Below are 131,859 nucleotides of genomic sequence, written 5' to 3' on the forward strand. Positions count from 1 at the left end.
TTATTTGACAGAGAGAGCACAAGCAGAGGGAGTGACAAGCAGAGGCAGAGGGAGAAGCAGGCTCCCCACAGAGCAGGGGGAGCCCGATGTGGGACTCGATCCCAGGACCCCGGGATCATGACCCGAGCCAAAGGCAGTCGCTTAACCAACCAAGCCACCCAGGCGCCCATGGATTTACTAAATGTTCTTGAACACAGTATGTTCTCTGTGCTTTCTAAAGCTAATTGAATAGAATTGGATCCCACCCCGGAAGACTTTACTATGTGAAACTTCAAAAAAAAGAGAGAAAGAAAAATTGGGGGTGCCTGGCTGGCTCAGTCAGAGGAGCCAGGGTCATGAGTTGGAGCCCCATGTTGGGTGTAGAGATTACTTAAACAAACAAACAAACAAACTGAGGTGCCTGAGTGACTCAGTTGGTTAAGCCTCCCGCTCCTGATTTTGTCTCAGGTCATGATCTCAGGGTCCTGGGATTGAGCCCCACATCAGGCTCCTTGCTCAGTGGGTAATCTTGAGGATTCTCTTCCTTTGTCCCTTCCTCTCCAACCGCCCCTCCCCACTCAGGCTTGCACTCTCTCTAAAAATAAATCTTCTTAAAAATAAATATACTTTAGGGGTGCCTGGGTGGTTCAGTTGTTAAGCATCTGCCTTCTGCTCAGGTCATGATCCCAGGGTCCTGGCATCGAGCCCCGCATCGGGCTCCCTGCTCTGGGGGAAGCCTACCTTTCCCTCTCCCACTCCCCCTGCTTGTGTTCCCTCTCTCACTGTGTCTCTCTCTGTCAAATAAATAAATAAAAGCTTTAAAAAAATAATAATAATAAACAAATAAACTTAGAAAAAACAAAAATTAAAAGGAAAACATCCATAAGACCAAGACACTAATTTTGGTCTCATTCAACTTTATTTCCTTGACCTGATGGGAGGCAGGAAATAATGTATTTAATATAGCCACATTATACAGAAAAATAATACAAAGAAAACTGAAGAAGATCTTGTGAAACCGCCCCTCCCAGGCTTAAAATTTGGGGATGTTTTATTTTCAACTTTAGAGCAAAGTAAATACTCTGGTCAGTAACCGGAGGATTGATCTAGAGGTGTCAATGATAGAAGCCAGCAGGCAGAGTTTTACACATTTTTATCTCCTTCGCATCACACTGGTCTAGAATTGACTTTTCAAGTTTACCCAGAGGTGAGCAGATTCAGGGTCAGACTCCTCGTGCTAATAAGACAAGAAACAAATAAAGCAACTTGCTAAGTTATTTATTTACAATAAGGATATAATTGCTCCGAAGATTACAACAGCTGGAAAATCAGGTCATAACCAGAGAGTTGTTTGGCAAACATGGATTCAGTCCAGAATACTTTGGTTATCTGGTCAGCCAAGGCTTCCTCTCCCCTCTCTCCAGCCTCTTCTCAGAAAGCTCCTAACTATATTGGGCACATACTGACAATTTTTTTTCTTTAGTTTCTTCACTCCCCTGTTTGTACACTTAAAGCTATTAACACATTCTTTAGAATCAACTGGCTATAAGTAAGTCTTAGTACCTCATTTTTGAATAGGGACTCATACAAAGAAATACTACTGTCCAATCAAAAATAATTAAGAGATAATTCTAATATACATTTTTAAAAGATTTTATTTTTCAGAGACAGTGAGCACAAACAGGGGGAAGGGCAGGCAGAGGGAGAAGCAGGCTCCCCACTGAGCAGGGAGCCCAGTGCAGGACTCCATCCCAAGACCCTGGAATCATGACCTGAGCCAAAGGCAGATGCTTAACCGACTTAGCCACCCAGGCACCCCAATTAAGAGATAATTCTTTTTTTTTTTTTTAAGATTTTATTTATTTATTTGACAGAGAGAGACACAGCAAGAGAGGGAACACAAGCAGGGGGAGTGGGAGAGGGAGAAGCAGGCTTCCTACCAAGCAGGGAGCCTGATGCGGGGCTCGATCCCAGGATGCTGGGATGACCTGAGCTGAAGGCAGACGCTTAACGACTGAGCCACCCAGGCACCCCAACTAAGAGATAATTCTAATCTTGACTGTAACTTGTAACATTTTAATTAATGCCATATATTTTTAATTTTGAGAACTCAAATTTACAGATATCTCAGACGTCAACAGAAAAATCGCAAATAAAATGCAAAAATTTTTTTCCCTCAATAAACCATTTGACAGTAAGTTGCCAGATTCCTTTAGTACGTTCTTCTATGAACCCACAATGCACCATCAAAAACAGGAATTTAGGGGCGCCTGGGTGACTCAGTCTTAAGTGTCGGGCTTTGGCTCAGGTCATGATCCCAGGGTCCTGGAATCAAGTCCTGCATCAGATTTCCTCCTCCACAGGGAGTCTGCTTTTCCCTCTGCATCCCCCCCCGCCCCCGCTTGTGCCCTTGTGCTCTCTCTCGCTCTCAAATAAATAAATAAATAAATAAATCTTTAAAAAAAAAAAAAGCCAGCTCATCTGATCATACCTATAGTAGGGACAGCACCCCACTAATGAGTTACCCATGCTGAAAACCTTCAATTAGCTTTAACAATTTTTAAAAACAGCTTTACTGAGTGTAACTTATTTGTAATAAACTGCCAAGTATACAGTTTGATGAACTTTTTCCTAAGTAGATACCTGTGGAACCATCACCAAGATAAACATTTCCCTCACTTCCCAGAGTTTCCATATAATCCATTCCTCCTTCAACCCCTGAATTCAAGTAAGGACTGATCTGCTTTCTGTCTTTAGAGATTCATTTGCATTTTCTCTAATTTTAAATAAATTTAATCATACAATGTGTACTCTTTTTTTCATCTGGCTTATTTTACTCAGTATAAGGATTTTGAGATTCATCCATGTTTCATTTCTTTTTTTATTGGTGCGTAGTATTCCATAATATGGATGTATCATAATGTGTCTATTCATTTGCCTTCTGATGGGCTGTTCCCAGTTTTTTACTATTACAAATAAAGCTGCTATGAACATTTGTGTACAGGTATACAATTCTTTATAATATAACTATACTGGGAAGGTGGAAGAGAGAAAGCGTGGAGGGTGGTGTTATAAGAGAATGAAGTCCTTAACCAACATAAAAGGACATTAACGAATACTGTTTAAAATTGTTAAATGAAGAAATAGCTGTATAAGCATATTGCTCTATTTAAAAATAAGGAGATGGGCGCCTGGGTGGCTCAGTTGATTAAGCAGCTGGCTCTTGATTTCAGCTCTGGTCATGATGTCAGGGTCCTGGGATCAAGCCCAACATCAGGCTCCACTCTCAGCGTGGAGTCTGCTCCAGTTTCTCTCTCTCTTTCATTCTGCCTCTCCCCCTGCTTATGCGTGAGCACTCTCTTTCTCTCTTTCTCAAATAAATAAATAAAAATCCTTTAGGGGCGCCTGGGTGGCTCAGTTGTTAAGCGTCTGCCTTCGGCTCAGGTCATGATCCCAGAGTCCTGGGATCGAGCCCCGCATCGGGCTCCCTGCTCAGCGGGAAGCCTGCTTCTCCCTCTCCTGCTCCCCCTGCTTGTGTTCCCTCTCTAGCTGTCTCTCTCTCTGTGTCAAATAAATAAAATCTTAAAAAAAAAAATCCTTTAAAAAAATAAGGAGATATTTATAGTGCTAGAAGAGTTTTGAAAGTGGCTGCCTCTGGGAAATTATACTAGGGTATAACATAGAAATCAGCTCTTTTTTGGGGCACCTGACTGGCTCAGTCAGTAGATCATGTGACTCTTTTTTTTCCCTTTTTTCAAAATTTATTTATTTGAGAGAGAGAGAGTACAAGCAGGGGGAGTGGCAGGCAGAGAGAGAGAGGGAGAAGCAGGCTCCCTGCTGAGGAAGGAACCCGATTTGGGGCTCGATCCCGGGACCCTGGGATCATGACCTGTGCCGAAGGCAGACGCTTAACCAACTGAGCCACCCAGGTGTCCCAAGATTGTGTAACTCTGACCTCAGGGTGGTGAGTTCAAGCCCTACACTGAGCATAGAGCCTACTTAATTTTTTTTTAATTTTTTTAAAAAATTTATTTGTCAGAGAGAGAACACAGGCAGGGGGAATGGCAGGCAGAGGGAGAAGCAGGTCCCTGCTGAGCAAGGAGCCTGATTCGGGGCTTGATCCCAGGATTCTGGGATCATAACCCTAGCTGAAGGCAGACGCTTAACCAACTGAGCCACCCAGGCATCCCAAGCCTACTTAAAAAGAAAAAAAAGAAATAAGCTCTTTTTTTTTTTTTTTAAGATTTATTGATTTATTTTAGGGAGAGAGAGAGCGAGTAAGCACGAACAGGGGGAAGGGCAGAGGTAGAAGGAGAGGGTGAGAATCGCAAGCAGACTCCCCACTGAGTGTGGAGCTTGACGTGGGGCTCAATCTCACAACCCTAAGATCATGACCTGAGCTGAGATCATGTCAGATGCTTCACTGACTGAGCCACCCAGGTGCTCCAGCTCTTTTTTGATAGTAAGTTTTGTAATGCTCTTTGACATTTATTAACCAAATATAGGCATTACTTTGATAAATATAAAAGTTAATAACTTTTGAAAAGGGGTGGGGCACCTGGGTGGCTCAGTCAGTTAAGCCTTGATTTCGTCTCAGATCATGATCTCAGAGTCCTGGGATTGAGACCCGTGGTGGGCTCCGCACCTGATCGGTATGGAGTCTGCTTATCCCTCTCCCTCTGCTCCTCCCCCCCAAACCCCTTTTCTTAAAAAGCAATCAATCAATCATTAAAAGTAGGGGTTAGCCAGATGGGGAAGATAATAAAAAACCCCATGGACACATCATAAATGCTAAATTGCTATACAAATATGAGAGCTCATTTAATTTAAAACTTATAAATGCCATGAACTTCTAAAGAAGAGTTGTGTAAAACATTAACTACATATTTAAAAATAAACTCAGTGCAAATGCTTAACAAACCAGTGCAGTTTAAATGCTTAGTAATTTTTAAAAAAGATTTTATTCATTTATTTGACAGAGAGAAACACAGCGAGAGGGAACACAAGCAGGGGGAGTGGGAGAGGGAGAAGCAGGCTTCCTGCCAAGCAAGGAGCCCAATGTGGGGCTCGATCCCAGAACCCTGGGATCACGACCCGAGCCGAATAAAAAGCACTAGAGATATAAACCCTGATAACCCAGCAATTCCAATTCTAGGTGTGTCTTCTGGAGAAACATTACACATGTTCAAGGAGATACAGAAAAGTGTGTTCGCCTATTCACTGAAACAGAAAATTGGAGACAACATGAAGGAAATGAATAAATAAAATGTGCCTAGTTGGATGGAATGCTGAGGAATGAAAGGGAGTGAATCAGATTTATGTGTATCATGGATAGCTCTTGAAAACAATAATGAATGAAAAAAGCAGGAGGCTGAGTGATATTTACAATGTTACCTTTTCTATAATTAAAAACAACACTAAAGATTTTTCTATGGATACATACATGTATCCATAGAAAAGTATAAATGTTTGCAGTGCTACCCACCAAATAGGAAATAATGGCCACTATTGGAGCCAAGAGGAAGACACTGAGTTTGGGGGTCAAAGTCAAGGGGACTTTCAGTTTTCTCTGTAATTTTCTCTTTTATTTCTCTGCCTTGTCTTCTTCCTCATCTGTCTCCTTGGGCAATGTTCTTAGTCTACCGTGAGTAATAATAATAATAATAATAATAATAATAACAACAACAACAACAATAATAATAAACCAGAACAACGGAACAATATATAGAAGACTGAAGGTAGTGCAGTCTCCCTGAAAAACCTTATCCGGGGTTAATAATTTTAAAAGAAAAAATAATTACCTCCAGTTTCATCGGAGAAATTTGTACCCTTTATGCTGTCAAAACAACAGCAATACCATCTTTATGGTATAAAGATGGACACAATTACGTCAATAGTTCAAAAGAGTATGCATAACCCGGCGTGACAAGGTGGCTTCCCTTATTATTTGATATATCCTTTTACTTGCCCTACTTGGCACTTAATACCATGCAGTCAAAACTATGCACTCAAAGTAAACATACTCTATATGTCACTGCAACTGATGTAAAAAAAAAAGTCAAAGCTAAACCAATCCACGAAAACAATGCAAATGACGTATGAGATTATCATCACTACAAACCAGCAAAATACTGGTACCCTGCGACAGCTGAGCACTCCAACCAGCTGCCCGCGAGGACGAAGTCCATGGGAAGAAACTCCTCTTTAGCTCAATTAAGGGTTAAAAGTCGCAATCTCGGATCCCGAAAGAGTGTATTTCGAGGTAGGACGCTCGCCAAAATAACATTCCGTCTGGGAGAAATGTAATCAATTACTTCCTTTCCTGTATTTTTCAAATTTCCAGTTTTGAAAAAGGGTTAGCCTGGGGCATCAAAAATCTAGGGTTTTAATTCTGCGACCAACGGGCTTTAGTCATGTTCTCATCCGTGAAACTGGGCGTGAGAAGTTCGAATCTCCAAAATTCCCGCTAGTTTGAAATCCCACGGTGAAACCAATCCCGCCTCCTGCAGTTTCGCCCGAGAAGTATTTTGACCCTCTCTGTTCACCGTCCGCGCAGCCTCCCAAAGCAATCGCAAGCTCCGCCCCCTGCGCTCCGGACGGCGCGAAAACCCAATTGACAAGAACTCTCTCCGAAGCCCGCGGGTCTGATCTGCGTTGGGCCCGCTTTCCCAGCCGGGGTCACAGTCCCCGGCGCTCAGCCTGGGGCGCCCGCGTCGGGAGCACCCCGCGCTCGCCGGCCGCATCCCAGAGTCCTCGCTGCCCGCGCTTTCTTACCGCCTCTTCCCGCGTCCGACTCGGCTGAGCTGGGCCCAGCCTCCGCGACCGTTCCGTCCCGGTGGGCGCGGGGGAGTCGGAGACGGACCCCGCGGCCCGGCTGCTCCCTCGGCGGGAGCCGGCCGCCTCCATGGCCTCCAGGCTGGCGGGGCTCGGCCGCACAACGCCCTAGGAGCCGGCATTCCGGGAAGCTGGGAGCATGGTGGGGGTCCTGGCCATGGCGGCGGCAGCTGCTCCCCCTCCGGTGAAGGACTACGAGATTGAGGTGAGCTAGTGCATCTCTGTCTGTACGAGGTGGGTAAAAGGTAATTCCGACTTTGGCTCTAGGAAGGGAAAGGAGAGACCTGCTGAGGCCCCGCAGTTGTGACATTGTGTGCAACAATTGCTGGAATGTGTCGCTTCCTAACGTCGTGATAGGTATTAACAAACATTGAGATTGTGAGATGTTTGCGGGCCAGGAAAGTCAGGATTGAAAAGATACCTCGACCAGTTCCCAGATACTGAAATGTTGGTGGAACCTGATGTTTTGGACTTGTGAAGTGTCACAGAGGATCCCAGGATCAAGTGTGGGTTCATAGTAAGGAATCAGAACTTCAGCTTGAAAAGACTCTTTAAGTTCAACTAGTCTGTCCACCTACCTGTTCTAGGACTACCGCTTAGATTGTCACTACAGGAGTCAAAGTAATTTTATTTAAAAAGCCAGTTTCTCGGGGCGCCTGGGTGGCTCAGTCGTTAAGCGTCTGCCTTGGGCTCAGGTCATGATCCCAGGGATCGAGCCCCACATCAGGCTTCCTCCTCGGCGGGAAGCCTGCTCCTCTCTCTCCCAGTCCCCCTGCTTGTGTTCCTGCTCTCGCTGTCTCTCTCTCTCTCTCTCAAATAAATAAATAAAATCTTTAAAAAAAAAAATCAGTTTCCCATGGCTCTAGAGCTTAAGATACTGCAGTTAGTAGTCCCGGCATGGAATGCTGTTATTCTTTTTTTTTTAAAGATTTTATTTTATTTATTTATTTGAGAGAGAGAGAATGAGAGACAGAGAGCATGAGAGGGAGGAGGGTCAGAGGGAGAAGCAGACTCCCTGCCGAGCAGGGAGCCCGATGCGGGACTCGATCCTGGGACTCCAGGATCATGACCTGAGCCAAGGCAGTCGCTTAACCAACTGAGCCCCCCAGGCGCCCCGAGGAATGCTGTTATTCTTATGTATTCACCAAGTTTCAGTGAAATGCACTGAGCAGTCGTTACAAAGATACTTTAATGCCATGAACTAATGGAGTAGCATCTCAAAGTGATGGTTGCTACATTTTTACACCTTTTCATCTCAAGCTAGCATTCTAACTGAAATACACATACTCGTGTCCTTGAAGTGAGCCAAAATGTACCTTCACTTATTTAACTAGGACTCTTTCTTATTTTTTAGAATTGAATAACTTTTGTCTACTTGCTAATAGTTGTTATGCTGATATTTGTTTGCTAAATCAAGGCAGTTGCTCAGCTTTCTTGGGTGTGAAGAAGGACTTGTGGTACTTGAATTAGACAGTTCTTGATTTTTGTATGGTCAGTTTATCAAGCTTTACCTTAGAGTTTCTGCTTTTGGTGCCCTGCTTACCTTATTTCATAGTAATGATACTTTCCTTTTAGTATTCCAAGGTAAGGGCCTTGTATACATTATTTTGCTTAATATCAACCCTGTGCTGAGGTATCATTATCTGTAACCATACGGATGACGGAAGAAGGTAAAAAAAAATAAAGTGGGGTGCCTGGGTGGCTCAGTCTGTTAGGTGTCTGTCCTCAGCTCAGGTCATGATCCTGGGGTCCTGGGATAGAGCCCCACATCGGGCTTCCTGCTCAGTGGGGAGCCTGCTTCTCCCTCTGCCTCTACTTCTCCCTGCACCCTCCCCCCCCACTCATGTTCTCTCTCTGTCTCTCTCAAATAAAATCTTAAAAAAAAAAAGTAATTAAAAGTAAGTTAAATTAAGTTAGAAAAAGTAAATTAGAAGGGTGCCTGGGTGGCTCAGTCGGTTAAGCATCTGCCTTCGGCTCAGGTAATGATCTCAGGGTCCTGGGATCAGGCCCCACATCGGGCTCCCTGCTCAGAGGAGAGCCTGCTTCTCCCTCTCCCTCTGCCTGCTGCTCCTCCTGCTTATACTTTCTCTTTCCGTCAAATAAATAAATAAAATCTTTAAAAATAAAAGAAAAAGTAAATTAGAAAGTTAAAAGTGGGCACCTGGGTGGCTCAGTTGGTTAAGCGTCCAACTCTTGATCTCAGCTCAGGTCTTGATCTCAGGGTTGTGAGTTTAAGCCCTGCATTGGGCTCCACACTGTGGAACCTACTTTAAAAAAATTTTTTGGGGGGGGCGCCTGGGTGGCTCAGTCGTTAAGCATCTGCCTTCAGCTCAGGTCATGATCCCGGGGTCCTGGGATCGAGCCCTGCATCGGGCTCCCTGCTCCTTGGGAAGCCTGCTTCTCCCTCTCCCACTCCCCCTGCTTGTGTTCCCTCTCTCGCTGTGTCTCTCTCTGTCAAATAAATAAAATCTTTAAAAAATAAAATAAAATAAATTTTTTTTTAAAGTTAAAAGTAATATGCTTAGGGTCCCATACTAGTAGATGTCAGAGCCAGCACTTGAACTTAGATCTGCCTGACTCCAGAGCCGGTAGTATCATGCTTTTGATACTATCTCAGGGTAATGATAATACTAACAGCTCATTAGCATTTTCTTCTAATGCTTTTACCATTTCATTTTAACATATAAAATTTTAATCTGTAATTTATTTTGCCTCATATTTATCCAACTGGTTAGAAATTTGTCCCAATACCATTTATTAATTACTTATTGGCTCACTAACTTGAATGCTACTGTTCTCATATACCAAGTTCTTAAATATTTACTTATTTCTTTTTCTGGTTTTCTAATCCATTCCATTCCATTGGCTACCTTATTCATGTATCAGTACTATGCCTTTTTTTTTTTTTTTTTTTTTTTAAGTAATCTCTGCACCCAGTGTGGGGCTCAAACTCACAACCCCAAGATCAAGAGTTATAAGCTCCACTGACTGAGCCAGCCAGGTGCCCCCAGTACTTTGTTTTTTTGTTTTTTTCTAAATATATTTTATATATATTTTAATATTTTATTGTCATGTTAATCACCATACATTACATCATTAGTTTTTGATGTAGTGTTCCATGATTCATTGTTTGTGCATAACACCCAGTGCTCCATGCAGAACGTGCCCTCCTTAATACCCATCACCAGGCTAACCCATCCCCCCACCCCCCTCCCCTCTAGAACCCTCAGTTTGTCTTTCAGAGTCCATCGTCTCTCATGGTTCATCTCCCCCTCCGATTTACCCCCTCATTCTTCCCCTCCTGCTATCTTCTTTTTTTCCCCCCAGTACTTTGTTTTTAATGATGATGGCTTTGTGATCCTTTTAATTTTCCAGAAGTATATTTCCCCCATTCATTACTTATCTTTTTTTTTTTTTTTTGAGATTTTATTTTTAAGTAATCTCTACACTCAACTTGGGGCTGGAATCCACAACCCTGAGATCAAGAGTCGCATGCTTTACTGACTGAGCCAACCAGACACCCCTCATTACTTACCTTTTTCTAAAAATTTCCTTTTCATTCTGGAAAGTTTATTTTAACAAATGAACCGAGGGAAGTTAAAATGAAAGAAAAGACTGATGGAGCTTTTTGTAGCTAATAATTTTTTTCTATTATGTAAGTTACTAATTTATGACCAACAGAAATACAACTTTACAGTATTATATATATTTATAGTCAACTTGATATGTGAGGGTAATAACATAGGAGGCAGGCAGTAACTTTTAATAACAAAACACTGGAAAGTTTTGTTTTTTTTAATTTGTGGTAAGTGTCCTTCACCATAATTTTTACTTGATTAGTAAATTTGAGGATCATAGGTTTGTTCACTGTGTGTCTGTTTCTTAGAAATAGAACGATTTTTTTTAAAGATTTATTTGTTTATTTTAGAGAGAAGGAGAGAGTTCAGGATGGGGAAGGACTGAAGGAGAAGGAGAGAGAGAATCTCTTTGCTTTTTTAAAAAGGCAAAAAAGCACAGAGCCCAACGACCAGGGGCTTGATCCCCTGACCCTGAAATCATGACCTGAGCTGAAATCAAGAGATGGATGCTTAACTGACTGAGCCACCCCCAAGAATAATTTGTTTTTAACTAAAAAAGGAAAAAGGGAATGGAATTAATATTTGTAGAGTCCCCACCATGCATTTGACTTCACATATTTTTGTGCAATGTGTTTGTTACAAATTTTGTGGGGTGGGTGGTACTATTCAATGGTTATAGAGTAAACAGAGGCCAACAGAAATGAACACGATTTGTACATAAGTATAGTGGCCTTGAAACTTTTTATTTAAGTATATATAAAGTAAAATACACAAATTATAAGTGTATGGCCTGATGTGATGTTGAGATTTGAATGTAGATTTAATTTTAAAGCTCTTTCTTCAGGGCGCCTGGGTGGCTTAGTCGGTTAAGTGTCTGCCTTTGGCTCAGGTCATGATCCCAGGGTCCTGGGATGGAGCCCCTTGTCAGGCTTCTTGCTCAGCGGGGGGCCTGTTTCTCTCTCTGCCTGCCGTTCCCCCTGCTTGTGCTCTCTCTCTCTGACAAATTTTTTTAAAAAGCTCTTTTTTCTAATATATCAGGTTCATTACCTAAGGGAGCCTTCCTTTTTTTATCCAGTTAGGTAAAATATTAGATCTGTGTTTACAATTTATGTTTTGGATTATTTTATTTGAAATAACTGCTTTTTTTTTTCTCTTAAATTGATAGGCATGCAAAAAGCGAAGGAAAGATGATGACAGATCTTCCTGCAAAACGATTACAAAATATTTATCACCAATAGGGAAGACTGGAGACAGTGTTTTCTCTTCACCAAAATCCAGTAATATTCTGGATTATTTTAGAAAGACTTCCCCCACAAATGAGAAGATACAATCAGCAAAAGAGTGCAAGATAAAGTCATCTGCACCATTGCCTGCTGACAGTGGCAAAGACTGTAAAACACCTTTGGAAGTGTTCTCAAATCTAGAGTTTAAGAAGAGAGGAAAAAGAGTTAATTTATCTCATCGACTAAATAGTGTTAAAACTGAAAATGAATCTCCAATTAAAATTAGTAGTGATAGCAAAGAAGACACTAGTCTAAATAATGATTTTGTAGAAAGTAGTACTTCTGTTTTACTCTGCAAGAATCATGTGGAGGTACTTGCAGAAAGTATTCAAGATAAAAAACACTCAAGCACTATGACCTCCATAAAAAGCTCTAAGAAAGTGAATCCTAAACAAAGGATCACAAAAAATGATTGCAAAAAAATGAGAAAAAGGAAGTACAGGGATATAATAGATCTATCTGAAAGCATACCATTGGCTGAGGAGCTAAATCTCCATCAAAAAGATGGTAAAGATAGGGAACAGATAACCCCTTCCCTAACTAATGAGATCGAGAGTACTGCAAATGACTCCAGAGGTGGTATAACTAAAACAGACCACTTAAATGATAGTACAATTACTGTCTCCTATGAGGAATTTTTAAAAAGTCACAAGGAAAATAAAGCAGAACACATACCAGACTCTACAATGTCTATTTGTATTCCCTCTGAAACTGTTGAAGATATGGTCAAAAGTGGTTGTATAAGTGACCCAGGAACCTGTGAAATTTCCCAACATGTACGCTATAAGACAGTTACTGTTCTTGCACAAGTTCACCCTATTCCCCCCAGAAAGACAAGGAAAATACCCTCCATTTTCTTGAAACAGAAGCAGTTGGAAATGGAAAATAGTTTGTCTGATCCTGAGAATGAGCAGACTGTTCAGAAAAGAAAATCTAACGTTGTCATACAGGAGGAAGAGTTAGAATTGGCAGTGCTGGAAGCTGGAAATGCTGAGGCTGTGAAACCGAAATGCACCCTAGAAGAAAGACAGCAGTTTATGAAAGCATTTAGGCAGCCGGCATCTGATGCACTTAAAAATGGAGTCAGAAAGTCTTCTGAGAAGCAGAAAGAGCTCAATGAAAAATCTTTAAACGAGGAAGGAAGACACAATAATTCTAAAAAAATCACGGAAAATCCTAACATTCAGGTGGTTTCACATGATGGCAGTTCACCGTCACACACTGAGAAAGGAAGATTTCCTAACGAGAAAAGTAAAAAGCTGAAGAAAAAGGATAAGAAAATGTTAGGTACTGGTACTACCCCAGGTGAAAATAGACAGGGAAATATTCAAAAGAAAGCAGCAACTTTTTCCTTTAGAGATAAACAGAATCCAAATAGACTTAGAATGAGTTTAAGACAAAAGAAAACAGAAGTTTTCAAAAACAGCACATTATTTAACAGTGAAAGTCTTATTTGTAAAGATTTAGTAAATGATGACCCTGTAAAGATTTCCTCTCCGTGTAACAAGAAGTCTTCAAGAAAAACCAGCATACCAGTTAAGGATAAGGTGATACATTCTAAAGCTGAAACTGAAGACAGTTTGGTAAATGTTTCCACACCCAAGCCAACCAGAAGATCTGTAAGAACCAGCAGCACACCTACTACAATAGTCCTTAGCGGTACCGATTCTGAAGATGGCAGTCCAGCAAAGGCTTCCACTCCAAAAGCAGCCAACTTACTAGAAAAGCATAGTTTATATACAGCAGAATTAATAACAGTACCTTCTGACTCAGAGAGCCCTATTAGGTAAAGTTTTGTTTTTGTTCTGAAGCTCTGAGTATTCTGCATATATTATTAGCTGGGAAGGAAAATACTTCGAGGATTGGAGAGTGTTATTTTTTCTACAACACAGCTGATTTATAAGAAAACAGTTTCAAAAATGCTGTTTATTTTCCACATTTAATTTAAAGCCAGGCATGATTTTAGAAGAATTCTAGAAGTATTTTAGATGAGTTCAAACTCTTATCACGGTTATTAATTCCCTGGAGAAATATTTTTCAAATAGAATTTTAGGGGCACTTGGGTGGCTCAGTGGGTTAGCCTCTGCCTTCGGCTCTGGTCGTGATCCCAGGGTCCTGGGATCAAGCCCCACGTTGGGCTTCCCACTTGGCGGGGAGTCTGCTTCTCCCTCTTCCTCTGCCGTTCCCCCTACTTGTGCTCTCTTTCTCTGTCAAATAAATAAAATCTTAAAAAATGTATATATAGATATGAATTCTGTGCATCTAACAAACATGAGATTAAAAATAAGTAAGAGTTTTATTTCTTGGGTAAACGGAGCCATATATTTGAGGTATATACTTGCATGCTGGTTTTGGCCAATGGAAGAGTGATCTTAGGAGGTAATTTTCTGTAAAGCTTATGATTTCTAAAAGGAAGCATTTTATGTTTTCTGAGAGTTCAGCTTTGAGTTTGGCTTACTTTGGATCAGTAGTTTGAATCTAACTGGAGTATTTTTTTTTTTTAAGAATGTCCAGAAATTGGAGCCCTGGTTGGTTCTTTTCTATATTTAATTGAAATTCTTACACATAATCATGGAAGTGCTTCTGAATGTCTTTTTTTTTTTTTCCCAGAATGAAATTCACCAGAATTAGTACTCCTAAGAAATCCAAGAAAAAATCTAAGAGAAGATGTGAGAAATCTGAAGCAACTGATGGAGATTTTACTTCTCAGACTAGAAAGGTAATTGAAATATTAGGGGATTGTGTAAGTGGTATTCTGTTTCCTAAAACAGCAACTACTTTTAGAAGTAGTATGCCAAAAGAAGATACACATATTTTATAGATTGGTTATGTTAACTACAGCCATATACGTTACTCACTATTATTCTATTCCTCTGATTAGTTTATTGATCAGTCAACATATCTTACAGTGAGATGGAAGCAATTAATAAGGACAGTATAATTTACTTAGAAAAAGTTTTCTTGGGGATGCCTGGGTGGCTCAGTCAGTTAAGTGTTCAACCCTTGGTTTCAGCTCAGGTCTTGATCTCAGTATTGTGAGATTGAGCCCTGTGTCGGGCTCCACACTCAGCCCTGAGTCCACTTGTCCCTCTCCCTTTGCACCTCCCCATGTTTGCATGTATGCATGCTCTCTCTCTCTAAAATAAATAAACAAAATCTTTAAAAGAGGAAAAAAAAGGTTTTTTGGTAAGAGTTACATTCTAATCATTTTCCTTAAGGCTGCTTATAGGTCATGATTGAATTTTTGGTTTATTTCTATAGATCAGAGGCTAAAAAGTGGAGTCTGTAACTCTGGTACAGGTCTAAAAACCCTGGTACTGTTGACATTTTGGGCTGGATAATTCTTTGTTATAGGGGACTGATTGTGCATTGTAGGATGTTCAGCAATAACCTGGGCCTCTACCCATGGAAATGCCAGTAGCTCTCCAGCTCCCCTGGTTATGATAACCAAAAATGTCTCCACACATAACAAATATCCCTGGAGGGAAAGAAAGCCACCCTCTCACCCTGCCCTATTGAAAACCACTACCCTAAAGGGAGAGGTAGGATGCTATGTAAGAATAATTTAGCTGCTTTTACAAACTAATCTGCTTTTCTCCACTGTGAGAGAATTGAATTCTCTCCAGGGTGAGTAGGTACACGTATGTGTATGTTGAAAAGCCCCCAATGTGACTGTGACATAATCCTTGGGTGAATACCACTGCGACAGAAGATTGGTGTCTCTTTTTTTGTTATTTAACAGCTATCATGTTTTTTGACTGTGTATCACATTCCAGGCACTATGCTTAATACTTACCATTAATCTCATAAATATTTAACCCTGTTTTGAAGGAACAGTGGAGCCAAAGGAGGTGAGAACATTTTTAAGAGTAGTTGAAGTGGTGTACAGTGGGATCCAAGCTGCGTGGGGTGGAGTAGAGGCTGGTAAACAGGGAGAAAGTAAAGAGTGCTATCAAGAGAGGTTTCTGATGTAGTCAGGAGTAATCAAGTAAGGCTGGGAGGATAGGTGACTAGGTCAGAAAGTAGGGTGTTGAAAATGACTAAATTTTCAAGGTGATAGGATTATGGTTGGTTTTAGTTTTCTTTATTTTTCTGTTTTGTTTTTTTATAAACATGAACTTTTTAAAATTTTTATCAGAAAAAAATAACTGGGGTGCCTGGGTGGCTCAGTCAGTTAAGCGTCCAACTCTTGGTTTTAGCTCAGGTCATGATCTTAGGGTTGAGAGATTAAGCCCTGGGTGGGGCTCTGTGCTAAACATGAAGTCTGCTCGAATTTCTCTCTCCCTCTCCCTCCCCCCCCGCCACTTACTTGCGCTCTCTCTTGAATAAATAAATAAAATCTTTTTAAAAAAACAACTATTAGAAAAAAAGTTTTCAAGTAATAGCAGAATTACTTGCCAAAATGTGTATGTGTATGGTTTTTTCCCACACCTTCACTAAAACATCTTTTTGTGTAACAGTTTCTTTCAATAATTGAGTTGTTAATTTAAATTTAGGTCAATTAATTTGTAAGAATTTATAAGATTTGATCAGTCTGCCAAAAATTTTGCTAGCAGAACAACAAATCTATTGCTGTACTGTACGGAAGCAAATCTTTATGTTTTCCCAACCCTTTTACATATATTTTGGATATCCATGCCTATGCTTTTCGGTACTTTTTAAAAAACAGCAAACATTGGTTAAAAAAACCAGAAATGCATAAAATTAAAAGTGAAAACTTTTCATCTTCTACTCTCTAGCGGTAACCCACTTTATTTTTTTTAAAGATTTTATTTATATATTTGAGAGAGAGTGAGCGAGCTTGAGCAGGAGTAAGGGCAGAGGGAGAGGGACAAGCAGACTGAGCTGAATGCAGAGCCTGACTTGGGCTCGATCTCGACCCTGAGATCATGACCTGAGCTGAAATTAAGAGTCAGACGCTTAACCTACTGAGCCACCCAGGTGCCCCTGGATTTTTTTTTTAAGGTTTTATTTATTTATTTGAGAGAAAAAGAGAGCACAGAGGGAGAGGGAGAAGCAGACCCCTGCTGAGCAGGGAGCCCGATGCAGGACTTGATCCCAGCACCCTGGGATCATGACCCGAGCCGAAGGCAGACGCTTAACTGACTAAGCCACCCAGGCGCCCCCGGTGCTCCTGGATGTTTTTAATCTAAACATATAAGCCTATAGAATTCAGAATATGGAAAGCACATTGTCTGGAAGATAATATTTAAATGTGCAAGATCACTTAGTACATCAATGGCAAAGTCAGGCCTAAAGGCCAGACTTTATTACCTAGTGCTCTTTTCCATTATTAGTACCTTTTCAACCTCTCTCCAATGGATTCATCTTAAACGTGACTAAAATCAAAGAACAGATGCCATGAAGGTGGTGGTGGGGAAATAACCAACAATTCTTTCTAATCCATGTGGACATCTAATATAGACATCTCTCTTGGTGTTTTTCACAAATGTAATTATATTTATCTGAATAAATTTCCAGTTAGAAATAAAGGCAAACCAAGTATAACTAGACACATTGTAATTTAATTTCCTTGCTAAGATTTGAGTAACTGTTTCTTTGTCTTTTATTTAGCATGATTTGTGATTATAGTCTTCTCTTATATATATTTTTTAATGGACTTTATTTTCTTTAGATTGATTTTTTTTTTTTTTAATTTGACAGAGAGAGACACAGCAACAGAGGGAACACAAGCAGGGGGAGTGGGAGAGGGAGAAACAAGCCTCCTGTGGAGTAGGGAGCCCAATGCGGGGCTCAATCCCAGGACCCTGGGATCATGACCTGAGCCGAAGGCAGACACTTAACGACTGAGCCACCCAGGCGCCCCTGAACTTTATTTTTTAGAACAGTTTTAGCTTGGGGCGCCTGGGTGGCTCAGTCCTTAAGCGTCTGCCTTCGGCTTAGGTCATGATCCCAGGGTCCTGGGATCGAGACCCGCATCAGGCTCCCTGTTTGGTAGGAAGCCTGCTTCTCCCTCTCCCACTCCCCCTGCTTGTGTTCCCTCTCTCGCTGTGTCACTCTCTCTCTCTCTCTCTCTCTCTCTCTCGGCAAATAAATAAATAAAATCTTTAAAAAAAAAAAAAAGAACAGTTTGAGCTTCACAGCAAAACTGAGTGGAAGATACCAAGATTTCCCATATACCTCCTGCCCCCACACTGCGTAGCCTCCCACATTATCAATACCAGAGTAGTACATTTGTTACAATTGATAAACCTGCATTGTCAGATCATTATCACCCAGAGTCTGTAGTTTACATTAGGGTTCACTCTTGGTCTTGTATATTCTGTGGGTTTAGAGGTATCATGGCATGTATTCACCATTAGCGTATCATCCATATAGTACGATATCACTGACTTAAACATGCTCTATGCTGTGCCTGTTTATCCCTTCTTCCCCACTTAACTCCTGGCAACCACTGACCTTTTTTATTGTCTCCAAGGTTTTGCCTTTTCTAATTTTTTTTATTATTAAATATGAAATGTTTGCCACTGACCTAAATTAATATTTCATATTTTTTTGTTTAGGCAAGCAGTGCTTCCAAAAATGTATCTAAAGCAAAACAATTGATTGAAAAAGCAAAAGCTTTACACATTAGTAGGTCAAAAGCTACTGAAGAAATAGTGACACCCTTGAGACGTTCATCTAGACATCAGACACTTCCTGAAAGGAAGCAATCGTCAGAAACAGAAGTAAGTATTAGAAATATTTATTGGTATGAGTTCTGTCCTATTCTGCTGCTTGGAGTGGGAGAAGGAAACCATTATAAAGTTATAAGGTAGAATTGTAAGATACCCTTGAGGTGGTAGAAAGAATATTTTCAGTTCTGTTTTAGAAGCTTTTGGTTCTTTTGCCTGTAGAATAATACAGTTTGAATCCTTATTAAGTCATTCGAGATCCTTTATAGGCTGAATTAGCTCTTCCCTTTCCTCAAAACAACCACCTTCCTCATACACTATTTGCTCTAGTCACACTAAATTATTTATTTCTCCCCAAATGGTGCAATTTTTACTTTTTCCACTTTGTAGTCTCAGCTTGAAATGCATATTCCAAGTATTCTCTTTTACCTGAGGAATTCCTACTCAAACATTAAGTCCTGCTAAATACTAACACTTCCTCTTTTTTAAAAACCAGCTTTATTATATATACATATTTTTTAATTTATTCATGAGAGTCACAGAGAGAGAGAGAGGCAGAGGGAGAAGCAGGCTCCCCGCTGAGCAGGGAGCCCGATGTGGGACTTGATCCCAGGACCCTGGGATCATGACCTGAGCTGAAGGCAGACGCTTAACCATCTGAGCCACCCAGGCGCCCCCTAAAAACCCCTCTTTATTATAGAGATATAAGTTACATACCATACAATTCACTATTTAAAGTGTACAGTTCATTGGCTTTTTTTTTTTTCTTTCAAAGATTTTATTTATTTATTTGAGACAGAGAGAATGAGAGACAGAGAGCATGAGAGGGAGGAGGGTCAGAGGGAGAAGCAGACCCCCCGCTGAGCAGGGAGCCCGATGCGGGACTCGATCCCGGGACTCCAGGATCATGACCTGAGCCGAAGGCAGTCGCTTAACCAACTGAGCCACCCAGGCGCCCCATTGGCTTTTAATATAGTCACAGTTGTGCATCCATCACCACAGTTTTAGAACATTTCATTACCTCAAAAAGAACCTCCATTCCCCTTAGCTGTCACTTCCTAATCTCTCCTCCCCCAGCCGCAGCCAACCACTAATCTACTTCCTGTCTCTATAGATTTGCCTATTCTGAACATTTCATATAAATGGTATCATACATACAAGATACAGTCCTTTGTGTCTGGCTTCACTCATCATAATGTTCTCAAGGTTCATCCATGTGGTAGCATCAATATTTCATTTCTTTTTATTGCCAAATACCCCATTGTATGGATATATATCACATTTTATTTACCTATTACCTATTGATGGACATTTAGGTTGTTTCTGCTTTTTGGCTATTAGGAATAATGCCTCCACTTGAAAGCTTTACTGATGCCTTCAAGGCAAGTAGACTTACATGGTTTTTTGTATTTTGGTCAATACTGCTCTCACCATACTGTTTCAGAACTACCTACTTATAGACTAGCTCTCCTTCTGTACCCTAAGCCCTGGTGTAATCTTGAAGCCAACTCTTGTTTCATCTGTCTGTGTACTGCTGTATTGCCTGACATAGAATAGATGCTCAGTAAATGTATGCTGACCACATGGAAACGGATCAGACTTCATCTAATACATTTATAGGATGTATAGCTTTCAAAGAGTATAGCTAAAATTTTTATAGTTTGGTCATATTGATTCTTTTGTCTGGAATAAAGTCTGTTGGTTGCTTCTTTAAAAAAGAAGACCCATGGGCGCCTGGGTGGCTCAGTCATTAAGCATCTGCCTTCGGCTCAGGTCATGATCCCAGGGTCCTGGGATCGAGTCCCACATCGGGCTCCCTGCTCGGCAAGAAGCCTGCTTCTCCCTCTCCCATTCCCCTTGCTTGTGTTACTGCTCTCGCTATCTCTCTCTCTGTCAAATAAATAAATAAAATCTTTAAAAAAAAAAAAAAAAGAAGACCCATGGTCATAATAAATCCACTCTTTGATATGTGAACTTGTATGATGTAGTGTAGGCTATTGTCACTATATGTTTTCTGTATTAGTCAGGTGGTGTCTGATGGAGAGAGGTATGGAGCTCCTAATGTCATTATCTTACCTATGGCTTCTAGCATCATAATCCTTTTGATTTTTTTTTTTTTTAAGATTTTATTTATTTATTTGAGAGAGAGAGAATGAGAGAGAGCACATGAGAGGGGGGAGGGTCAGAGGGAGAAGCAGACTCCCTGCCGAGCAGGGAGCCCGATGCGGGACTCGATCCCGGGACTCCAGGATCATGACATGAGCCGAAGGCAGTCGCTTAACCAACTGAGCCACTCAGGCGCCCCTCCTTTTGATATTTTAAAACATCAATTGCATGACATTTTTAAAATGTTTTTCTTATTCTGTCTTAGGACTCTGTAATAATAATCGATTCAAATCGTACTTCTTTAAAGCATCCTGAGAAAAATCAGAAGAAACTTCAGTGTCTGAATGATGTGCTAGGAAAAAAACTAAACAAGACTCCTAAAAATGTACCTGGTAATCAAATTTGATAATGTTTATGATGAACATTAGAATGTTTTAGAGGGATTATATTGCTCTGAATGCTGTCATTTTAATTTAATTCCTTGTCTTCTACAGTGTACACTTTTAATTATATTAAGTGTTCTTATTTTAATAAGTAAAGTTAGAAGATAGTGAAGAGTTTTATAAAGGTAATTGAGTACCTTCAGGTTATTTCATTTCTACCTATCTATTTAGCCTCAGTTAGGTTTAGAGGTTCCCAAACCTGATGGATCATCAAAATCACCAGAGTAAGTTAAAAAATTTCTTAAATCTTTAGGCCTTTCCCTAGGCATATTGACTTAAGAATCTCTGGAGGTGGGTTGTGGGAATCTGTAGTTTAAAAAAAAGTTGCCAGGAGATTCTGATAATGATACTGGGAGACCAGATCATTATATAGAAATTTTTTAAATTAAAAAGTTAGTTTTTTTTAATGTTAAAAAAAGTTAAATGGAATAATTTTTTTTAAGTTTAAGGAGGTAGAGGTATAATTTGAAAGCAACTGGAAGTAAGTAGAGATTATAAACATTGACACTAACCTAAGTATTTATTTTTCTAAGGGAAAATGAAAGTTGCTCCTTTATTTCTTACCAGAAAGGCTCAAAAAACAGCTGATCCTATTCTTGGTTTTGATGAAAGCAGGTCAGTCCAATACAAATTTTTAAATGCCGAAGTATCTTACAGAATGTTTTTTGTATTTTTTCCTTTACTTTGATGAGAAAGCATGTACGTTATCATTTGAGGCTTTACTAAATGCATTTTTAAAGATGACGATATTGACAGTGCTACAACTGCAATTTGAAGATCAGACACTTTGTGGCCCATTTCTAGATGAAACCGTGGAGAAAAAAACCAAAATCACTGAAGAACTGATTATGAACTTATTCAGTAAATATTTAAATACCTGCTATGGAGTGCCTGGCTGGCTCAGTCGAGGAGCGTGCAACTCTTGATCTCGAAGTCATGAGTTTGAGCCCCACACTGGGGGTTTAAAAAAAAATAAGTGAAAATAAATGAATAAAATAAAATCTTTAAATACCTACTATGTACCAGGCAATGTATTTGGCACTGGGAATATTATGGGAACAAAACAAGACACATTCTTTGTCCTCATGAGGCTTATACTCTAGAGGAAAGATAATCTATGATTAAACGTTAATTGGGCCAACAAATGAAAAATTGCAGTTGTATTAAGGAGAGGTACCAAGTTCTACTAAAGTTTGTATTAAGTGGATTTGGTCTGGTCAAGCAAGGCTTTGCTGAGGAAATGTCACCTGAACTGAAGGATGAGCAGGAGTTCATTGGGGTGGAACAGTGTTCTAACCAGAGGGAATAGTCTGCAGAGTCCCTGTAGCTGAAAGGAGCATGGCAAATAGAGAAGGTTGAAAGAATGCCTGTGTGACTTGAGCACAGAGAGCAGAGGGGAGAGAAATGTAGGATTAAACTGGAGAGGTGGATGCCAGCCCACGTAGCACCTTTGGACCATGTGCAAGAATTTTGTCATTACACCAAGGGCAATAAGAAGCAGTCAGAGGGTTTTAAACACAGGTATGGACATAAACATTTGGAATTTTGGAAAGTTTATTCTGACTGCTGGATCAGTTTGCTAGATCAAAATCCATAATGATTAATTAGATCTGGGGGCTGGGGCTGGGAGAGAGGAAGGTGTGAGGATGACACTTTAGTTCTGGTATCCCTGTGCAAGTGTATGGCATGATGGCAGAAGACCAGGTTTAGGGACATCATGGTTCAGGTTATTTTTTCCTCTTCCACTTTTATTGAGGTATAATTACATATTGTTAAATGCACAAATCTTTGTTGTATTGAAGTATAATTGACATACAATATCCTGTTAGTTTGAGATGTACATAATAGTGATTCGATACTTTTATACGTTACAAAAAGATCCCCATGATAAGTTACCATCTGTCACTGTACAGAAAGTTGCTGCAGTTGATGACTGTACTTCCTGTGCTGTACATTTCATCCCCGTGACTTAACTGGTTTATGACTCGAAGTTTGTACCTGTTAATCCCCTTCCCCTATTTTGTCTGCCCCCTCCCCTTCCCCACTCTGGTAGCCAACACTTCGTTTCCTGTGTCATCAGTCTGTTTCTGTTTTGTTGGTTCACTGGCTTTGTTAAATGCATCATTCTTCAGCATAACGGTTTTCAAAAGTACATTAAATCAAGATTTAACCTATTTCTTTTACTCCTGAAAGGTTACTCTTTTTCTGTTACTCCCATCCTACCACAACAAAAGGTTACCACTATCCTGATTTCATCACCATTGATTAGTTTCATTTCTGTCACCATGGATTAGTTTTGTCAGTTTCAGAACTTCATGTAAACTTTATATATGTATTCTTTTATATCTAATTGCTTTTGCTCAGTACACACACTTTTTTAAAAATCAACTTTATTCAGGTATAATGTACATACAATCATATGCATACAATATCAAGTAAACAGTTTGAGGTTTAACAAATGCACACATCTGTGTAATCTCCCCAACAATAAAGAGAAAGCATTTTCATCACACTCAAAAAAGTTCCTTTGTGCCTCTTTGCAGTTAATCCCTGCCCCCAACTCCCGTGCAATTTCTGATCTGTTTTCTGTTGATTTAGATTGGTTTGCCTTTTCTAGAATTTCATAGAAATGAAATCATACAGGAGGTACACTTTTGTCTCTGGCTTCTTTCAGTCAGGGTAATGTATCAGTAGTCTGTTCTTTTTTATTGCTGAATAGTATTCCTTATATGAATATACCACAGTTTGTTTATCCATTCTTTTATTGATGGTCATTTGGGTTGTTTCCAGTATTTGGCTATTATTAATTAGGCTGCTGTGAACATTCCATACACGTGTGTAAACAGTGTTCTCATTTCTCTTGAGTAAATACCTAGAAATGGAATTGCTCTGTCACTGGGTGGATGTATGTTTAACATTATAAGAATCTGCCAAGCTTTTTTCCCAAGTGGTTGTTCCATTTTACATTCCCACGGGCAGTGTATGAGAGTTCCAGTCCCTAACACTTGGCATTTCAGACTTTTTAATTTTAGCCATTCTATATAGGTTTACAGTGGTATATTATTTTTTATTCTTTTACCTTTTATTATTATTTTTAATCGATTAGTTAAATTTTTAAACCTCATTGAGGTATAATTTACATATAGTCACCTTTATTGAAAGCATGTAGCTTGATGAGCTTTGTCAGTTGGATACGTAGTGAATGCACCACCCCTGCCATACAGATACGGATTTATTTCCATTGCCCTCCGAAAGACTCCTCATGCCCTCCAGCAGTCCTCCTTCTAGTCCCAGCCCAGACAAGTGCCAATCTCTTTTTCTCTATGTTAATTTGCATTTTCTAGAATTCTTTATTAGTGAAATCATATGTACTCTTTTTTTAACCTGGCCTCTTTCATTCAGTGTGCTGATTTTGAGATTTATTCATGTCCTTAAATAGTCAGCTCTTTTTTTTTTTTTTAAGATTTTATTTATTTATTTGACAGAGAGAGACACAGAGAGAGAGGGAACACAAGCAGAGGGAGTGGGAGAGGGAGAAGCAGGCTTCCCGCGGAGCAGGGAGCCTGATGCGGGGCTCGATCCCAGGACCTGGAATCATGACCTGAGCCGAAGGCAGACGCTTAACTACTGAGCCACCCAGGCGCCCCAAATACAGTCAACTCTTGAACAACATGGCTTGAATGGCGCAGGCCCCCTTACATGGATGTTTTACATTATGGTGCTGTAAAAATGTATTTTCCTTAGGACTTTATTACTATTTTTGTCTCTAGCTTACTTTATTGTAAAGAATATAGCATATAATACACACAACTTAGACTATGTGTTAATCAACGGTTAATGTGAGTCAGGAAGGCTTCTGGTCCACAGTAAGCTATTATTAGTAGGTAAATTTGGGGGGAGTCAAACATTACACATGCGTCTTTGACTGCACAGGGGGTTGGCACCCAAACTCCCACGTTCAAGGGTCAACTATGTATCGGTAGTTCATTGTTATATTTTTGCTGAGTAGTATTCCACTGTATGGATACACCACTTTTGTCCGTCTCTTCTCCTGTTGGTGGACATTTGGGTTGTTTCCAGTTTTAAGCTATTGTGAATAAAGATGTTAAGAACTTCATGTAGAATTCTGCTGGGATTTTGCTAATGATTGTATTAAATTGTGAGAGAATTGATATCTTAATAATATTAAGTCTTCTGATCCAAGAACATGGTATATATTTCTATTTGTTTTTTTTGTTTTTTTTTCTATTTGTTTTTAATTTCTGTGGTTCTCAATGTAGAGGTTTTATACGTGTTGTGTTAAATTTATCTCTAAGTATTTCATGTATTTAATATTATTGTAAATGGTATTATTTTCTAATTGTTGATTTGTAGTATATAGAAATACAATTGATTTTTTTTTTTAACCTATAGATCCCACAGTCTACCATTTCATCTTATATGCATCTGCTTTAGCCAGTAGAATTGTTTGAAGGAAGAAATTTGCTGGTTTTGGACTAAAGTTTATTAGAATTATTCTTATGTTCCTAAATTGGTGTGCGATGAAAGAATTTAAAAAATAATTTATGTTGAAATAACTTCAAGAAAGTTGCCAGAATACTACAAAGAACTCCATATCCCCTTCACCAAGATTTCCCATTTCCTTGACCGTTTTTATTGACGTGCACAGACTGCGTGTGTTGTAGGATGACTCTCAACCTGGGTCTGTCTGATACTTCCTCACTATGAGACTACAGTTCTACATTCTTGTCAGGATTACCACAGAAATGGTACTCTGCTCTTCTCAGTACATCACATACAGTGGTGTATGTGACCTTAACCCCTTTCCTCACCAGTGATGCTGACCTTGAGCAGCTGGACTCTTGACATCTGCTGTATTTGTCCACCTTAAATTCACCCTTTCCCTTTGAAACTGATTCATATTTGGGGGAAGGCATTCTAAGATAATGCCAATATCTTGTTCTTCAGCAGACTTCCAGTTATTAGCATTAACATTGATGGTTTCCACCTGGATTAACCACACTGTGATCATTGTCAAATGGTGATTAGCTGTTGCTGATTATCTCTTGTTTTTCTATTTGTTGGCTGCTATGAGAAAGTGCTTTTACATATCTCATTTACCTATTTATTCATTTATTCATTATTTCCCATTTTTTTATGGAATTTTAATCCATTAATTTTTATTTTGATACTCAGATTGTTTCTCATTTAGCCAGTGGGAGGCTTTCAGATTGGTTTCTGTGCCCCTTTGACACATCCCCGTCATTTATTCAGCATTCCTTACTTTCTGAAACAGGAAGATGTTCCAGGTTCATCTTTGATTTGCCCTGTCCCAGCTTTGTAAAACAGCCTTTTCTCCACAGAGCCCTGGTTCCTTTTAGTGGAGGATGGTATTTAGAAACCAAGATCTAGGTGCTTATTTTACTCATTGCTCCTGAGGTATCAATGCTTCTAGGCCTTCTTAGCAGATAAAGCTAGGAAATACACACATACACACACACGCACACACACACCCCCCAAACTATTTATAATTGTATATAACACATATTGTATAACATATATATAATATGTATATTTTTTACATTACTACCTTAAAGTTTACCTTCTGTTATAGGCACATACTCTTTTTTTTCTAAGATTTTATTTTCAAGTAATCTCTACAGCCAACATGGGGCTCAAACTTACAGCTCCGAGATCGAGAGTTGCATGCTCTACCAACTGAGCCAGCCAGGCACCCCAGGCACATATTCATTTAGCTACAGCTTCAACCATCTTTTCCTCCTTCCTTCCGATTAACAGTAAAAAAGGTACACCACCTCTTTTCTAAGATTAATTCCTTCACTCTGGCTTTAGATCTCATCTTTCCCTCATTTCTCTCAAATAGAAAAGGAAACGAGAAATGGAAGTTTTTGTAGCCTCTTTTTAATTACCAACCCAAATTTCTGTTTGTAGAGAATATGACAATCCTCACTCTGTATATGACAGGCTAGGAAGGGCAAATAAGCTGTGATACCACACTCTCCCCCCTCCACTACTCCAGCATCCCATCCCCCCTACCCCCTCACCTCCCTCCCACTGAGGTCAAGACTCTTATGATTAGCAATATGAAGATAAGCCAGGTAAAACTGAGGCATCAGTAGTAAAGGCCCTAATGTTCTTGCTATTATTTGGGAAACAGTATCACATTAGAAATTTTTGCAATAACTTTTTGAAATATAACACTTATTTTGTTTTCTGATTATAATATAAATGCTTGTTTTTTAAAAAAGAAGACAAAAGACATAAGGGAAAAAACTCACCACTCAAAGATAGTCTCTGTTAACATTTTGGTGGATGTCCTTCAAATGATTTTTCTATATATACTTATTTTTACTTAATTTCTTACAACTGATAGACTTGTTTTTATGATAAGCAAAAATGAATTTGACCAGCTAACATTTCAGGAGGCTGATTTTTTCAAATTAAATTAAAAGTGTTTTATAGTTTATTTTTTTTAAGTGTGTATAACCTTAGCTTTCTTCTCTCACATCATTTTCTTGAAAGTCAAGATACATCCGAAAAGTCTCAGGATTATGATGTGCAGTTTAAAGCAAAGCGTGACTGTGCTCGCTTCGGCAGCACATATACTAAAGCAAAGCGTGACTTTCTAATGAGTGGGTTGCCGGATTTGCTGAAACGACAGATCGCAAAGAAAGCTGCTGCATTAGATGTGTACAGTGCAGCGAGTGCTGGTTTCCAGAGAGTCGTCCATGTACGACAAAGAGATGATGGTGAGTTTGTCATAATGAAATATTTTTCAATGTTGGAAGTAACGTGAAACCGTAAGTTGACTTAAAATGAGACTAAGGTTTAAAGATAATTCTTAAGGGGATTTTAGTGGGAATTCGAAGGATGTGTTTCATTCTTTCTTCCTCAGTCTTGTACCCACTTTCCGAGGTTGCTCAGTCGGGGCAAGAGAGCCAGCAGCATCCTCATCCCTTAGCCGCTGTGCACCCCCTGTGCTGGTGAAGAACAGGCACGTGGGTGGGACCCCAGCGGATGTTGTTCTCCAGAGAGGCACTGTGTTCTAAATGGAACGCAGTGCTCTTTACACACGTAGCCTGTTTGTGAACAGATGATTGCTAAGACTTTCTCAGAGGAGCTCCAGCTCTATTCTTTCCAATGGGCTGTTGAATGTTCAAGGGCAGTCTGTTTGCCTCCTTTCCAGAACAGCTTTTCCTCTCTCAAACCGTATAAATATCTGCTGGAGTAGGTAACAAGTCGCAGTGCTGCATGCTCCACTTCACCCTTTCCTCACATGCACCGTGCACAAGGGTGAGCTGCTTGCACAAGCCACTTGCACAGTGGTCTTAGCTTGATCAGAACCTGCTTCTGTTTGGATTCAAATGCTGTAGCAACCACAATCTTATTTTACTTATCTAGTTTTTAATTACCAAAAGTGTATAAAGCTTTATATCTTTCTCATCATTGTCCCTGCCTAGAGGTGTTTTTTTTGTTTTTGTTTTGTTTTGTTTCTTTGCCAGCACAAAAGCCCTTGTATTCTTCTTAACTGGCTTTGTGGTTTGGTTTAATGCACTCCCTCTACTCATGAAATATATTCTGTGTTCTCTTTTCATTTTGTGTTTCTGACCTTGGTAGTTTTTTGTTTTTTTTTTTTAAAGATTTTATTTATTTATTTGACAGAGAGAGACACAGCGAGAGGGAACACAAGCAGGGGGAGTGGGAGAGGGAGAAGCAGGCAGCCCCGCCATGGTCCTGGGACCATGACCCGAGCCGAAGGCAGACGCTTAACGACTGAGCCACCCAGGCGCCCCTGACCTTGGTAGTTTTTGAGTTTTCTTCAGCCTCCCATTTAGTTTTATTTATTTATTTATTTATTTATTTATTTATTTATTTATTTATTTATTTGAGAAAGAAAGAGCATGAGCAGGGGGAGAGGGACAAGTAGACTCCCCGCTGAATGGAGGGCCCGACACAGGGCTCGATCCCAAGACCCCGAGATCATGACCTGAGTTGAAATCAGATGCTCAACCGACTGAGCCACCCAGGCGCCTCTCATCCTCCCATTTATACAGGCAAATTCCTAGCCAGTCTTTCTAATGATGTTTTACTTTCCCTTTCTTCCCTAGTTCAGCCATTGGCCAGTCAGTTGATGAAACCTTTCTTGTTATTTTCACCAGTTCAGTTTTATACAGCATCTTTTTTTTTTTTTTAAGATTTTTATTTATTTATTTGACAGAGAGAGACACAGGAAGGGAGGGAACACAAGCAGGGGGAGTGGGAGAGGGAGAAGCAGGCCTCCCACAGAGCAGGGAGCCTGATGCGGGGCTCGATCCCGGGACTCCAGGATCATGACCTAAGCCGAAGGCAGACGCTCAACGACTGAGCCACCCAGGCGCCCCTACAGCATTTTTTTAATAGTATATTCAACTATAGAAATTAGTTCTGTTTTTCTTCCCTGATATTAATAAACACTTTTTCACCAGAGTGCTACTGTAAAACTTAGCATATATATTTGTAGATGAGGAGATGAGGCAAGCACAGAGAGAATCTCTTTTAGAACCTTAAGAGTTATTGCACATTGGTTTACTAGTATCTGGCATTCTGCTGAGCACTTTGTATGCATGACTAGTTTAATCTCCATAACAACTCTAGGAGGTAGACTATTGCCACCCCCATAGTAGAGAAGAAGAAACTAAGGTTTAGGACCTTGCCCATGCTAGCAAGTGGCACAGTCTGGATTTGAACCCAGGTCTGACTTCAAAGTTTAAATTTTAAAGCAGGATGCCAACAGCCCCTGAAATTTTTACCCTGAGTAGCAAGGTTGATTTAAAAAGAAAAGAGGGCACCTGGGTGGCTCAGTTAGTTAAGCGTTTGCCTTCGGCTCAGGTCACGATCTCAGGGTCCTGGGATCGAGCCCCATGTCAGGCTCCCTGCTCAGTGGGGAGTCTGCTGCTCCCCCTGCTTGTGCTCTCTCTCTTTCTGTCAAATAAATAAATAAAATCTTTAAAAAAATAAAGAAAAAGAAAAGAAAGGTTGCTATTGCTTGGTTATTTTAAACAGTTGGAACAGAAGGCTCAGTAATTTTTATAAATTGTATTTGTTCACAGAAAGAATGGGTTCGCTGTGCGCTCACTGAGTTCTGGGATCTTTGTGTTTATGTAGTTGTCAAGTCTTTTCATGTTTGCATATTTGGCATTTGATGTATGTGAACGCAAGTAATTAAGATATTTGTTTTCTATTTTTCTTTAGGATCCCATTTGTGGCATTTGAAACCACCTACTTGCTCTCTCTTAACCAAACTTAAAGAACTGAATACTAAAGTACTAGATCTCTCAAAATGTGTTCTTGCTCTTGGTGAATTTTCAACATTGAATTCAAGTTCTAAAAGTACTAAGTCTGCTGTTGGGGTAAGTACTGGAGAGCTCATCCTTTGCAGGGTGTTTCCTTCACCTCTTTCAAAGGGAAAAAAATTTGGAACTCTATTGTGGTCTGAAGTTCATTTTTTCCCCTAGAATCCAGTTTTAAAAAATAAATCCCGATTGGGGTAGACATTTCTTTTAAATATTCCTAGAGCTTTAGAAACACTTTAAGAATTAATGGTAGCCCCCCCCCAAAAAATAATTAATGGCAGCCAATTTCAAAAGAATACTAGATTATATAGCACATTTAGATACTGTATAAGTCAGCATTCTAATCTAATGTGTAAGTTGAAAGAGGGAACAAAAAAAATATGACCTAAGTCCTTCAAAAGTATGCAAATGCAGCTTCATTGTCAAGGTTGTATTTAGTCACTAAAGCTTCTCCTGCATTAATACTGACTTATTATAGACAGAAAGTAGTTGTGACTAGTATTAATAGACAGTGTAGGGGGTACCTAGCTGGCTCAGTCAGTGGAGCAAGAGACTCTTGATCTCAGGGTTGTGAGTGTGAGCCCCATATTGGGCGCAGAAATTACTTTATTATTTATTTACTTATTAATATTTTATTTATTTGAGACAGAGACAGAGAGCAGGTAGGGGGAGGGGCAGAGGGAGAAGCAGACTCCTCCCCTGAGCAGGGAGCCCGATGCCAGGCTCAATCCCAGGACCCTGAGATCTTTTTTTTTTTTTTAAAGATTTATTTATTTGACAGAGAGACACAAGAGAGGGAACAGAATCAGGGGGAGTGGGAGATGGAGAAGCAGGCTTCCCGCCAAGCAGGGAGCCTGATGCGGGGCTCGATCCCAGGACCCTGAGATCTTGACCTGAGCTGAAGGCAGACACTTAACCGACTGAGCCACCCAGGCGCCTGAGATTACTTTAAAAAAAATAAAAATCTTTAAAAAATAGACAGTGTCTGTTATTGAGCATTTTATTCTTTATTGTAGCTTGTGGAGAGAAGGAAAGATTTGACTGAAGAAGTAAGAAATCTTTTGCTGGAGGAAATTAGGTGGTCAAATCCTGAATTTTCTTTGAGGAAATATTTTTCTTTGCTTCTAAAAAAACGAAGTGAGCACCAGGTGCTTTCTGAGTGTCATCGTAAACAAGGTTAGTGATAAGTATTATCATTTACATTAACATTTTGCTTTTGAAAGCATTAAGTCTTGGTCATTGACTCCTGCAAGTCCACAGAGAATATTGTTTATGCTTGGCAGGGAAAATTGTTCAACTGAAGTAAAGCATCTTATTCAGTGCAGTGTTGGCCCCTGCTGTTTTCCACAGATGCGAGCCCAAAGACAGCTTTAATTATGTTAAGATATTAATAGTTCATTAAAGGAAAGCCTTAGATGAGATCATTTGAATTTACATAGCTTGTATAAAAGGCAATCTAAATAACAAGATAGCCTGCTTGCTTTCAGTATGCCACATTTGGTTCTTCTTCATTTTGTAGTAATAAGATTATTGGATATTTTGAAGTGACATTAAGATGGTCGGATATTAAAATTTGGTTTTTGTTGATTAGTAAGCACATGCATTTCTGTAATTTCTGAAATAGAAAGTCCACAACGAGAGCCCAGTGTCAACCAAAAAGAAAGCAAAAGGAAACGAGTGGAAACGGAAATTCATAAGTCAAAAAGAAAGAAACCAAATGAGTATTCACAAAGTCCAAAAAAGATAAATGGGAAACCAGAAGAGCTTGACAAAAGAAACAGCTCCACTGGGATAAAGCTAGATTCTTGTAAAGGCCTTCTTTCTAAAACATCCAGGAAGAAACAAACTGCCTTGAGTACAACATGTAAAGTAGAAACAGAAGCAGTTGAAGATCCTGATGTTCTGATAATAGATGATGGCAAAGAGTCTTCCTCAGAAAGCTCTCCTGTTCCTGGTAAATTAGATCTTCTTCTGGTCCTAGAACACTTTTGTTTATTTAACCTCTCATTTTCTCTTCTCTTTATGTTCATCGCAACATTCAAACAATGTATGTGTATAAAACAAGTGGAAGCCTTACTAATTACAGCCTTAAAGAATACCACATTTAACAGATTGGTGTTTGGTCTTTGATTTTTCTGTGCTTCTGTAGATACATGTGCTTTTGTAAAAACCTGGAATTATACTATACAATTTATTTTATATCTGTTTCACATGTCTCTGACATGTTCCTATTTGGGTTATCTAGCTTTTTCAAAGTTTTCTGTTGAATTAATTAATTCATCCCGTTACATAGCTTTAGAGTATGTTTTGACACTTGTACAGCAAGTCTTCTATCGTTTTTTTAAACTATGTTCATGTAGCTACATTGCTGAATGAACTGTAGATCCTCCTACCACAAATCCCATTGGGGTTTTGATTTTGCATTAGTGTATAGATTAATTTGGAGTGAACTGGCATCTTTACAACATTCAGCCTTCTCAAATGGGAGTGTAGTACGTGTCTGTTTACCCAGGCTGACTTAATAGGACAGTTTAATGTTTTATTTCAGGGGGTCAAAGGAAGTTGCACTAAAATTATGCTGCCTTTGCTCTTTAAATTATTTCTTAAAGTATGAATCATTTTTCATATTTCATGTTTTTTAGTGATTATTAAAATTTTAAATGTGTACTTTTATTTATTTTTTAATATACTTAAATTTTTTTTAAGTAATCTCTACCCCCAATGTTGGTTTTCGTTGGAGCTTGAACTCATGACCCCAAGATCAAGAGTCACATGCTCTCCCAATTGAGCCAGCCAAGCACCTCTAAATGTGTACTTTTTTTTTTAAGATATTTATTTATTTATTTATCTACTTATTTGTCACAGAGAGAGAGTGCGTGTGCTCGAGAGCACAAGCAGGGGGAGCAACAGGCAGAGAGAGAAGCAAGCTCCCCGCTGAGCAAGGAGCCCGATGCAGGGCTCAATCCCAGGACCCTGGGATCATGGGACCTGAGCCAAAGGGAGACACTTAACCGACTGAGCCACCCAGGCGTCCTAAATGTGTATTTTTAAACCTTACTGTCATGAGACTTTATGGTGGTTAGCCTTTTATTTATTTATTTATTTTAAGATTTATTTATTTGAGAGTGAGAGAAAGCATGCTGGGGTGCAGAGGTGGGGGGTGACAGAAGGAGAGGGAGAGGAGCAGACTCCTCTAGTGTGGAGCCAGACATGGGGCTTGATCTTGCTACCCTGAGTTCATGACCCTGATAACATGACCTGAGCCGAAATCAAGAGTTGGATGCTTAACTGACTGAGCCACCCAGGCGCCCCCCTTTTTTAATTAATTAATTAATTTATTTATTTATTTTCCCCTTAGATTTTATTTATTTATTTGACAGAGAGAGACACAGCGAGAGAGGGAACACAAGCAGGCGGAGTGGGAGAGGGAGACGCAGGCTTCCTGCAGAGCAGGGAGCCCCACGTGGGGCCCAATCGCAGGGCCCCGGGATCATGACCTGAGCCGAAGGCAGACGCTTAACGATTGAGCCACCCAGGCACCCCTCCCCACCCTTTTTAAAGTTGGCTCCATGCCCAGCGTGGAGCCCAACAAGGCTTGAACTCAAAACCCTGAGATCAAGACCTGAACTGAGATCAAGAATTGGACACTTCCCTAAGTCACCCAGGCACCGCAGTAGTGGTTAGCTTTTAAGGGGCAAGGTTTTTGATTTGAAAAATATTATATGTGGGCCGCCTGGGTGGCTCAGGCAGTTAAGCATCTGACTTCAGCTCAGGTCATGATCTCAGGGTCCTGGGATCAAGCCCAGGGTTGGGCTCCCCAGTCAGCAGGGAGTCTCCTTGTCCCTCTGCCCCTCCCCCGCACTCGTGCTGTGTCTCCCCCAGCTCCCTCTCTCAAATAAAAATACTACAAATTAAAAAAAAGAATTTTTTTTAAAGATTTTATTTATTTATTTATTTGAGAGAGAGAGAGAGAGTGAGAGAGCACAAGAGGGGGGAGAGGGAGGAGCAGACTCCCCGCTGAGCAGGGAGCCCGATGCGGGACTCGATCCCGGGACTCCAGGATCATGACCTGAGCCGAAGGCAGTCGCTTAACCAACTGAGCCACCCAGGCGCCCCTAAAAAAAAAGAATTTTAAATGTAATGTTAAATTTTGAAATTGACCCTTTTGGCATTTTGTAGATATAAATACTTGCATAAATACTCATTGTTTACATGAAACAATACTGTAGATGTCTCAGAATATATTCTTATGTCAAGGACAAATATTTTAATATAAATTTTTTGCTTTAGATTCTGGAACTGAAGACATGCTTTGGACAGAAAAGTATCAACCTCAGAACTCCAGTGAAGTCATAGGCAATGAGCTAGCTATAAAAAAGTTACATAGGTTGGTAAAACTTGTAAAAAAATTGAGAAATTGTTTATGGATCTAGTTTTACTGCTTTGTTTTAGTTATACTAAAATCTAGAAATTATAAAGTAATACATAGTAAAATCTTAAAAAAAGAAAAATGTGAAAAGTAAACATCCCTCTTTTCTTCCATTTCTACTTTCCAGAGGTAACAACTATTAAAGGTTTCCTGTAAAACCTTACAGAAAAAATTTTATGCATATATTAGCTCCTTTCTGCCTAACAAATAGGATCATATTACTACTAATTCAGGTCCATAATCCCTTGTCTATGATTCCCACATCCAAGAAGTTCTGTAAACCGAAAGTTATTAACTTTATTATATATTACGGTTTTTATGGGTCCCACTTAGTAGGAGTACATACATTTTTTAAAAATAGAAATATTAAGTGATTGTGGATGTAACACCACAGACCCCATTAGAGGTATTGTGTTATATGTGGTATATGTACCAAGTTACTTTTTTAATATCTGAAAATTTTTGAATTCCAAAACTCACCTGGTCCAAAGGATTTCATATAAGAAAGAGGAACCCATGATAATAGTTAACACTTTGAGCCTAGCACTATTCTAAGTACTTGCATTGTTCTTAGCTCATTTAATCCTTAAAACTATAATATACTGTTGTCCTTATCTTACAGATGAGGAATGGGCCTACAGAGGTTAAATTATTTGTCCAGAGTCACACAGCTCTAAAGTTGGGGAGCTAGAACTCAAGCTTGGGCAGTCTAGCTCCAAACTAGGACTTCATCTTTCCACTTACGCTTAGCACCGTGTATTAGACATCTTTCATGTCATCACGGGGTCTCCTCAGTTCTTTTTTTTTTTTTTTTTTAAGATTTTATTTATTTATTTAATTGACAGAGAGAGAGACAGCGAGAGAGGGAACACAAGCAGGGGGAGTGGGAGAGGGAGAAGCAGGCTTCCCACCGAACAGGGAGCCCGATGCAGGGTTCGATCCCCCGACCCTGGGATCATGACCTGAACTGAAGGCAGATGTTTAATGACTGAGCCACCCAGGCGCCTCTCCTCAGTTCTTTATAGTTGCTCCATACTGGTTTTTTAAGTAGCTGTACTGTGTGTATCTTTTCTTCTACTGAGGTACTTTTAGGTTTTTCTGTTTGGAAGCTAATATGAACAGTGTTGCCATGAATAACGTTGCTCCTATAGTCTTGTGTGTTTTGGTAAAAGTTACTTCATTTAAAAATATTCGTGCCCATGTAAATATATTTTACTATTTAGTTGATTCAAAGAGATATATCTCTATTCTGTGAATTATTTTTATTAACATACATTTTCTTACGGCAGTTGGTTGAAAGACTGGAAGAGAAGAGCTGAATTGGAAGAAAAACAAAATTTGAAGGGAAAAAAAGATGAGAAACAGGAAGGTATTTTGAGTTATTTTCTCCATTTCACTGGACATTTTGAGTTAGATTAGCTAAATATTTATATAAAATTTCTTAACTGGTATTTTGTATTTGATTTTCTAGTTTTTGTAAATTAAATTTCCAGCATTTACTGGCAAGAAGTTTGTAAGGTTTGATCATTGGGTTTCGTGAGGTAGAATTGCTGCCTGAGCAATTAGCAAATGGTAATGTGCATTTGAATAATTTTTCAGATCTGTCGGACAGCATAGATTTTAAAGGCAGTTCAGATGACGAAGAGACTCGCCTTTGCAATACTGTTCTTATAACAGGGCCAACAGGAGTGGGAAAAACGGCGGCAGTGTATGCTTGTGCTCAGGAGCTTGGATTCAAGGTTAGTAAGAGCTACACTGGGAGAATGTTAATGTAGTAGTTACACTTGAATTAAAGGAAAACCAACCATTCTGCCTTGCTTTCATATATTCTTCTTTTAGATATTTGAAGTCAATGCGTCTTCTCAGCGCAGTGGTAGACAAATTCTATCTCAACTGAAGGAAGCTACTCAGTCCCATCAAGTGGACAAGCAAGGTGTAAACTCTCAAAAACCTTGTTTTTTTAATAGTTACAACCTAGGCAAGTCACCAAGTAAGTAAATTATTTTCCTTAGGTCATAACATCATTGGAAAAAATAAAAATCTACAAAAAGAATTATAATAATCAGCATTTTGCCATTCATTTTTTTATCTTTTCCTATACACATACATGCCTTTTTAATTTTTTCCTGTACAGTTTTAAAACAAATCTCAAGACCATCATATAATTTTACCCATATGTACTTCATAGGTATCTCTGACTGATAAGGACTTTATTTATTTACTTATTCATGTATTTATTAAGATTTTATTTTTAAGTAATCGCTACACTGAACATGGGGCTCGAACTCAAAACCCCATGATCAGAAGTCACACACTCCTCTGACTGAGCTAGCCGGGCCCTCTTGATAAGGACTTTTTTTTAAGATTTTATTTATTTATTTGAGAGAGAGTGAATGAGAGAGAGAGCACACGAGGAGAGGGAGAGGGAGAAGCAGACTCCTTGGCTGAGCAGGGAGTCCGATGTGGGACTTGATCCCAGGACCCTGGGATCATGACCTGAGCCAAAGGCAGATGCTTAACCGACAGCCACCCAGGCGACCCCGGATAAGGACTTTTTAAAAAGCATAACCACAGTATCATAATTATACCTAATGGAATTAACTTGATACCTTAATTTCATCTCATAGATATTCCTCTTTTGGCTTTCTGTTGTTTCAAATGCTTTGTGCAAATTCAGATCCAAACAAGGTTTACATCTTACATTTGATTAATGTCTTTTGAATTTCTTTCAGTCTCCCTAATAATTCCCTCATCCTTTTCATATCATTTATTTGTTGACCCATTTGTTTGGGTCATTTTTCATAAAATTTCTCACATTTTGGATTTGGCTGATTGTATCTTTATGGTATCAGTTAATATATTCCTCTTCCCTATTTACTTGTAAACTGGCAGTTAGATCTGTGGGCTTGATTAGACTCAGGTTCTGTTTCGGGGCTGTCATACATGCATAGGCAGGGCTGTGCACTTTGTATGGCATCAGAGCCGAAGATACGTTTATGATATTAACATGGATTGGTGAGTTCAGTTGTTTCCACGCTGATCCATCCATTATAAAGTTCCCACATCACTCTTTGAACTAACAGTATTTTGTAGCCATGAATGATCTTTACCTAGTAGATTGTTTCATTAAGGGTTAAAAAAAATGGTGATTTTGTAATTCACTTAGCCTTTCTGAATTTATTAAAGTTCTGAGAAGCAGTTCTCCTCATGCAGTGTCTGTATACTTTGACATAGTTTATACAGGAAAGGCACGAGAAATGCTTCATTCTTTCCATTTATTTTTCACTTCATAGAGTAATGGTGCCCTAGTAATCTCTGAGGTTGTCCAATGAGTTTTGGGGTACTTTTTTTTTTAGTATTATGATGAACTCATGGATTTGTATATATATATGTGTTTCAGTCCCTTGTGTTCATTATTCTTTGCTGCTTTTAAGATTTTCTCTTTGTCGGGTGCCTGGGTGGCTCAGATGGTTAAGCGTCTGCCTTCGGCTCAGGTCATGATCCCAGGGTCCTGGGATCGAGTCCCACATCGGGCTCCCGGCTCAGTGGGGAGCCTGCTTCTCCCTCTGACCCTCTCCCCTCTCATGCTGTTTCTCTCTCACTCGCTCTCTAAAAAATAAATAAAATCTTAAAAAAAAAAAAAAAAAAGATTTTCTCTTTGTCACTAGTTGTGAGTGCCTGTGACTTTGATGTGCGTTGGCGTAGTTTTCTTCATGTTTCATGTGGTTGGGGTTTGTTGAGCTTCTTGTACAAATGGGTTTATATTTTCATCAAATTTGGAAAATTCCAAGCAGTTGTTTTTCCTTTTTTTTTTTTTAAGATTTTATTTATTTATTTGACACAGAGAGACAGTGAGAGAGGGAACACAAGCAGGGTGAGTGGGAGAGGGAGAAACAGGCTCCCCGCCGAGCAGAGAGCCCAGTGCAGGGCTTGATCCCAGGACCCTGGGATCATGACCTGAGCCGAAGGCAGACGCTTAATGACTGAGCCCCCCAGGCACCCCAGTTTTTTTTTCCTCTTAACTAAAATATTTTTGACCTTGGGCGCCTGGGGGGCTCAGTCGTTAAGCATCTGCCTTCAGCTCAGGTCATGATCCCAGGGTCCTGAGATCGAGTCCCACATTGGGCTCCCTGCTCAGCGGGAAGCCTGCTTCTTCCTCTCCCACTCCCCCTACTTCTCCCTCTCCCTCTCCCACTCCCCCTGCTTGTGTTCCCTCTCTCGCTATGTCTCTCTCTGTCAAATAAATAAATAAAATCTTAAAAAATAAAATAAAATATATTTGACCTTAACATTGTATATATTTATACATGTTAATTTTATAGATTTATGTATTGTAATATGTTTGCGATTGTGTTTATATTAGTACCTCTATCACATTACATAATTATTTTTAGTGGTTGGAATAATTAAGGTATAGTCTCAGGAAGTTTGGTGATTATAATAGAATATTGTCTATATTTACTATAGCATGCATTAGGTCTCTAGGATTTACTTATTACTCATTGCAAGTTTGTACCCTTAAACAACATCTGTCCTACCCCCCTACCCCATCTTCTGGTAACCACCATTCTACTCTCTGTTTTTATGAGTTTGGCTTTTTTAGATTCCACATATAAGTAATGTTATACAGTACTTGCTTTTCTGTGACTTACCTCACTTAGTCTAATGCGCTCCGGGTCCATCCATGCTGTTACAAATGGCAGGATGTCCTTTCTTAGGGCTGAGTAATATTCCATTGTGTATAGATACCACATCTGGATCCATTCATGAATGGGCACTCAGGTTGTTTCCATACTACATTCTGTTGTGGATAATGCTGCTAAGTTGTCTCAGCTTGATGATTGATTGTTCAGGTTTGCAGTCTTCTTGTTCCTATCTGTGTTTCATCTTGGATAGTTTCTAACTACTCAAATTCACAAATCTTATTTTCTGCAATATGCAGTATGCTGTCCGTGCCATCCAATGTATTTTGTATTTCACACATTGTAGTTTTCATTTCTAGAAGGTGGACTTGGGTCCTTTTTATATCTTCTGTGTTACCATGCCCAATTTTTTTTGTAAGTTTGATTGTTTTGGGTCTTTTATGCTATATTAGGTGAGGCCATAGAAGCATCTAGTTTAGGATTAATTTTGCCCTGATACTTAGGCAAAATCCTTCTGAGTACTCTATCCAGTGCCCCATGAATTCTGAAGTCTGCTGTTCTGTCTAGTGCAAGAGGAACTATTCCCAGCTGTCTGTGAGCCTCAGGGATTATTTTTCCTAATCTTTTACTGATCACTACTCAGTTGAAGACTTGAGAGGGACCCTCTGTAGATTTCTGGAGCACTCCATGGAGCTCTCTTCACTATTCTGCCCCATGAATGCTATCTGCCTTGGCATCTCCAGGCTCCTCTTCAGTCTCCTCAGCTCAGGAAACCTCTGGACTGGCTTCCCCTTCCTCACTGTGGCCTAGACATTCTCTCACAAGGCAGGAAGCTAGGCAATTCCTGGGGTTCACCTTGTTTGTTTCTTGTCTCTCAGGTATATCACTCTTCTTTTTTGCATGATGTCCGAAGTCTTGAAAGCATTGTTTCATCTATTATGTTTAGTTTTTTGGTATTATTTCAGATATATGGGTAAATCCAATGTATGTCTTGGCCAGAAGCAGAACGCTTTTTTCTTTTTGTGCTCATATCGTCTGCTCTTTGACTAGTGGGAACCCGACTGAATTGGCTTGTGTCCTTTTGATGTAGCTCCAGTGATCTTTGATACTTGTTTTTGCTTTCTGGCTTGTTAAGATGTCTCAGACCTAGAAGGTAGCTCTCTCTCCATGGAGCTGATTGCTTTTGTGGAAAATCCTTTAAAAACAATATATCAATAAAATTTAGCCAAGTACTTAACTAAGTATCAAAATTAAAAATTGGCACATATTTTCTAAAACCAGTCTTTGGACTGATGCCAATCCATGATCAAGCAATCCTTATACTATGTCAAAATTAGAAAAATAAGGACAAAATGTTGAGTTTTTTATAAATTGAAATCTATTCAATATAAAGAAATATTTTTTGAGATTTTGTGCCTCTTACCTTGTGTTAAAATCCCTATTTTTATGAGATAATAGTGATGTCTAGGATAATTTTTCCAACTCAAATTTTTTTTTTTTCATTTAAATTTTAGGTAGTTAACATAACAGTGCAATATTGGTTTCTGGAGTAGAATTCAGTGATTCATTACTTACATACAACACCCCGTGCTCATCACAAGTGTCCTCCTTACTCCCCATCACCCATCTAGCCCATTCCCCACCCACATCCCTCCATCAACCCTCAGTTTGCTATCGTTAAGAGTCTCCTATGGCTTGTTTCCTTCTCCTTTTTTTCTTTTCCCCCTTCTCATATAGTTCATCTGTTTTGTTTCTTAAATTCCATGAGTGAGATCATATGGTATCTGTGTTTCTCTGACTGACTTATTTCACTTAGCATAATACACTGTAGCTCTGTCCATGTCATTGCAAATGGCAAACTGAAAGTTCTCAGTAAGTTTTCAAACACCTATAATATGCAAAGGATATGATAAGATCTGTGGAAACGGGGTGTGAAGAAATATAATTTGGACATGTGAGGACTGAATCAGAGCACTTATAGGGGAGAAAAGGACATGCTCTTGGCACCACAGGACTTCTGGAGGGTAGAGGTCAACCATTTATTTTTAAATTTTGTATCTGTCCTCCACAGCATCTCTAGAAAAACATATTTTCTGCTTGCAGTTTCCATTTACTACAGGGCTAAACTGAAGTTGGATAACAGTGTTCCATAATGTGCTCAGTATGTACCATTATCACTTTTCCTCCAATCTCTTCTGAACTCAAGCAGATGGAGAGAAAGTGAATGGAGAGATTCTGAACATTCTTTGCCTCAAGGATGTATGTTTCATTGAAAAGAATGTCTTTTTCAGATGACTGGTTTTACCTTCTCTGATGATAGAATGAATAACTATAATAATACAGTACTATTTGTACACAGTATTTGAATGTAAGAATGAAAGAAAATTTCTATATCAATTTTTAACTGGTAGGAGTAGAAATGTAGACTGTGGAGAACTCAATCTTACCATCCATTTAACTTTTAGAATACTTATCGTTAAGTAAATTTGTTTTTGGCAGAAAAATTAAGCTCCCCTAAGAAAGTTGTTACATCACCAAGGAAACTTCCTCCACCGTCACCACAAACTAGCGTACCAAAGCGAACACTTCCACCTAAAACTTTGGCAAATTATTTTAAAGTGTCTTCCAAGCCAAAAAATAATGAAGAAGTAGTACTTCCGGAAAATAATAAAGGTAAGACATTAAACGGACAAAATATATGTGGCAGTTTTTAATACTAATGACCCTGATACATAAAAATATCATATCTCCTCAGTTTCTATTGCTTTTTATTAAACCTCAGCTACACTGAAGGTCCTACATAGAGGAGTTTTGATATTTTGTTTCAGTTTTTTTTCCTCACCTCTTGTTTAGTTTTGATAGAGAGTTTCAGTTTGAGTTTATCCTGCAGAAACATCCAGTGTTCTATTAAAAGTTGATTTTATCTAAAATACTAACATTTTATTTATGCAGGAATAAAAAATTCTTGTGAACAAAAACCAATTATTCAGACTAAATCTACAAAGACAACTAAGTCAAATGTCAAAGAATTTGGAGCTGAGGAACCCAACAGGAAAAATGCAACATCTCTCATTCTTTTTGAGGAGGTAGGCTTATGGGCATATGTTCATGTTATCTCATAATAAGAACTTATTCAAAAGGTTACTGTATGTGTTACTATAAAGTATTCTAAAATAGCCAAGGAAGTCAGGAATACTTCTATCTGAGTTTTTTAAAAAATTTTAAAAGATTTTATTTATTTAGAGAAAGAGCGTGTGTGTGTGTGTGTGTGTGCGCGCGCATGAGTGTGGGGAGGGGCAGAGGGAGAGAGAGAATCTCAAGTGGACTTTTTGGGAGAGAGTGTGCAAGAGAGAGCATGAGCTGGGGGAAAGGCAGATGGAGAGGGAGAGGCAAACTCCCCACTGAGCAGGGAGCCCGATGCGGGGCTCAATCCCAGGACCCTTGGATCATGACCTGAGCCGAAGGCAGATGCTTAACGACTGAGCCACCCAAGCGCCCCTGAATTTATGAAATTTATGAACAGTATGAATTCAACCCACATTGAAAGCCTAAAATGTTTTACACTATTAAAAGTAAAAAAAATTGGGGCGCCTGGGTGGCTCAGTCGTTTAAGCATCTGCCTTCAGCTCAGGTCATGATCCCAGGGTTCTGGGATCGAGCCCCGCATTGGGCTCCCTGCTCAGCAGGAAGCCTGTTTCTCCCTCTCCCACTCCCCCTGCTGTGTTCCCTCTCTCGCTATGTCTCTGTCTGTCAAATAAATAAAATCTTAAAAACATTTTTTTCATAAATTCATAAATTTTGTCTCTAGCAGACATACAGTGTATCTAGTATATATACAGAACCTATCCAGTAAATGTTTTGTTACTCAATACAGTATTATTCTCATAAATGGCTCTTAGGTTGATGTTATTTTTGAAGAAGATGCTGGGTTTTTGAATGCAATCAAAACGTTCATGGCAACAACTAAAAGACCTGTGATCCTTACTACTAGTGGTAAGTAACAGTGATTTTACAACTAATTACTTTTGGTTAAAATATTTTGAGAAAGCTTCTCATTTTAGTTAGAAACGTTCCTTTAAAAGTCTGCTAGTAAATTAAGTCTTTTTTTCTAAAATTTGGAGGCTCCTAGATCATTTTTAAATGAAGAATTATTTAAATTTGCTATTGATTCACAGCCTTGAGTAATTATAAAATTACTACATTACCCTGTGAATAGCTGTGGTGTGGAAATTGGATACTACTTTGAATCATTGTGTTAAGTATTAGATATTTAGGATGCTTACAACAGCCTAGAATGCAGGCAAAGAGATTTATGAACTATTCAGGAAAGGGGTTTTGGTAGGGGCGGTAACAGAGCCTTCTCTTTGCCTCTTCCTCATACTTAGATCACCAAATGTTACTTGTCAGAATTTTTTATGGAGCTCAACCTTTCTGCAGTGCCTTAATATTGAACTTAGCCATTCCTTATCCCCTGAGAACACTTCCATGTGGATTATTGCATATTTTAAAGTACATAGCCTAATGGAATTAGTCCACCTTCTTTTTTTTTTTCTTAAGATTTTATTTTTTAAGTAATCTGTACACCCAATATGGGGCTTGAACCCACAACCCTGAGATCAGGAGTAACATGCTCCACCGATGGACCCTGGAATTGGTCCACCTTCCTAATAATTTGCATTCAGTGTTCAATTTTGAGAGTCATTGTTTTCTAATATTTTTCATTGCACATATTCAGTCGCATCTCTCTGCTATGGATTTCTATAGGAAAAAGTATTTATGTTAGACTCTACTTAAAATTAACAGCTCATTTGACTGTTAATGATTATACTTAAAAATATTGAAATAAATCGTATTAGTCAAGGTTACATGATAATTTAATTAAAAGATCAAAAGTTACTTTAGGTCAAGACAGAAATTCAGTTCCTTAGTGATTTTTTTTTTTTTAATTTTTATTTATTTATTTGAAGAGAGAGATACAGTGAGAGAGGGAACACAAGCAGGGGGAGTGGCAGAGGGAGAAGCAGGCTTCCCGCCGAGCGGGGAGCCCGATGCGGGGCTCGATCCCAGGACCCTGGGATCATGACCTGAGCCGAAGGCAGACGCTTAACGACTGAGCCACCCAGGCACCCCCAGTTCCTTAGTGATTTATAATTTAAATGATATTTTCATTACCAATGAAATATAGAATATTTTCATAGAAAAAGTAACGGAAAAATTAATTTAGTAGTCTTAATGGTTTTTTTAAATGTTTTTTTCCTATAGATCCAACATTTAGTTTAATGTTTGATGGCTGCTTTGAAGAAATTAATTTCAGTACTCCTTCGCTTGTAAGTTTTCATTTTGTTCATAAATCATGTCACAATTCTATACAAGGTGGTTTCTTGTGATAGTGCCGGTGTATCTTCCGTACACGGTTGAATGGGAGTTAAGAGCGAGTATCTCTGCCTTGTTTCTGAATTTGAGGCTAAAGTAGGCATTCTTTTAGCATTAAGTGTGATATTAGCCATATATTTTCATATATGCTCTTCATCAGTTAGCTGTGTTTTTATTGTGAATGGTGTTAAGTTTTGTCAGATACTTTCAATCTTTCAAGGCAATCATACGGTTTATCTTTTTAGTTCTATTAATATGGCGACTGATGTTAGTTGTTTTTTAAAATCAGCAGTCTTGCATTCTTTTTTTTTTTTTTAAGATTTTATTTATTTATTTAACAGATAGAGACACAGTGAGAGAGGGAACACAAGCAGGTGAGTGGGAGAGGGAGAAGCAGGCTTCCTGCCGAGCAGGGAGCCCGATGCGGGGCTCGATCCCAGGACCCTGGGATCATGACCTGAGCCGAAGGCAGACGCTTAACGACTGAGCCACCCAGGCGCCCCTCAGTCTTGCATTCTTAAGATAATATGGTCATGATGTGTTATGTCTTTTTGTAGTTCTGGATTTGATTTGCTCATATATTGTTATGGACTTTCGTATCTGCGTTTATGAAGGATGTTAGTGGGTGGTTTCCAGGCCATTTGAAATGGATTAGGACATAGATTTTAGTAGTTTCTTCAGAAATAATATGCATTCTTAGTTTTTCATAGTGTATATTTTTTTAAGATTTTCTTTATTTGAGAGAGAGAGAGAGCACAAGTGGGGGGTGGGAGGCAGAGGGAGAAGCAGACTCCCTGCTGAGCAGGGAGCCCTCAATCCCAGGACCCCAAAATCATGACGCAAGCCAAAGGTAGAAGCCCAACCAACTGAGCCATTCAGGTGCCCCAGTTTTTCATAGTGTATTTAGGGTTAGTATTATACTAATTTATAGAGAATCTAAGAACCTTGCAAAGATATCAGTCCATTTACCATCCCTCTCTCATATGCTTTAGTTTTCAGATGTTTTACATTTACACATTATAAACTCCCCAATATAATGCTCTGCTTTTTTGCTTTAGCCAGCCATGTGTGTTTGAAAGAAATTAGGAGAATAAAAAGTTGACTTTTATGTTTACCTATATACTTATAATTTCTAATATACTTCATTCCTTCCTGAAGATCTGACTTTTTCTTTGATTTTGTTTCTCTTCAGCCTGAAGAATTTCATTAACAATTTTTATAGAGCTAGTCTGCTGGCAGTGGATTATATTAGGTTTTGTTTACTTGAAAATGTCTTTATTTTTACTTCATTCTCAAAGAATATTTTCCCTTGGCATAGAAATCTGGGTTCTCAGTTTTTCCATCAGTACTTCTTTTTGTAAGTAGGCTCCACACCCAGCATGGGGTTTGAACTCACCACCCAGAGATCAAGTGTCGCATGCTCTACCAACTGAGCCAGCCAGGCACCCCTGTATCACTACTTTAAAGATGTCATTCCATTTTCTTTTGGACATTGGTATTTCTGATTATAAGTCACCATTTTTTTTTTTTTTTGCCCCCTATGTAGTATGTCATTATTTTCCCGATGGCCTTCAAGATATTCTCTTTAGTTTTCTTTTCTTTCATTTTTTTTTTTTTTAAAGATTTTATTTATTTATTTGAGACAGCATGAGAGAGAGAGCACAAGCAGGGCGGGAGGGGTAGAGGAAGAAGCAGTCATCCCACTGAGCAGGGAGCCCAATGCGGGGCTCGATCCCAGGACCCTGGGATCATGACCTGAGCCGAAGGTAGGCGCTAACCGACTGAGCCACCAAGGTGTCCCTAACTTTAGTTTTCAACAATTGCCTGTGATGTGCCTAGGTGTTATTTTTCTTCATATCTGTCCTGCTTCTGGTTGTTGGATATCTACAATCCATAAATATATGTCATTCCTATAAAAAAAAAAAAATAAGAAAAAAAAAATAAATATATGTCATTCCTTCAATGAGGTTCACTTTTAAACTTATTTTTTCAAATTTATTTTATGCCCATTTTCTCTTTCCCTCTTGGGAATTTAATTATACGTATGTTAGACATTTTACATTGTCTCCCATGTCGCTGAGGCATGCTGTTCTCCTCCCCCCCTAACTTTTCTGTTTGTACTTTTGATTTGATCATTTGTATTGATTAATCGTCAAATTTACTGCCATTTTTTTCTGCCACCTCCATTCTCCTATGAGGCCCATCTAGTAAAATTTTTATTCTGATATTATGATTTTTAGTTTTACAATTTCTGTTTGCTTCTTTTTATGGCTTCTGTTTTTCTGCTGGGCTTTCTTATTTGTCCATTATGTTCTTTAAGCATAGTTTTACTAGCTGTTTTAAAATTCTGCTAATTCTAGGTCGCCTGGGTGACTCAGTTGTTAAGTGTCTGCCTTCGGCTCAGGTCATGATCCCAGGGTCCTGGGATCAAGCCCCGCATCAGGCTCGCTGCTCAGCAGGAAGCCTGCTTCTCCCTCTTCCACTCCTCCTGCTTGTGTTCCCTCTCTCTCTGTCTCTCTCTCTGTCAGATAAATGAAATCTTAAAAAAAAAAATTCTGCTAATTCCAATATCTTCGTCACCTTTTGTTTTTATTAACATATAACATTATTGTTTCGGGGTACAAGTCTATGATATATCAGTCTTACACAATACACAGTGCTCACCATAACACACACCCTCCCCAATGTCCATCACCCAGCCACCCTATCCCCCCACCCCCCTCCCCTCCAGCAACCCTCAGTTTGTTTCCTGAGATTAAGAGTCTCTTATGGTAAAAAAAAAAAAAAAAAAGAGTCTCTTATGGTTTGTCTCCCATTTTCATCATCTTGTGATTAAATCTATTGATTGTCTTGTCTCTGAGGAATTACTTTTTCTGTTTCTTTGTATGTGTAGTAGTTTTAGAGTTTTATCCTGTACTTTGCTATTATGTTGTAGCTACTCTGGATTTGGTTCTGTTCCTCTGAATAAATATTCTCCTGTAGTATGTAGCAGCTAAAGTTTCTGTTCAGTTCTTTTAGTTTTAGCTGGGCTGCTTTGAGACAGACCCACACATGTGAAGTTCAGGCATCAACCAGGGATTTGCATTCTTCTTTAGCTAGAATTTGTTTCCTGGACGCCTGGGTGGCTCAGTTGGTTGGGCAGCTGCTTTCAGCTCGGGTCATGATCTCAGGGTCCTGGGATCGAGTCCCATGTTGGGCTTTCTGCTCATCGGGGAGCCTGCTTCTCCCCTGCCTGCCATTCCCCCTGCTTTTGCTTGCTCTCTTGTCTCCTCGCTCTCTCTCTTTCAAATGAATAAATAAAATCTTAAAAAAAAAAAAATTTGTTTCCCTACTTTCATAGACATCCTCTCTCACTTTCCAGCTATTGCCAGCATCCCAAACTCTGTCCTCTGGTTCAAGCCAGTAACACTGTGAGTTTCTGCCTGAGTTTTAGCCACCACTGCTGCATCCTGTCCTAAGTCAGAAATCAATTGAGGGGGGGGGGTGAATTCACCCAGGGCCATTTTCTTTTGTCTAAGTGTTGATTTTCCCTTCAGTTATCTTCTGCTTTTGGTTACTGTCTTGTGCCTTCAAATAGTTTGTTTTTTATACTTATTTGTAGCTGATTATTGAGTTTATCATTATTACTGATGGCAAGATTTGTCTGATAGTAGGTACTTCATTATTGAAAGCAGAATTCTTAGTTTGTGGGAAGCAGAAGTCCCAGAAGTATGCAGGAGTACTGTATGTGCATAGAATGAGGTCAAAGATTTATTATTTTTTTTAAAGATTTTATTTATTGGGGCACCTGGGTGGCTCAGTCGTTAAGTGTCTGCCTTTGGCTCAGGTCATGATCCCAGGGTCCTGGGATCAAGCCCCGCATTGGGCTCCCTGCTCTGTGGGAAGCCTACTTCTCCTTTTCCCACTCCCCCTGCTTGTGTTCCCTCTCTCACTGTGTCTCTCTCTCTCAAATAAATAAAATCTTAAAAAAAAAATAATAAATAAAATAAAATAAAATTGCCTTCAGCGTTCATGGAAAATCTCCCATAAAAGTTTCATTGCTGTTTTAGATTGTATACAGTTACTAAAATAAGTATATGTAAAATATTTTTAATTTGGAAGTATATTCCTTTATTATATTTGTCTAAATCAGTTTCATTCTCAAGAGCTAAGATAGTGTGAATTTTAGTGAAATTTGTCCTACTTTTAGATGTGTATTACTGATGTATTTCTGTTAACTGTGCATTTCACCATGTTTCTTTTTTCTTTCTCTCTTTCTCTTTTTCTCAGCTAAATGTTGCCAGCTACCTACAGATGATCTGCTTGGCTGAGAACTTTAGAACTGATGTGAAAGACTTTGTAACATTGTTAACTGCAAATACTTGTGATATCAGAAAAAGTATCCTTTACTTACAATTCTGGATTAGAAGTGGAGGTGGATTTTTAGAAGAAAGGCCATTATCCCTTTGTCGTAAGTTGATCTGTTATAAAAGAAATTTCTACAGTGGGACCCTATGTTAAAGTACATGCTATACCAAAATGTCTGAAAGATTTTAAAATTTTTGAGCATAAACATATGTATAAACATACATATGTCAACTGTGTTGGTGAAAATTTTATAAACATTAAATGTGGGTAAATAGAGTTAAACTGCACACGGAACAAATTGTTATTTATAAATTTATTAGCATGCTTTCTTTTTTTATTTTTTAAGATTTTATTTATTTTAGAGAATGAGCATGTGCACAAGCGGGAGGGGCAAAAGGAGAGGGAGAGAGAATCTCAAGCAGACTCTGCTGAGCATAGAGCCCGACGTGGGGCTCAACTCTAAGCATCAAGAGTAGGATGCTTAACTGACTTAGCCACTCAGTTGCCTTGTAATCATAGTTTCTTATAAACAAATAGAATGATATTTAGCAACTAGCTTCCTTTTTTTACTTATTAAAAAACACTGGTGATTTTTCCATATATATATAAATTATTTTTATATGACTGTAAGTTCTCTTTTAGCTTCTTCAATAGTCTATAATTCTATTTTTCATAAGAACTTTATCATTTCAGAAATGTTTTATTTCTTATCGATCTTCAGTCATTGTTACCTAATTGAAGTCACAGACATTTATTGAGGACTTTCTCCATGCCAGGTCCTGTGTTTACATGAATAAGACATGGTTCCTTCCCTGAAGAAGTTCATAGTTTGTGGTTTTCATGCTCCATAGTCACAGTTCTGTAGTTACAGATCCTGCTCTGGGAAATACACAAATATTTAAATAAAACCAAGGTGAAGTTCTGTAATATTAATCCCCTGTCAAGTTTGTTTTTTCTTTGATCAGTTCAAAATTTTAATACGTTTTTCTTTTTCAGAGTAGCAATCATATATATTTAATTCATTGTGAACTTATATCTTTAACTGTTTCTTAGATGTAAATATGATAAATAAGAAATGGGAAATAACCTTTTATAAAAAACAAATTAGTAACTATTGCCATACTGTTGGATATAAAATGCTATACCAGAAACTTTAAAAGATAATAAGTATAGCATTATTTCTTTTCTTGAAGATTTTTTTTTTTTTAAGGTTTTATTTATTTATTTGACAGAGAGACACAGCGAGAGAGGGAACACAAGCAGGGTGAGTGGGAGAGGGAGAAGCAGGCTTCCTGCTGAGCAGGGAGCCCTATGCGGGGCTCAATCCCAGGACCCTGGGACCATGACCTGAGCCGAAGGCAGACGCTTAACAACTGAGCCACCCAGGCACCCCTTTTCTTGAAGATTTTATATGCATTTTCTTTCTTTCTTAAAAAACACAGATACGTACTCATTGGAAATTCAAACAGTGCAGAAGTATATAAAATAAAAAGTAAAAGATTTTCCCCACTTCTTAAAGTTAGCCACTGTGAGAGCTTTATCTATGCATGTACAAATATCGCTACCTACTTATTTAGCAAAATTAACCAATACTATGTATATTGTTAATCAATTTGCTCTTTTTTACTTGAGAATTTATTGTTAGTACGTGCAATTCTAGCCCTCTATTTTTCACAGCTGCATGCTATTCCATAATAGGGAATGGATGTAACATAATTAACCATTACTTATTAGAGGAAATTGAGGTTTTCTTCAGTTTGTCATTAAACTATGCATTGAATATCTATACACATATCCTTTAGCACATCTGTGAGTACTGCTGTTGGAGAGAATTCTAGAAGTATTGTTGCTGGCCAAAGGCTAGAATACATTTTACATTCCGATAGGTATTGTCAGGTTGCCCTCCCAAAGATGATTGTCCTGATTTATGTTCCCATGAACAGTTTATGATGGCTTTTTGATGTATGCCTCTGAGAAAACTAGGTTACCAGTTGTTTTACTTTTGCCAATTTAAAAGGTGAAAAGCGGTATCTTATTTTAATTTGCATTTCCATGATCACTAGTGAAATCGCACATCTTTTTATGAGTTTATTAGATATTTGTTTTTCTTCTGTGACTTGTCTGTTCATAGTCCTTTGCACTTTTTTCTTTTGGATTGTTTTATAAGCCCACCACCAACCTCTTACCCCCGTATGCTAAAAATAATGTTTGTATTGTAATTTTTATGAGTTAAATACATATGTGGAGAAGAACAAAATGGGAGTATAGGTCCAAAAGATGCCAGAGGATCTTAGATTTTAAATAATTGTTTGATACAATTTATTAAAAATATAGATGGTTTTCTTTTATTAATTTTGTAGGAGGAACTAGCAGAAACATTCAACTTGTTTGCTCTGAAGATGGCCCTGATTCCAAAAATAAACCTAAAAATACTAAAAGGAGTCCTATAGACCTTCCCAAATGTGACACTGGCTGTGTTGAGACCTTGTTTGGCCTTAAGAACATTTTTTCCCCATCTGAAGATTTATTTTCATTTCTAAAGGTATTTTCAGTATCTAGTGTGGGATATCAAATACGTATTCCTTTTCATATTCCTAACACTCCCATCTTTTGAATCTTAAGGTTAACTTAAATTTGCCTGTAATTTTTATAGGCTTTAGATTTCTGATTTTAGCATACTGTACAATTTGACAAATGGTGCAGCGACAAATAAATGTATATTATAGGATTTAGACTAGAATTTAGAAAGATTTCAGATTAAAAAGACAATTTCAGAAAAGTAGTTTTTAAACAAATGAGCTTCTCACTATTGAATTGGGGTATAAACTATTAGAAAATTTAATTCTTCAAATATAAATAGTCTAAGTTTATTTTTTAGACTCAGAACCATTTTGATGAATTTAGGGAGTACAGGTTAATAAAATTCTGAGAGGTTAGTGACTCATTACTTTTCAGATAGACTAAGGATGCCACTGTATTCATATAGGTAGAAAAGTGTTCAGACTGTGTTCTAACACTTCTTCACTTAAAATTGTTTTTCAGCACAAAGTCAGAACAAAGGAAGAATGGCATCAGTTCATCCAGCTTCTTACAGAATTCCGAATGCAGAATGTAGATTTCTTATATAGTAATCTTGAGTTCATTCTACCACTACCTGTTAGGATCATTCCAGAAACAGAAAACTTTGGTGGTGCATCAGTAAGTGTGGACACCAGTGCAGCAACAAAAAATATGAAATGTCTTGCTAGGAAACATTCTGAAGGAGAGAAGCCATCGAAAAAGCCACAAAAAAAGAAACAAAAGAAAAAGATGGTAACTCTAGATGATAGTGACTTATTTGACACTGAATTGGACTTCTCTAATGAATTTCTTAGTCTTTCCCCTGCACCTTCCTCCTCAAATTCAGAAGAAAGCAAAGCGAGAGACAAAGAAAGGAATCCAGAGACAAAGAAACTGAACAAATGTTTAGAGTCTAACATGGAATCTATTCCTTGTTCTCCTAAAACACCAGCAGAAGAGAAATGTTCTGCTCTTGTTTCTCACTGTTTAAATTCTCTCACTGAGTTCATGGATAACATGTCCTTCTTAGATGCTCTTTTAACTGATGTAGGAGAACAAAAGGAATTTGGTCAAAATGACTTCAGTTGGACAAATGTGAAAAGCGGACTTTGTGATGAGTTTAGTCTGGAGGCCAGTGATGGATGGACTTCTCAGAGCTCTGGAGAATTAAAGGCAGCTGTAGAAGCTCTCAGCTTTACTAAATGTTCGTCTACTATTTCAAAAGCACTGGAAACCTCCTTGAATTCGTGCAAGAAATCAGGAAGAGATCCAACGAAAGAGCTTACTCTTTATGTTTCACAGAAGCGCAGCAATGTATACTTTAGTCAGTCAGCAACTAATTTAGAGTAAGTCTTCCTTTTACTTTTAATTTTCCAATAATAAATGATAAAGAGGAAATGATTAGTTTGTTTTTACTAAATTTGAAATGCTGGGCTTTATTGATCATGGTAAACCCTCAATATTAATAATATAGCTTCTGATAAGACAGGGAGACCAGCCTGATTGCTGGGAAGAAAAACAAGAGAGATTAGGAGACTCCTGAATGACAGGGAATGGGGTTTGGGTTTGCTGGGGCAGATAGCGGGTAGCCATTAAAGATTTTTTTGGTATGGGAGTGACGTGTTGAAAGTAATACAGGAAGTTAACCTGGAATCCGGTTAACCTAGTCTAGACCAGAAGCAAGGAGAAGCAGAGACCAGAAGTTGGTTGTGTTGGGGATTGTTGCATTTTTCTTGGGCAGTAAAAATCAAAAGTAATGCACTACTTTTCATTTACAGCAGTGCCTGGAAGAGGATAGCAGTCATTAAAAGTGTATTTTCTAGCCGATCCCTTCTGAACCTGGGTAACAGACAAGCTAGTATAATTGAGTACTTGCCAACTCTTCGGAACATTTGTAGGACTGAGAAGCTAAAAGAACAAGGAAAAAGTAAAAGAAGGTAAAGGCTCTATATAAAATAACGTTGTAGATAGCTATTTCAAGATTAATAAATATCCTCATCTGATGGTTAAACTGAATTTTTCCTTGTAATTTTGACAGGTTCCTACACTATCTTGAAGGTATTCATCTTAACATTTCGAAAGAGACTGTGAACACTTTGGCAGCTGGCTTCCCTTAATATTCCACATTAACAATGCCTTGTACAGATTATTATGTGTTCCTCAAGATACATTTTTATACTGATTTTCATGGAAGAATTTCTTTCTCTTAATGTACATTTAAAAGAGATTATTTGTATTTTTTTAATTAGTGTGCAAATATTTAAAATGAAAAATTTTGAGTTATAAATTGTATTTATGATTGTGGTGGTATTTTTTTTTCTGAATTTTTTTGGTATTATTTGACTTAGCTTTGTTGTATTATTGCATGTGAGCGAGCTGTTTCTAGAAGGTAGAATTCACTATATTTCTAAAGATGTTTCACTGTTAAATTAATCCATAATTTTTCTCTTTCCTGTTACCTTTAATCCACTTCTCTCCAACCCAACTGTCAGTACTCTGTCAAGTTGTATATATGAATCATCTAGGGTGGTAATCTAGTTAACACAGTACAAAATTATGTAATACATGAGAACTTCCTAGGGAAGAAATTATATTTCATTTTTCAAAAAGTACCATCTTCCTGATAAATTTATTTTTAGTGTATTCCTCCAGCACATATTGCCATTGAATCATTGAATGTTGACAAAGGGAAAACAAAATTATGAACTGTCGTTTTCATAAATCTTTTTTAGCAACCATTCATATGTGATTGCTTGTACATTTTGCCAACTCACATCATTTGCCTTGTACATTTTTCTTGTACTTTTATATCAGCGATGTTTTATTTCATAAAGATATTAATGATGTTAATATATCTATTTTGGACAAACTGCTATTCATTAAAATTGTAACAGAGGATTCTACTATGGACTTTCTACATCATAATCATTTCCACTTAAGGTTGTTTTTGGAGAAAGTATGTATTTTTAATTACAAGATTTTAAAATCCCACATTTCACTTAAAATCATTTTTGCAATCATATAATCAGATATATCTGAAAATGGTTTCCTATTTCAAATGTTTATATTATGTATTAGCCTAGAATTCAGTTACATTATCTGGTAAATTATATATTTACCTCAAAGGTAAGCATCCTAATTTTGTACAGATGGAAAATATTGATGTATACCTGTTTACAAATGTGTATGAAGGTATGTTTTTACCTCTTACTTGCTCAGTCTACTTTTTCGTTGATAGTATATTGACTTAATTAAAGGTTAAAGCTAAAAGACTTAATGCAATATTTAAATAGGTGGTCCAGATGTAACCATCTGGGTAAATATGGATATTTTATAGGTTTGGATATAGGCTGTATCTTACAGGTTTCATCCTTGTACAAAAGAATAGATCTGAAGTTCTGTGGGTTTTTTTTTTAAGTATATGGATTTTCTTCTATTCTATTCTATAACGCATACCTAGCGTTCACTATTTGTAGAGCACTTACCTGTTAATTTGGTCTTATTATTAGAAAATTCTGGTAATAGAGAATCAAAGTAAAATAACTTTAGAATTGGGGCGCCTGGGTGGCCCAGTTGTTAAGCATCTGCCTTTGGCTCAGGTCATCCAGGGTCCTGGGATCGAGCCCCACCTTGGGCTCCCTGCTCAGCAGAGGCCTGCTTCTCCCTCTCCTGCTCCCCCTGCTTGTGTTCCCTCTCTTGCTGTGTCTCTGTCAAATAAATAAATAAAATCTTTAAAATAAAAAAATAATAACTTTAGGATTTTATTTAGTAAAATCAAAAATCAAGAAACAGGGGCACCTGGGTGGCTCAGTCGTTAAGTGTCTGCCTTTGGCTCGGGTCATGATCCCAGGGTCCTGGGATCGAGCCCCACGTCGGGATCCCTGCTCTGCAGGAATCCTGCTTCTCCCTCTCCCACTCCCCCTGCTTGTGTTCCCTCTCTCGCTGTGTCTCTCTCTGTCAAATAAATAAATAAAATCTTAAAAAAAAAAAATCAAGAAACAATGGGAATATTTTCTTCCCTAATAGGGACACATTTAAGATTTTCTTTTAGGCTTAGCTTTATTGGGGAGGAAAATATATATATATATATATATATATATTTTTTTTTTTTTTTTAAGATTTATTTGACAGAAAGAGAACATGAGCAGGGTCATCAGCAGAGGGAGAGGGAGAAGCAGGCTCCCGGCTAAGTAGGGAGCCCGATGTGGGACTCCATTCCAGGATCATGACCTGAGCCGAAGGCAGACACTTAACCTACTGAGCCACCCAGGTGCCCCAAAGATTTATTTTAGAGAGAGAGAGAGCACAAACGGGAAGGGCAGGGAGAGGGAGAGAGAATCTCAAGGACCTAGACTCCACCCTGAGCCAGAGTGCAGAGCCCAAAGTGGGGCTCAATCTCATGACCCTGAGATCACAAGATCATGAGCTGAAACCAGGAGTCAGATGCTTAACTGAGTGTACCACCCGGGCACCCCAAAAATTATGAATTCTTAAAGGTTTAGATTCACTTTTGAGATAAAGTAAGCAAATTCTGATGGCTTTCTCAGTACTTAGCATCTTACCCTATAAATGTCTAAAATGAACACATTTTCACTGAAAGCTATTTCCAGAAATATGTGGGAGGTAGAATGTACATATCTGGCATGAACAACTGGATGGTTGGTGAAGCTATTTACCAAAGTATAGAACAATGGCAAGGGACGTGATTTGAAGGAAAGATTATTTGAGATGGATAGTTTGAGATACCTACAACATATGGAAGGTGGAGATGTTTGTGTACAACCATATATATAAATGTAGAGATTTACAAGTGAATGGCAGTAAGTCTAGACTGTATCCCAGATTCCCTAGGGAGTTGGGAGGTTCTGGAAGAAAGGACTTCTACTCATTTTACATATTTGAATGTTTTTCCAACAAGCATATTTCACTCTGTAGATTAAAGGAAAGACGTAATGCTTTGACATCAAAGAGTTTTGGGTTCAGGACTGGTAAGATATGGTGAGGGCCTGAACTAAAGCAAATGTAATACTGGAAAATGTGAGATGTGGTAAAAAAAATTATGGGCTACTTTTCTCAAAAGATGGTCTGTCTAGGGGCATCTGGGTGGTGTAGTCGGTTAAGGGCCTGACTCTTGGTTTCTGCTCAGGTCATGATCTCAGGGTCCTGGGGTGAAGCCCTGCATCGGGCTCTGTACCCATGGTGAAGTCTGCTTGGGATTCTCCCTTCTTCCTCTGCCCCTCCCCCAGCATACTTATTCTCTCTCTCAAATAAATCTTTTTTATTTTTATTATTTTTTTAAGATTTTATTTACTTATTTGAGAGAGAGAGAATGAGAGAGAGCACATGAGAGGGGGGAGGGTCAGAGGGAGAAGCAGACTCCCTGCCGAGCAGGGAGCCCGATGCGGGACTCGATCCAGGGACTCCAGGACCATGACCTGAGCCAAAGGCAGTCGCTCAACCAACTGAGCCACCCAGGCGCCCATCAAATAAATCTTTTTTAAAAAGATGGTCTGTCCCACATGAAAAAGTGCTCAATATCGCTTGGCATCAGGGAAATCCAAATCAAAACCTCAATGATACCACCTCACACCAGTCAGAATGGCTAAAATTAACAAGTCAGGAAGCGACAGATGTTGGCGGGGATGCGGAGAAAGGGGAACCCTCCTACACTGTTGGTGGGAATGCAAGCTGGTGCAGCCACTCTGGAAAACAGTATGGAGGTTCCTCAAAAAGTTGAAAATAGAGCTACCATACGATCCAGCAATTGCACTACTGGGTATTTACCCCAAAGACACAAATGTAGGGATCCGAAAGGGTACGTGCACCCCGATGTTTATAGCAGCAATGTCCACAATAGCCAAACTGTGGAAAGAGCCAAGATGTCCATCGACAGATGAATGGATAAAGAAGATGTGGTATATATACACAATGGAATATTATGCAGCCATCAAAAGGAATGAGATCTTGCCATTTGCAACGACGTGGATGGAACTGGAGGGTATTATGTTGAGCGAAATAAGTAAAAAAGAGAAAGACATGTATCATATGACCTCACTGATACGAGGAATTCTTAATCTCAGGAAACAAATTGAAGGTTGCTGGAGTGGGGGGTGGGGTGGGAGGGATGGGGTGACTGGGTGATAGACACTGGGGAGGGTATGTGCTCTGGTAAGCGCTGTGAATTGTGCAAGACTGTTGAATCTCAGATCTGTACCTCTGAAACAAATAATGCAATATATGTTAAGGAAAAAAAAAAAGAAGGTAGCAGGAGGGGAAGAATGAAGCGGGGGAAATCGGAGGGGTAGACGAACCATGAGAGACGATGGACTCTGAGAAACAAACTGAGGGTTCTAGAGGGGAGGGGGGTGGGAGGATGGGTTAGCCTGGTAATGGGTATTGAGGAGGGCACATTCTGCATGGAGCACAGAGTGTTATGCACAAACAATGAATCATGGAACACTACATCTAAAACTAATGATGTAATGTATGGGGATTAACATAATAAAAAAATATATATAAAATACATCAAAAAAAATTTAAAAGATCTGTCCAAGTAAAATATTTCAAAGTGAAAAAAAAATGTATTAGACAAAGCTTCTTTGTTCTGGGCTGATAGACTAAGTTGATGACAATCGATTCCCTTTTGGGAGCAATACATCAAACCACATGCTACTTAGAGAATTAAGAGGGTTTCATAAGTTGTGTTTTTGATTATATTTAGCATTATTCCCATGATGAGCACCACCCAGAAAAATCATTACTCTCTATTAACAATAAAAGGGTGCAAATCATTAGTATAGGATGGAATTTGCTTTTCAGGGGAGATAACTTTGTTTCTTGTTTTGGCTGTTTAGAGGGCATCTTTAACACTTAAACCCAAAAGGCACAGAATCTCCTAAGATATTTATTGATTTCGCTTATTATTGTGTGAACAATTCAACAACCGAAAGTCTGACTTTAAATACAAACATGTTTTCTTCTCCATAAACATGGATGTTAAAAACAGTTGGCTTTACAGCTTTAGGGCTAATAAATATAAATTAAAACAACCTTGGAGCTCTTTATATTAACCTAAGCGTTTTAAGGTTCAGTGTCAAAAACTGCTAATTCATAGAAGGCAACAGCTTGTAATAATGAATCATATAACTCTTCTGCTCTCTGTTGTTCAGTAGATGAAAACATCTGTCTGTAATGGACGATCTTCTCTGTGGGGAAGACGACCCGAGGCTCTTCCTTCAGAACAGACTCTGAGAGGAACTGCTTCACCAGCTCTTTTCCACTAGTCCGCGTGTCCCCAATCATCAGTTCAAAGTGCTTCCCCACTCCATTTCGATTCATGCTCAGCACCTGATGCTGGCCATCCTGGACAAAGGTTTTGTTTAATAAGGCATACAGCATGGCTTCCATGATATGAAAATGTAACACTACTGGAAACCGAGATGAGTTCTGAATTGAAAGCCCGATTTTTTCCAGAACATAGAAGTCAGCTTTAGGCATCTTTGAAATGACTGAAGAAATCTTTAAAAAACAAAAAGAAAAAATAAGTGAACAGAAATAATTCATTAAGTTTTGTTGTTTGGGTCCCCTCTCCCATTTTTATTTTTAAAATATATAAATTACCTTATACTGCTACTGACAGTTTTGAAGTAACTGAAAAATCAGCATTTTATGGAGGAGTCAGGAGCCAAGTTCTGCTCATGGTTCTATCAGGAATAAGCTGAGCTAAGGCAGATCATTTAGTCCTCCCAAGTACTAGTTTCTTCATCTCACAAATGGGCTTCATTATCTCTAAAATCTGTATTGACTTTAAGATTAGACAACTTAAAACGTTTATTAACCTTTTAAAAATATCTAGGGTAGAGCATAAGGGTTAGAATACCCAGCCTACAATCAGGGGCTCCTGAGTAGCTCAGTTGGTTGACTGCCTGACTCCCATCTCAGCTGAAGTCTTGACCTCAGAGTTTTGAGTTCAAGCCCGATGTTGGGCTCCACAATGGCTGCGGAACCTACTTAAAAAAAAAAAAAAAAAGAAGGGCGCCTGGGTGGCTCAGTTGGTTAAGCGACTGCCTTTGGCTCAGGTCATGATCCTGGAGTCCCGGGATCGAGTCCCGCATCGGGCTCCCTGCTCAGCGGGGGGTCTGACCCTCTTCCCTCTCGTGCTCTCTGTCTCTCATTCTCTCTCTCAAATAAATAAATAAAATCTTAAAAAAAAACAAAAAAGAATATCTAGCCTGCAATCTGCAACTGACTTATCCTGTCAGATGCTTGATTTATACCAGTTTTTGTATGTGTAATTAGGATGGTAATATTACCAATCTCACAAGGTTTTGAAGACTCAAATGAGACAATTAGTGAAGCATTTTGAAAAATAAGCTTAGGGGTGTCTGGGTGTGGCTCAATCGGTTAAGCGCCTGACTCTTGATTTCAGCTCAGGTCATGATCTCAGGGTCCTGGAATCAAGCCCCATGTCCGGCTCCGTGCTCAGCAGGGAGTCTGCTTAAGGATTCCCTCCCTCTCCCCCTATGCTCGCTCGCTCTCTCTCAAATAAATAAAGGGCACTGGGATAGCTCAGATGGTTGAGCATCTGCCTTCAGCTCAGGTCTTGATCCCAGGGTCCTGGGCTCGAGCCCTGTATCGGACTCCCTTCTCAGCAGGGAGCCTGCTTCTCTCTCTGCCTCTCCCCCCTGCTGTGCTTTCTCTCTCTCAAACAAATAAATAAATAAATAAACTTTTCTAAAAAAAATGAAGGGGCGCCTGGGTGGCTCAGTTGGTTAAGCGACTGCCTTCGGCTCAGGTCATGATCCTGGAGTCCTGGGATCGGTCCCGCATCGGGCTCCCTGCTTGGCAGGGAGTCTGCTTCTCCCTCTGACCCTCCTCCCTCTCATGCTCTCTGTCTCTCATTCTCTCTCAAATAAATAAATAAAATCTTTAAAAAAAAAAAAATGAAAAATAAGCTTAAAAATATAGTGATGAACTTCTATAACATTTACAATAATGTCCTTTACCACCAATTTTCTCAGTATCTGCCTTTGATACATTAAGGTATTTCATGAACTAAATGAAGAAAGATTCAATTTTTAAAAATCATAGGTGACGGAAAACATGATAGGAATGGGTGAGTAGGGGCGCCTGGGTGGCTCAGTCAGTTAAGCATCTGCCTTCAGCTCAGTCATGATCCCAGGGGCCTGGGATCAAGCCCCACATTGGGCTCGCTGCTCAGGGGAGAGCTGCTTCTCCCTCTCCTTCTGCCGCTCTCTCTGCTTGTGCTCTCTCTCGTGTTCTGTCAAATAAATAAAATCTTAAAAAAAAAGGAGGGGTGCCTGGGTGGCTCGGTTGGGCGACTGCCTTCGGCTCCTGTCATGATCCTGGAGTCCTGGGATCAAGTCCCACATCAGGCTCCCTGCTCAGCGGGGAGTCTGCTTCTCCCTCTGACCCAAACCCCTCTCATGCTCTCTCTCATTCTCTCTCTCAAATAAATAAAATCTTTAAAAAAAAAAAAAAAGGAATGGGTGAGTAATAAGCACCCAAAGGAAATCCATCCATAGTATTGTACTACATTCCCTTTAGGACTAGAAGATTAAATAACACAAGGAGTTCTAGCAGATAGGGATTTGGAGGTGCAGTTGCTTTACCTCTTGTAAATAGACAGATGATAAGTATGTTCCTTTCATCAACTGGCAACACTCATTCTGCTGCCAGTCCAGCACCGCCAGTTTACGATCCACGTGAGCCCAGGCAATTCTTCGAGTTCCAAAAACGATGGATACGATACTATTAACTGCCTACAACAAAAAGGCTGGTTTAATTACAAGTATAAACATTTTAACAGATACAAAATTTAAGCTATTAACTCAGAATGCCAAATCAGTTTATGTGCTAGAAATATACTGGGGTGCCTGGGTGGCTCAGTTGGTTGAGCATCTGACTCCTGGTTTTAGCTCACGTTGTGATCTCGGGGTCATGAGATCAAGCCCCATGTTGGGCTCTCTGTGGAGCTCAGTGTGGAGTCTGCTTAAGACTTTCTCTCCTTCTGCCCCTACCCCGAGCTCTTTCTCTCTAAAATAAATAAATCTTTAAAACAAAGAAATACACTTCCACTTTATGAACTGAGAATTGTTAAAGAAATGCAGGAATTTTTTATATTTTTTTTAGATTTTATTTATTTATTTGACAGAGAGAGAGACAGGGAGAGCAGGAACACAAGCAGGGGGAGTGGGAGAGGGAGAAGCAGGCCTCCCACCGAGCAGGGAGCCTGATGCGGGGCTCGATCCCAGGACCCTGGGATCACGACCTGAGCCGAAGGCAGACGCTTAACGACTGAGCCACCCAGGCGCCCCAAAATTATTTTTTTTTAATTATTTATTTATTTGAAATAGCATGAATGGGGGGCAGAGGGAGAGGAAGAAGCAGGCTCCCCGCTGAGCAAGGAGCCCGACATGGGGCCTGATCCCAGGACCCTGGGATCATGACCTGAGCCAAAGGCAGACACAACTGACTGAGCCACCCAGGCGCCCCCCAGGAATAATTATTAAAAGATAACCAGTAGCAGTCAGTTTATAGACAAAGAACCTCACCTAGCCCAAGGTAGGCATTAAATATTCCAGTGTTGCTGGGGACTAGATACTGGGAAATAAGAACATAGCCATACGTTATAAGAAATGCCACCACACAACAGGGGTGACGGAGAGACAGCGAGAGAGGGAACATAAGCAGGAGGAGTAGGAGAGGGAGGAGGAGGGTTCCCGCTGAACAGGGAGCCCGATGCGGGGCTCGATCCCAGGACTCTGGGATCATGACCCAAACCGAAGGCAGACGCTTAATGACTGAGCCACCCGGGCGCCCCAAATACAGACCTTCTTTTGATTCTTGAGCTCAACGATTCTCAAGCTTTAGTGTACATAAGAATTACTGAGCCAGGTTGCACACAGTATTTCCTGGGCAACAGATTTTTTTCAAGGACTACTGCATGATTTTCTCCATACAAAATGACTATTTTTTTTTTTTTTGAGGAAAAAAAAAAATAATACTGTATTTGGAAGTCAGTACAATTTTTCTCATCCCATACAAAATGACTTTAGAACCTATCCCTCTAAATAAGATTGCAACTCTGCTATAAGAGTATAAATAGTATTTGTAGCCAAAACTTTGAAGGGAAATCCAAACCCTGAAAATTTTGGTTCAAATATTTTCCAGATCAACTGCAGGAGGAGTTCTGTCCATAGTCCATGAATGGACTTCATGAAACCTACAAGTCCTCTGAAAGTGTATGCAATATTCTATGTAAATGCGCTTTTTTTGGTTGTTTTTCTGAAAACAGTGTCCTTAGCTTTCATCAGGTTTTCAGAAAGTATCCATAATCCTCCCCAAACTGAGAACTACTGGTCCAGAAAGTGTGCTTACTATTGGTACGCAATAAGAGAATATTTTATCACGTACTGCTACATAGGACCTAAGCTCCTACTCCAAGGTTTAACGTTTGATGTGCCAAGTAATTCTAATATTTGTTTTTTAAGACAACACTGAAAAGGATTTGCTTGTAGAATGCCTTTTAAAAGGCGAAAAAGGGGAGGGACAGAAAATAACTTTAAATCCTACTGAAAAGACCAGTATAATGTTCTGAAGTCACTCCCTGGCCATAACCCTCTCTGCATCTTAATTTCTCATTACTCTCAATATAACCCCTCAAGACACGGTCAAATAGCTCCTCAATTCCTCTTAAATAAACCTCGCACAGACCTATTTCTCTACAACTGTTCTTTCTTCCTAGAAAGCCCGCCTCCTCCAACGAGCCTCATTCTCCCTCTCTGAGATCCAGGTTTTGGTCAACTTTTGCCCACAGGTACAGCCCACGGTTCCCTACCCACTTAACTCTCTCTCCATCTCACTCTTCCGTGCTGATCCCATACCAACTAAACTATAAGCTGTCTGCTGCCCAAAATAGTGCTTTGCAAAGTAGGTTCTCAATATGTAGGGAGTAGTATAATGGACATTAAGAAAAACAATATACCTTAAGTCTCTCTCTTTCTATTTCTGGTTTGATGAGCTTTCTCAAGAGCCGGTTGTCCTGGAACTTTCTTTTTTTCCCTCCAGTCTCTGGACAAAGAATGGAGTTACAAATTTGAATGGTAGTTTTATACTGGAACAAGGGCACATTCATTAAACTCTCCAAATTCTGAAATGGCCCAAACTTCTCTCTGTGCTCTATAATATTGACAGATTTTCTTCCACGAAGCAATCTGAAAGTTTCAAGTTCTTTATTAGATGCCGTATTCAACACATGCAAGATGGAAGCCTGCTGCTCTGAAGAGAAGAGCTTGTCAAGTGCGTTTCCAGGTTCCTTTGTATTTTCATCACAAATAGCAGCATTGGGAATAATCTTCTTAGGTGCAGTGGATTTTTTCCGACAGCAGGAATTATGTAGCACCTGGAACAAGGATGACCTGAATGGAACTGGAAAACATCGCCACCTTCCTAAAAGGAAAATTTAGCAAAATGTAAGCTGGAATGTCCTACTTCTTTTTAGTATTAGTTGTGGCTTGACCAGAGCCTTCGCAAAAGGACAGAGGCTTTCCCATAATCTTAGAACTAGTATACCATACTCACAAGAGATGTCTTCTATTTTTTGTGGATAAGTCCTAAGTTTTACTACCTAGAAATTTTATGCCCATAAGAAAGCATGTATTTAAAACAATGATTTCCACTGCTTAACGTTTTTGACATTTTTAACTTTAGAGGGATCTTTCTGTAATTAGTATCTCTTGTTAAGAATATTTTCACTAGGGGCGCCTGGGTGGCTCAGATGGTTAAGACCTTGCCTTCGGCTCATGAGGGGTCCTGGCATCGAGCCCCGCATGGGGCTCCCTGCTCAGCTGGGAGCCTGCTTGTCCCTCTCCCTCTGCCCCTGCTTGCGTTCCCTCTCTCGCTGTGTCTTATGCGGTGGAACCAAATAAAATTAAATTGTATACGTTTATAAGACACGTTCGGGCTGAATGGTAGGTGTAAGGGGCGGTTTTTATTTTCACCGGTACACTTTCCCAGATTTCTACTACTTTCCGCAAGCAGAAAAACAAAACACTACATAAGAAACAATTCTGCAAAACCAATGGGAAGCCACTCGGACACTGCAGCCACAGGAAAATACCACAGCCAGAGGTGAGCAAACGGCTGTTAGCATCTCAACCCTCCGCCCGCCACACAGTCGGGGAAGGGGCCGCTCGCGGACCCCTCGCCCGGGAAGCACAGTCGCTCCGAGGCGCCCCGTCAGCTCAGCTGGGACTCCAAGAAGGACAGCTGGACATGGGACCTGCGGGAGAAGGTACTCCAGGGCCAGAGGCTAAGGACAGGCGGGAAATTAACCCAGTATTCCAGGTACCCTACCTCCCGCCACGAGGAGACTACAGGCGCTCATCGTCCCAGGCAAAGCACTCGGTTCCCACAATCCAATCTTCCTCCACTTCCGGCCCGGTCGTGCTTCGCCTCAAAATGCTCCGCCTGGCGGCGGAAAGGTTCCGGCAGAGTGGCGTTCCGGGGCCGGCCGGAGGTGTGTCCCGCTGAGCAGCGCGTGAGCCAATCCTGCTCTGCGGGCCTCCGGGCGGACTTCCGCCTGGGCGGTGTACCCCGATCCCGAGCCCCTGGGTGGTCTGTAGTTGGCAAGGTCCCTCCTTCAGGGAGCCTCCCTGGGTTTATTCCAGGCCCATGGACTGATAAGTTCCTGTTGTGGCCCTGGCTGGGGGGCAAGGAGCGGAGTCTGGTGGGGAGCGTAGACGGGTACACAAATCACCCTCTCACTAAGCAGAATGGGGTAACCGGGAGAGGCAGGGGTTCAGGGGTTCAGGAAAGGGCGAAGTAGGAGGAGGTGGCTTTGCCATTGAACCTGGAAAGTCGGAGCAGCATTCCATTTGGAAGGGATAGGGGTCGGGCGTGGGGGGCGGGAAATGAGGCTGGCACAACATTTGGTTGGGCCTCGAATGCATAATGAGGTTAGTTGAATAGGGTCAGACCAGAGGTTTGTTACTAGAAAATTGGCCACATATAAAAGTGCAAGGCTGGATTGGAGGTGGAGAGCCAGGGAAGCAAAGAGAGTCAGGAAACTAGTGTATCTTCCCAAGGGACAGGCAACCGTAAGGAATTGAACCTGGAAGATGTAAGGAGAGTGGAAAGGATTCTTTCTGGAAGGTGGGGAGATTTTAGCTAGTTTTGTGGAAAAACAAGGAAGTCAGGAGGGAGGTGGCTTTTGAAGGGAAAGGTGGTGGGCTTGTGTTTTTATGAGGTGGCAGTGTCTTGTAGATATTGTCCAGGAGGCAGTGGAGATGTAGGGACTCCTAAGTGTTCATAAGAATTACTCATGGGGGGCGCCTGGGTGGCTCAGTTGGTTAAGCGACTGCCTTCGGCTCAGGTCATGATCCTGGAGTCCCAGCATCGAGTCCCGCATCAGGCTCCCTGCTCAGCAGGGAGTCTGCTTCTGCCTCTGACCCTCTCTCCTCTCGTGTTCTCTCTCTCATTCTCTCTCAGATAAATAAATAAAATCTTTAAAAAAAAAATTACTTATGGCATGGGGCACCTGGCATGCTCGGTTGGTTAAGAGTCTGTCTTCGGCTCAGGTCATGATCCCAGGGTCCTGGGATGGAGCCCAGCAATCAGGCTCCTCGCTCCGTGGGGAGTCTACTTGTCCCTACCCCCCTACTTGTGCTTTCTGTGTCAAATAAATAAATAAAATCTAAAAAAAAAAAAAAAAAAAAAGATGTTGAAGTCCTAGCCCTCAGTTCCTCAGAATGTGCTCTTATTCAGATATAGGGTTATTGCGGAGGTAATTAGTTAAAATGACATCATCCTGGAGTAGGGGCGAGTGACTAATTCAATATGACTGGTGCCCTTAAAAGAAGAGGACCATACGAACGCCATGTGAGAATGGAGGCAGAGGTGGGAGTGATGCATCTACCAGCCAAGGAAGGCAAGGATCACCAGGGGGTCATCACAATCTAGGAGGGAGGCATGGGACAGATTCACCTTCAGAAGGAACCAACCCTGCTTACATCGTGATTTCATGCTTCTAGCCTCCAGAACTGTGGAAGAATAAATTTCTATTGTTTTAAGCCGCCCAGTTCAGAGTAATTTGTTACAGGAACCCTAGAAAACTAAGACATGGAGCCATAAAGAGCCCTGGTGATTGACACTTTCAGAGATGATGACGTTCCCTGGCACCAGATGCAACAAATCCAGTCACTAACTGCACAACCTTAGACAGTCTCATCCTCTCTGAACCTCAGCTTCCTCATTTGTGAAGTGAGGATAATGGTACTTGCCTCACACAGCTGCTAAGAGGATTTCTCATTAAAAACTGGATGCCGGGAGCCAGGCACATACTAAGGGTTCAGTAAATGTTAGTTCCCCCTTGAAAGCATTCCCTCTTCCTGATAGCTAATTACTAATGACCTTCAGGGGAAACTCCCACATTTCTCAGAGGTGATCAATATCCTTTGATGTGAAGCTGGAAATGGTAGGGAAAGAGGCAGCTACGGTAGGTGCATGATTTACTGTAAACCAGACTCTGTTCAAAATGAAAGCTGTAACTTTCCCCAAACACCAGGTCCTTCTCACTTCCCTGTCTGTATTGCAGAAATCCCTGGCTCCTCCCACTCCTTTCATCATTTTGTCTAGCCTGTTACCTGGTTTCTGTGTGTGTGTGTGTTTTTAAGATTTTATCTATTCATTTGAGAAAGAGAGAGAAAGAGCAGGGGGAGGGGCAGAGGGAGAGAGAGAAGCAGCTGAGCAGGGAGCCCCATATGGGGCTCTATCCCAGGGTCCTGGGATCATGACCTGAGCTGAAGGCAGATGCTTAACTGACTGAGCCACCCTGGCGCCCCTGGTTTCTATGTTTTTAAAACTTTTTTGGCCATGACACAGGACGCATAGATGCATGATGTGAAACAAAAGCTTCATTAAAAAATACTTGCATTATTACATATAAGGCATCTTGATATTTTCTATTTTATTTCATTAAAAAAAAAAAAACAACCCACTGATCCATTTTTAAACCTGCAGGACATCAGGTGGAGATGTTAGATATGTAAGTCTGAAGCCAAGGGAGGACTGAGCTGGGGTATAGATTTGGAGGCTGTCAGCGTAGAGAGATGGCGTTGTATCCCATGAGAGTGCATGGGATGAGCCAGGGAGAGGGTAGTGTGAGAAAACCACACCAAGTCAAGAAGACTGGGAGCACCCATACTGGGGTTGAGTAGAGAACTCAGATTCTCAAAAGGGCGAAGAGGCAATGTTTAGAAAGATTTAAAAGGAAACAGGACAAAGTCAAGTTAAAGAGACTAAAGACATAAAGGATTTTGAGGAGTTAAGAGATTTTCTTTTTTTTTGAAAGCTGGGTTAGTTGGAACCACTAAGTCAATATTAATTTCATGACTCACTACTGCATGGTAATGCGTACATTCTTAAAAACACAAGAAGTTAGGGGCGCCTGGGTGGCTCAGTCGTTAAGCGTCTGCCTTCGGCTCAGGTCATGATCCCGGGGTGCTGGGATCGAGCCCCGCATCGGGCTCCCTGCTTGGCAGGAAGCCTGCTTCTCTCTCTCCCACTCCCCCTGCTTGTGTTCCCTCTCTTGTTGTGTCTCTCTCTGTCAAATAAATAAATAAAATCTTAAAAAATAATAAAAATAAAAAAATAAAAACACAAGAAGTTCTATCAACCTTTACTGCAAAATGTCTTTTTTTAACTCTCCCTTACTGTGGCTACCCTAATGAGGGTCTCGTATCTCTCACCCGGGCTCTTGCAATACTCCCCCCCCCCCCCATCAATTTCCCAGCTGCCTATCAACCTAACCCCTTCCCTGTCCTTCATACACATCCTACCTGTCCTGGACAACAGCCCCAGGCCTGAACAAATCTCCCAATTCCTGCCCTGAGGTGGGGCCTCACCTACATCTTCTAGCCCTTTCTCTGCTCCCCACCAGGCACCTGGTGTAACACCCCCCACCCACAGTGCTCCTCTCCTGATAGGTCCCTAATTGAAGGTGAGTGGCTGTGTCTTCCGGGAAGGTGAACCTGTTATGGTAATCCCATTTCCTTTGCTAAGGATTAAGATTAAGAGTGGGTGTGATTCAGTTTGGGGGCATATCAGGGAAAGATTTTATATCGTGATAAAGAGTGGGCAGAGAAGCGGCCCCCTCCCCTTTCTTCCTGAGGCTCTGATGGGCTGAGAGGAGCAGTCTCCTGCTGCAGGACGGGCAATGCTGCCAAGAGCATGAAGAACAGAAAGAAGGGGAACTCCTAGGCCTCGATGACATTGTTCAGCTGCTGGATCATCCCTAAAACCATCCATCTGCAGACTTTTGGTTCAGTAAGAGAAAAACTGACCTAATTGTTTCAGCCACTTGTAGATCAGTATTCTGTTACTTGAAGCTGATAACTTCCTGCTTAATTCACACTCTCGGGAGACAAACAGGGTGACGTGAAGTTCCTCACACACGTCTCATGCTGTCTCACCTCTATACCTTTGTGTCTGCCAGTTCCTAAGATTCCCACCCCCCTCTGCAAAAAAATGGTCTGAATTCTCACCTCACAAGGGCCAACAAGTGTGCCCCCTGCCCTGTGAAGCCTCCCTGTCTGCCAAACCAGAGCATCTTCCTTTTTGCCAAGCACTTGACTTATCTCTCTCAAAATACATACTGTCTTGAACTATAGGGCTTTTTGTTTTGGTTTGGTTTTGACTACATGTCTTTTCCCCCTTATTTGACTCCCTATACCTTTACCCAAGGGGATGTGGAAGGTACCAACCAGAATACACCAAAAATCCATCCCTCAGGTCTCAACATCCCTCCTAGAGATAGAGGAGCCCAATGGTTATGCTCAGACTCTGGAATCAGTCAATCCTGTGTTTTAACCCTGTGTTCCAATCCCACCATACTAAAAGCATGAACTAGGGCAAATCACCTCTCCAAAATCCCTCTAGAGTGCATGAGGAATATAGGCCATAATCATATCCCCTGTAATACCTAGCACATTGCCTGGCACTCTGAGGGTTCATTAAGTGTTTGTTGAAAAAAAAAAAATTAATGAATGTCACATACATTACATCTAAGAAGTTCATTTTGTTTGGGAAAAGACATTAAAAATTAGTGATTCATTCAGGGAGCCTGCTTCTCCCTCCCCCTCTGCCTCTCCCCCTCACCGTTTTCTCTCTCAAATAAATTAATAAAATCTTTAAAAGAAGTGTAATTCTCCAAGTCATTTGAATTAGATATGCATCATATAAGGTTTAAATGTTTATTTAGTGATACCATCTACTTTATTTTTCTTCAAAGTCAATCACCTCCTCAAACAGCCAGCATTCCCACAAAAAGGCAGCCCTCAGTTTACTTCTGTAAGAACAGTTTTCTCTTTTGCAAAATAAAGTTCAAAGTACCACTCTTACAAGGTTGTTGTGAAAATGATGTTAGGGGTGCCTGGATGGCTCAGTCGTTAAGTGTCTGCCTTCGGCTCAGGTCATGATCCCAGGGTCCTGGGATCGAGCCCAGCATTGGGCTCCCTGCTCAGCAGGAAGCCTGCTTCTCCCACTCCTACTCCCCCTGCTTGTGTTTCCTCTCTCTGTGTCAAATAAATAAATAAAATCTTTTTAAAAAATGAAATTATATAAATCATTGGGAAAATAGAAAATGTTATACAAAGGAAGCTATTTTTTTTCCTCAAGAGGATAATACCTAGGTGCTTTCCAAAATAATCCTTGGGGCACCTGACTGGCTCAGTCGGAAGAAACTGCTGACTATTGATCTCGGGATGGTGAGTTCAAGCCCCACGTGTGGTGTAGAGATTTCTTTTAAAAAAATAAACTTTAAAAAATAAAATACTCCTCTATGTGATTAATTTAGGTATAAGTAAAGGAAACTGAAGTTTTAGATTTTTGAGCCCAATTTTAAAACTCTAGTTCCACAGGGTTAGCGCGCCAACGTTCAAACCACACTTCCAACAGATGTCACCCTAACACCTTCTGTTGTAACTGTGAGTGAACTGTGGCTGGACTCAGTGCTCCAGGTAACTTTTGCCTGGCCACTTGATTTTCCGCTGTTTCACATGCCTGCCTGTTATTTCCCTTCAAAAGGAAAACACTTTCGTGATCCCAAGTCCTCTCGCTTTATTGTTTATTATTTTAGTGTTTAAATGTAAACACCTAATTATCGTGTGTTCATTCGGGACTTATTTTCCGGTTCTTCAGATGTCACAACTGGATGCTTCAACTTCTTACATTTTATTCAGAATGCAAACCCCACACGCCAGATTGCCTGTAATAAAGGGGCTCTCAACTCCACCCAATTCAACCAACATTTTTTAGGGGTATGTGTGGGAAAATTCACATAACAACAACAACAACAAAAATCACCATTTTTTTAAAAGATTTTATTTATTTATTTGAGACAGAGAGAATGAGATACAGAGAGCATGAGAGGGAGGAGGGTCAGAGGGAGAAGCAGACTCCCTGCCGAGCAGGGAGCCCGATGCGGAACTCGATCCCGGGACTCCAGGATCATGACCTGAGCCGAAGGCAGTCGCTTAACCAACTGAGCCACCCAGGCACCCCAAAAATCACCATTTTAACCATTTATTCCCCTGAGATTGAGACCTGAGTTGAGATCAAGAGTCAGATGCTTAACTGACTGAGCTATCCAGGCGCCCCATTTTAACCATTTTAAAGTGTACAATTCAGTGGTATTTAGTACATTCACAATGTTGTGCAATCATCACCACTGTCTAGTTCCAGAACATTTCCAACACCCTAAAAGGAAACCTTGTACCCATTTAGCAGTCCCTCTCTGGCCCTCCCCGCTCCCCCCCTCAGCCCCTGGCAACCAGGAATCTGCTTCCTGTCTTTATGGGTTTGCCTGTCCTGGACATTTCACATAAATAGATCAACATTTTTTGGGCCTGGCACTTGCTAGTCACCAAGAATATAAAGACGGATAGGACAATCTGCTTATAACAAGATCACTGGTAACTGGAACAAAATAAATTTTAAAAATCATAGTACCATGTGATGATTATTGTAACAGAAATATGAACATTGTGAGAAAATAGGTAAAGGAGATAGGGCAAACTGTAAGAAGTAAGAAGTAAGATTTGAATTTGGGCATAGAGGCAGGAGTTTGCTAGAACAGTGGGTGCTGGGCAAGAGGGTGGGGTAGAGGAGGAGGGGGCTGCAGTAGGAGAGGAAGCAGCTTGAGCAAGGCACAACAGCATGGGGTTGGACAGCTCTGTGCTCAAAGGAGATGGACAAAGCACCCCCCAAGCATGTTACCACCCCAGGGCCTTTGCACTTGCTAGGCCACTCTTTTTCCTAGGACACTCTTTTTTTCAGATAGGTGTCTCATTGGCTCAACCCCTTCCTTCAGATCTTTGCTTCAATATCACCTCCTCAGACAGGGTCTTCTTGACGTCCCTATCAAAATAGCATCTTCTATCCCTCTCTATCCCCTTACTCTGTGTTTCTTTACAGCATTTATCACTCTGGTACCATACTGTATATAGGTATATTTGTTTCTCTGTTCATTTTCTGTCTTTCCCACTTGAAGGTAAGCTGCACAAAGGCAGGACCCTTTGCTTTGTTTACAGCTATATATCCCTAGTACCCATAACAGTGTCTGACACATAGTGTATGCCCCATAAATATTTAATGAGTGAAGGAGCAAACACTTTGGTAGCATTGCAGTGGGGAGTCCCTCTGGGCTCTTAGCTGCTTCCTATCAAAGACAAAGTAATATTGAATATACAAAGAAATAGGTAAGCTTGATCAGATTCTTTTGCCTGGCCGCTTGATTTTCCACTGTTTCACATGCCTGCCTGTTATTTCCCTTCAAAAGGAAAACACTTTCGTGATCCCAAGTCCTCTCGCTTTATTGTTTATTATTTTTTACCCATATTTATTTCTTTGTTTATCTTGCAAATATTTTTCGAATTCCTGCTACGCAGCAGGCAGATACTGGGATACAACAGAGGATACAACTGACCTGACCTTGCCCCTCATGAAGCTTAGGTGATTAAGGGAGACCAGGAAACCAGTGAGCAATTACAGGAGATGCAGGCACTTGAAAATACTAGCATTAAAGAGGGGAACGGCTTTGGGCACAAAGATACTCATTACAGCATTATGTATAACAGCAAAAAATCAGTCACAATCTATGTCTGACAACAAGGAAATATACATATCTCATGGACTATCATGTAGCTATTAAAATGTCATGAAGCACCTATAACAATATGATAAGAGGCATTATGTAAAGAAAGTTAAAGAAAAAAGGACATAAAATTGTAAAATATGATCCCAGGGATATAAAATATATGTAAAAATGGCCAGAAGAAAATTTAGGAAAAAGTTAATAAAGACTGGTAGTAGAGGGGCACTTAGGTGGCTCAGTGGGTTAAGTGCTGACTCTTGATTTCGGCTCAGGTCATGATCTCAGGGTCCTGGGATCGAGCCCTGCATCAGGCTCCGCACTCATGGGGGAGTCTGCTTAAAGATTCTTTCTCTTTCCTTCTCCCTCTGCCCCTCCTCCTGCTTGCACGTGTGCTCTCTTTCAAAAATAAATAAATAAATCTTAAAAAAAAACAACCTGGTGGTAGGGCTATTAAAAGAATAATACTAGGTTGAACTGCATGACATTACTATTTTTGTAAGTCAACTTCATACCATCAACCTAATATATTGATGAAAGGGGCCCAAGGCAAACTTGGGTTCAAATCCCAGCTCCAGACTACATATCATCCAGAATGCATCATCTCAGTTGTGTAACCTGGGACAAATGTACTTAAATTCTCTCCCGGGGTCTCAGTTGCCCCATCTGTAAAATGGGCATAAAATTAGTTTATACTTCAGGGTTGTATTTAAGAAAAAATGGAATAATACCTGAAATACAGCAACCCCTGAATAAATGATGGTCATAATTATGGGTGGTGTTTTCTTTCTTCTTTATTGTATTTTCCAAATTTCCTGTAACTATAGTTTAAAAAAATAATCTAGTAAACATAATTATTTAAATTTTCAAAGGGATTGTGATCTATTCTCCAGGGATCATGAGCCAAGTCCAGCGCTGGGAATGTGGTTAAAAGCTTTCTTCCAGCCCTGGGGTGGCTGGGCTCAGCTCAACAGACAGTGACCCTGAGAGCAGGGCTGGATGTTTGTGCTTGGAGGGACCCTGGGAGCTTTATTTACAGAGGATACTCTGTCCCAGGGCCTGAACTGCCCCCTCACCCCTGCAGCTGCTGTATGGACTAAGCTCATGAAGAAGCCTTCCTCAGCCCACCCTTCCCCTCATAGCCTGGCCCCTGATCCCAGTCATGACAGCCTTTGGCCCAGGGCTCTTCTTCCCTTAGGAGCAGCTTCTGGTTCCCGAACACAGACCTGAGCTGAACGCCGATCATGTCCAATACCCACGACTGGGCTGTAGAGTTTGTTTGTGGTGATGAAAAAGTTGTGGAAACAGATAGTGGTGATGGTTGCATGACATCGTGAATGTAATTAATGCTACTGAATTGTACACTTAAAAATGATTAAAAGCGGGGGGCCTGGGTGGCTCAGATGGTTGGGTGTCTGCCTTCAGCTGGGATCATGATCTCTAGGTCCTGGAATCGAGCCGCACCTCGGGCTCCCTGCTCAGCAGGAACTCTGCTTCTTCCTCTCTCCCTGCTTGTGCTCACTCGCTCTCTCTCTCTCTCTCTCTCTCAAATGAATAAATAAATAAATAAATAAAATGGTTAAAAGGGCCAATTTTACGTTATAGAGCTTTTACCACAGTTTTTAAGAAGTGAGAAAAACATCCAGGAAGGGGGGGACGAAAGGGAGGGCAAGCTTGTCCTGTGGGATTTGGTGACATAACCTGGGGCTGGTGGACACCAGGAGACCTGGATTTAGACCCCTGTTCCACGCATTTTGGCTCCTTGACCTTGGGTAACTTCACTCCTCTGAGGATAGCATGCTGCCCTCAGAGGGCAGTTAGGGAACTCAAATGTGATCAAGTGGTGTGAAACTCTCTGTAAAACAGTCAATAATTGTTAATTAGCATTATCACCCTGGCCTCCCCCAGAGAAAGAAAGAAACCCATTACAAACAAAATACAATAGTACCTTTTATTCTTATTTATGTATTTATTTAGTCTCTGAGGATGCCTGAAATTCCACCTTAAGGCTTGGAATTCTGTAAATGGAAACCTCCAGAAATAAGGACAGAAAGAGGGCAGACTAAAAGAATCTCTCATCCTCTGGCTCCTCACCATGAAGGAGATACATTTTTGCTGGGGTTGGCTTTTGTGGGACCTCCGACATGCCAGAGGAGAGCGGGACAAAGGTGCATGAGCCAGGAAGGCTGGGGGTCATGGCAATGGGCAGCAGAGAAATGACATCCTTGCCCTGTCCCCTCTTTGCCCCCCCTTACTTCCCCCTCTTCGCCTTTCCCATGTGTCTCCTGGGAGATGTATTTCTGTCTCTTTTTTTCATCTAAAGCAGAGGAAATGAATCATCTTTCAGCCTGTTTGGTCACCAGCCCCATGCCCTCTGACCTCCTCTGGGCTCTTTCTGGTTCCTCTGGAGCTGCCGCTGGGCTAGGTCTCACCCGCCTGTCCAGACTCTCCTGGCCAGTTATTTTTGGTAACTAACGTCCCCCTCCTCCCAGGCCCGGAGGCTTGACCTTCTCCACCCTGTGGAAGATGGGAAATGATACACAGCATTCCAAATGACGGTCCCATGAGCTGACCAGAGGGGCAGGGAAAGCAAGGGAGCCACCGTGTTCTGAGGATTTTGTGTGCCACACACGTACGGGCACATCTCAATGACCCTATTCAGTGGATCTTCCCAAATCGCATTTTAACAGGCGAGGAGTACAAGGCTCTGAGAAATGAAGGAATTTGCCCAAGGCCAAGTAGCTAGTAAATGGTGGAGCCAAGATTCAAACCCTGTATTCTTGGATTCATTCCACTATACCATGCTGCCCTATGTATTCACATGTATGCATGCATGTATGTGGAACTGGGGATACAGGCAGGTGGGCTAGAACTTCAGCTGCAATTATCAGGATGGAAATCTAACATCCTTGTGCATAAAGCTATATGCATAGGACAGACAGCTGTTTACCTACAGCGGGGAAGGCAAGTGTGTGCAGGGTGTGCCTTACCAGGCACCCAGGGACCACAGAGAAAGGGATTGAGGAGGGACAGGGATGGTGGAGGGAGACCCCAGCTTCAGGACCACCTATGCCCTGCCCACACCTGACAGTGATGGACCTTAACAGATAAAAGTGCCTAGTGGAGGCCACGGTGGTGAAACCACACTTCCTGTGAACACAGTCATGCAACTATTTATTTGGCTTCAAAAAATGTGCAGGTGCTGTTTCTAGGAGTTATGTGGGATACGGAAATAAAGCTACTGACATCAAACTATTTAGAGTGGCCCTGTGTGTGTTGGAGGTGGGAGAGGGATTAACATAAATATATAAACAACTGTGATGCAACGTAGATAGTGCTCGGGACCAAAGAGAGGGACGGATCCTGTAACAGGGTTCTAGCAGGACCAGAAGCTAGGGAGATTGATTGAGGCTGGATATTAAGGAGGGTTTCCTGGGGAGGTAGCATCGGAATGTCTCTAAGTAGATGTAAGCGCTACATCAGTAGAACGCTTTCACGGAGGTTAGATCCCGTCTAATTTTCCAAGCAAACCTGTCCTTATTTGCCTTTTGCAGAAGTGGGAACGGAGGCCAGAGAAGCTGGCTGGGTTGTCTACAGTCCCGAAACTAGCAAGCGGCCGCCCGGGGTCTGCTCTCGGGCCAGCGCCAGGGACTCCCAGCCAGCTCAGGTCCCGCCCCACTAGGGGGCGGAGCGGCGGGAGCGGGGGCGGCAGGCACGCTCCGGGGGCGGGGCGGAAGGGCCGAGGGGCGGGGCTGGCGCGCGGGAGGCGGTGGAGCTGCGTCGCTTTCCACCTGCCCGCGCGAGCTCAGCGCCCCGGCGGCGGCTGGGCTGAGCCCCGCTGAGCCCGCCGGGCCGGCCATGGGCGACCGTGAGCGCAACAAGAAGCGGCTGCTGGAGCTGCTGCAGGCGGCGGGCACCGGCAACGCGCACTGCGCCGACTGCGGCGCGGCGGGTAAGGGTGCGGCGGCCGGGAGCAGGACCCCTGCCCGCCGATCTCCTCTCCTCCTTCCAGACCAGGACCGGTCCCGGGCCCCCGCGGGACTCGGGCGTGACCCTTCTGACACCTTCGCACCCAGGCCCCCCCATCCTGACAGCGAACGTCAGTCTCGCGCCCTCGGCCGCGCTCTCCACAGCGGCTGCCGCACCCACCCGAACCCCAGGCCCCCTGACCTCCCCACTCTGGACCCGGACCCTTCCATATCCTTGGACCCCGACGCTAGACCCCGGACCCGGATGCCTTGACCATCTTGTTCACCTGCTCCGCCAGACACCCCACCTACCCGGACCTCGGTCCCTGACATCTTCACTCCGGACCCAGCCACCTCCCACGCCCACGGACCCAAACATCCCCCACACGGAGGGGTCCCAGACCCCGGGCCCCTGAAGGTCCCGTGCTCCCTTCCCAGCTCCCGGACGCCCCTGGGGTCCTCCCAAGTTCCTGCTCCGCAGCGCGCCGACTTCCCCACCTGCAACTCCCCAGCCAGGCGCCGCGGTGCCGGCCCCTTCCTCCGCGCTCTCCTCTCAGTTCCCCGGAGTCTCGTCACTTCCACTTTGCGCTCGCCTCAGCCCCTCGCCCCATCCCTAGACTCCTTCCAAGATCATCCTGGTAGCCTCCGTGCTTTGGCCGTGGGCTGACTAGAAGGCTGCATGCTGGTATCTTAGCTCACCCAAGGTAGGGGGACCGAGAGAAAAGGGCTTCCTAACACGGCAGCGCTGGGCAGGGCCCCAGGAATCCCAACGGCCGAGCCCTGCCTCTCCAGCACCCCCAGCCCAGCCCTGGTCTCGGTGCCAAGCTCTCCATCCAACTCCCCTTCTGCCCTCTCGCCCCTAGATCCTGACTGGGCCTCCTACAAGCTGGGCATTTTCATCTGTCTGAACTGCTCCGGTGTCCACCGCAACTTCCCAGACATCAGCAAAATTAAATCCGTGAGACTTGACTTCTGGGACGACAGTACTGTGGAGGTAGTGAGGGGGGGCACTGGAGAGCCTCGAAACAGCAGAGCCAGGGTGGAGGCGGTGGGCGGGTGGCCCCATTCTTCTGTAGGGGAGGAAGCTGAGTTCCAGAGCGGAGCAGTAACTAGCAAGAGAAAGCACAGCTTATTAGAGTCCCTGCTTACACAGAGACCCTGAGTGCAAGGCCCTTGCTTGCTGCAAGGCCCTGAGAGCTTGTTATTTCCCTCAGTTTCCACTTCTGTGTAAGGATCCCACTACCCCTTGGAGTGGCTGCTGTAAGGATTAAATGTAGGCTCAATGCAAGTACAAAGTAAGTAGTCAAGTAACACTGCTGTTATCATTAGCTGAAGTCCTGGACTGGAACCAAAATATACTAATTCATGGTCTAGGGTCCCCCTTCCAGCACCCACCCCCCCACCCCATCCCTCCTACCCCACCCCACCCCGTCCCAGCCAGGAAGGGCACCGTTTTGCTCTCCTGATCTACAGAGATGGAGGACACCTTCAGCCTGGATGATAATACCATTTTGGCCAGAAAACCTTCAGAGAGCAAGCTGTTCTAAATTGTGCTGGTTGGCTGAGGACTTCAAGGACTACTGGAGAAGCAGGCCTGTGTTCACTGAGTGTCCACTCTGTGTCAGGCACTGTGCTAGATGCTTTATTCGTTGGACACGTAGTTACTGTAAGCCTACTATGTGCTGGGTATTAGGAAAGAGCAGTGAATAGGATAGAGTCTCTGCCCATGTGGAGCTTATATTCTAGTGTAGGAGAAAGACAGGAAGCCAGTAAACCAGCACATAGACCTGAAGGTTGTTTCTTTGCCCCTTATAACCCCCCCATTATACTTTCTTCATTTTTGCAGTTAAAATCCCTGAAGCTCGGGGGTGGGGGGGGGTTCAGTACTGCCCAAGGGTCACTCAGTGAATCAGTGGCACAGCTGGGATGTGAAACCTGCTCTGTTGGGATCCAAAGCCCATGCAAATCCTGAGTCAGAGTCTAGAGTCCTGGGGGTGGGGGAGAATGGGGTTCACTCTGCTCAGGGGATGTAAATTAAAAACCTGATATTTCTTCCCACATGTGCCCTCACCGCAGATAGGCCACCTCTGTTCCTGAGTGCTAACTGTTGGCCAGGGCCACTCTTGGCATATCTGTCTCTGGGTCTGTCAGGTGTTCATAGGGACCCGGTGATCATCCTGACCTACTTACTCAAGGGGGCCAGTTCCAACTTCTTCCATCCTCCAGCTATGTCTGTCTCCTGCACGTAGCTGTTGGTGGTCCTGGCCATCTGGGGAAGGGGTGGGAGAAAGAACATGAGTTTTGGAGTTAGGTCTGGGTTCAAGTCCCAGCTCCTCACTTTCTAGCTGTGTCACCTTGGGTAAGTCACCTAACCTCTCTGAGCCTGTTTCCTCACCTCTAGAATGGGGATGGTAATATTAAAATTGTCGAGGGGATGGAATGAGCTAATGGGTAAGGACTGTAAAATGCTCTGCCTACATGAGTTTTGGTTGCTGTAGCACCTCATTGTCCCAGGTTGGGGCTTCCCAGCAGCATGGATAACCAAGCCCAACGGGACATGTCAAACTCCAGTAGGAGTGTCTCCTGACTCAGCCTAGGAGCCACTGGGAAGAGTGGCCTTCTGGGTAGACACATGGTTTCATTTCACATTTTTTCAAGTCCTAATAATACCCCAAGTTGCTGTTGTCTTGCAGTTTATGACCCACAACGGGAACCTCCGTGTGAAGGCCAAGTACGAAGCCAGAGTCCCTGCTTTCTACTATGTCCCCCAGGCCAACGACTGCCTGTGAGTGGGTGATTTCTTGGTCTCACCTCCCCTACCCCTACTCCATCTCTGGTGCCTTTGTCTCTGGTGGTCTTTTACATGCACCTGGTGGGCCCGGAAAGACGTTTGGTTTGGTCTCTCATGGAGAACACTTAGACCTGGCCTCGTTCCCCCCTCTACCTTTATTGCTTGGATTATCACTTCCCCTCTCTGGGACTCAGTTTCCACCGCTGTGACACAGGGCATTTTCTTTATGATCCGCCCCTTTGCCTCTGATGTTCTCATAGCCTACTGGTGGTGGCTAACTCGATAGAGAAGAGGAACCCTGGTATTTTAGTAGAACAGATGTGTTTCAGCTACTTCCTAGGGAGTGTTATGCCCCAGGCTGTCCCACTTGAACTCAGCATAGCTCCAAAGCAGCTGTCTGGCCGTAGATCCCTGAATAATCACCATAAAAATAATAGCAGCTACTAATATTTATGGAACTTTACTATGTACCAGGCACGGTGCTATATGCTTGTGTGCATTAATGTGTTTAATTCTCTCAACAACTCTGAGATAACACTGCCACAGTCCCCACGATATAGATGACATGCCTGAGGCTCAAAGAGACAGAACTGGGACTGACTAGCCCATCTGACACCAGGGCCCTGGGAAATCTAATAAAAGTGGGGGGAAGCTGTGAAGCAACAGGAGGTTTCAGGTCCCCTGGATGTGAGGGGTCAGTGTGACCCTCGTACCTAGTGACCCCAGCCTCTGCAGGACTGACTGCCTGAGGCTTAGCCTTCCTTCCAGGGACTCAGCCTCACTTCCAGGGCTGCTAGAGAGCACCGCCCCCCACCCCCCAACCCCGGCCACCACTCTGATACAAATGGGAAGAAGGTACACCTTCTGGGCAGGTTATGACCCATGATGGGGGTGGGGGGGCTATGGCTTTCTGGAAGCAGGCTGCATTTCAGCCCCCATTGTCCTCTAGCCTCAGCAGAAAGCTTCTGGACAGCGCACAAACTATACAACTGTACCTAGTACCCTGCCATTTCCCAGTAGTTAAACAACTCAGGGGCTGCTAATGCAGGGTGGAGTGGTGGGGTGGGGGGCACAGCTTTCTACTCAGAGGACCCCAGTATTGTTTCCTGACTCTACCACTCTCTGGCTGTGAGAAAGTGGACAAGTTACCAAACTTGTCTGAACTGTGGCTTCCTCATCTCTGAAATGTAGTTAATGCTGCTTACATCATGGCATGGTGGTAGAGATTAAATGAGATAATTTTAGGGCGCCTGGGTGGCTCAGATGGTTAAGCGTCTGCCTTCGGCTCAGGTCATGATCTCAGGGTCCTAGGATCGAGTCCCACATCAGGTTCCCTGCTCAGTGCAGAGCCTGCTTCTCCCTCTCCCTCTGCCACTCCCTCTGCTTGTACTCTTCTATCTCTCTGTCAAATAAATAAATAAAATCTTTTAAAAATAAAAAAAAAGATAATTATATTATTTAAAAAAAAATTTTTTTTTTTAGATTTTATTTATTTGAGAGAGAGAGACAGAGATAGTGAGAGAGAGAGCACAAGTGGGGAGGAGAGGGAGAAGCAGGCTCCCCACAGAGCAGGGAGCCCAATGCGGGACTCGATCCCAGGACCCTGGGATCATGACCTGAGCCGAAGGCAGACACTTAACCGACTGAGCCACCCAGGCACCCTAAATGAGATAATTTTATGTAAAATGTTTTAATCCACTTCTCAGTGTCACCTTCGGAATGCTGCCTGGTCCCTGGCCTGGCTGAGGGAGGTGCCAGGCTTAACTCAGAGGGTCCGGCTCCCCTTGCCTCACTGTTGCAGCTCCTCGGCCCCTTGCTGCAAGGGGAAAGGAACAGGCATTTGGTGAACACCTACTCTGTGGTGGGCTTTCTGCTGGCATTCCAGACACTACTTGCACGACTCCAACCACAGCCCCGCACCTTACCCCCTTGTAGTGGAACACTAATGGCCTCCTCCCTGTAATTCTAAAAGACCTCTAAATTCCCCACCTCCAGGACCAGGACTGGAGCCTCAGTCTCCACCCCGTCTCCCAGCTCTGATCCTGTGGCTCAGGGTTCCACGGCGGGCTTGGTGACTCTTCTCAGTGTGCTGGGGGTGAGGGCTATGCATTAGGTAGGACTCCTGATTACAGAAATGCAGTTTAACCCAGCTTAGGCCTGAGCGGATTTTGTGGGTTCTGGGGATCAGACCGTAGGAGGGACAGAGGTGGAGCTACTCTCAGGAAGGACGAGCCAGGGGCACAAACGCTATGGGGCCTTTCACACTCTCTGTCTGATTCTCATTCCTGCCCCTTCCTGTGGGCCAGACTTCTTTCATGTAGCTGGGAGCAAGGCCACCTGGGGTCCCTGACTCCAGATCCTGGTTTCCAGCTCCCAGCTTGGCAGTGAGAGGGCTTTCAATCCATCCCTCTCTCGGTTTTGCTCCTTTTGCTCTGATAGCTCAGGGCAGAGCTCTGCTTAGCCAGTTCAGGCCAGGTGCCCACTTCTGGGTCATTCCTTGTGGCTTTGGGGTAAGGTCACATAAACCTTGGAACATTTACCTGGAAAAGGCAAGAGGGAAGCAAACAATTGACATAAGTTTTCTGCACAGGTCATGTGACAGTATCTGATTAGGCTAACATTAAACTCCTACTGTGGGCTGATCATGGTATTAGGCCCTTTTATATATATTTAAACCCCTCAACAACCCCGAAGGGAAGGTAGGTATATTATTGACATATTCCCCAAGTTCAGAGGAGTTAAGTAACTTGCTGCTGGTCACACAGTGGATAAATAGGAGAGGAGGACCGGGTCCTGGGTGGTTGGACCCCAAGATCACTGCTCTGTCCAGTGTAGCAGGCCCAGATTTTATGGACAAGCCAAAGGAAGAGGCTCATGGACTCTCCTGGCTTCAGCTCATGAGCATGCAGTGGGAGGTGGCAGTGTAGATGGTCCAGGGGAGCTGGTTGACCTAGAGGGCTGGGCTGGGGTTGGAATAGCCCAGTAGTTTTCATATAGCCCCTTGGGGGGTGATATTTTTCCCCAGGAGACACTGGTAATATCTGAAGACATTTTGGGGTGTCATAACTAGGGAGGGGGCACTACTGGCATTAGAGGATAGAGGCCAGAGATGCTGCTAAGCATCCTACAGAACACAGGATTCTTCCCCTCCCCCCAGTAGAGAATTAGCTCCAAATGTAATGGTTCCAAGGCTGAGCAGTGCTGGGTGGTATGAGCAGGTAGTTGCTGTGATGCCCCCACCCTGTGGGAAGGGGATGCCTCAGATGCAGTTGACGAAAGGTTCTCTCTTTATAGGGTGTTAAAGGAACAGTGGATTCGAGCTAAGTATGAAAGACAGGAATTTATGGCTGATGGGAAATCCATCTCACCCCCAGGTAAGGTTATTTCCATCATCTTTTGAGGTCTATGTTCTAATGAATTCTAGACAATAAAGTGCCTGAGTATTAGGAAGAGGGCCCAGGCAGGAGATACCTGCCAACCTCACTCTGGCCACAGAGGCCAGGGTGTGGGTTCCTCTGCCTCGGAAACAGCAGCACGTCAGCTGGTGGAGTTTTATGGTCTGAGTGGTCAAGAAGTATTTTTATCTCTGGTCCCCACAGGGCCACACGTGCGTACAGAGTCTTAGTATAAAGTTGTAGGAAGACTCACCTGCCAGGTTGAACAGTTAGAAAAGGCACCCCTGCTCTTGGTGAGTGTGGCCCCTGGTGTGACACACGGCTTGGTCAGGAACATGGGAGGGACTCCCGCCTCCCTTCCCACCTTTGTGTGGGGCATAACCTCATGGCTGGCCCTTGGCCCGTGGTAGTGTCTGCCAGGGGCTCTGGGTCCCAGCTCACACTGACCTGGAGGGCAAAGCGTCCAGAACCACTGTGGGAACCGGTGACGGCCGGAGCTTAGCGCCCCTACCTACGGGGAGCACACGGTGCTCTTCAACTAGCAGGTACCTAGAGGTCACTCGTCATTTCCGCCCTCTGAGGGGTTTCATTAGGTCGATGTCGACGTGACATTGGGCAGCACCGTACGGGCGTCTTTCAGAATCATCCAGTTTCTCAGGACTTAGCCTTCTTAAGGGTTTAGTAGGTCTTCTTATGAGATAGCCAAAGAAGGAAGTTAGGGAGAGCCCAACTGAAATCATGAGACTTTGCAAATTTGGCCCCAGACAGAACCCTACATGCTGCAGCTGACATAGCTAAGTTAGATTTAAGATATTTTAGCACTGGGTGGAGCGTTCACTCTACCCTCGAGACCCTACGAGGTTTGCAAACTGCTTGTTCATCTTAAGGATGTGGGTGTTCCCTCTTTCTCTTCCTTGGTGGCTAAGGTACCCGAGAAGGGTTCCTGTGGAAGCGGGGAAGGGACAATGCACAGTTCCTGAGAAGGAAGTTTGTCCTCCTGGCAAAAGAAGGCCTCCTGAAGTACTATACTAAAGAGGAGGTAAGAGACCAGACCAGCAAGGGGTCCCTCCCTGAGCTCTGGCCCGCACCCCACTGAGGTCACATTGGAATCAATGGTGCCATGTCTTCTGGATAATCTCAGCCACTGAGTGTTCAACACTGCATGGTTACTTTTCCACAGTTAGGCAATCAATCCAGTCCACAGAAAACACACCTTCTCTTCACCTAGAATTGGCTTAGACTGGTCCATGAATAAGCCCTGGATGACCACTGCATTTATTCATGCACTCAAGAAATTATTTATTTATTTATTTAAAAGATTTTATTTATTTATTTGAGCGAGCGAGAGAGAGAGAGAGAAGAAGCAGGGGGAGGGGCAGCAGGAGAAGGAGAAGCCGACTCTCCGCTGAGCAGGGAGCCCATCGTGGGGTTCGATCCCGGACTCCAGGATTGTGACCTGAGCCGAAGGCAGATGCTTAACCGACTGAGCCACCCAGGCGCCCCACAAGAAATTATTTATTGAGCGCCTACCATATCCTAGACATTCCTGTAGACACTGGAGCTACAGCAGTAAACGAAACGAAGCTCCTGTCCTCATGGGGCTTTCATTCTAGTGGAAGGAGACAGGTGGTAACCAAAACGTACATCAATATATGATAGATGAGGTATAGTAGGTTCTGTGAAGAGAAAAAGAAGCGGGTGAAGAGTTAGAGGATGATGGGGCTGATATCACACAGGGGTCAGGGAAGGCCCCTCTGATGACATTGGAGCAGGGAAATGAATAAAAGTGAGCAAGTCAGGGGTGCCTGGATTGCTCAGTCGGTTAAGCATCTGGCTCTTAGTTTCGGCTCAGGTCATGATCTTGGGGTCATGGGATCGAGCCCTGCGTCAGGGTCCGGACTCAGTATGGAGTCTGCTTGGGTTTCTCTCTCTCTCCCTTCTCTATCTGCCCCTCCCCACCTAAAATAAATAAAATCTTAAAAAAAAAAAAAAGTAAGCACGTCATGTGCATATGTGGGGGCAAAGTAGAAGAAGTAGAGGGAACGTGAACATGGTCCTGACTGGCACATACACCTGTGTGTCTGTTAGAAAATGACCCCTCTGAGATGGTGTAGCCCTGGGGCCCAGGTCTAGACAAGCAGAAGCCTAGATTGCAGTTCTCACTTACACCCTCATCCAGGGACTTTTTGTTTAGTGCACAAACTACTCAACCATAAGCCACAGCCCTGGCCTGAGCTGGGAGGGGTTGGTGGATCAAGGAAGCCAAAGTGACCTGTGCAGAAGGAGCAAAGAAAAGGATGGAAGGAGATGAACTCACATAGGTAAGGACCTTGTAGGGCCTAGTAAGACTCAATATTTTTTTTTTGAAATACTTTTATCAAGATATAAATTCACAGGGATGCCTGGGTGGCTCAGTCAGTTAAGTGTGGGACTCTTGATCTCAGCTCAGGTCTTGATCTCAGGGTGGTGGGATCGAGCCCCATGTCCAGCCCGCATTGCATCGGGCTCTGTGCATCACAGGGAGTCTGCTCCAGATTCTCTCTCTCCGTCTCCCTCTGCTCCTCCCCCACTGCTTGTGCTTTCTCTTTCTCTCTTTCTCTAAAATAAATAAATCTTTAAAAAAGATATAAATTCACATATCATACAATTCACCCATTTAAAGCAGACAATTAATGGTTTTTAGTATACTCACAGAGTTGCATAACTGTCACCACAATCAATTTTAGAACATTTTTGTAAGCCCCAAAAGAAATCCCAAACACCCATTAGCCCTTATCCTCTACCCACCATACTCCCCAACCCCAGGAGACCACTGATCTACTGTCTGTCTCTGTAGGTTTGCCTATTATGGACACCTCAAGTACACGGACCATGTGGTCCTTTGTAACAGGCCTCTTTCATTTTGCGTATGTGTTTAAGATTTGTTCATGTAGCATGTATTAGTACTTCTTTTTATTGCCAAGTACTGGTCCACTGTGTGGACAGTTCATCTGTTCACTTAGTTGATGGACATTTGAGTTATTTCCACTTTTGGGCAAGTATGAATGATGCTGCTATGAACATTGGTGTACCAGTTTTCATGCGGACATGTTTCCACTCTTCTTGGAATGGAATTGCTGGGTCGTATGGTAACTCTGTATTTACAGAGGAACTGTAACACTGTTTTAGAGGAACTGCCACACTGTTTTTCAAAGTCGCTGCACCATCTAATGTTCCCACCAGCAATGTGTGAAGGTTCTAATTGCTCCACATCCTCACCAACACTTGCTGTCATCTATCTTGTTGATTATAATCATCTTGGTGGATATGAGGTAGTATCTGGTTGTGATTCGGATTTTCATTTCCTTGATGGCTAATGATGTGGAGCATCTTTTCATGTGCTTATTGGCCACTTATATAGCTTCTTTGGAGAAATGTCTGTTCAGATCCTTTTCTCATATTTTAATTAGTTTAGTTGGCTTTTTATTATTGAGTTTTCATCATTCTTTATATATTCTAGATATAAGGCCATATTAGATACATGATTTACAAAGAAATGTAGGCTTTTTGGATTTTACTCTGAGATGAGAAGCCACAGGAAGGTTTTGAGCAGAGAAATGATATAATTTGATTTAAGCTTTTTACATTTTGGGAATCTAAGTCTTGTGATGGATGAACATTTTGTGCAGTTTCTTCTGTCCTCTTACTCCTACTTGCATCAGGGACCATTACTATGGCTCTTTTTATTTATTTTTTAAAAAGATTTTTAAGTAATCTCTACACACAACATGGGTCTCAAACCCACAAATCCAAGATCAAGAGTCATATGCTCTACTGCATGGCTAAGGACCGTGGGGATTTTGTAGCTGGCCAAATGCCCAACTTAAACTTTTTAAAGGAGCACCCTGGCTGCTACTGGGGTCAGGGTGGGCCAGGGAGGGGGCAAGAGTGGAAGGAGAGAAAGCAGTTAGGAAGCTATTGCAATAATTAAGTGAGGAATCAGGATGCCTGGCTGTCTTAGTCAGCAGAGCACATGACTCTTGATCTCAGAGTCATGAGTTTGAGCCCCACATTGGGTAGAGTTTACTTAAAACACATAAAAATAGTCAATAAAAATGATCAAGTGAGGAATAATGGTGAATTACACCAGGATGGTGGTGAAGGAGGTGGTTAGAGGTGGTCAGATTTTGGATTGGCCATTGGGTGTGAAAGTAAGAAGAATCAAGGATAGGTCCCAGCTTTTTGCCCTATGAAACTAGAATGACAGATTTGCCATTTACTGAGATGGCAAAGACTTGGCTCCCTGAAGGGATGATTAAGAGCCCTTTTTGGTTTGAGATGCTTATTAGTCATCCAGGTGGAAAGATTGAGAAGGCGGTTGGATATGTGAGTGTGGAGGTCTGGGGAGAGTTTGGAGGTGAAGTTGTCAGCATTGAGACTGGTTTAACGATGGGACTGGCTGGGATCACCTGGGTGGGGAGTGTGGGTAGATGAGAAAAGATGTTTTGTTTTAGGGTTTTTTTTTTTTTTTGTATCTAAAATGTGTTTACTGGGATAGTTTTCCACTCATCTTTTTTTTTTTTTTTTTAAGATTGCTTGCTTGATTGACTGATTTGAGAGAGAGAGAGAGTGCACAGAGGGAGAGGGAGAAGCAGACTTCCTGCTGAGCAGGGAGCCCAATGCGGGGCTCAATCCCAGGACCCTGGGATCATGACCTGAGCTGAAGGCAGATGCTTAACCAACTGAGCCCCCCGGGCACCCCTGTTTCCCACGCATCTTGATTCAGGGTGCTTTTAGTGCTGCTCCTGTCTGAAGGAGCATCCTCTGTAAGCCTTGCTTTTCTTCCTGTGGCCTGGCAGAGGACAGTGGAACAGCTAGGACACAAAACGACCATTTGTGCATGGCTAAGGACCGTGGGGATTTTGTAGCACGCTGGGCACTTCACGTCCACGAAGTAGGTGTTGGGGCTCCACACCAGGTGCTGCTCCTTGTGCTTCCTCTTCTCTTCTGGGGATGGGTGCAGGAGGTCCATGTTGTCATGGGGAGGTTGTCACCTCCTAAAAGGAGTGAAAGCAGAAATCCTAGGACTGAGGGTTTTCATTACTTGTTGCTCAATGACAAACCACCATACAACTTAGTGGCTTAAAACATCAATTTATTATTTCTCTCAATCATGGGGGTCAGGAATTTGGGCAGGCCTTGGCTGCTGCAATGTACTCCCTGTGGCATCAGCCAGGTCACTGGCCCTGCCGCACTGAGCTGGTGGTTGGGCTGGCCGAGAGCGCCCAGGAAGCCTTCACTCAAGTCTGCTGCCTTGGGTCCTCCAGGGAAGCTCTGGTACTCCGTGTGCTTGTTCTGTATTCAGGAGTCTGGCTTGAGCTTCTTTGTAGCATGGCAGCTAGCCTCCCCTAAGCAAAGGGAGATGCTGCTCGGCCTCTTCAACATGAGGTCAGGAACTACCTTCTGTTGATCAAAGGAACTCAAGCAGCCATATTCAAGGGAAGCAGATATAGACTCCCCCTCGTTATGGGTATCATGGTGTGTGCATACTGGGAGGGAGGGAATTGGTAAGGACCATCTTTGGAGGTTATTTACCATGCTGAGCCCTGAGACATTCCAGTATTTCAAGGGCAGAAAAAAAAAATGAGAAGTTTCCAGCATAAAATGTGAAGGAGCGGCCAACAAAGTCAGAAAAGGACAGGCTCTGAGCATGTTAGCCATTGCCTGACTCCATTTCCTACATGTAGACTGACTGACTGATTGATTGATTGATTGATTTCCCCTGTTGCTTTCCTAGATAGACCAGAGCAATGCTAGCAGGGCTGTCCAGTGTGACAGCAGCCTGGGGCCAAGTGAAAAATGGTGGGGGGTGAAGAGTATTACCCCTCCAAGTAAGAATTAGGGATTTCTTCTCTGTCTAAAAGGCAGGCAGAGAAAGGGCTGCCGCAGAGTTAGGAGCACTCACAGCCACTATGAGTTGGCCTCTAGGAGAGTCTCATCCTTGGTTAGCCAAGGTCAATCTGTTTCTCAATCCTAAACCAGTTCAGTCTAAAATCAGAATGAGTGGCTTTCGTTATTTTTTAATTTCTTTCCCAAGAGGGAACTTTTTTAAATTGTAAAGGTATTTCATTTTTACGTTAAATTTATGGGTAATACAGGGCGCCTGGGTGGCTCAGTCATTAAGCGTCTGCCTTCAGTTCAGTCATGGTCCCAGCACCCTGGGATCAAGTCCCACATCGGGCTTCCTGCTCGGGTGGGAAGCCTGCTTCTCTCTCTTCCACTCCCCCTGCTTGTGTTCCCTCTCTCACTGTGTCTTTCTCTGTCAAATAAATTAAAAAAATCTTAAAAAAATTTTTTTTGGTAATACAGAAAAGTAAGTATAAAGAAAGTGAGACTCATCTCAACATAATAAAATAGTAATACCCAGAACACGTTTTCTTAAGAACTCTACAAAGCAAAAAGAAAAAGACAATCCATTGGAAAAATAGGCAAAGAAAATAGACTGGCAGTTCACAGAAAAGGAAACCAAAATGCCTCATAAGTATAAGATAAAGATAAATATAAGAAGAGATGCCCCAATCTCTCTGGCAGTCAGGGAAATGCAAATTAAAGCCATATGGGATATACTGCACCAGAATGGCTGGAATTAAAAAGGCTGGCAACTCCATGTAAAGGATGTGGAGAAACTAGAACTCCCATATGTTACTTGGTGGGATTGTAAAGTGATACAACCACTTGGGAAAACCATTTGGTAGTTTTTAATAAAGGTAGATATACACTTAACCGTATAACCCAGCCATTCCACTCCTAGGTATTTACTGAGAAGAAACAAAAACATCTGTCCACAAAAATATTTGTATGCGAATGTTCATAGATGCTTAATTCATAAAAAAAACCCCACCAAAATGTGGAAAGAACCCAAATGTCCATCCACAGCTGAATGAACAAATTGTAGTATATCCACAGAATAAATATTACTCAGCAATAAAAAGGGACAAACTACTAATAAATGCAATAATGTAGATGAATCTAAAATAAATTATTCTGGGTGGCACTGGGGTGGCTCAGTCGTTAAGCGTTAAGACGCTCCACGGGAAGCCTGCTTCTCCCTCTCCCACTCCCCCTGCTTGTGTTCCCTCTCTTGCTGTGTCTCTCTCTGTCAAATAAATAAACAAAATATTTTAAAAAAAGATAAATCTTTAAAAAAAATAATGTGCTATCTCTCTGTCAAATAAATTATTCTAAGCAAAGGAAGCCTTATACGAGAATATGTACTATATAATTCCATTTGAATGCAAAGTTCTAGAACAGGCAAAAACACTTTGTATCAATAGAAAGGAGATAAGTGTCTATGGTTGGGGTGGGGTGGAAACTGACTGCCAAGAGGCCTGAGGAAACTCTTGAGGTAATAGTCTTTTTTTTATATATATAAGATTTTATTTAGTTATTTAGTTATTTAGTTATTTAAGAGAAAGAGAGAGAGTAAGTGGGGGCAGGAGCAGAGGGAGAAGCAGACTCTGCGCTGAGTGCAGAGCCCAATGCCGGGCTCGATCCCATGACCCTGAGATCATGACCTGAGCTGAAACTAAGAGTCAGAAGCTTAACCGACACCCAGGAGCCCCAGTGATGGTCTATACCTTGATTGTGGTGATGCTCCCATGGGTATAGCCATTTGTCAAATTTATAAATTATAAATTTATAATTTATATTACAAATTTATATTTATTACATTACAAAATATTACAGATTTATAAATTATACCTCAAGAAAGTTGATTAAATGAAAATTAACAATGACATTCAATTTCATACCCATCATATTGGCAAAAAATTTAAATCTGCCAGTCAAGTGTTGGTGAGGACATAGGAAAAGGGGAACTCCTCTGTGATTAAGTGTGTTATTCATTTATGTTATTCAGTATTCAGTATTAAAATAGATATTGGTACAGCCGCTATGGAGAGCCATTCAGCAGAATAATTTGGCAGTTTCCAGTATGTCGAAGATGTATATCCCTGTGATCTAACAATTCCATTCCTAAATATATACTGTGACCTTGAGAAATGCTCACATATGTGTACCAGGGACACAGGCCGACTGCAGTGTCACTTCTGATCGCAAAAAATCAGAAATAATCTCAATATCTGTAAACAGGAAAATAGACTGATAACTTTTGGTGTGTCATTCACAAGAGCAAACTAGGTTGGTATATCTCAACATGAACAGAACTCACAAATATAATGTTGAGTGACAAAAGCAAGCTCTAGAATAATACATATAATATGATACCATTTATGTAAATGAAAACCATAGAAATCAATACTATATATTGTTCATAGATATGTATATGTGTATATAAGTGTAAAAAGTGAGCTAGAAGAATAAACATCAGACTCAAGACAGTGATCGCCTGGGGGGAGTACAGGGAATGGGATAGAAAGAATAGTGGTGAAAGGGATTTTGCCTTTATTAGTAAAATCATATTTCTTTTTTTTTTAAGATTTTATTTATTCATTAGAGAGAGAGAGCACACAAGCAGGGGGAGCAGCAGAGGGAGAGGGAGAAGCAGACTCCCTGCTGAGCTGGGACCCCGACGTAGGACTTGATCCCACGACCCTGAGATCATGACCTGAGCTGCAGGTAGACGCTTAACCATCTGAGCCACCCAGGTGCCCCTAAAATTGTATTTCTTTTCTTTTATTTTTTTAAAGATTTATTTATTTGACAGAGAGAGACACAGCAAGAGAGGGAACACAAGCAGGGGGAGTGGAAGAGGGAGAAGCAGGCTTCCCGCCGAGCAGGGAGCCCGATGCGGGGCTCGATCCCAGGACCCTGGGACCATGACCTGAGCAGAAGGCAGACGCTTAACCGACTGAGCCACCCAGGTGCCCCTCTCATAGTAAATATTTAAAAAAGAAAGTCTTCCAGTAGTCTTTCAAGAGGAGTATTAGTGTAGGACGCCTGGGTGGCTCAGTCGGTTGGGTGTCTGCCTTCAGTTCAGGTCATGATCGAGTCCCACATCGTTCTCCTTGCTCAGCAAGGGGCCTGCTTCTCCCTCTGCCTGCCTCTGTCTCTCTCTCTCTGATAAATAAATTTTAAAAAAATCGTTTAAAAAAAAAAGAGGAGTATTAGTGTAAACATGTCTATATTTTTATGCATGTTCAAATTGACATACATTATATATATGTATATATACATGTATAGAGGAATTTATATATACTTTTGCATGTACGTATGTGTAATTTTTTGTGTTAGTAGGTTCCTACTATATATCCTGTTCTAGGGCTTGGTATTTCTTTTTTTCTTTCTTTTTTTTAATGGTTGGTGTTTTTTTCTTTTTTTAAGATTTTATTTATTTATTTGACAGAGAGAGAGACAGGGCCACAGGGAACACAAGCAGGGGGAGTGGGAGAGGGAGAAGCAGACTCCCGCTGAGTGGGGAACCTGACACGGGGCTCGATCCCAGGACCCCAGGATCATGACCCGAGCCAAAGGCAGATGCTTAACAACTGAGCCGCCCAGGTGCCCCTGGGACTTGGTATTTCTACCCATGGATATCATGGATATTTTTTCATATAAATAACACTGATCTAAATTATCCTATAAAAAATTCTGTGGTATTTCACTGTATGGATATACCATGATTTGTTTATTTAACCCATTATCCCTGATATATATATATATATATATATATATACATACACATATATACATAGTAGTTATATATATATATACATATATATACAGTAGTTATATATTATATATATAATGGTTTCTCTTCCCCCTCCTCCTCCTCCTTCTCCCCTTCTTCTCCTTTTCCTTCTACTACTACTACTATTATTCTAAAAAACACAACAACAAATATCTTTTGACACACATGTTTGCACAGTAATGCAGTTACTTCCTTGGGATAGGTTTGCAGATGTGAAACTGTGAGTCAAGGCAAAATAGTCAACGTTTTAGGGGTGCCTGGGTGGCTCAGTCGGTTAAGCGGCTGCCTTCAGCTCAGGTCATGATCCTGGGGTCTTAGGATTGAGCCCCACGTCCAGCTCCCTGCTCAACAGAGAGCCTGCTTCTCCCTCTCCCTCTGTCTGCCACTCTGCCTACTTGTGCTATCTCTCTGTCAAATAAATAAATAAAATCTTTAAAAAAAATTCAACATTTTAATAAGTATGACCAAATTTCCCTCTAGAGAAAACTATCTAATAGAACTTTGTTCAGTGATGGAAATGTTCTATGTCTGCCCTGTCCGATACCCTAGCCCCAAGTGGCTACTTGAGCACTTGAAATGGGGCTAAGCATAAGGAACTGAAGTTTTATTTTGTATTTGTCTATAATTTTTTTTTTAAACTAAGCTCCACACCCACTGTGGGGCTTGAATTCATGATCCTGAGATTAAGAGTCACATGCTCTACTGACTGAGCCAGCCAGGTGTGTCCCAAGGAACTCAAGTTTCATTTTTATTAAATTTTAATTTAAATAGCTACATGTGGTTAATGGCTGCTCCAGGTCTAGAGTGTTTGTACCATTTTTCTCTCTTATCAATTACAAAGGAAAACACTCTTTTCCCTTCCTTGCTTAGTATTGGTTAATGCTTAACCCGTGTTCCAGACCCTTGCCAACAGAGTAGAGTGTGGGAGGGAGCTCCCCAAGACTCCCATACCTGCTTTTATCTGTTTATCTGTTTTATTTATTTTTTACTTTTTTAAAAGATTTTATTTTATTTGACAGAGAGAGACACAGCGAGAGAGGGAACACAACAGGGGGAGTGGGAGAGGGAGAAGCAGGCTCCCCGCAGAGCAGGGAGCCGGATGCGGGGCTCGATCCCAGGACCCTGGGATCATGACCTGAGCCGAAGGCAGACACTTAACAACTGAGCCACCCAGGCACCCTTTATCTGCTTTATTTCATTCGTTTGGCTTCCATAGATGATTTGCTTCCGAAAAAGTTCTGTGGCTAAAAAGTTTGAAAAGTCCTAAGTTCAGGCCTTTCCAAACTACCTCCCAGCTCCGAGAAGCCAATCTGATCAAGTGGAAATGGCGGGATGGCCAAAACACAGGAGAGCAGTAGAACATCAGTGCATCTCAATATTAGAGCAGGAACATTTAAAAGCCATGGAAAGTTACAAATTGGTTATCCGTGTGTATTAAGGCCTGGGTGAAGGTGGAGAGAAGTCATCCGCGTCCTCTCTTTCAGGGTAAAGGCCCCAAAGCTGTCATCAGCATCAAGGACTTGAACGCCACCTTTGAGACAGAGAAGATAGGGAACCCCCATGGGCTGCAGATCACCTACAGGAGAGAGGGCCACATCAGGAACCTGTTCGTGTACCACGAGAGTGGGAAGGTGAGATGACCGGCGTTGCCACCCTGGGCCCCCAGCCCGCACCCCCGGACTCTGCTGGCCTGCCTTGCCAGCTGGCTTGGCTGCCACTTGAGGTGTGCTGCCACTGTTAGCCTCATCTCTTGTCCCTTTCCGGTCCCAGAGAGCCATAGGAGCAACGCAGAGCGAGGTCAGGGAGGACAACCTGGCAGGCACCATGGGGTGTGCGTCCGGACAGTGCATAGCCACTACAGGGAGTCCACTTAGCAGGAGGGGCTATGCCCAGGGGTGACGGATCCAAGTAGGGCAGAGACTCTGCACGCGGGAACAGGGATGAACAGAAGATCCGGCAGCCCTGAACTCGAGGCCCCTGCTTCTCCCCACGTGGTCCTCGGAGTTAAGCAGTTAAGTGGCTGCCTTTGGCTCAGGTCATGATCCTGGGATCTTGGGATCGAGCCCCACATCCGGCTCCCTCGGGGCATTAGCATCACCTGGGAGCTGGTTAGAAACACAGTCTCAGGCCCACCAGAACCTACTGAATTAGAAACTGCATTTTCACAGGAGCTCCAGGTGATCCTTAAGCACATTAAAGTTTAAGACGTCAGCTCTGCCAGAGAAGAGCAGGCCAGTAGTACAGGTCTAAGAGAATAAGCTAGGTCAGAATGAGCAGTCTCCTGACTGAGCAAGGGACACAGATGCCAAGTGGAGGTGCAGAGGGGTAGAGGTGAGGGTAGACATTTTTGAGTGCCTATTAATTCTGTGCCAGGCACTGTTCTTGGTAATCACCATACATCATTTCTTTCTTTCTTTAAGATTTTATTTATTTACTTACTTATTTGAGAGAGAGAGAGAGAGAGCACCGAGTTGGGAAGGAGCAGAGGGAGAGGGACGAGCAGATTCCCCACTGAGCACGGAGCCTGATGTAGAGCTCAAACCCGTGGCCCTGAGATCATGACCTGAGCTGAAATCAAGAGGCAGACACTTCACTGCCTGAGCCACCCAGGCGCCCCGCTATATATCATTTCTTAATCCTCAAAACAGTCCTGGAGATGTTTTAACCCTATGTTACTGAGCCATAGGCATGTTAAGTAACTTGCTCAGGGTCACCCAGACTGTGGTTCCTGAGTCCTAGAACCATTTTACCCCCCGCCCCCCACTACCTTTGTGCCTCTGCTGGAGGGAGAATCCTTGGTAGCAGGAGCCAGGAACCCAAGACCAGGACAAGATTTTCCCAAGGGGCCCCAGCACTGGGATGCTGGCAGAGTCTGGGCAGAGTTCCTGGCAGTGGAGGCTATGAAGAATTGGAGTTTGGAGTCAGAAACTGGAGCCCTGGTTCTGCCACTCTGGGCTGTGTTACCAGGCCAAGTCCCTTCCCCTCCTCCATCTGCTTGTTTATGGATCAGAACACCTCCCTGCCCAGAGGGGTTTAGAGGGTGAATGACCATGAACCATGAATGTGAAAGAATTTCATTACAGTGAAGTACATTTCAAACATTAATCTCTGCTAATTAGGGCACCTGGGTGGCTCAGTGGTTATGTGCCTTCAGCTCAGGTCATGATCCAGGGGTCCTGAGATCAAGCCCCACGTTGGGCTCCCTGCTGAGCAGGGGAGTCTGCTTCTCCCTCTCCCCCCTGCTCATGCTCTCTCACTATCTCTCCCTCTCAAATAAATAAATAAAATCTTTAAAAAGCAAAACAAAAAAACCTCTGCTAATTATTTGCTCATGATTGTAGCAGTTGTAAAGGGTAAAATCTTTTTTTTTTTTTTTTAAAGATTTTATTTATTTATTTGACAGAGAGAGACAGCGAGAGCAGGAACACAAGCAGGGGGAGTGGGAGAGGGAGAAGCAGGCTTCCCGCTGAGCAGGGAGCCCGATGTGGGACTCGATCCCAGGATACTGGGATCATGACCTGAGCCGAAGGCAGACACTTAACGACTGAGCCACCCAGGCGCCTTAAAGGGTAAAATCTTATGGGCAGTTTCACATCTGTATCACTCATTCAGTCTTTTTTTTTTTTTAAGATTTTATTTATTTGGGAGAGAGAGAGAGAGCAGGGGGAGGGGCAGAGGACAAGCAGACTCCATCTGCAGAGTGTGGAGCCCACCACAGACTCAATCCTAGGACCCCGAGATCATGACCTGAGCTGAAGTCAGACACTTAATCAACTGAGCCACCCAGGCACCCCACTCATTCACTCTTCCAATTAGTCCTTATTGAGCCTCTGCAATGTGCAAAGCACTGCCCTGGGCTCTAGAGAGTGTGGTAGTGAATAGGGCAGAGCCATGGGTGGGCTTCAAGGATCTCAGAGACCTGGGGGAGAGTAAGATGGGGCAATAGGCACTGTTGATACTGTCTGGCCCTTCTCTTTCCCTCAATGCCCCAGCTTCTCTACAAGATAGGCACAAATGGGGGCTGCAGACTTTCATGCCTGCAGGAGCCAGGTAGCTCATTTGAAAGTGAAGTGGACAAGGGGCGCCTGGGTGGCTCAGTCAGTTAAGCGTCTGCCTTTGGCTCAGGTCATGACCCCAGGGTCCTGGGATCGAGACTCACATCAGGCGCCCAGCTCAGCAAGGGAGTCTGCTTCTCCCTCTCCCTCTGCCTTTGCCTGCCACTCCCCTGCTTGTGCTCTCTTTCTCTCTGCCAAATAAATAAATAAATCTTAATAAAAAGTGAAGTGGACGGCTATAGGGCTATAAAGCAGGAAAACCTGCATAGAGGATTGAAACAAACAAAACTTCAGGAAGCAAACAAACCTGTATGCAGGTTGGATTTGGCTCCAGAGTCACCAGTTAGTGACCAAAGTGAAGGTCTGGGTGAGTCTTTTCTGGGATGGCTCCATTCCTTTAGTGCCTGGGACCTGAAAAGGTTATTAATGCCCAGGACAAGAGAGCTGGGCACTCTGGAATATGAGGCCAGCTCGCTTGGCTGGTGAGAGAGAAAGGGTCATTATGTTGCATTCTTGGGAAACCACATTCAAATGAATTTCTCAATCACCATATTACATCAAGGTGCAGCAGTGCAGCTATTTGAACGAATCTTTCAGCTTCCCAATTCCAAATTCTTGGGAGAAAGGACCTGAGAAGCCCGGTCTAGCCTCTGCATTGGTCTAGCCCTGACCTAGTTGCTGTGGCGAAGAAGGGGAGGATCCTAGCAGCAAATGTGGCTGCAGTTGTGGGTGAGCAGTGAGTGTGTGAGTGCAGCTGGGCCGGCTCTCCTAGAAGCAGGGCTTGGGCTGAGCAACTAAATGAAACTTCAGGATAAGTAGAATGTTCTAGGGAAAAGCTATGTGTGGGGTGAGGGAAGACAGGTGGGTGAGGAAGAGTATACAAGGCGGAGCGACATGTATTGGGAGGATTGCAAATGTTTTTGGTTTTTTTTGTTTTGTTTTTTAAAGATTTTATTTATTTTGAGAGAGAGAGCGCAAGCAGAGGGAGGGGCAGAGGGAGAAACAGACTCCACACTGAGCAGTAAGCCTGATTCAGGGACTCAATCCCAGGACCCTGGGATCATGACCTGAGCTGAAGGCAGACGTGCAAATGCTTTTGTATGGAGGGAGCTCAGAGGGCGAAGTAGTCATACTAGAGAACTTAGATTTTCACCTGAGGGTAGCAGAGAGGACTCTAAGCTAGACTTAGTTAGATTCTCTTTTCTTTTCTTGTCTTGTCTTTTTTTTTTTTAAAGATTTTTATTTATTTTTTGACAGAGAGAGACACAGCGAGAGAGGGAACACAAGCAGGGGGAGTGGGAGAGGGAGAAGCAGGCTTCCCGCTGATCAGGGAGCCCAATGCAGGGCTCGATCCCAGGACCCTGAGATCATGACCTGAACCGAAGGCAGACGCTTAAGTGACTGAGCCACCCAGGCTCTCTAGTTAGATTTTCAATTAAAAAATCACTCTGGGGGGCGCCTGGGTGGTTCAGTCAGTTAAGCGGCTGCTTTTGGCTCAGGTCATGATCCCGGGGTCCTGGGATCGAGCCCCGCATTGGGCTCCTTGCTCAGGGGGGAGCCTGCTTCTCCCTCTGCCTGCTGCTCCCCCTGTCTTTTTTTGACAAGTAAATTAAAAAAATAAAAATAAATAAAAAAAGAAAATCACTCTGGGGAAAAAAAAATCACTCCAGCTGCTGTGGGAGGACCCATTGCAGAGCAGCGGAGCCAAGGCAGAGCCAGCTAGACAAGTGGTTCACCAGGGATAATGGTGGCCCACACTGCTGAGGATGCACTCCCCCAAGAATGACACAAGCCAGTCCAAGCCAGCTTTGGACCAAGTTGCACTCCAGGTGATGAGCATCTGCATTGGAGGAGAATCCGCAGGTGCACCTGCCCGCACTTGAGAGCCAGTCTTTGACATCTGAGGACCCTTGCTCCTCCAGTTGTGTCCCACTGACCAGCATCTCATCACCAGAGAGCTTGTTAGGAATGCAGGATCTCAGGCCCCCCCTACCTCAAACCCACTGGATCCAAATCTGCATTTTAAAGAGATGCTCAGGTGATTCTTACACACTTTGGAGAGGGCCAAGCAAGGCCCAAGGCCATTACCTAACTCTAGTGCAGTTCACCTTGGTCTTTTCCGCATGGCTCTGGACATCTATCAGTGGCTTCCCACCTGCTCTGGCATCATCCTCCCAGATACCTGTGATCAGTGCACAGGCCCCTGAGCAGAACTGGGTGGGGGCGTGTGTGCATGTGCTGAACCCGAAGACCCAGCTAGTTTCCTGCCACCAAACTCAGCTCCCCCACTACATCTCACAGGCTGTCTGTTTGTTCTCATTTTTCTCCACAGGAGATAGTGGACTGGTTCAATGCCCTCCGTGCTGCCCGTCTGCAATACCTAAAAACAGCCTTTCCTGAGCTCCCAGAGTCTGAGGTGAGCTAAACGTGGACCCCAACTTCTTCTTCTTCTTTTTCAAGATTTTATTTATTTATTTGAGAGACAGAGAGAGCATGAGCAGAGGGAGGGGTAGAGGGAGAGAGAAGCAGACTCCCCGCTGAGTGCGGAGCCTGATGCTGCCGGGCTTGATCTCATTCATGACCCTGAAATCATGACCTGAGCAGAAACCAAGAATCGCATGCTGAACCGACTGAGCCACCCAGGTGCCCCATGGACCCCAACTTCTGAGTCTCCTCCCTGCCATCCCCTCTCCTTGTCTGCTGACCTCAAAAATACTCAGAGGCCAGATCAGCTTCGTTTGTGGACAAGCCCTTGAGATTTGAGGTTGGATACCGCAGAGGGAAACCAAAGGCTTTCTTCAGGGGATTATGGCCTCACACATGGCAAGGCCATCTCCAAAATATAGGTCAGACTGTCCCCTTTGGGATGCACAGCCACCATACCCGTGATCAGTGCACAGACCGCCGTGAAAGGGCGCAGGATTTGGGCATCTCTTTTTTGGGGGGATATCTTTTTCGGAGCCCTTTTCCCCCTGAAATGTGCAGATGATCCCTAGCGTACTGCTTACAAAGTGCTTTTGAGCCCATTTTATCTTGTATTCCCTGTTACCTAGTAATCCCTTGTAGCAGACAGTTAGGTGGAGTGATTATTCCCATTTTACTGATGAGAAACTGAGTCCCCAGAAGGTCAAGTGAATACTCGAGGGTGCTCTTCCCACTCTGATGTCCTCCCTTTGCCCTTTTGTGTTCTGGTCTCGGGAAGGCAATGGGATCTTCTCCATTACAATTCTAACAGGAGCAGTCTGCCTTCTGTAGCCAAGGTAATGGTGATCCTGAGAACTTCATTATGGTTGTCCTCAGACTTGCGGGGCACCCATCTACATCTCTCAGATGTGTGGGGCAGAGGCTGCTGCCTTGAGCCAGGAGGCTCGGGCTCTCATGATGCTCTGTCACTAACTCACTGACCGCTGTGGGTCTCATCACTTCCTGGAGCATCTGTTTCCACATCTGTAAGATGGTGATTGGGTCATCTTCAGGGTCCCTTCCAGCTCTGAGGTGCTATGGTCTGGGGTCTGCTTTCCGCCCTGCTCTAGGAGGATTTTGTAAATGATGGGGGCAGAGACACCCTATTCATCCCAGGACTTTCTTATTCCAAACCGTTAGACCCTCCTTGAAAGCCTAAATGCTCCTTAATTCCAACGTTTGCAGGGAGCTAAGTTTTGGGAACAGGTGTCCACTCGAGACCTGGCAGTGCACGGAGATGGCAACTCTCTGGGAACGACTCCAGCCAGGCCTGTGTCAGGACCCTCCAGGTCTGCCGAGTCAGCACCCAGCATGAATAAAAGCATGCTCCGCGTGCAGGACGCTGTGCGTGCGGAGTGCTGACTGGAGGGGTCACAGGACAGACTCCCAGCCTTAGTCATCCGGGCTAGCTCTCCAACTTTGCTGACCTCTGCAGAGGACATTGGTCTTTGGCCAACTCCTCAGTGTCCTCTTGCCTCCATTCATCCCCCGGGGGTCTCCTCCCCACCCCCGTCTCTCTGCTGCCTTTCCTCCGCCTGTGGCTAGGGATGGCCTGAGGTTCTGGGCAGCCACCTGGACCTGGCTTAAGCTTAGGGATCCAGAGGCTAGACACCTGGGGAGTTCCAGTTGGGGGAAGTCCCAGACTAAGAAAGGGGTGGCCTCTGAAGTCAGAGAAGCTGATGTGTTACCTGGGACACGTCACCTCACTGCTCTGAGCCTTGGTTCGCTCATCTGTCACTGTGGGGACAACACCTCCTTTCCAGGGCTGCTGTGAGACTCAAGTGAGTCACGGCTTCTAGGACACAGTGAGCAGCGCTCCATCCATGTGATCTTCCTTCTTCCGGTTGCTTCCGTAGGCCGAGACTAGTATGGCCCTGGCTCAGGTTCAGATTCTTGCACAGTTTAGGAGTCTTCCTTCCAAATGAAGGAATTAAGGCCTATAGAATGTATTTTGGGGACAGGGGAGTGGTTGAGTTTATATTTTCATTTTCGGCTCACAGTTTTCTTCCTTTCAACTTCCCAGACTTCGCTTCCCCTTTTCCCCTGCCCTGGACCCAATGAAGATAATAATGTCCACCTCACAGGGTGTGTGAGAACTGCACCCAGAGCTTGACACACGTAGACGCTCAGAATATGCCCCCTGACACCAGGAGGGTTTCCTCAGAGCCTTGCCTCTGTCTACCTCCAGGGGTTGCTGAAGGGATCCTTAGACTAACTCCTTAAGCCACTATTGGGCTCTGCTGGTGAGCTCTGCAAACATCTGAGATGCTGTCGTCTGACTGTTGAAATGTTAATATTGCATCCAATACCACAGTCCAAATATAACCCTGTGAACCATGAGCACACATCCTTCCCCATTCCAAACTTCCCCTATGTTGGGGAGCCAGTTCAGTGGGACCTTGAACCCTTGGCATGTGAGTCGGGGGGTCAGTGTTATGTCTCTCTTCCCCCAGCTCGTGCCCCTCATCACCAGGAAGTACCTCAAACAAGGCTTCATGGAAAAGACTGGTCCAAAGGTACGTTCTACCACTCTCTGTGGGACTTACACAGCCCTGGTTCCAGTGGGCAATAGGGCAGAATTTGGGAAGTGGGAAAGTGGGGAGCCAGGGGGTGGGAAGAGGGAGGGAAGGGAAGTAACCCAATGTTGTGAGTTCCTGGGGCAAAAGACCAAGTGGATACTGGTGAGCTGGTGTGTGGTCCAGGATGGCTACAGGTGCTTCTGATCCATGGGCATCCTCCTTCTTTATCGACATCACGAGCAGCTTCTTTCCTTTTTTTTTTTTAAGATTTTATTTATTTGTTTGAGAGACAGAGAGTGAGCAGAGGGGAGAGGGGGGTAGAGGGAGAGGGAGAAGCAGATTCCCCCGCTGAGCAGGGAGCCCATGCAGCTCGATCCCAGGACCCTGAGATCATGACCTGATCCAAAGGCAGAAGCTTAACTGACTGAGCCACACAGGAGCCCCAGCTTCCTTCCTCTTTCTTCCTCTTAACTCCATCTAACTGACCCCACTCCTGGGAAAACAAAGCTGAAAAGGGACTCTTTGGGGTGACAGCTTTTGCCCTTTCCAGAACCCGTGTGTGCTTTGTGCTGGGGGCCTACCAGCACTGTCCAAGTGAGACAGGGGCTAGTGACTGGTCTGAGAACACACACCTAGGCCCACACATGGGCTCACCTCTTCCCAGCACACACACCCTCCCTCTGACTCAGCCTCTGCCCTCCTTTGCTAAACCTGCCCCAACTCCCAGTGCTGCTCATTCCCACTTACCTAGGAAGGAAGGGAAGGCTGGCCACTCTTGGGCGTCCCTTGGAGGGTCCGGAGGGGTGACGGCTCCTGCTGTGAGGGCATCTGGGGGCGGGGGGGGGGGTGCCCAGCCTGGATGCCAAGAGGGGTGCAGCTCCAAGTCAGAAGTCTGGCTGGAGAGCGGAGGAAGGGGGGAAGGGAGGACGAGAAGGGAAAGCAGAGGGAACTTCCTAAAAAAACTCCCAAAGCAGCAGCAATCCAATGCTTGCTTTTTCTTTTTTTTTAAGGTGTCGTATCTTGACAGGATGGATGTTAAGACTGCAGGGAAAGGTGTTAGGCAATCAGTGTGAAAGAAAGCCTCTGGGCAGCTCAAAAACAAGTCAAAGCGTTGCACGTTTTGTTTTCTGCCTTCACCCGCTGATGGCACGGCCATTCCCCAAGGGTTCCCGCCAGGGGCTTTCTTTCCCCTGACCTCGGTTAGAACTCCACCCAGGCCAGCGCTGTCAGCACCGCTGAGCCATCACTGCTTCTGATTTCCCCCACTTCCTTTTTCTGAGACTTCTTGTCTGTAGCCCTTCTTCCTACCCACAGCAGCACCCAGAGGCACAGGGTGCAGCCAGCGGGGGGAGGGGGGGAAGGGCAGGGGGAGGTGGGCAGAGCCTCCAGGAGGAGCACTGGGGTGGCTGTCGGCTAAGGGACTGGCCAGCTCTCTGATCTCTGTGCTCCCCGCTTGGCTGGCCCTGGTTTGAGCTTCCCTCTTTTGCAGCAGAGAGAACCTTTCAAGAAAAGGTGGTTTGCCCTGGATCCCCAGGAGCGGAGGCTGCTCTATTACAAGAACCCACTGGTAAGAGCCACTGCCAGCCCCTTTTCAGTACACCCGCATACAGAGGTGGGGTCTGGGTAGCCGGGGACTAGGGGGAAGCTGCAGTGTGGGAGAAACCTGGTGAGGAACACACCTCCACTTTTGCTCGTCTGTGTCACCTCCTGTGCACAGAGCTACTCTCCTCCGCCTTCAGGACATCCTCTGTGTATCCAAAATGCTGCCAGTGTAGTTAAACATTATAAAACATTGTAACACTTATAGTTTACAATGTAAACATTGTAAAAATGTAGTTCCTCCTCTTCCTGTCTCCAGGGCTCACGTCTCACCGGGAGGCTAGTGGTTAGGACTGTGGGCTTTAGAACTTTCAGTCCTGCCACTTAGTGGTATGCCTTGGGCAGAGCACTTAGCTCTCCGTGCCTCAGTTTCCTCCTCTGGAAAATAGGCTTAATAACAGTGCCTTCCTCAGAGGTTGCCATGAGGATTATATAAGTTACTTAAGGTCAAGAACTTGAATTCTTGGTGCATAGCAAGCTGCCCATAATGTTAAGTAAGTATCATTTTAACAGATCACGTGTGTGTTTTCTTTTATGGTTTTGTAGCCTTTCAAATTCCAGGTCCCACCAAGCAGAGATCCCCAGTAGAGACCCTCACTACACACATAAAACACCTCTTCCTAAAATAGAGCTTGGGGGATGTCTGGGCTGCAGGTGCCTGTCTGCCCCAGGTGTGGCCTCTGATGACCAAGTGTCCTCTATCTTCAGGATGCCTTTGAACAGGGCCAGGTTTTTCTTGGGAGCAACGAGCAGGGGTATGGAGTCTATGAGGACCTGCCCAAGGGTATCCGAGGGAACCGCTGGAAAGCCGGCCTCACGATTGTCACCCCTGAGCGGAGATTCATCTTCACCTGCCCCAGCGAGAAGGAGCAGCGGGAATGGCTGGAGAGTTTTCAGGATGTCCTCTCCCGCCCCTTGACGCCCCTCAACCTCATCAGTAAGATGCACAGCCTGAGCTTTGTTCTTTCAGCCAAGGGCAGAAGGCAGAACAGGGGCCTCACAGGGTTCAGCTGGGAGCCCTGAAACCGGGGTCATGGCTCCCCACTGTGCTTTTAACATTTTCTTCTCTTCCTGCCAAAGAAAAGTACAGATGGTGCACATTGTTGCCAGGAAGCCCTCTCTGTCCACATACAGTTCTTCTGTGGGGAGCTGTACTCTGTTAGCTACCCGCCCCCCACCAGTCCCTCTCGGGGTGAGAAACCCTGGCCTGTTTTTAGTAGCTACGGTCATACCCGCTGGGCAACCCCTGGGGTCTTGGGTTGCTTTCCACTCACAGAGGGAAGGCTGTTTTTGGTGCCCTTCTTTTCTCTGTGTTGTCCCTTCTGTCTGCTTCTCTCCTCCTCCCCTTTGCCCCAGATGTGTGACAAGTAGGTTTCTGTCTGCTGACAACCCTGTGAAAAATGGGAAGACATTCTGAGCCAGAGCAGGAAACTTCTGGCCTGAGGCCTGGTTTGGGGGCACCAGGAAGAAGTTCTGTGTTTGGAAAAGGACAGATGGAGGAGGTGACCCCACATGGCCCCTTAGGAGAAACCCTTGTGCCCTTTGAGTCAGACCAGTATAAACCCACCCGCTTTTCACTTTCCAAAATCTTAAAGCCGAAGAGCCTGAGAAACAGACTTGGAAGTTGTTGGTGAAGCCCTGCAGCTGGTGCTTTTTTGTCCCTGTGGGCCTGCATGTCTGACTCTGCTTCTGTGTCTCTCACTCTCTACTCTGGGGTGTGTCCCCTCTGTCTTTCGCCCCGTCAGTTGGTTTTTTAATTCTGGTTCTCTGTCATTGTGCCCCTGTCCCCGTGCTGTCATTTCTTTCCAGTAGGACTACACTGGCACGGTTATCACCTCAGCTCTCTTCTTGCTCCCCTGGCAGCCGCATCATCGGAGACTGGCCACGGCAGCAGGTGGCCCCCTGGCTGAGGAGCTGGCCGCTGGTCACGCGGAGCTCGTGGGAGGAAGGACAAGTTCTCACCTCGGCCTTGGTTGCCCCGCAGCAGTGCCCCGCCGTCAGCAGCCATGGCTGGCCATGACCTCTGCCAAGACTGAAGCTTTGGCCTTTCCCTGCTGGCTCCCTGGGCCTTCCCACTGTCCAGCCTGGCAGGGGGCGGGGGGTTGTCTTGGGGATCTGGCCCATGACCTCAAGGCCCCGGACCTCTGAACTGAAGACACTCCAACAGAGAGCCACCCACTGTGTCATGCGAGTGGCATGTTTGCTCAAAGAGAAAAAAAGTTGATTCTGGATCTAACCATGAGGAAGTAATCAGACAAGTCCACGTGAGGGACATTCTGTAAAATGGCTGGCCTGGACTCTTCAAAAGTGTCAGCATCATGAAAGATAAAGTAGTGAGGAAACTTCTACATTAAAGAAGACGAAGGAGGCAACAAAATGCAATTCATGATTCTTGACTGGATCCTGGATTTTTACGCTTCTTTTTTTTTTTAAGATTTTAATTTTTAAGTAATCTCTACACCCAACGTGGGGCTCAAACTCACGACCCTGAGATCAAGAGTCACACGATCCACCGACTGAGCCAGCCAGGCACCCCCTGGATCCTGGATTTTTTAAAAAGCAGTTATAAAGGACATAATTGACATACCTGGGGAAGTTTGAATATGGATGTATATTAGCTAATCATGTTGTGAGACTGATAACTATGTTGTATTTGTGTAGAAGATTGCTCATTTTCTTGGTGGATACGTGCTAAAGTGTTCAGGGGTAAAATGTAATAATTTTTAGTCTACAACTGACTCTTAAATGGGTCAACAAAGAATAAATGTATGTGTACATGTATATATAGAGAGTATATACATATACATATATATATATATATATATATATATATATATATATAGTGTGTGTGTGTGTGTGTACAGAAGACAGAGCCTGCAACATAGGGGTTCCCCTAACTGAGGGGGAGATGGGGGCCTCCATCCCCTCCAGAAAATGATGTTGAAGTTGAAACCTTAAAGATATTTGGAGGTTAGTCAACAGATGACAGATTCACAGATGACAGGCCGCAATATATATATATATATATATATATATACACACTTCCTGTGTGTGTGTGTGTATACACACACACACACACAGGGAGAGAGAGAGAAAAAGCGAGCCACTATGCAAAATGTTAGCAGCAGAGGAATCTAGATGAAGTAGAGATGGGTCTTTGTTGTCCTATTGGTGCAAATTTTCTAAAGATTCAAAAGTGTTTCAAATTAAACACTTGGAAGCTGGGGGAAATTTTTAAAGAAACACCCACTCCCACTCTTCAAAAGCAGTATGTTCTCTACATGAATCAAACAGTTCTTGGGAAAGTCTCATCTTTGTGCACATTTTAGAAGAAGTAAAAACCCAGAGAATACAAAAAAAAAAAAAAAAAAAAAACCCGCCAAGAACACAAAAACCAATGTCCCAGTTGATTACCGTCCTACTCAGAAGCAAAGAAGCAAGCCAAGGAGGCAGCTCCACTGGACCCCAGGGCAGAGAGCTCTCCAGTCTGCGAGCCAGCTCTGGCCTGGCCACTAACTTGAAATGGTCAGAAACCTCACTCTCCCACCAACATGCCTTGGTCTTCCTCTTTCAGATGAGGAAGGTAAACTAACTATTGAAATTCCATGGAAGCGACAAGTAATTTTGAGCCTCTCCCAGGTGCCAGGCTCTGTGCCAAGCCTTGGGAATGGGGCAGGAACCAGATGGTCCCTGCTTTCACAGATGACAGGCCACAACAAGGCAACCCTTACACGGGGTGGGACAATGCCACAAGTGTTCAGAAAGGGAAGTACAGACCGCTGTGGGAGCCTGCAACATAGGGGTTCCCCTAACTGAGCGGGAGATGGGGGCCTCCATCCCCTCCAGAAAGTGATGTTGAAGTTGAAACCTTAAAGATATTTGGAGGTTAGTCAACAGGAAGAGGGTGAAGAAAACGCTCATCTGAGGGCAAAAATTGTTCAAAGGCCCTTAGATGAGAAAGAGGAACTGAAAGAAATCTGGAATGGCTGAAGTGTTAGAGAAATAAATCACCGAGGTCCCTGCTCTATGACTCTTTGTCCTTCAAGTCACATGCAGAACGACATTTGGTGTGCTCTCCTCATTTTGGTGGAGACCGAGAGGGTCTGGAGGGTGTTTTAATAGAGTCTCTGCTTTTTATGGGGTTTTCCTACGGATCCACCAGAGGACAAACAGCATTAATGGGGTGTCTTTCTGGAGGCTTCCTGACAGCCCCGATGGAGAAGGGGGGTGCTTCCTCTTCTAGCCCCTAAAGCACCTTGAAAATGTCTCTTTTGGCACCTGCTGGGTTGTATATTAAGGGTCAGTGTACTCATCTGCCTTTTTCACTACCCGTGAGCTTGGTCTAGAGAGAAAGAAGTAAACAGGCAGTCACAAAGCTACTTGGCTTTAAGAAGCAAAGTCCATGATCAGATTTGAAACTTAGGAAAATAAGTAAAGTGTGGAAAGGAGGCGGGGAGACCAACTGGGAGGCCCTGCATAAATCACAAGCCCCAAAGTGTCATTGTGGGCCTGTGTCTGAGACAGAACACCAGCTCTGCTTTCCACCTCTTCTTTCTTAAACATCCTTCTTCTGTTCAGAAAAGCAAGCCATACCTCTTACCCACCTTAAACCTTAAATCATTGGGATGCCAAATAAAGAGATAGTTTGAAATAGGAGTGACAAGCCTCCTTTTTAAATTTTATTTTTTACATTGTTCTATACTAAAATTGACTTCTTTTGTACTGTTCTATAAATTTTAATACATGTATGGATTCCTGTAACTACCACCACAATCAGAATAAAGAATGGTTACATCACCTCAAACATTCCCGGGTGCTACCTCTCCATGGCCACACCCTTCCCCTGCCACCTGCCAGCCACAGCTCTGTTCTTCAGCAGCCCAGATTTATATTTTCGATGATGTCCTATGAATGGAATCATTCATATGTATTTTTGAAATTGGCTTCTTTCACTCAGTATAATGTCTTCGAGATTCATCCAAGTCATTGCGTGTATCAACAATTATTATTGCTGAGTCATAGTGCCTTGTATGGATGTGCCATGGTTTGTTTATCCCGTGGAATAGTACTCAGCAATAAATATGAATGAATTATTGGTACACGCAATAATATCCAGGAGTGGAGCGTTTGGGTCATATGGTAGTTATATGTTTAACTTTATAACAACCTGTCAAGCTGTCTGCCAGAGTGGCTGGATCCTTTCACATTCCCACTAGCAATGTCCAGGCACTCTGCCCAGAAGTCCCGTGCCCTACCCTTGACGGCACTGAGCCAGGCAGAGAATTCCAGTTACCCTACATCTTCACCAGCACTTGACACTCTCAGTATTCTTAATTTTAACAGTTCTAGTAGATGTGTAGTGGTATCCCGGTGGTTTTCATTTGCATTTCCCCAGTGGCTGGTGATGCTGAACATCTTTTCCTATGCTTATCTGCCAACCTTGTATCTTTTGGAGAAGTGACTTTGTATCCATGTCTCATTTTCTTTTCTTTTCTTTTTTAAAGATTTATTTATTTGACAGAGAGAGAGACAGGGAGAGAGGCAACACAAGCAGGAGGAGTGGGAGAGGGAGAAGCAGACTTCCTGCTGAGCAGAGAGCTCGATGTGGGACTTGATCCCAGGACCCTGGGATCATGACCTGAGCCAAAGGCAGATGCTTAATGACTGAGCCACCCAGGTGCCCCCATGTCTCATTTTCTAAGAATTTATTTATTTACTTTTTATTTTTTTAAACATTTTTAATTTTTTTAGTTTTTTAAAGATTTTATTTATTTATTTGACAGAGAGAGAGAGACAATGAGAGAGGGAACACAAGCAGGGGGAGTAGGAGAGGGAGAAGCAGGCTTTCTGCTGAGCAGGGAGCCTGATGCGGGGCTCGATCCCAGAACCCTGGGATCATGACCTGAGCTGAAGGCAGATGCTTAACGACTGAGCCACTCAGGTGCCCCTATTTACTTTTTAAACAAAGATTTTATTTATTCATTTGAGAGAGAGACAGAACACAAGCAGGGAGAAGGGCAGAGGGAGAGGGAGAAGCAGACTCGCCACTGAGCAGGGGGCTCGATCCCAGGACTCTGGGATCATGACCTGAGCCAAAGTTAGACACTTAATTGACTGAGCTACCCAGACACCCCTCATTTTTTAATTATATGGTTTCTTTTCTTTATTGTTGAGTTTTGAGAGTTCTTTATACATTCTTGATATCAGTCCTTTGACACATGGGATGTGCAAGTATTTTCCCCCAATCTGTAGCTTTTTATTCTCTTAACAGTGCCAGTGAAGTCTTCTTAAGGCATGGAGGTCAGGGTTTATGACTTCCTTTGTTTTTTTGCAGATTTTTGTGGGTGACAAAGTTTGGCATTAAAAATGGTGTGTTTGGCCACTGCTATTCAACATAGTATTAGAAGTCCTAGCCACAGCAATCAGACAACAAAAAGAAATGAAAGGCATCCAAATTGGCAAAGAAGAAGTCAAACTCTCACTCTTTGCAGATGATATGATACTTTATGTGGAAAACCCAAAAGACTCCACCCCAAAAGTGCTAGAACTCATACAGGAATTCACTAAAGTGGCAGGATATAAAATCAATGCACAGAAGTCAGTGGCATTCCTATACACCAACAACAAGACAGAAAAAAGAGAAATTAAGGAGTCGATCCCATTTACAATTGCACCCAAAACCATAAGATACCTAGGCATGAATCTAACCAAAGAGGCAAAGGATCTGTACTCAGAAAACTATAAAATACTCATGAAAGAAATTGAGGAAGACACAAAGAAATGGAAAAACGTTCCATGCTCATGGATTGGAAGAACAAATATTGTGAAGATGTCAATGCTACCTAGAGCAATCTACACATTCAATGCAATCCCCATCAAAATACCATCCACTTTTTTCAAAGAAATGGAACAAATCATCCTAAAATTTGTATGGAACCAGAAAAGACCCCGAATAGCCAGAGGAATGTTGAAAAAGAAAAGCAAAGCTGGCAGCATCACAATTCCGGTCTTCGAGCTCTATTACAAAGCTGTCATCATCAAGACAGTATGGTACTGGCACAAAAACAGACACACAGATCAATGGAACAGAATAGAGAGCCCAGAAATGGACCCTCAACTCTATGGTCAACTCATCTTTGACAAAGCAGGAAAAAATGTCCAATGGAAAAAAGACAGTCTCTTCAACAAATGGTGTTGGGAAAATTGGATAGCCACATGCAGAAGAATGAAACTGGACCATTTCCTTACACCACACACAAAAATAGATTCCAAATGGTTGAAAGACCTCAATGTGAGACAGGAGTCCATCAAAATCCTAAAGGAGAACACAGGCAGCAACCTCTTTGACCTCAGCCGCAGCAACTTCTTCCTAGAAACATCGCCATAGGCAAGGGAAGCAAGGGCAAAAATGAACTATTGGGACTTCATCAAGATAAAAAGCTTTTGCAAGGCCAAGGAAACAGTCAACAAAACCAAAAGACAACCGACAGAATGGGAGAAGATATTTGCAAATGACATATCAGATAAAGGGCTAGTATCCAAAATCTATAAAGAACTTATCAAACTCAACACCCAAAGAACAAAGAATCCAATCAAGAAATGGGCAGAAGACATGAACAGACATTTTTCCAAAGAAGACATCCAAATGGCCAACCGACACATGAAAAAGTGCTCAATATCGTTTGGCATCAGGGAAATCCAAATCAAAACCTCAATGAGATATCACCTCACACCAGTCAGAATGGCTAAAATTAACAAGTCAGGAAATGACAGATGTTGGCAGGGATGCGGAGAAAGGGGAACCCTCCTACACTGTTGGTGGGAATGCAAGCTGGTGCAGCCACTCTGGAAAACAGTATGGAGGTTCCTCAAAAAGTTGAAAATAGATGGGCGCCTGGGTGGCTCAGTTGGTTGGGCGACTGCCTTCGGCTCAGGTCATGATCCTGGAGTCCTGGGATCGAGTCCCACATCGGGCTCCCTGCTCAGCAGGGAGTCTGCTTCTCCCTCTGACCCTCCTCCCTCTCATGCTCTCTGTCTCTCATTCTCTCTCTCGCAAATAAATAAAATCTTAAAAGAAAAAAGTTGAAAATAGAGCTACCCTATGACCTAGCAATTGCACTACTGGGTATTTACCCCAAAGATACAAATGTAGGGATCCGAAAGGGTACGTGCACCCCGATGTTTATAGCAGCAATGTCCACAATAGCCAAACTATGGAAAGAGCCAAGATGTCCATCGACAGATGAATGGATAAAGAAGAGGTGATATATATATACAATGGAATATTATGCAGCCGTCAAAAGGAATGAGATTTTGCCATTTGCAACGACGTGGATGGAACTGGAGGGTATTATGCTGAGCGAAATAAGTCAAACAGAGAAAGACATGTATCATATGACCTCACCGATATGAGGAATTCTTAATCTCAGGAAACAAATTGAAGGTTGCTGGAGTGGGGGGTGGGGTGGGAGGGATGGGGTGACTGGGTGATAGACACTGGGGAGGGTATGTGCTCTGGTAAGCGCTGTGAATTGTGCAAGACTGTTGAATCTCAGATCTGTACCACTGAAACAAATAATGCAATATATGTTAAGGAAAAAAAAAAAGAAGAAGAAGATAGCAGGAGGGGAAGAATGAAGGGGGGGAAATCAGAGGGGTAGACTAACCATGAGAGGTGATGGACTCTGAAAAACAAACTGAGGGTTCTAGAGGGGAGGGGGGTGGGAGGATGGGTTAGCCTGGTGATGGGTATTGAGGAGGGCACATTCTGCATGGAGCACAGGGTGTTATGCACAAACAATGAATCATGGAACACTACATCTAAAACTAATGATGTAATGTATGGGGATTAACATAACAATAAAAAAATTTTTTTAAAAATGGTGTGTTTGGGCTTATGTTTGGATGTTTTGAATTCATATAAAGTGGAGTGGAAATAAGGATGATGTTCATTTAATGACTTCTTCTGCCCCTAACTGGAAGGAATCCAGTAAGAGCAAAACAAGACTCTCGTAGATGTTAATGATGGTTGTACCTTATTTCATCCAGTGTGCAAATTTAGGATCTTGTGCTTTCCCACCTAAGTTAACATTAGAACCAGTGTCACAGGGATGTGTATTAACACATCTATTTTGTGTATGTGTTTAAGATTTTATTTATTTATTTTAGAGAGAGCACACATGGGCTGGGGGGTGGTGGGCCGAGGCAGAGGGAGGGAGAGAATTTCAAGCAGATTCCCCGCTGAGCACGGAGCCCAACTCATTTGAGTTGGACGCTTAACCAACTGAGCCACCCAGTCACCCCTTAACACATCTATTTGAATTTAACAATGATGTCAGATTCTCTGACAGAAAATGAATCTGACTTGCCTGACTGGTTTGACTTGAGAACTGGCCTTGTCACTTAGGTTATGTGGCAAGTATTTTGCATAAATTGGATAAGCTAAATCTGCAGGTCCCAAATTTTAAAGAAAATATATTTCAAGCATAGAAAAGTATCTTTCCAAAAAATATCAGATTGATAAAGGTGTATTTAAATGAATAATATTCTAATTTTTCTAGCCCTTTTTGAGTATAACAGGTTTAACCAAGTGACTCATAAAAGAGTGGTTTAATTGATAGTAATTTGCCTTGGCAAAGTCTTGTCAGCATACCTCTCAGAAAATGAGAAAGTGAATACTTCTTTCTTCTTTAAGTTTTTATTTATTTAATCTCTACACCCAGCATGGGGCTCAGACTCATGACCCCAAGATCAAGAGTTGCTTGCTCTTCCTACTGAGCCAGCCAGGCACCCCAAGAAAGCAAGTACTTCTAATGATTTTTGAAATACAGGTAGTTTCAAATTCTTTGTGCTCAAGAAATATTGAAGGAAAATCAAATCAATCTGGTCAGCTGAGAGATTACTAAGTAATTTCTGATGATGGATCACTGTGTGATTTTTTTTTTTGATCTCAGAAAGTATTCAACAAAATGTGTGACATTGTTGTCATTTATATATGTGGACAAGGTTCCTCAGCACTAACATTTATAAAAACAAAAAATAGGAATATAATTTATTCTATTGTTAAGTAATATTCATCTCTCAAATAACTCAATAGCAAAAACCCAAACAATACAATTTAAAAATGGGCAGAAGACCTAAATAGATATTTTTCTAAAGAAGATGTACAAATGACCAATGGGTGCATGAAAAGGTGCTCAACATCATAATCATCAGGGAAATGCAAATCAAAACACCCATGAGATATCACCTCGCTGTAAGAATAGCTATCAAAAAGATAAGAGATAACAAGTATTAGCCAGGATGAGGAGAAAAGGGAACCCCTGGGCACTCCTGGTGGGAATGTAAATTGGTGCAGCCACTGTGGAGAACAGTTACGGAGGTTCATCAAAAAATAATAATAGATATGCTGAGCGAAATAAGTCAATCAGAGAAAGACATGTATCATATGACCTCACTGATATGAGGAATTCTTAATCTCACAAAACAAACTGAGGGTTGCTGGAGTGGTGGGGGGTGGGAGGGATGGGGTGGCTGGGTGATCGACATTGGGGAAGGTATGTGCTATGGTGAGCACTGTGAATTGTGCAAGACTGTTGAATCACAGATCTGTACCTCTGAAACAAATAATACAATATATGTTAAAAAAAGAAGAAGAAGAAGATAGCAGGAGGGGAAGAATGAAGGGGGGAAATCTGAGGGGGAGACGAACCATGAGAGATGATGGACTCTGAAAAACAAACTGAGGGTTCTAGAGGGGAGGGGGGTGGGAGGGTGGGTTAGCCTGGTGATGGGTATTAAAGAGGGCACGTTCTGCATGGAGCACTGGGTGTTATGCACAAACAATGAATCATGGAACACTACATCTAAAACTAATGATGTAATGTATGGTGATTAACAGAACATAATAAAAATAAAAATAAAATAATAGAACTACCATATAATCCAGTAATCTCATTTCTGGGTATATATCTGAAGGAAACGAAATCACGGTCTCAAAGAGCTGTCTGCACCCCATGTTCATTGCAGCATAATACACAATTGCCAAGACATAGAAACAGCCTATGTCTACATTAATGGATGGATGGATAAAGAAAATGTACACACACGCACGCACACACACTCACACACCTTGAGGGCATTATGCTAAATGAAATATATCAGACAGAGAAAAACAAATACTGTACGATCTCATACATGGAATCTAAAAAAGCTGAACTCAGAAACGCACAGTAGAATGGTGGTTGCCAGGGACTGGAAAGTGGGGGAAAATGGGGAGATGTAGGACAGAGTATAAATTTCCACTTATAGGATGAATAAATTCTGGGCATCTATTGTACAGCATGGTGACTGTTGCTTACTATTCTATATATTTGAAAGTTGCTAAGAGAGTACATCTTAAATGTTCTCATCAGCCTCGAAAAAAGGTAATTATGTGAAATGATGGAGGTGTTCACTAACCTTATGGTAATCATTTTGCAATATGTATGTGCATTAAATAAATCATCATAAATCATCATATTGTACATCTTAAACTTAGAGACAATGTTATATGTCAATTGAGATATCTCAGTAAAGCTGGAGAAAAAAGTAATGTTCATCCACAGATTGTTTTTAAAAGAAACCAGCCCATCCATCTCATTAAGAGCTGTAATTCCAATACAATTTTGACTTTTTGTTTACTAATTATTTATATAAACTTATACTTGTTTTGATTGACTGCTAATAATAAGTTTTTAAAATATTTATTTATTTATTTGAGACTGAGCATGAGCAGGGAGGGGCAGAGGGAAAGGGAGAGAGAAACCCAAGCCAACTCTGAGCTGAGTACGGAGCCTGACTCGGGGCTGGATCTCATGACCCTGAGATCATGACCTGAGTGGAAACCAAGAGCTGGACGCTTAACTGACTGTGCCACCCAGGTGCCCTGCCTGCTAATAATAATTTAAATGATAAATCAATCTGGAAGAAAAGTTTAAGAAGAGACTTTTTGTTATAGGAAGTAAAACATTTAAAATTTCAACATATATACATATTTTTATTGTAGAGAATTATTACAAATTGATAAAAGTGATTACAAAGTGATAAGACTTTCATGCATAAAATAGATTGTCTTAGAATATCATTCTGTGGAATTAGAAAACTTAGAATAAATGGATAAATTCCTAGAAATATATAAATTACCAAAACTGAAACAGGAAGAAATAGAAAATTTGAGCAGACCTATAGCCAGCAAAGAAATTGAATCAGTACTAAAAAAAACTCCCAACAAACAAAACTCCAATGATGTGGGAAACAAAGGCAAAAGAAAAATTAAATTTCCTTACTATTTACAGCCCATTGACAACACCTTTAAAGAGGCAGAGTGACCTTCCTCTAGGAATTCAGCTGCCTCAAGGTTAGTACTTTGTTAAGGGCAAAAGGCAATCTTAGCCCAAACCCCAGGATCCTGTAAGTCTACTTTAACCTATAAAAATTCCTTTGGGAGGGCACCTGGGTGGCACAGTTGGTTAAGCGTCCAACTCTTGGGCTCCGCTCAGGTCATGATCTCATGATCCTAAGATCGAGCCCCGAGTCAGGCTCTGTGCTCAGCCATGGAGTCTGCTTGAGATTCTCCCTCTCCTTCTGCCCCTCCTGCTCCTGCTCCCCATCTCTCTCTCTTTTAAGAGTATTGTATTTTTTTTTAAAGATTTTATTTATTTATTCAGGAGAGATAGAGAGGCAGAGGCAGAATGAGAAGCAGGACCCTGAGCTGAAGGCAGACGCTTAACTGACTGAGCCACCCAGGCAGCCCCTCTTTTTTTTTTTTTAAGATTTTATTTGTCAGAGAGAGAGAGAGAGCGAGCGCTCATCAGCAGGGGGAGAGGCAGGCAGAGGGAGCTGAGCAGGGAGCCTGATGCGGGGCTCGATTCCAGGACTCTGGGATCATGACCTGAGCCAAAGGCAGAGGGTTAACCGACTGAACCACCCAGGCATCCTGAATTCTACAAAACATTTAAAGAAGAGTTAATACCTATTCTTCTCAAACTATTCCAAAACATAGAAAAGGAAGAACATAGTTCCCTAGAGAATGTGGAATAGAAATGCAAATTCAAGAAGATGAAAGAATGAGAAAATTTCCAGTGTAAATGAAGAACTCCTTCATGTATTTTTACCCCTAGGGCTATTTCCACCCCTACCCCCTTTCTGGTAACCACTGCATGCTTTTGCATGAAACTTTTAGGAATTGTCCAAGAAAAAGTTTGAAGACCACTGGTTAATCTACTCTTTCAAGAAACTTGGGTGTCTAATAGAGAAGGAGACGTGGCTAGAGGGGTGCTTCTATTAAAGGAGATTTTATATTTTAAGATGGAAAACGTAAGCATGTGTCTTTGGTATTTTGCCTGTATTTCAGAAAAGAGAGGCATTGGCGAAACAGTTTACCACCAATGAGGACACTTGGGAACAAAATCCAGGTAATACATCAGGATAGGCTAAGTTATGCTGATGCCACAGCACCCACTAAACTTCCATAAGCTTAACATATCTCAAGTTCATTTTCCTCTTTTACTACATGTTCTAGTGTGGGTCTGCAGGGGGTCTGCTCATCTTCGCCACTCAGAAACCCAGGCCACCAGATGATGGCTTCAACTCCATAGTCAGGGCATTTGGCAGAAAGGGATACAACGACTTACTCACTAGCTTTTTAAGCTGGTGGAAAGGTAACAAGTATTCTGCATGTTTCAAGTGGGTCAGAGAAGCGCCAATCCCACCAGATGCTGGAAAGAGCTGGAAACTTCAAAGAGTAGACTAACAGGTAGTTCTATTGAACACTACTTGTCATTTCCAGTATTGGAAATAGCCACAAGTTTGTATTATCTATTACCTACTTCGGGGCCAGGCAAGATGGGGTGAAATAAAATATGAGATATCGTTAGTTCATTTCAACAGAGAGGTAGGGGGTTCTGGTCTCTGCCACTCAGTTACTGCTGTGTAAACCTGAAAGTTCCCTTGCCTCTTTGGGGCTTTGGGGAGGATGTGATGCTCTTCCAGCTCCAACGTTTTCATGCTGTAATGAGCTTGGGACTGGAATAAGAGGAGAGGAGGAAGGGAGCGAGCCCAAGGCGCGCGACCTCAAGAAAACAGACTCCAGTATTTTTGTCCGGATGCCTGTTGGATAATGTGCTTTCAGCCAGCAGAGAGCAGTAAGGAGACGGTGGCACAGTTCTGCATTGTAATAGCTGTTTGAAAAGTCTAGCGGTCGCTCAACTTTGGCTGCGCGTTAGTATCACCCCGGCGAGGTTTTTTAAGAATCCCGGCGCCGGGCTCCACCCCAGACGATGAAATCAGATTCTCTGGGAGCCAAGCCCCAGCATCGGTATTTTTAAAGAGTTATGTGCACCGGGTATTCTTTAATCCTTTACTTGCTGGAGTGGCTGGATGACATCTAGTGGGCGCATTCTCATAAAAAAAGTTCTTGAACCGAACCCTCTCTTTCTTCTTCTCTCAACGGCTGTCGGGGTTGCGTTTTAATAGGCCAAGGTGTGTGCGGTGGTGGTGGGGGGGGGGAGGCATCAAGCTAAAGGGTCTTTGGGACATCAGCGGGCTCCTATCGTTTGGGGGCGAGCTGATCTCCCCGCGCAGGAGGCTCTGACTCCGGCCAGCTCTGACCTAGGGCGCCCCGCGACGGTAGGGGGAGGCTCAAAGTCCGCTTTCAGCGGGACAGGACACTGGAAAAAAAGGGTGGGCCGAGGCGGGGAGAGGAAGGCCGGGGGAGGAGCCGGAGGAGACGTTGCCGCGAGCGGGCGGTCCCCGACGAGGCCCTGACTTCCGCGCCCCGGCGTCCGGCGGGGCGGCCTGGTCACCATGGCGGGACTGGATCCCGGCCCGGCCGTCCCCGTGTGGCTGGTCGAGGACGACCTGGGCTGCATCATCTGTCAGGGGCTGCTCGCCACGCCCGCTACGCTGCCCTGCGGCCACAGCTTCTGCCGCGAATGCCTGAAGGGCCTGTGGGCCGCGGGTAGCGCCAGCCCCCCGCGCTCCTGCCCCACCTGCCGGGAGAGCGCCCCGGCGCCGCTGCAACTGCGGAAGAACACGCTGCTGCAGGAGCTGGTGGACAAGTACAGCCGGGCGCTGCGCGAGGTGACGGACGGTCCCGGCCCCGCCCCGCGCCCTCCCCCGCCCCGCGCCCTGCGCCCCGCGCCCCCTCCGCGCCTGCGCCCGCGCCCCCGGGTCGCGCCGCCCAGCAGCCGGTAGGGAGGCGCAGCGGCTCTTCCTCGCATCCGGCCCGGCCTTCCTGCTCTCGCAGGGCTGGTGTCACTCTGAGCACTCCCGCTTCTAAGTATGAAGAAGCTGGGGGCGGGGGGAACCCTAGTCTCCTGACATCCAATCAGCCTGGCTGCTCTAGCTACTTCTTGGCACATTTCCACTTCTTTCCAGTCTTTCCTCTGTCTCTGAACATTCTTACATTGAGGTAAGATACAGCATAAAATTCGTCATTTCAGCCGTTTTTTATGTGTATAATTTAGTGGCATTAGTTATATTCTCAGTGATGTGCAGCTGTCACCAGTTTCTGTTGCCACAAGGCCATCACCACAGAGACTCTGCACCCCTTAAGCAATAACTTCTCATTCCAACTCCCTGCAGCCCCTGGTAACCTCCAGTCTTTTCTGTCTCCATGATTTGCCTACTCTAGATATTTCATGTGAGTGGAATCATATAGTATTTGTCCCTTTGTGTCTGGCTTCTTCCACTTACCGAGTTTCCAGGGTTCATTCATGTTGTAGCATGCACCTGAATTCTGTTCCTTTTGGTGGCTGAATAATATTCCATTGTATGAATGTACCACATTTTGTTTATCTATTCATACACTGATGGACATTCAGATTGTTTCCACCTTCTGGTGACTGAGTAACGATGCAGGAACATTGGTGTGCACGTAACTAAGTCCTTATTTTCAGTTCTTTTGGGTAAATACCTAAGGCGTGGACTCACTGAGTGGTATGGGAGTTCTATGTTCAACTTATTGAGGAACACAGCCAAACCATTTTCCAAAACAGCTACAACATTTTACATTTCCACCAGAAAAGTAGGAGTTGCCGATTTTTCCACATCCTTGCCAATACTTGTTATTTTTCATTTTATTTTGATTCCCCCCCTCCTGCCACTTTTTTAGGATAGCTTTCCCATTAGGAGTGAAGTGCTTTCTCACTGTGGTTTTGGTCTGCATTTCCCTGAGATTGATGATGTTGACTGACCATCTTTTCATGTGCTTATTGCTCATTTATATATTTTCATTGGAGAAATGTTTATTCAGGTCCTTTGACTATTTTTCAAAATTGGGTTGTCTTTTTTTTGTTGAGTTGTTTTTTTTTTTAAGATTTTATTTCAGGGGCGCCTGAGTGGCTCAGTTGTTAAGCATCTGCCTTTGGGCTCCCTGCTCATTGGGGAGCCTACTTCTCCCTCTCCCACTCCCCCTGCTTGTGTTCCTTCTCTCGCTGTGTCTCTGTCAAATAAGTAAATAAAATCTTAAAAATAAGTAAATCAAATAAGTATCAAATCAAATAAGTAAATAAAATCTTAAAAAAAGATTTTATTTACTTCAGAGAGAGAGAGATTGAGAGAATGAGTGGGAGGAGGGGCAGAGGGAGAAGCAGACTCCCTGCGGAGCAGGGACCCCCCCCCCCCCATGCAGGCCTGGATCACGACCTGAGCCGAAGGCAGATCCTTAACCGACTGAGCCACCCAGGTGCCCTTTCTTGTTGAGTTTTAGGAAATCTTTATAAATTCTGGATATTAAACCTTTATCAGATATATGACTTGCAAATATATTCCCCCATCTTATGGTTGTTTTTACTTTCTTGATTGTGTCCTTTGATGCATAAAAGTTTTAAGTTCTGCTGATGTCCAATTTACCTATTCTTTTATTGCTCTTGCTTCTGGCATCATATCTAAATCCATTGCCGAATTCTGAGTTCATAAAGATTTACCCCCGTATTTTCACCCAAGAGTTTAATGGTAATAGGTCTTACATTTAGATTGCTGATCCATTTTGAGTTAATGTTTCTATATGGCATGAGGTAGGGGTCCAACTTTATTCTTTTGCATGTGGAAATTTAGCTGTCCCAGCACTGTTTGTCGAGGAGACTGTTTTCTACTTTGAGTGGATTTGGCACCATTATAAAAAATCAGTTGGCCGTAGATGAATGGGTTTATTTCTGGACTCCTAATTCTATTCCATTGGTTTTTTGGTCTATCCTTATGTCAGTACCACATTGTTGTGATTACTATAGCTTCGTAGTAAATTTTGAAATCAGAAAGTGTGAGTCCGTCCGACTGTGTTCTTCTTTTTCAAGATTGTTTTGGCTCTTAAGGTCTCCTGCAATTCCATATGAATTTGAAGATTAATGTTACCATTCTGCAAAGAAGGCTGTTGGAATTTTGAGAGAGATTGCATTGAATCTGTAGGTCACCTAGGGTACAACATCTTTAATAATATTAAGTCTTCTTCCCAAAAACATGAAATGTCTTTCCATTTATTTAGGTCTTTTTAACTTTCTTTTAGTGATGTTCTGTAGGTTCCAAAAATATAAGTCCTTTCATCTCCTTGGTTAAATTTATTCCTAGGCATTTTACTCCTTTAGGTGTTGTTATAAATGGAATTGCTTCCTTAATTTCCTTTTTGGATAGTTCACTGCAGGTGTATAAAAATACACTTCTTTTTGGGTGCTGATCTTGTGCCCTTCAACTTAGCTAAATTCATTTACTAGCTCTAGTAGCTTTCTTATGGATTCTTTAGGATTTTATTTATAAGGTCATGTCCTATGTGAGTAGAGATCATCTTACTTCTTCTTTTCCAATTGGGATACCTTTTATTTCTTGTCTAATTGATTTGGCTAAAACTTCCAGTACAATTTTGGGTAGCAGAAGTGAAATCAGGCATGCTTGTTTTGTTCCCTGTCTTAGGGGGAAAGCTTTCAGTCTTTCACTATTGAGTATGATGTTAGTTGTGGGCTTTTCATAAATTCTCTTTATTTTTTTGAGGAAATTCCTTTCTATTCCTGGTTTTCTGAGTGTTTTTTTTAATCATGAAAGGTGTTAGATTTTGTCAAATGTCTTTTCTGCATCAATTGAGATAATTTATGTGTGTGTGTGTGTGTGTGTTTCCTTCATCCTGTTAATATGGTGTATCACATTGGTTTTTCTTAAATTGAACACCTTGCATTCCTGGGATAAATTCCACTTGGTCATGATGTGTTATCCTTTTAATATGCTGTTGGGTTTAGTTTGCTAGTATTTTGTTAAGGATTTCTACATCAATATTCATAAGGGATATTGGTCTGTAATTTTCTTGTGATGTGTTTATCTAGCTTTGGCATCAGGGTAATGCTGCCCTCACTGAGGAGTTAGGAAGTGTTCCATCCTCTTCAATGATTTGGAAGAGTTTGAGAAGGATTGGTATTAATTCTTCTTTACGTATTTGGTAGAATTCACCAGCGACGCCATCTGGTCCTGGACTTTTCTTTGTTGGGATTTTGATTACTGATTCGATCTCTTTATTTGTTATACCTCTGTTGAGATTTTCTGTTTCTTTTTGAGTCAGTTTAGGTAATTTGTGTTTCTAGGAATTTATCCATTTCATGTAAGTTATCTAATGTGTTGGCATACAAAGTTCATAATCTCTTAAATGTTATTCTGTAAGGTCAGTAGTAATGTCTCCACTTTACTTTCTTTCTGATGTTAGTTATTCATGTCTTCTCTCTCTTTTTTTTCCCCATTTCTTCTTTTTTTAATTAACATATAATGTATTATTTGTTTCAGGGGTATAGGTCTGTGATTCATCAGTCTTTTTTTTTTTTTAAGATTTTATTTATTTGTTTGACAGAGAGACACAGCAAGAGAGGGAACAGAAGCAGGGGGAGTGGGAGAGGGAGAAGCAGGCTTCCCACTGAGTAGAGAGCCCGATGTGGGGCTCGATCCCAGGACCTCAGGATCATGACCTAAGCCGAAGGCAGACACTTACGACTGAGCCACCCAGGCACCCCAAGGGATTCATCAGTCTTACACAACACCCAGTGCTCACCACAACACATACCCTCCCCAATATCCATCACCCAGCCACCCCCATCCCCCTCCCTCCCCAGCAACCCTGTTTGTTTCCTAAGATTAAGATTCTCATATGGTTTGTCTCGCTCTCCGGTTTCGTCCCATTTCATTTTTCTTCTCTTCCCCTATGATCCTCTGCCTTGTTTCTTAAACTCTGCATATCATTGATATCATATGATAATTGTCTTACTCTGATTGACTTATTTCGCTTAGCATAATACCCTCTAGTTCATCCACATCATTGCAAATGGCAAGATTTCATTTTTTTGATGGCTGTTGTAATATTGCATTATATATATATACCACATCTTCTTTATATATTCATCTGTTGATGGACATCTGGGCTCTTTCCATAGTTTGGCTATTGTGGACATTGTTGCTATAAATATTGGGGTGCAGGTGCCCCTTCGGATCATTACATTTGTATCTTTGGGGTAAATACCTAGTAGTGCAATTGCTGGGTCATAGGGTAGCTCTATTTTCAACTCTTTTTTTTTTTTTAAGATTTTATTTATTTGATAGAGAGAGACACAGCGAGAGAGGGAACACAAGCAGGGAGAGTGGGAGAGGGAGAAGCAGGCCTCCTGCAGAGCAGGGAGCCTGAGGCGGGGCTCGATCCCAGGACCCTGGGATCATGACCCGAGCTGAAGCCAGACGCTTAATGACTGAGCCACCCAGGTGCCCCTATTTTCAACTTTTTGAGGAACCTCCATACTGTTTTCCAGAGTGGCTGCACCAGCTTGCTTTCCCATCCTCTCTCTTTTTCTTTATCAGTCTAGCTAAAGATTTATCAATTTGTTGATTTTTTCAAAGAACCAACTTTTGTTTCATTGATTCTCTCTATTGTTTTTACATTCTCCATTTTATTTATTTCCAATAATCTTTATTATTTCCTTCCTTCTGTTAGCTTTGGGTTTGGTTTGCCCTTTTTTCCCTAGTTCCTTGAGGTATAAATTTAGGTGATTGATTTGACATCTTTCTTCTTCTTTTTTTTTTTAAGATTTATTTATTTATTTATCAGAGAGAGAGAGAGAGCACAAGCAGGGGGAGCGGCAGAGGCAGAGGGAGAAGCAGGCTCCCCACTGAGCAGGGAGCCGGATGCGGGACTCTATCCCAGGGTCCTGGGATCATGACCTGAGCCGAAGATAGATGCTTAACGGACTGGCCACCCATGCATGCCCCCGATAATATTTTTATTTATTTTTTATTTTTATTTTTTTAAGATTTATTTATTTATTTGACAGAGAGAGAGAAACAGCATGAGAGGGGATAGGGTCAGAGGGAGAAGCAGGCTCCCTGCTGAGCCGGGAGCCCGATGTGGGACTCGATCCCAGGACTCCGGGATCATGACCTGGGCCGAAGGCAGTCGCTTAACCAACTGAGCCACCCAGGCGCCCCACCCCCCGATAATATTTTTAAACAGAGTTGAGGTCACATTGTATAACCAGGTTATATCCTCTTTTTTTAAATTTTAATTAATTGAGTTTATTTTTTAGAGCAGTTTTTTTTTTTTTAAGATTTTTTATTTATTTGACAGAGATACAGCGAGAGAGGGAACACAAGCAGGGGGAGTGGCAGAGGGAGAAGCATTTTAGAGCAGTTCTAAGTTTACAGAAAATTGAGCAGATAGTATGGCAAGTCCCCATTTGCCCTTCATAGTTTGCCCTACTATTAACAGTTGCATTGGTGTGGTACATTTGTTGCAATTGATGAATCAACATTAATACGTTATTCACTAAAATCTGTAGTTGAGCTTTGCGCGGTGGCAGTATTGTAGCCAATGAGTTTATCCAAGGCGTGATTATTGCCAATTGAAACCAAAACCCACAGTTGATATTAGGGTTCACTCTGTGTTGTACAGTTCTATAGGTTTTGACAAATGCATGATATCACGTAGCTATAATTATGGTGTCATACAATTTTACTGCCCTGAAAATCCCCTGTGCTCCACCTCTTTGTACCTTCACCCCAACCCCTGGCAACTGTGGATCTTTTTACTGTCTCTTTAGTTTTGCTTTTTCCAGGATGTCATACAGTTAGAATCATTCAATTTCTGGCCTTTCCGGATAGGCTTCTTTCACTAAGCAAAATTATGGTTTGTGGCTTCATAGCTCACTTCTTTTTATTCCTGAAAAATATTCCATTACATAAATGTACTACAATCTATCCATTCACATTCTGATGGGACATATTGGTTGCTTCCATTTTTTTTTGTGATTATGATTAAAATTTGTTTTCTTCTTTTTTATTATAAATACAGCATTATCCCTCAGGTCTTTAAAACTCTTTGCTAATGTTGCTTATGATAACTGAATATACTTCCCATTGACTGTTAAGTAAGAATGATTGTTTTTGGATGGTAGAATATTGGATGATTTAAAACATTCCCTCTTTCTCATGCTTTGCATTTTTTTTTTTTAGATTTTATTTATTTATTTGAGAAAGAATGAGCAGGTGGAGTAGCAGAGGGAGAGGGACAAGCAGGTTCCCCCACACACACACAACACTCAGCAGGGAGCCCGACTTGGGGCTCAGTCCCCTGACCTGAAATTAGATGCTTAACCGACTGAGCCACCCGGGTGCCCCTCATGCTTTGCATTTTCTAAATTCACTGCAATGAGTGTGCATTTCTTTTATGAATAGAAAAAACAATATACTTTTTTTTTTTTTTTAAGTTTTTAATTTGCTCCAGTGCCAGGATAAGGGCTCCTCTCTTCAGTTCCAGCCACCTGAATATTTAGTAGGAGTGGGGCCTGGAAATTTAAGAACAAATGGTGTTACCAGTGGTCGGCTACCTCCCTCTCTAAAGTAGCCTGATTATGGCTTCCAAAACACATACTATTTTGAGGGACATCAGGCTTCTTAGAGTTGCAGAAGGTCCTGCGTCATTTCCAGTTTTTGAGGTCCCAGCATGATTTTAAAAATGTGATATGTCAAAACAAAGTTATAGGGGCACCTGGGTGGCTCAGTCGTTAAGCGTCCGCCTTCGGCTCAGGTCATGATCCTAGGGTCCTGGGATCGAGCCCCGCATCGGGCTCCCTGCTCGGTGGGAAGCCTGCTTCTCCCTCTCCCACTCCCCCTGCTTGTGTTCCCTCTCTCGCTGTGTCTCTCTCTGTCAAATAAATAAAATCTTTAAAAAAAAAAAAGTTATAAAAACTCTGGTTTATTGACAGTTGGATAATGAACACGTTGTATTTCTGTGACTCTGTATAGGACCCCTTTTGGACGTAATGCAATGTTCACCATTTAAGTCTGGGCCCTGCCTGCCTCTGATGAGTGCCACCAGATCTGGAAGTTGCCAGAATGTTGGCAGCAGAACTTCCACTCCCAGCCAGGCAGCTGAGCAGATCAAGGTCTTTAAAAGGGGTTATTTAGCGCCCTCTAGTCTGAGTGTCGCTTTAAATGGTCAGGATGTCAGGGGACCTGGCTGGCTCAGTTGGAAGACCATGTGACTCCTAATCTCAGGGTTGTGAGTTTGAGCCTCATGTTGGGTGTAGAGATTACTTAAAAAAATAAAGTCTTTTATTTTTTTTTAAAGATTTTATTTATTTATTTGACATAGTGAGAGAGAGCACAAGCAGGAAGAGCAGCAGAGGGAGAAGCAGGCTCCCTGCTGAGCAAGGAGCCCGATGCGGGACTCGATTCCAGGACCCTGGGATCATGACCTGAGCCTAAGGCAGACGTTTAACCGACTGAGCCACCCAGGCATCCCAAAAATAAAGTCTTTTAAAAAGTAAAAACTAAATCTGGAGGATGTCAGTAATCAAATAAAAGGAGCTTGTATCTGTGCATCACTTTAAAGTTTGAACATCTGGGGCACCTGGGTGGCTCAGTGGGTTGAGCATCTGCCTTGGTCCTGGGATCGAGCCCCACATTGAGCTCCACACTCAGTGGGGAGTCTGCTTGGGATTCTCTCTCTCCCTCTGGTCCTTCCCCTGCTCACGCACTCTCTCATTTTCTCTCTCTCTCAAATAAATAAATAAAATCTTAAAAAAAAAAAAAAGTCTCCAAGATCCCTGCACAATAAACTGGTAGAGTGTCTGCATTGTTGAAGAGGAGAAAGAGGGAGGGTCACTTTCAATTTGAAAGGAGTGGTGAGGACACAGGATGACTCTGGTGAGAGTGGGTCTTCAACCTCTCCAGTTGAATGCCCTCCACTGCCCCACTCACCTTACCAGCTCCACCCACCCTGCCAGTCTCTCAGCATCTCTGCTCTGACCTCTGTTCAGAGTGATGAGCCCGCACGTCCCTTTAGGCTTCACTCTCACACCCCGCCCCCCAGCCTGGGGACGGGTTCTGGTTCCCTGTTATGGCCACTGGACAATCAGTAGGCATGCAAAAGATCTGGGGCATCTACCTCCTGTCCTCTGGACATTTTTGTCACTCTGTTGCCTGCTTCCTTTATGTAGTGTTTACAGCTCCCTCTGTCTAGAGCTGGGTCCTGGGTCCAGCTTTGGGTTCTGCTTTGTTCTTTTAAAGGCAGCGGCACAGAAGAGCATCCCAGAAGTTGGGCGTGAGCTGGCGGAGTTGGTGGAACAGCTCGTAGACATTGTCAGGAGTCTTCAGAGTCAGAGGCACCTCCCCGAATCCAGACCAGGCAATGAAGGGAGCACCCCGAGCATGTGCATGGTAGGCTCAGCCCAGAGGGGAAAGCATGTGCCGGGGGCGGGGCTAGGGATGGCTTCCAGCTGGAGCCACAGGAATATGCTGGGAGTTGAAGGATGCAATAAGTCTTCATCTTTTACCATTTTCTTACTGTCACACATGGATGACCAGAAGTGTGCAATGCTTGAGGTGAGGTAGGGGGGCTTCAGGTGGGCTAGATTCCATCCTTACCTCTGCACCTAACCAGCTCTGAGATCTCCAGGGACCTCTATGCAAATCCTGCAGACAGTCTAGTCCCCATCTTCATTGACCTTTCAGCAGCCTTTGACCACACCTTCATTCCTGAAGCTTTCTTTTCCCTTAGCTTCCAGGACAGGAGTCTTCTGACCTTCCCCTGTTTCTCTATGGCTGCTCCTTCCCCAGCTGTCTTGCAGGCTCACTCTCTTTTCCTCTCCTCAGCACCAAAATGCCCAAATTTCTCAAGGCTGAAGGGTACATCCTTTTTTCTTCCCCACTGAGTGGTCTTCCCCACACCATGGCTTTAATTACCACCCCATGCGCAAACATAGCTCCAGCCTGGACCCCTCTCTGAGCTGTGGTCTGCTATCTTCCTTCTCACCTTTTCCTCTGTGTGTCTCAAAGGCACATCCCATTTAGAATGTCCCAAACTGTCCCAAATTCCTCTGGGAGTCCCCATCTTGGTGACTGGCCCTATGATCCTTCTAAGGACACAAGCCAGGAACCTGGGAATCATGTCACCCCCTCCCTCACTGGCCTAAACATCCCCAGAGCCTATTTACTACTCTTGAGCTCCTTGGAGACATCTCTGATCCAAGCCTCTGATCATTTCTTTTTTTTTTTTTTTTAAGATTTTATTTGGGGCGCCTGGGTGGCTCAGTCATTAAGCGTCTGCCTTCAGCTCAGATCATGAACCTAGGGTCCTGGGATCGAGCCCCGCATCGGGTTCCCTGCTCAGCAGGAAGCCTGCTTCTCCCTCTCCCACTTCCCTGCTTGTGTTCCCTCCCTTGCTGTCTCTCTGTGTCAAATAAATAAATAAAATCTTAATAAAAAAGATTTTATTTATTTGAGAGAGAGAGTGAATGAGAGAGAGAGCACAAGCTGGGGGTGGGGGGTGGCAGAGGGAGAAGCAGACTCCCCACTGAGCAGGGAGCCCAGTGTGGGGCTCCATCCCAGGACCTTGAGATCATGACCTAAGGTGAAGGCAGACACTTAAGCGACTGAGCCACCCAGGCTCCCCAAGCCTCTGATCATTTCTTGCCTGGATTGCTGCAATAATTATTTACCCCACTCTATTCCTGCTGGTCTGCTCTTCTCATGGTTGTCAGAGTGACCCTCTCAAACACAAATCTGATTTATAACATCTCCAGTGACATCTGCTTGTGTGGGATTAAGACCCAAATCCTGGCTGTCCTCACAGAACCAACAGGGCCCTGCAGGACTCCTTCCCTGTCTGCCTGTCCTGTCTCCTTCCAGCCGGCTCCCCTCCCCCGCCACTCCCCGGGCTCTTCAAGCTTCAGCCACTCTGGCCCCTATCAGTCCCCCAGTGTCATACTTCTTCCCACCACAGGGTGCACCCCGTGGAATGTTCTTTCGCCCTGCCACCTAGATAACACCTCTCATCCTTCTCATCCCGGCTAGATCATCACTTTCCTGGAGAAACCTTCCTTTTCCTGGAGAAACTTTTCCTGGAGAAACCTCCACTGATTTCCTCGAACAAGTCCCCCTGTTAGAGGCTCTTACGATTTCATTTGCAGCAATTACCACAAGTTGCAACTTGATAATGATGGGTGCCATAATTTATTCATGTCTGTTTTCTCTCCTCCCCTGCTCTGGACTCTAAGCTTCATTAGGGTAGAGACCCTGATGGCTTTTGTTCACTCTTGTATCCCCAAGCTTAGCAAGGTGCTTGCCACATAGTAAGTGCTCAGCAAATACTCAGGGGTCTTCAGGGCTGTAAGGTGTTGGGGGGAGGAAAGCCTGAGAGTCTGACTTTCACACTTAACATTGCATTGGTTTGATGTGAGGACTAATGAAGCTCTGGCCTAAATAAGTGCTCGAGGGGCGCCTGGGTGGCTTAGTCAGTTGGGCGTCTGCCTTCGGCTCAGGTCGTGATCCCAGGGTCCTGGGATCAAGTCCTGCATTGGGCTCCTTGCTTGGCGGGGAGCCTGCTTCTCCCTCTCCCTCTGCCCCTCCCCACCATTGTGCTCTCTCTCTCTTGCGCTCTCTTTCAAATAAATAAACAAAATCTTCAAAAAAAAATTTTTTTTTAATTAAAAAAAAAATAAGCGCTCAAGTGGTGGGAAAATGCAGGATGATAAAATTCACTATGGTGATTTAGTTCACCTCCGTGAGCTGTAACTTCTTTTGTAAAAGGGGGATAACCAACCTACCTTGGAAGGTTGTTACACAAATTAGAAGTAAGCCACGTGAAGTACTCAGTCAGTGGTGCCTGCTACTTTACAGTTGGTAAGAAGAGTGGAAAATAAGAGTATCCAAAATTGGGAAGGAACATCAGGGGCCAAAGGTGGCATGGTGGGAGCAGATGAGAGGCTGTGTTGGGGAATAACAGGACCCGAGGTTAAATAAAGTCAGGGAGCATGTGTTGGCGGCCCCAGAGAGCTGGGAGGGGCTGGATGCCTGGCCACATGTCTACACTGGTTCTTGAGAGGAGAGGTGATAGAATGATAGCCTTCCAGGGAAGATTATTATGGCCTCTGTGGCTGATCTTGGTGACTATCTGTATTATTTATTTTGTAAAGCCCCTAGAGGATGGGCTTACAAATTTTACTACTTTTTTGGGTATTACCTAAGAAATCCACATTTATTGTACATAATACTAGAAAATGTATAACAGGTTTTTAAAAAAAAATTTTTTTTAAGATTATTTATTTGGCAGAGAGAGATATAGCAAGAAAGGGAACACAAGCAGGGGGAGTGGGAGAGGGAGAAACAGGCTTCCCGCGGAGCAGGGAGCCCAATGTGGGACTCAATCCCAGGACCCTGAGATCATGACCTGAGCCGAAGGCAGACACTTAACAACTGAGCCATCAGGCGCCCTGAAAATGCATAGCAGTTTAAAGAAAACAAAGGAACATCGTCTGTAACCCCACCACCCAGAAATAACCACCCTTTAATATTTTTGCTGCACTGTGTGTTCTTCCAAATTGCTTTCAAGGCATGTAGTTTGAGGACCTAATTATGTTTTTAAAAATCTGTGAGGAGGCAAGTAGAAAATGATAGATGGCAGAATTAGAATATACTATTTGCTGCACACCTTAGGAAACTTCAATTATTTAATTTCTTTTTAATGATCCATCAATAGTCTTCTTCTGGTGGGGTGGACCTTTCCTTGGCTTCTTCAAAGCCAGTGACTTCCAACACACCCGAGAGAAAAACGAGAGACATTCTACATGACCTAGAAGAAATCCAGAAGAAATTACAGAAAAACTTCACGTGGAAAGAGGCCTTTGAAGAACAGCCGCAGGGTGAGTTGATTTTATTGGGTGAAAGAGGATTAAATATGGAATTTGGGGGAAATGACAAAAACAGTGACAAATAGCTTTGTTTTTTGGGGATAGGATCCCAGAGCCCAGCTGTGTTGTCCCTGTGCTGTTGTAAATGAGGAAGGGGTGGGCGGAGGTGTTTTTGTGGCTGGATACGTGTTTTGGATATGGCTGGAGGTATGATGTCACCTAGGCCTTTAAAAGATGAAACTCATTTTCCAAGACCTCTACATCCAGAACCTAGACCTGATTTTGCTGCTCGCCTGTGTTACCAACCTGAGGAGATTCAGAAACAGGCTGCTTTTTATGTTTAACTATTAAATGTCTTTGTTAACAAAGCATGCAACTTTGTAAATTGTCCTTGATAAGTTTAATTAAAATATCATGTGTGGTGAGTATGCTAATAGAAAACAGTAACAACGCAGAAAAGAACCTCTCTGTCCTGACTTTGGAGGTTCTCTATTGTAACCCTTGTCACCACTGAAGAACAATTCACACCTGCCCCTTAGACGTGAGCTCTGGGCTCCCTCTGTTCTGCCTCCTGCTCTCGCCACTGCCAACTTTATATACTTTAGAGACATACCTCTTATAACTATTTTTATGTTTAAATGATCTTGCTCAGGGCGCCTGGGTGGCTCAGTCGTTAAGCGTCTGCCTTCGGCTCAGGTCATGATCCCAGGGTCCTGGGATCGAGTCCCACATCGGGCTCCCTGCTCGGCAGGAAGCCTGCTTCTCCCTCTCCCACTCCCCCTGCTTGTGTTCCCTCTCTCGCTCTCTGTCAAATAAATAAGTAAAATCTTTAAAAAAATAAATAAATGATCTTGCTCTGCTTAAAAAGTTATTTTTTATTTAAGTGGAGGAACTTCATCCCTTGGGAAAAACTCAAGGAAACAAGTGAGAGCACACTTTATCAGTTGTTCCAAAAACTGAGAAATAAGTGCCCTCTTAGCTCCTGTGTCCCGCTAAATTTAGATTGGGTTCCTTAGTGATCTTATTTACTTAAATTTAAAATCAGTATTTAGGGGCTCCTGGCTGGCTCTGTTGGTGGAGCATGCAACTCTTGATCTCAGGGTTGTGAGTTCAAGCCCCACGTTGGGTGTAGTTAAAAACAAAATCTTTAAATAAAATCAATTTTTAGATTTTGGGGTTAAATTAAAAATTTTATTTTATTTTTTTTAAAGATTTTATTTATTTATTTGACAGAGAGAGACACAGCGAGAGAGGGAACACAAGCAGGGGGAGTGGAAGAGGGAGAAACAGGCTTCCCGCTGAGCCAGGAGCCTGATGCGGGGCTCGATCCCAGGACACCAGGATCATGACCTCAGCCAAAGGCAGATGCTTAACAATGAGCCACCCAGGCACCCCTAAAATTTTATTTTTTAATTTTTATTTATTTATTTATTTATTTATTTATTTATTTATTTATTTATTTATTTAT

General features: G+C 42.8%; 4 protein-coding genes, 1 long non-coding RNA gene and 1 pseudogene across 7 annotated transcripts in view; 3 read left to right on the forward strand and 3 right to left on the reverse strand.

The window, feature by feature from the left end:
* Positions 1 to 6,521: 6,521 nt before the first annotated feature.
* On the forward strand, positions 6,522 to 53,827 carry ATAD5 (ATPase family AAA domain containing 5). Its single transcript, XM_035027778.1, has 23 exons — positions 6,522 to 7,018; positions 11,557 to 13,460; positions 14,285 to 14,393; positions 18,199 to 18,363; positions 20,681 to 20,807; positions 21,392 to 21,473; positions 27,402 to 27,628; positions 30,111 to 30,268; positions 31,228 to 31,387; positions 31,836 to 32,165; positions 34,502 to 34,598; positions 35,930 to 36,009; positions 36,240 to 36,379; positions 36,480 to 36,630; positions 41,783 to 41,956; positions 42,236 to 42,369; positions 43,183 to 43,276; positions 44,546 to 44,610; positions 48,926 to 49,106; positions 51,364 to 51,545; positions 52,046 to 52,908; positions 53,341 to 53,499; positions 53,601 to 53,827. Exons 1-23 carry the CDS (start codon positions 6,953 to 6,955, stop codon positions 53,677 to 53,679), a joined length of 5,727 nt encoding a protein of 1,908 aa, XP_034883669.1. The 5' UTR covers positions 6,522 to 6,952; the 3' UTR covers positions 53,680 to 53,827.
* A 4,623-nt stretch (positions 53,828 to 58,450) lies between these two features.
* Positions 58,451 to 65,029, reverse strand: TEFM (transcription elongation factor, mitochondrial). The gene is made up of 4 exons (XM_035027779.1): positions 64,940 to 65,029; positions 63,570 to 64,033; positions 61,195 to 61,344; positions 58,451 to 59,080 (listed from the first exon to the last, which is right to left on the reverse strand). The coding sequence occupies exons 1-4, from the start codon at positions 64,968 to 64,970 to the stop codon at positions 58,643 to 58,645; spliced, it is 1,083 nt and encodes a 360-aa protein (XP_034883670.1). The 5' UTR covers positions 64,971 to 65,029; the 3' UTR covers positions 58,451 to 58,642.
* Positions 65,030 to 76,509: 11,480 nt separating this feature from the next.
* On the forward strand, positions 76,510 to 105,380 carry ADAP2 (ArfGAP with dual PH domains 2). 2 transcript variants are annotated; one of them, XM_035027780.1, is made up of 11 exons: positions 76,511 to 76,683; positions 77,563 to 77,693; positions 79,393 to 79,484; positions 82,785 to 82,864; positions 83,812 to 83,924; positions 94,058 to 94,204; positions 98,961 to 99,044; positions 101,545 to 101,607; positions 103,100 to 103,177; positions 103,918 to 104,146; positions 105,073 to 105,380. In XM_035027780.1, the coding sequence occupies exons 1-11, from the start codon at positions 76,590 to 76,592 to the stop codon at positions 105,117 to 105,119; spliced, it is 1,158 nt and encodes a 385-aa protein (XP_034883671.1). In that variant the 5' UTR covers positions 76,511 to 76,589; the 3' UTR covers positions 105,120 to 105,380. The 2 variants fall into 2 exon arrangements, with proteins under 2 accessions (XP_034883672.1, XP_034883671.1); XM_035027781.1 differs by lacking the exon at positions 94,058 to 94,204 and having other exon boundaries at positions 76,510 to 76,683.
* LOC118025112 lies at positions 87,658 to 87,896 on the reverse strand (annotated as a pseudogene).
* A 12,601-nt stretch (positions 105,381 to 117,981) lies between the features above and the next one.
* Positions 117,982 to 131,859, forward strand: part of RNF135 (ring finger protein 135) — a 16,682-nt gene continuing 2,804 nt past the window's right edge. Inside the window, exons 1-3 of one of the 2 annotated variants that reach the window (XM_035027788.1) lie at positions 117,983 to 118,329; positions 126,772 to 126,921; positions 130,241 to 130,403. In XM_035027788.1, coding sequence (XP_034883679.1) covers positions 118,054 to 118,329; positions 126,772 to 126,921; positions 130,241 to 130,403 — 589 coding nt within the window. In that variant the 5' untranslated portion in view covers positions 117,983 to 118,053. Of the gene's footprint in view, positions 118,330 to 126,771; positions 126,922 to 130,240; positions 130,404 to 131,859 lie in introns of both variants that reach the window. The other variant, XM_035027789.1, reaches the window with a different exon arrangement.
* The window catches only part of LOC118025325, a 16,742-nt gene continuing 15,010 nt past the window's right edge, over positions 130,128 to 131,859 (reverse strand). The window contains exon 5 of the long non-coding RNA XR_004683276.1: positions 130,128 to 130,333. This is a non-coding gene — a long non-coding RNA (uncharacterized LOC118025325). The remainder of the gene's footprint in view (positions 130,334 to 131,859) is intronic.

Source organism: Mirounga leonina, unplaced genomic scaffold (genome assembly GCF_011800145.1).
Source record: "Mirounga leonina isolate KUSES-001 unplaced genomic scaffold, KU_Mleo_1.0 Mir_200, whole genome shotgun sequence".
NCBI classification, from domain to species: Eukaryota; Metazoa; Chordata; class Mammalia; order Carnivora; family Phocidae; genus Mirounga; species Mirounga leonina.

Coding starts and splice junctions, on each gene's coding strand:
- ATAD5 (XM_035027778.1), top strand. CDS start 6,953: ATGGTGGGGGTCCTGGCCATGGCGGCGGCAGCTGCTCCCCCTCCGGTG. Junction 20,808..21,391: donor GACTCCTAAAAATGTACCTG/GTAATCAAATTT, acceptor TATTTTTCTAAG/GGAAAATGAAAGTTGCTCCT. Junction 36,380..36,479: donor CTCAGGAGCTTGGATTCAAG/GTTAGTAAGAGC, acceptor TTCTTCTTTTAG/ATATTTGAAGTCAATGCGTC.
- TEFM (XM_035027779.1), bottom strand. CDS start 64,970: ATGAGCGCCTGTAGTCTCCTCGTGGCGGGAG. Junction 64,034..64,939: donor TAGTCTCCTCGTGGCGGGAG/GTAGGGTACCTG, acceptor TTTTCCTTTTAG/GAAGGTGGCGATGTTTTCCA. Junction 61,345..63,569: donor TAGAAAGAGAGAGACTTAAG/GTATATTGTTTT, acceptor TTTTTGTTGTAG/GCAGTTAATAGTATCGTATC.
- ADAP2 (XM_035027780.1), top strand. CDS start 76,590: ATGGGCGACCGTGAGCGCAACAAGAAGCGGCTGCTGGAGCTGCTGCAG. Junction 99,045..101,544: donor CTGAGCTCCCAGAGTCTGAG/GTGAGCTAAACG, acceptor CTCTTCCCCCAG/CTCGTGCCCCTCATCACCAG. Junction 104,147..105,072: donor GACGCCCCTCAACCTCATCA/GTAAGATGCACA, acceptor CTCCCCTGGCAG/CCGCATCATCGGAGACTGGC.